Here is a 124,426-nt window from a genome sequence, read left to right as displayed (position 1 = left end):
CCAATAAGGAGGAAACACAAAAATCACTTAAAGAAATACGGGAGAACCTTGATCAACAGGCAGAAGTCATAAAAGAGGAAACACAAAAATCGCTTAAAGAATTAGAGGAAAACACAAACAAGCAAATGACAGAACTGAGCAAAAATTTCCAGGATTTAAAAACAGAAGTAGAAACAACTAAGAAAGCACAAAGGGAGACAACTTTGGAGATAGAAAGCCTTGGGAAGAAATCAGGGACCATACACGCAAATATCAACAGCAGAATACAAGAGATAGAATAAAGAATCTCAGATGCCGAAGATACCATAGAAACCAGGGTCTCAACAGTTAAAGAAAATGCAAAATGCAAAAAGCTTGTAACCCAAAACATCCAGGAAATCCAGGACGCAATGAGAAAGCCAAATCTAAGGATTATAGGTATTGATGAGAGTGAAGATTTACAACTTAAAGGGCCAGCAAATATCTTCAACAAAATTATGAAAGAAAACTTCCCTAACCTAAAGAGAGAGATGCCCATGAATATACAAGAAGTCTACAGAACTCCAAACAGACTAGACCAGAATAGAAATTCATCCCGTCACATAATAATCAAAACCCCAAATGTACTAAACAAAGAAAGAATACTTAGGGCAGTAAGAGAAAAAGGGCAAGTAACATATAAAGGAAGACCTATCAGAATTACACCAGATTTCTCACCAGAGACCATGAAAGCTAGAAGATCCTGGGAGGAGCTCATGCAGACTCTAAGAGAACACAAATGCCAGCCGAGACTATTATACCCAGCGAAACTCTCAATTACTATAGATGGAGAAGCCAAGATATTCCATGACAAAACCAAATTTACACAGTATCTTTCTACAAACCCAGCCCTACAAAGGATAATAGGGGGAAAGCACAATTAAAACGAGGGAAACTATACCCTGGAAAGAGCAGGATACTAAGCTTCTTTCATCAAACCCAAAGAGGATAACCACACATGTATAAAATTAAAATAAAAAATGTTAGGAAGCAATAACCACTAGTCCTTGATATCTCTTAACATCAATGGACTCAATTCCCCAATAAAAAGACAAAGACTAACAGACTGGTTACATAAACAGGACCCTACATTTTGCTGCATACAGGAAACACACCTCAATGTCAAAGACAAAAACTACCTTAGAGTAAAAGGCTGGAAGACAATTCTACAAGCAAATGGTCCCAGGAAACAAGCTGGAGTTGCCATTCTAATTTCAGATAAAATTGACTTTCAACCTAATATCATCAAAAGAGACATGGAAGGTCACTACTTGCTGGTCAAAGGAAAAATCCAACAAGAAGAACTCTCAATCCTGAACATCTATGCCCCAAATACAAGGGCGCCCTCATTCATAAAAGAAACTTTACTAAAGCTCAAAGTACACATTGCACCTAACACAATAATTGTGGGTGACTTCAACACTCCACTTTCACCAATGGACCAATCAGGAAAACAGAAACTAAACAGGGAGACAGTGAAACTAATTGAAGCTTTGAATCAATTGGAGTTAACAGATATATATATAGAACTTTTTATCCCAAAGCAAAAGAATATACCTTTTTCTCAGCACCTCATGGTACCTTCTCCAAAATAGATCATATAGTTGGTCACAAGACAGACCTCAACAAATATAAGAAGATTGAAATAATCCCATACCTCCTATCAGATCACTATGGAGTAAAAGTGGTCTTTAGTAACTACTAGTAAAAACAACAGAGAGCCCACATACACATGGAAACTGAACAATACTCTACTCAATGATACCTTGGTCAAGGAAGAAATAAAGAAAGAAATCAAAGATTTCTTAGAATTTAATGAAAATGAAGGCACAACACACACAAATCTATGGGACACAATGAAAGCAGTGATAAGAGGAAAACTCATAGCTTTGAGTGCCTCCAAAAAGAAATTTGAGAGAGCTTACACTAGAAGATTAACGGAACAACTGAAAACCCTGGAACAAGGAGAAGCTAATTCACCCAGGAGGAGAAGAAGACAGGAAATCATCAAACTCAGGGTTGAAATCAATCAAGTAGAAACCAAGAGAAAGATACAAAGAATCAACAAGACCAAAAGCTGGTTCTTTGAAAAAATCAACAAGATAGATAAACCCTTAGCCAGACTAACCAAAGGGCACAGAGAAAGTATCCAAATTAACAAAATTAGAAATGAAAAGGGAGATATTACAACAGAAACCGAGGAAATTCAAAAAATCATCAGATCCTACTACAAAAACCTGTACTCAACACAACTGGAGAATCTGGAGGAAATGGACATTTTCTTAGACAGATACCAATTACCAAAATTAAACCAGGATCAAATAGACCATCTAAACAGACCCATAACCCCTAAAGAAATAGAAGGGGTCATAGATAGGCTTCCAACCAAAAAAAGCACAGGACCAGATGGTTTCAGTGCAGAATTCTATCAGACCTTCAAAAAAGACTTAACACCAATACTCTTCAAACTTTTCCACCAAATAGAAACAGAAGGAACACTACCCAACACCTTCTTCGAAGCCACTATTACGCTGATACCAAAACCACACAACGATCCAAATAAGAAAGAGAATTTCAGGCCAATTTCCCTTATGAATATCGATGCAAAAATACTAAATAAAATTCTTGCCCACCGAATCCAAGAACACATCAAAACGATCATCCACCATGATCAAGTAGACTTCATCCCAGGGATACAGGGATGGTTCAATATAAGGAAATCCATAAATGCTATCCACTACATAAACAAACTCAAAGAAAAAAACCACATGATCATTTCATTAGATGCTAAAAAAGCATTTGACAAAATTCAGCATCCTTTCATGCTAAAGTCTTGGAAAGGACAGGAATTCAAGGCCCATATCTAAACATAGTAAAAGCAATATACAGCAAACCGGTAGCCAACATCAAACTAAATGGAGAGAAACTTGAAGCAATCCCACTAAAATCAGGGACTAGAAAAGGCTTCCCCCTCTCTCCATATCTTTTCAATATAGTTCTTGAAGTCCTAGCTAGAGCAATTAGACAACAGAAGGAAGTCAAAGGGATACAAATTGGAAAGGAAGAAGTCAAACTATCACTATTTGCAGATGATATGATCGTATACTTAAGTGACCCTAAAAACTCTACTAGAGAACTCCTACAGCTGATAAACAACTTCAGCAAAGTGGCTGGCTACAAAATCAATGCAAGCAAATCAGTAGCCTTTATATATTCAAAGGATAAGCAGACTGAGAAAGAAATTAGGGAAATGACCCCCTTCACAATAGCTACAAACAGCATAAAGTATCTTGGGGTGATTCTAACCAAACAAGTGAAAGACCTATATGACAAGAACTTCAGATCTCTGAAGAAGGAAATCGAAGAAGATCTCAGAAAATGGAAAAACCTTCCATGCTTGTGGATTGGCAGGATTAATATAGTTAAAATGGCCATCTTGCCAAAGGCCATCTACAGATTCAATGCTATTCCCATAAAAATCCCAACCCAGTTCTTCATAGAGCTGGAAAGAGCAATTCTCAAATTCATCTGGAATATCAAAAAACCCAGGATAGCTAAAACTATTCTCAACAGTAAAAGAACTTCAGGGGGATTCAATATCCCAGACTTTAAACTCTACTACAGAGCAATAGTGATTAAAAACTGCATGGTATTGGTACAACATCAGGCAAGCAGATCAATGGAATAGGATTGAAGACCCAGAAATGAACCAACACACCTATGGTCACTTGGTCTTCGACAAAGGAGCTGAAAGCATCCAGTGGAAAAAAGATAGTCTTTTCAACAAATGGTGCTGGTTCAATTGGAGGTCAGCATGCAGAAGAATGTGCATTGATCCATTCTTATCTCCTTGTACCAAGCTCAACTCCAAATGGATCAAGGACCTCCACATAAAACCTGACACACTGAAACTAATTGAAAAGAAACTGGGGAAGACCCTGGAGGACATGGGCACAGGGGAAAAGTTCCTGGATAGAACACCAATAGCCTATGATCTAAGATCAAGAATTGACAAATTGGACCTCATAAAACAACAAAGTTTCTGTAAGGCAAAGGACACCGTCAAAAGGACAAAACGTCAACCAACAGACTGGGAAAGGATCTTCACCAACCTTAAATCCGACAGAGGGCCAATATCTAATATATACAAAGAACTCAAGAAAGTAGAACCCAGAGAACCAAATAACCCCATTAAAAAGTGGGGTACGGAGCTAAACAAAGAATTTTCACATGAAGAACTTCAGAGAGCTGAGAAACACCTTAAGAAATGTTCAACATCATTAATCATTAGGGAAATGCAAATCAAAACAACCCTGAGATTTCACCTCACACCAGTCAGAATGGCTAAGGTCAAAAAATCAGGAGACAGCAGGTGTTGGCGAGGATGTGGAGAAAGAGGAACACTCCTCCACTGCTGGTGGGATTGCAAGATGGTGCAACCACTTTGGAAATCAGTCTGGCGGTTCCTCAGAAAACTGGGCATGTCACTTCCTGAGGACCCTGCTATACCACTCCTGGGCATATATCCAGAGGATTCTTCAGCATGCAATAAGGACACATGCTCCACTATGTTCATAGCAGCCCTATTTGTAGTAGCCAGAAGCTGGAAAGAACCTAGGTGTCCTTCAATGGAGGAATGGATACAAAAAATGTGGTATATTTACACAATGGAGTACTATTCAGCCATTAGAAACAATGAATTCATGAAATTCTTAGACAAATGGATGGAGCTGGAGAACATCATACTAAGTGAGGTAACCCAGACTCAAAAGATCAATCATGGTATGAACTCACTGATAAGTGGATACTTTAGCCTAGAAACTTTGAATACCCAGGACATAATCCACAAATTAAATGATGTCCAAAAAGAATGGAGGCGTGGCCCCTGGCTCTGGATAGACTCAGTTCAAGAGTATAGGGGAATTCCAGAACAGGGAAGTGGGAAGGGGTGGATGGAAGAATAGGGGGACTGAAGAGGGATTATGGGACTTGCGGGGAGTGGGGACCCAGAAAAGGGGAAATCATTTGCAATGTAAATAAAAATAAAAATAAAATAAAATAAAATAAAAAGTAGATAAAGATTTAAAAAAAAATCCCCTTCCCCCTTTTTTGGAATCATAGTAAGTAGGGCAAGATGGAAGGGCAGACAAGGGAGGAAACAATAATAAATTCCTAAGTGGTTGGCTGAGAGGAGGGGAAGGGGTGAGGGCTGGTAAGGGAGACTCTCAGTCTTTAATATCTCATATTTCTTATATCTATTGTAACAAAGCTTTGACAAAAGATAGCTGTGCTGTTGGCAGTAGTAGGAAACTCTCCACCGGGACAGGAAAGACCACTTTCTGCAGAGCAGAGGCCTTAGAAATGACACTTAAGAAACTCACAAGAATTCGATGATTTGGAAGAGACAAGACCACCTGGGACAAGATGAGCCAAGGACAGAGCCTAAACTCTGGGATGAATGCACGCAAGAAACATCGGGCAAAGCAGGAGCCAGCACCAAAAGCAGCAGGAAATGCTGGGTGATAATGCGGACAGCACCCTTGGATCCTAAACTGCAGAACAACAAATCAGTATTAGAAAAGCGTCAAGTTATCAGAGACCCCTGAGTTGGAACTTCTCATCTGGTCTTAGGGGAGGTCCCTGAGTCCCCCTCCCCGCCCAGACAATTATTCAGCCACCTGGAGATAGGGAAGGTCCTTAAGTCCCCCTCCCTGCCCAACCAATTAATGTAAAGGTTACCAGAGCCACCAAACATGATGTGCCTAATTGCTGTTGCTATAATCTGCCCTCAAAAATTGTATTAACAGCTTATGAAAGAAAAAGAGTTGCCTTTCCTCTGGGTGCAGGATGACCCTACTGTGCTGGAACAATAAACCTCTAGCTTTTGCATCAAACTCTGTTCTCGAGTCTCATTTGGGGGGTCTCACTTTGAGTCTTGCTGTTGTTTTACAATTTTTAAACTGAGCCAAATTCAGGCTTGCCAGGAGGTGAGAAGCAGTGAGACTCCTTCTTTTTTTTTTTTTTTTTTAATTGAGTATCTTCTTCATTTACATTTCCAATGATAAAACCTTTCCCAATTTCCCCCTCCCCAAAGCCCCCCTCCCCAACAATTCCCTCCCCCTCCTCCCTCCCCCTGCCTCCACGTATATGCCCCCCTACCCAACACAGACCCACCTCCCCCCAACTCCCCCCCCCATCTGTTTCTCTTTGTTGTGGCCTCTATTGAGCCTTTACCCGATCAAAGACCACTCCTCCCACTGATGCCCAAAAAGGCATTCAGTGAGAGACTTCGACCAGGCTGTGGCTTTTTCTAAGTATTCATTAAAACATCTGTTGTGTCCTGTGACTGCTAGTTCTGTATGGTAAGGCAAGGTTCAGCATTGGACGTTAAAACTACAGTGGGGGAAGGAAGAAAATATTGCCAAGAGTTTAAAATTCTGAATATGGACCTCTACAATGGAAAGACGCAAGTCACCACAATAACAATGTAATCAAATCTATCATCACCCAAAGTGGAAGAATCTAATGGGTTGCAGAAGAACAACCATATGATTATTAGGCCTGAATGTGGTTATTCTATTAGGTCATTTGTTTTCTTTAAAAAGGCAATTTAACACACACACATACACACACACACACTTGGAGAAACCTTTCTTTCTTTCTTTCTTTCTTTTTTTTTTCCAAGACAGGGTTTCTCTGTGTAGCCCTGGCTGTCCTGGAACTCACTCTGTAGACCAGGCTGGCCTCAAACTCAAAAATCCACCTGCCTCTGCCTCCCAAGTGCTAGGATTAAAGGCGTGTGCCACCCCTGCCTGGCTGAGAAACTATTCTTTTAAAGAAATATTTATTTTGTGTGTCCATGTCTTTGTATGTGAGCACAGTGAGAGCCCAGGCCAAGACAGGGCACCAGATCCCCTGGAGCTGGAGCAACAGAGAGAAGAAAAAGAAAGCAGCTGAGGCAGATGTTAGCCACTGCCAAATATAAGTGAACATATAGAAGTACTTGGCATATTATTTACATTTTTCAAGTTTTCTAGGTAGAAAGAAATCTCTTTGCTTACAGACTAATATTAACTTTAATGAACAAATTTCTACATTTGAGAGGAATACCAAATAATACGGTCAGGGAGAGTATAACATTTTACCTTTCTCTTACTGGTATATTATGAAATATATTTATTATCTTTTAGCATTTTTATTTACTTTTGAGGATATATTTTCTCAGTCTCTAAACCAGGAAATCCCAGGTGTCTTAATCAGAGCAACAACGGGGCAGTGTAGGGCCTCACTTACTAATTCCAGGTGCACTTTTAATTTTTGGGTTTTTTTTTTAAGATTTTATTTATTATATGTAAGTACACTGTAGCTGTCTTCAGACACTCCAGAAGAGGGCGTCAGATCTTGTTAGGGATGGTTGTGAGCCACCATGTGGTTGCTGGGATTTGAACTCAGGACCTTCTGAAGAGCAGTTGGTGCTCTTAACCGCTGAGCCATCTCTCCAGCCCCCAGGTGCACTTTTGAAAGAAACTTTTTTACCTGGTTGCTTCACTAGGAAATTTTTATCACAGAGTAAATATATAATTTCTATTAAATACACATATGCGACAATGTGACATGCAGACGTAACTTAAGTTTATGCCAGATATATTCATAATCTACATATATACACATAGATTTATGTGTTTCTATATACATGTATGGCTGGTTGCATAATTGTGGGACCCAGCTTAAAATGAAATATAAGGTGCTTTTTAAGAGGCTAAGTGTGGGACAGTTGCATGGTCTCCTGCAACTGTGCATGCTGCATGCCTGTTAAGTACACCCTGTGTACACTGCTACATGTGACATGAGATAGCTGAATGCTAACTTTTCTGAGTCTTCATCATCTGCAGACTTACGAGTAAGAGACTTAAAACATTCATTCCTACTTGAATGGTCACTAGAACTTGAGGCTTTCTGGCACATTAGCATTTTATGATAAGAAATATTTTTGTTCAGTATTAGTTCTCACAATTTTTATCTTCGAACACACAAGAATGAGTCTGTATCATTGTACAGCCTTAACAAATAATATTTTACCTTTGTCATTATGCTGACCCCTTCCCTTTTCCTTTGGCTGGAAAATTTTAAAGTGAATTTCAGTTGTAGCCATAAATATTTAAAAGTTGACTTGTAATCGATAAGTTCTTTGTAATAGTAACAAAATCATACACCACTGCTTCTCAGATAAACTAAGAAATATAATTATCACACAAATAGTCTGGATACAATTTTACAATCTCAAAAATCAGGAAGATCCAAGGTCACCTTTGGTTGATAAGTCCTTTTACCTGAGAGCATACTCCCTGTGTTTTCCTTACTCTCAACATTCATATGTCTGTGGAATGTCCTCTACCCAGGAAGTGGCTCAGGTTGTCCCCATGCTTAGATGGGTGCAATTTCACCAGCACTGGTTTCAATCCTGACTGCTGTAGCAGCATTGTGGAGCAAACAAAATGTTTCCAGAGTATGTGGAGCCTGGCTGCTAATTTAGTTGTAGTGTATTTTAATTTCCTATAGTTGCAGTGTTTCACTGCAGGCTGGCTCATTTACATTTTAGTCACTGTGAATCTGGAGGCCAGAAACAAGATTTGGCAGCCATGCCCACTAGTGGTTGCCATCATGAATCCTATGCGTGGGCTAAAGCTCAGCTACACAGACCGGCTGTTTTACCTCAACAGGCTCCAGCACTTACATTCTTTCCCATTGTTTCTACTTGAAATTCCCTTCAACTTAAACAAACAAAAAGTTTTAGGGACAGTGAGATTATTTAGCAGGTACAGGTACCTATAGCTAAGCCTGGTGACCTGAGTTCCATCCCCAGGGACTCACATGATAGGAAAGAATGACCTTTGACCTCCACACATGTACCCATGCCTACACCCATACCCATATTACCTTTTAAAAACCTGGTAAAAATATGGTTATGTTATAATTCACATTGTAACCAATTCATTCACCCAACATCCGCCATTTGACAGTGTTTATTCTGTTCAGTGTTGCATCAACACTGAGCTCAATTTTAAAACGTGTTTGTCACTTCAAAGAATCCACGTCCATTAACAGATACATCATCTTCTCCCTTCTCTAGAGAACTGCCCATATGCCTCCTGGCTACAGGCATGCCCATTCCATGAATATAAATAGAACCTTAGAACCTTTTATGGAGTGTTTTTCACATAAAAATGTTTCTGCCTTAGTTAGGGTTTTACTGTTGTGAACAGACAACATGACTAAGGCAAACTCTTATAACAACATTTAACTGGGGCTGGCTTACTGGTTCTGAGGTTCAGTCCATTATCATCAAGGTGGGAGCATGGCAGCATCCAGGCAGGCATGGTGCAGGATTTGCTGAGAGTTCTACATCTTCAACAGAAGGCTGCTAACAGAAGACTCACTTCCAGGCAGCTAGGATGGGAATCTTAAAGCCCACACCCACAGTGACACACCTACTCCAACAAGGCCACACCTACTCCAACAGGGCCACACCTTCTAATAGTGCTGCTCCCTGGGCAGAGCATGTACAAACCATCAGTTTCCAAGTTTCATCCACGTATCAGGCCTCAGTAATGCATTCCTCTTGTGCTACCACATAGGGTCCTGTTGTATGAATATGTCTGTTCATCAGTCATTTGGGTTGTTTACACTTTTTGACAATTATGAATAAGATTACCCAAAGTAGAAAATCAGACTTTTATGGGCCCATTTTCTATGTGTAGAACTGCTAAGTTATAGAGTAGCTGCCACCTCATAACTTTGCATATCCAAGTCCAGTCCATCCTTCAGAACCTGAGCTTAGTATAGTGCTACTGCAATGTTGCCTGGTCGCCCAGGGACAGCCAGCTCTCCCCAGGCCTCTGCTGTTCCGGGCTGCACTGTGCTGACCAGTTTGTGCTCCTCAGTCACTCCTCTGGAATGTTTGTTTCCCCTTGTCATGTTGTGGTGTTTCAGAAAGCAGGTGCATGCTGCTGCATACCCTTGGGGTTTAAAAGGAGGGTATTTAAGTCCTGACCAGTTCAGATGAGTCCACTGGAGAAGAATCCTGAGCATACAGACCTGGAAAAAGGCTTATGACTTTGATGTCTGACCCTGGATGTGACCCAGGAGTCTGGAATGCTCTGACTCTTCATTCCTTCCTATCCAACAGAGAAGTGCTTTATCTGACAGGGACTACTCAGACTGTGGTGTGCTCTCTACTCCAGAAAACTAGTGTCTAGAAAATGCTATCTGGTATTCTCTCTCTTTTTTTTTTAATAGTTTATGGCTTTATTATTAAAAGAGTAGAATGAGGAAAGGAGAAAGAGAAGATAGAGAGATGAGGGATGGTCATGACCACGTGGAAGAGAAAAGGAGAGGGGGGGAGAGAGAGAGAAGAAGGGAGGGAGGAATAAGGGAGTTGGATAAAAGAATGCTATCTGGTATTCTTAATGGCTTATTTACTCTGAAAGACAAACCAGGATTAACTACTTCTTCAAGTCACCAGTTTTAGAACACCAAGCAGGCGCCACAGGCAGAGGCCAGGCAACTATCAGGTAGTCTGACCAGAAAGAGCCGGCTGCATTCTGTATCCCACCTTCATGCCATTGAGCTCTGTTTGTGGTGCCGGTGACTGGACTCAGGACCGTGCGCAGGTACACATACCTCTACTATAACAGTATACCTCAAGGCTTAAAGCAGACAGCTGATTTCCTCCTGATCCCCATGTCTTATTTCTCAACTTCTCTGAAGTAAGGAGGGGACTATGCATATTACCTGTTGGTACCCTTAAACTCTACGAGTGTCATGATACCACGTAAGTTGTAATTGGTCATGTCTATGATACTTGTATTTGGAAGTAACAGTAACTTTTTTTTCTAAATCAGTGAGCAATTTTATCCAAAGAAGAACGTATTTCTCAAAGAAAAAAGTGCTATACAAAGGCCTTCTTTCTCCACACACATAAACAATTTTACTTTATTGGGAACAGTCTCAGTCATGATCTGCAGAGGTTGGTCCTGGACAATTCGAAGATAAGTCTTCTTTATCTGTAATTTATGTGTGAGAAAGAAAAGGTAAATACAAATACAAACTTATGGTAAACTTCTAAGATAGTATGTAGTATTTTTGACCAATCACATTTATTATTTATTCCACAAAATAAATGGGGAAAAGATTAAAACAATAATAAAAACCAGGAGATGAGGGCTGAGGATGTGGCTCGGTGGTTAAAAGCTCTTGCTGCTCTTCCAGAGGACCTGAGTTCAATTCCTAGTACCACATGTGGCTCACAACTGTCTAATTCCAGTTTGGACCAGGGGATGCAGTGCCTTCTTCTGGCCTCCATGAACACTAAACATATGTGGTACATAAATGTACATATAGGCATAGCAACTACACACATAAATATTTAAGGGATGAAAATAATTATGAAAAAAACCCCTTCATTCTCAAATACAAAGTCCTTAATTAAAAGTCAGTCAAGGTGAAATGGACAAGGGGACAATTGACTCTGTTAAGATATCTGGCAAAGGTTAAACCAATTTCTTCTTCACAATGGAAAAAAAGGAATGGATTTCAACATACTTGACTTTTAAGAGTCAGGGACAATAGTCTGTCTAAATACAAATTAGTTCTAAGATCTTAATGCAAGCATCTATCAAAGAATGAATCTTCAAAAATAAGCCATGAAAAAAAAGCTTTATCGTCAAGGTTTTTGTTTGTTTGTTTTTGCTTTTGATGGAATGGCCACTGAGACAGGGTCTTATTCTGTAGGCCTAGCTGGGCAAGAAAGGACTCGCTGTCCTTGAACCCAGAGAAATCCGCCTGCCTCTCTTGAGTGCTGGGATTAAAAATGTATGCCACCACACCTGGCCTTTAAGTTATTCTTTAGAATTGAAATTATTTCTTTATAAGAAAATGGTGAAAATTTACTCTTCAGTTAGTGGTTGCTGGAATTTGAACCCAGGTCCTCTGGAAGAGCAGTCAGTGCTCTTAACCACTGAGGCAATTCTCCAGCCCCCAACTCGATTATTTCTATAGTCACCGTTTCTTTGCAACACCGGTCCCACATTGCTATTTGAATGGAATACGAAGACACTTCTACTGTTTGAAGGAAAATAAACAAGTGTGCACAGGCAGTGTACTTTAGAGTATAACCCATCTTCTTACCTTCGTAGGCTGTCCCACACCAGATGCAGTACAGGTGTTCCTCTCGCAGGTAGCCAGTGAGGATCTGCAGTTTTTCTGGCACCTGGGAAGAGAACACAGGCACATCAGTGGCTCACACTGACCAGTACCTGGCTTCCTGGATCTCAGTCCAGTTGCTGAGGCTGAGGCTTGAACTCTTCTGCAACTCTCTCAGTTACTCAAGAGGTCAGAGCAGAGGTGACCTACCTGGGCGGTCTCAGCTGACTAACCACTTGTCTACAGGAGACAGCTGGGGAACAGAAAAATCATTTTTTGTCTACCTCTGTGATAGTAAGGTTTTTGTTATTGTTGGTTTCTTTGATTTTTTTGGTTTTTTTTGTTTTTGTTTTTTAAAAAAAGACAGGGTCTCATTATATATTTATTCTTGGCTTGCAACTTGCCATGTAGGCCAGGCTAGCTTTGAACTCAGAGATCCACCTGCTTCTGTCTCCCACATGCTGTGTCTAAAGGTGTGCACCATCATGCCTGGGGATAACTAGGACTCTTAAAGACCTCTTTTAAAACCGTGTAAGGAATCAGTCCCTGAGGTGAGCAGAGGGAGGACGGCCTCCTTCAGTTACACGTATCAGAGGTCTCTCAGCTAAGCAGGAACATGTGATGAAAGCTATGAATATTGCCAAAGTAAATTCCACACTAGTAACTACAAGAGATACTTTTTGAATAATTACACTTAAAAATTAATTGTGCATGTGTGTCTATGTGTGGGCATGTGCTTGTTTGTGTCAGAACAAACAAGGGAGAGCTGGTTCTCTCCTCCCACCACATAAGTCCCAGGGATTGAACTCAGGTCGCCATGCTTGGCAGCAGAGGCCTTTACTTGCTGAGCCATCTTTGTTCACACTCTACTTCCTTCTGATTTTATTTTCTGTTTTGTGAATAGATGAGGTACACAGTAGCACCACTTTCAGAAATTTATCCAGAAACAAAGCCCACTGCAATTGTTTACATTTGCAGCAAATCTGCCCTCTAAACTGAAGCCCAGGTTGTATGGTGGACTAAAACTAAATGGAAAAGTTCTAGGGAATTTGATTTTTGGGCTAGAAACTCAATCCCATAAATCCAAAGCTTTCAACTGGGGTTTATTTAGCAGTGCTTGGAAACACAGTTTTGGTTGTCACAAGGGGAGTGCAAATGGCATCTGGAGGTGAGGACCAGGTGTCCAGTGGCGGTGTGGGGACCAGAGGAGGCTCTGAGTGGATGAAGTTCCGAATGAGGGTGGATTGCTGACACTGGTACAGCTATATGAGGACTCCACTGCCTCAGCCACACAGGAGAGGCTCAAGGGGAACAGCCAAGCTCTCTTGGGGTCAGTGACTGACCAGCATGCCAGACACTGGCAAGTGCAGCCTCCTCCTCTGGAGTGTTATAGCCCGGACAGTGTTATAACCCCACAGTGTTGTAGTCCTACAGTGTTACAGCCCCACAGTGCTATAGCCCCACAGTGCTATAGCCCCACAGTGCTATAGCCCGACAGTGTTACAGTCCCACAGTGTTATAGCCCCATAGTGTTATAGTCCCACAGTGTTACAGCCCCACAGTGTTATAGCCCGACAGTATTATAGCCTGACAGTGTTACAGTTCCACAGTGTTATAGCCCCACAGTGTTATAGCCCCACAGTGTTATAGCCCGACAGTGTTATAGCCTGACAGTGTTAGAGCCCCACAGAGCTATAGCCCCACAGTGTTATAGCTCCATACTGTTATAGACCGACAGTGTTAGAGCCCCACAGTGTTATAGCCCCACAGTGTTATAGACCGACAGTGCTATAGTTCCACAGTGCTATAGTCCCACAGTGTTACAGCCCCACAGTGTTATAGCCCTACAGTGTTATAGTCCCACAGTGTTACAGCCCCACAGTGTTATAGCCTGACAGTGTTATAGTCCCACAGTGTTATAGCCCCACAAGAGTTATAGCCCGACAGTGTTATAGCCCGACAGTGTTATAGTCCCACAGTGTTACAGCCCTATGTTATCAAAACCAGCTAGCCTGGCCCACCCTATGCTGTTCCTAATAAACACTGGATTGCAAGGTTGCTGGGGTTAGTAGGTAACCTGTCAGGTGAGCACTTCACCTTATCCTAGTTTTCCTGTATACGTGTCTGTATGTCTGCCCTTTGTTCATTCCCTCCCCATCCCAAGCCAGGATGCCAGAAGCCAAGCCCAGCAGTACGTGGCATTGCTGCACATCCTACCATGCTGCCCACAACAAAGAATTAGCCAGTTTCAAGTGTGAACAGTGCCAGGCCATGACCCTGCTATGAGCGAACAAGCAGTGCCAGCCACATACACTCAAATCTTCACTTGGGCACTCATCCTCATCCTGTTCTTCCTTTTCCTCTTCTTCCTCCTCAGCCTCCTCTTCAGGCCTCATCCAGTACCATGCCTCCTTGGGAACCTGAATATTCTGAAAATACAGAATTATTTTTATAAAACACAGCTAAGCATACTTGTGGTGTTGTTAAGTGTGCTTGTGTTAACCTGAATTTGTTCTTCCAAATAATATTTATGAGTACGACTTCTCAGTAGGACCAGAGTGAGGACTGAAAGGAGAGTTAGGAGTTTGTCTCCTAGTCCCGGCTGTCAGTACAGCAGGAGAGATGGGCGATGGGAATAAAGCTGTACACGTGACTAGGAAGGAGGTCAGTAAGCATCAGAACACATGTAAGACAGCGGGAAGACAGTGAAGCAGCGCCCTCCTCCCAGATGCTTACACACCACGGAAATCACACCGACATCTGAGACTAAGTGAAGTCATTTTACTTTCATAGAAATCACTGTGTTTTGTGAAAGGCAAAGATATTTTTAAAAACTATTCCTGTGTCAAATGAAAGCATTCCACCTTGATTTATTCCTAAAGACATATAGACGTTTGAGGTACGGACTAAAACCAGGTTATGTTATTCTGGTTAATTAAACATTACGGGGAACAGAATTCCTACAGACTCAGAGTAATGATACTTTGAGTAAGAGAAAAGTGATTTAACCCTTGCTAGATAACTGAGGAAGTTGGCTCCTAGACTGAGTGGGTCAAGAGCGGGCCAGTCACCACTGTAGGAGGCGCACATCAAATGACGTGTAAACAGGGCACAGCGGGTTTTTGTTTTGATTTTGGTTTTTCCTTCATAAAAATATGAGTCAAACCATTCTAGGTACACTACTGGACTGGAAGCAGATGCCCACCTACCTTCTGGGCATCCAGTTGCTGGCAAGCTCGCCGGCTTCTTCTCAGGTCTCCTTCAAGCCTCATTTCCTCCTGCTTACTCTTCAGTCGCATCCTGATGGGAGGGAGAACGGCATAGTGGTGTCTGCGTCCTCAACCACGTTACAGACCCAAGCACGGAGGAACACACCACAGTTAAGTGGACTGGAAGCACAAGTTCAAAGTGATCACTTTCTTTACCGAAACTGCTCTGTGGCGTTTGCCTCATTTTGGTTCTTCATGTGAATTTTTCTCCTGTAGTTTTCCAGCCTCTCCTCTGCTTTCCGTTTTAATAATGACTCGTGACCTATGCCACTTTTTCCTGGTCATACAAAGACCAAAAAAAAAAAAAAAAAAAAAAAAAAAATCCGATGAGGAACTTAGGAAATTACCATTTTCTCTTTTTAAGCTTCAAAATATGACAATGGGCTGGAGAGATGGCTCAGGACCTCTGGAAGAGCAGTTGGCACTCTTCCAAAGGAAGAGGTCCTGAGTTCAATTCCCAGCATGTGAGGTGCTCACAACCATCTGTAATGAGCTCTGATGCCCTCTTCTGGTATGTCTGAAGAGAGCAATGGTGGTGTACTCATACGCATAAAATAAATACATAAATCTTTTTTAAAAAAATGACAATTTAAATACTTAAGAAATTAAATGCAGTTCTCACTTGAATATAATAATCCAAACTTATTTCATTAAAATGGCAACAGAAAACACTGGGATTTAGTTTTTGTTTGGTCTTAAGGCCCAAATGCACGGTCTTAAGGCCCAAATGCATGGCTTGATTTTGACAAAGGTTGTCTTATTCAATACAGTAATGCTATACACATTTTTAAGTATTAGGAAAGCAATATTAACTATCATGTTTTCTTAGGTGTACACTTTTTTTTCCTCTTGAATTAATCCAAGGAATTAGGTACAAAAACTGTCACTGATAAATCCACTTTAGAACATTTTTAGTATATTATAATAAACAAGAAGGCACTGTTTCCTACAGTTCTAACTCTTCTACTAGTTTCTGTGGCCCCGACCAGAGGCAGAGCCACGAACTGGGTAGGCAGGTACCCCAACATTGGACTTCACCCCTCGTATGTAACTCTTTGGCAAGGTCCCACCATGCAGTCAGGTAGCTTCATCTCCACCCTCCAACATATATCTCCTAAATTCTGAGACTACAGTTGTGGAATTATATACGATTGGTTCCAGCTCCTCTATATTTTTTATGAGATATATCCCAGTATTTCTATTTCATCAAAACTTACTTTAAAATTTTTTTCCTACAAGAATAACTTTAAAAAGATTTAGAAGTTTAATATTTTATTATTTCACAGGCTTCTGATGATATCAACTATAAGGGCAACCATCATATAACATCATATAATATAATATCATATAACAAAATAATCTAAGCTATGGTTGTAATATAATAAAATATGACTTGATTATATACCTGTTTTGACATTGAGAGGAATTGGTTCAACAATACCATCTCCTAAAAAGGGGGGTAAAATTAGAAATATTTTATTTATCACAAAGTTCAGGTCAGTCAGTAGTGTATGAAACATTGCAATGCTCTCTGAATCCCCCTGCTGGTGTCATGAAACTGCAAACTGAATTCTGGGAACTAATACTCTTGTCAACTAATACACTGTAAACTCTCAGGCCTTTAAATACCTCCTCAGTAAGATCACTTAGCCTCTTCTGCCTATCTATCCATTCATCCATCTACCCATCCACCTACCCATCCATCCATTCATCTACCCATCCATCTACCCATCCATCCATTCATCTACCCATCCACCTACCCATCTATCCATCCATCCATCCATCCATCCATCCATCCATCCATCCATCCACCCACCCACCCACCTACACATCCATCCATCCATCCATCCATCCATCCATCCATCCATCCATTCATCCATCCATCCACCCACCCACCCACCTATCCATCCATCCATCCATTCATCCATCCATCCACCCACCTACACATCCATCCATCCATCCATCCATCCATCCATCCATCCATCCACCCACCCACCCACCTACACATCCATCCATCCATCCATCCATCCATCCATCCACCCACCCACCCACCCACCTATCCACCCACCCATCCCTCCATCTATCCATCCCTCCCTCCCTCCATCCATCCATCCATCCATCCATCTTCAAAACAGAGTCTCACTATGTAGTTCTAACTTGCCTGGAACTCACTAGGTAGCCCAGGCTGGCCTTGAACTCACAGAGGTCCACCTGCCTCTGGCTTGCTAGTGGACTTATGCCATTCTAAAAAGTGGCATCATAAACACACAGTCTTAGTGGGCAGAAACCTCAAGTGAAAAGAGTCTTCCTATATGAAAAATCAAAGTGATTAAGATAGAAAAAAGCAAACTGAAGTCATCGTTTATAGCCACTGCATCTGAATAAGCAGTTTCTTAATTTCCTAAAGGGGAATATGGCTTCTGCAACTGGAAGGTCACTCAGACCTCTGCCACAGGTGCAGGGCGAGCTGGAAAGAGCCCTGCCACGGTCTCCAGAGTTGCTGTGTTCTGTCTGCCACTGTGCTTCCCCACCCACCGCCTGCCACCATTCTTCACAGCCTCCACTGTCAGCTGGTTCCTTCAAGGCTATGGTGGGAGGTATCTTAAAGACATCTCTGAAAGGGCAGTTAGCACCAAAAATCCTATTAGGTGTCCATCAGTACCGAGCCAGCTCCGCATACGACTCACCGCTCTTGCCCAGAGCCTGCCCACTCTTGTATCCCATCTTTTGGAGCAAAGCGAACCCTTTGTTTTCACAGCCAAGTGCATTCTTCAACCCAGTGTCCCGCCTTTCCCGTTCTTCTTCTTTTATGCTCTTCTGCCTGTTTCTCAGATTAGCTTGCTGTTGCTTTTCTTCTTTTCGACGGGCTTCCCGGATCTGCCTCAGCATTGGCACGCCAGGCCTGACGTCTTCTCTGAAAAAGAGTGGAATGACGTAGATGAGTTCATGAAGTTTGCTCCCCATTAGCAGCAGAGCAACGAACGCCAGTTACAGACTGTGGGAAACTGAAAGCAGGATAAAGTCGAGAATGTTATCATTACTTTGGATTAATTTTTCTAAGAGGCTAACAGTAAAAATGAATAAAGGCTTGATGGGGGAATAAGATTCCATAAAGGGAGGAGGAGGCAAACAAAGATACAATACAGAGGAGGGCACCCAAGGCGATCAAGAGCAGAGGTAACATGGTTAGCCCTGAGAGAGATAAGAAAACGCCTCTTATCTGTATATGGACACAAGGTGCTTCCCAGGAAACAGAAAGACTGACTGTTTGTTTGTTTGTTTGCAGTCAGGGTTTCTCTTTGAAGTCTTGGATGTCCTGAAGCCCTCTCTGTAAAACAGGCTGATTCGAACTTAATACGATGATCCACTCCCTCTGCCTCCCTATTGCTGTGTGCTACCATGCCTGGCAGTAAGGTTGGTTTTAATGTCATATTTAAAAAACAAAAAACAATGTCCTGGACTAGCAAGATGGCTCACCAGGTAAACTGGTTTGCTGTGTTAGCCTGAGCACCTGACTTTAGTTCTCAGCATCCATGGTGGAGGGAGGGAAGTAGCTCCCAAAAGTTTGTTTCTCATCTCCACATGGGTGCAGTGCCCTCCCCACAGTGATGAATAAAATTTAAAAATTAAAATATATATTAAGAAACATCCTGTGCTTGGGCAGTAGCCCAGTTGTCAGAGTACTTGCCTTGCATGCAAGAAACCCTGAGTATAATCCCCAGATCTACAGAAATCGGACACTGCTGCACACATCCTTCGCTGTAACCTCAGCCCTGAGGAGGTAGAGGCAGGAGGATGAGCTGCCTGGTGAGTTGGAGGACTGCCTAAGCTTCATGGACCAGGTCTTAAAACATATACATGACCACCTCCACTACCCAGTGTCCTTATTTTATTCTATATGTGTCTTCTGGATACCTGGATACCATCCTATTAGATATACACATTTACTTACTGAACATTAATGAAGGAATCCGACATATAGTCCTCTTCTCCTGCCATGGTCTTCTTCATATGATAACACTACCTGCAAATCAAGTAGGACAAAGTGTAAGAGTTATCATCATCGTTATAATTTTTGTTTGTCAAAATGGAAATTGAATATGGAGAGTGGCAATGCTTCACAGTGCTCCCCTGTGGACAAAGCACCCTATGTCCTAGCAACAGAGAGGCCACCAACACAACAAAGGCTAACTAGGAATGGTGTGGCTTTTAGAAACCTCAAAGGCCCTGTATTGACACAATTCTTCCAACAATTCTTTCCAAAAAAAGTCCTCCAGCTGGGAACCAAGTACACAAAACTATAAGCCAACTGTAAGACATTCTAATTCAAATCAGCTGACTGCCAGAGGCAAACACTCTTTTTTTCCTCTCCTTCTCCAGTTATGAGACAAACTCTCATATAATCGGATAGTATTTTTCAAGATGACCTGCTCCTAGTAAATTTTGTTGAGTAATTTGTGTAGCCAATAGGATATATTAGAGTGACTTTGCTTGGTTTTCTGGAAGTAGGATTTCTCTATATAGTCTTGACTGTCCTGGAACTCACTCTGTAGATCAGGCTGACCTTGAACTCATAGAGATCCACCTGCCTCTGCCTCTTGAGTGCCACCACTGTCTGGCTTAGGGTGACATTTTGGTTACACTATACATTGCACTCTGTAAAGTTGGGAATATGAATTAATTGAGTGAAGTCAGTGGTCATATATGAGAACACTCAAGAAGCTCTATAGAGATGTCTGTGTGAAAGGATCCGAAGCATAGATGAGTGAGCCAACCAAGTGCACCTCTTAGAAAATTAGTCAAGCCTGAGATGAATCAGATTGACTTGCAGTATTCTTACATAGAACAGCTAGTACTCACCTAGCTTATGAACAGCCCAGTAGATATGAATAATTAGTTCCACTTTCTAGCTGGGAAAACTGAGGCTCAATCTGGCTAAATAATTTGTTCACAACCACAAAGAATACAGGTCTTGGTGATCTTTCTCCTGAAACAGAATGAGGTTGTAATTGTTATTGCTGAGATGGGTACAAATCCAGGGCCTCATACAAGCAAGGAATGTGCTCTATGATTGAGCTAAACCTCTAACTCAAATTGGATTATTTCTGAGGGAAGCATTTAACTCTACAGACATGGTGGTCCTCTGGTATGATTTCAGCATCCAGCAGTTCGAGAGCAGTATGAGCTACACAGTGAGACCTTGTTTAAAAATACCCCCCCCTCAAAAGTACAAGGGATTACAGGTTAGTTTTAAAGCTCTGCCTTTTACTGTTGTTCCATCTTTTATGTATAATTTTCATAAAAAAAAATCACATTAAAAGTTCATAGCTGGTTATTGCAGTTTCATTAAATGATACAGTTTGAGGAAGTTAATTACCAATGGTGAGGAAGTTGTGTTAGGAAGTGGAATATGGGGGCTGGAAAGATGGCTCAGAGGTTACTAGAACTGCCTGCTCTTCTAGAGGTCCTGAGTTCAATTCCCAGCAATCACATAACCATCTATAATGAGATGTGGTGCCCTCTTCTGGCCTGTAGGCACACATACAGGCAGAAAGTTGTATAATAAATCTTAAAAAGAAAAAAAGAATAAGGAATTGAGTCTTTTTTTTTTTTTTTTTTTTTAAGACAGGGTTTCTCTGTGTAGCACTGGCTGTCCTGTAACTCACTCTGTAGATCAATCTGGCCTCGAACTCAGAAATCCGGCTGCTTCTGCCTCCCAGGTGCTGGGATTAAAGGCGGGTGCCACCACTGCCAGGCTAGGAATTGAGTCCTAGAATAAGACGGTTCTCCTCCTATGAGGAAAATATACACTACCATTATCCACTTTCTTCAAAAATAAGAATAAACTCCAAAGTCGATGGATTATCCAGGTAGGAATGCTGGTCACCTGAACCACCACTTAAGAGTCACAACATCGAGGCGGCCAGGATTCTGGGTCTATCTGAGGGAGGAGAAAGCACAGCATTTGTTGATGGTTGGAGGTGGTGGGTGTCCAAGAACTGGAACAAGGTTATGTGACGCTCTTTGCCTGTTCCGGAATAATGGAGTAACCATTTTCTCTACAGGAAGGCTATAGGTGCTGCTAGCTTATTTCAGTATTGGACACCGAGTAAGAAGCGAGGGCTACTAAACACACAGAGAGATGCGCTAAGTCTCCTATGGGTGCCTCCGCATCGCAGGCTCTTCCGTCCCGCGCTCCTCCCTCCTGCACCCACCCACCAAAGCACTCACGGATGGGGCTTAGCTGCCGCTGTGCTGGGCAGTCACAGCCAACTAGCAGGGCCCTCTGTCATCCTCCAGGTCGCCCTGACGCCCCAAACCCGAGCTTTACAGCACTGACCCTGTTCGGCTGAGGGTGCGCTGCGCATGCGCTGTGCAATTGGTGCAGGACCCAGGAACCTCCCACTAGGCCCTGAAAGCAGATTCGCTATGAAACTTGGGGATGGGCGGGGTTAAGAGAGCGTGGGGGAGTGTGGGTGCGCATGACCAGCGTCCCGCGCATGCGTTGTCTCCTGGCTTCCTGTGGACAGGAGTTTGGGAGGCGGGGCATCCGGGTCCCTTGGCCCTGCGGAGCTGGGCAGGTCGGTCCTGACTAGACTAGGAGGTGAGGAGGTGTCGCGCTCTGCCAGGCTGACACGCACCGCGATCCCTGTGTCCCTGGACATCTTCAGGAAGGAATTCGAGTTTTCAGCCTCGGGGTTGGCAGCTCGAGGACTCCTTCGACGTGAGGCTGACCTCGCAGGGCGGCCCGGGACCCCAGTTTGCGGTTTCCCGCAGACTCCCAGTTGTCGGGGTCCTGGGAGCGGCCCGGGGCACCCGGACCCGGAGCACGGCGTTCCCGGGCGAGGGGTTGTCCCGGGCCCCGTCGGGCTCGCTCCTGCTTGTCAGATCCCTGGGGTCTTTATTCTGGGTCCCGGTGGCGAGGGACAGGTAAAGGTGCCCATGACACTCAGCAGGTGGCGGAGAAGCCTCGCCCAGGCTCAGAAGTTCGGTTCTCATGGTAGAATGAGTTAATAGCCTATGTTCTAATAGACAAACAACAGCCCGGGGATAATGTCTTTGTACAGTGTTTACATTTTCCTTTCATTCCATTCTTATTGCCAAACAGTCTCTTTTTGTTTATCATTGTCTTTACGAAATTAATTCTCTAGTGAGAAGTGAAACCACGCTGTCCTTCCCTATCTTAGCGGTTGCATTTATGAAACTTGGTATTTAATATTTAAATAATCCTTACCTGTAAGGGCTGGAGAGATGGCTCAGTGATTAAGTATACTTGTTGCTTTTGATAAGGACCTGGGTTTGGTTTCCAGAGCCCACATGATGGCTCGAAACCATCTGTATCTCCAGTTCCAGGGGAAGCCTGTTTTGACCTCTGTGGGCACCAGGCACACATGTAGTCCATATACATACATGTGGGCAAAACATTCCTACACATAAATAAAAAATTGCTTACATATGTATTTTACTTTTGTTTTTAAACCAATCTGTTCATTTAAGGTTGGAATTAAGAACATCAATAATGGAGCTAGCTCACAGTTTATTGCTAAATGAAGAAGCGTTGGCTCAGATCACGGAGGCAAAGAGACCAGTGTTCATCTTTGAATGGTTAAGATTTCTTGATAAAGTCCTAGTTGCTGCCAACAAGGTGAGTATTGCCCACTCCCTACCATAAGATTGACATAAAGAAAACTGAAAATATTGTGTTTTGAAAATGTTATGAGTCATTCACCTCAGGAATTGGAGGATGTTATACTATGAGAATTTCTAGCTTATCCTTCTCTTAGTCAGCAATAAAGCCCAAACCCTGTTTACATCTCTTGTTGCATGCGTCATATCTGTCTAGGCAGTGCAATGTGACTGGATTAAAACATCACTGTGCTGGTGTCACTTATAATCCACTTATAATTCCAGTGCATGGGAAGGTCTCTGTGATAAGAGATTTTTTTTTTTACTTTGCCTTCTACAGCCTCTTTGATTCAAACTTGTTTTGTGTATTTTTTTTATTTTCTTAGTATTAGATGCTTTCCTCTAGTGGGAAAATGTAAGAGTGAATCATAAAAGGTTTTCTGGAAAAGGTGAATTTTACAAACTGAATGTCACAATAGGCTAGTCCTGACCTTATCTTAGTATGTTTCTCTAGACTAATTGTTCTCTAGAAGATGCCTTTCTACTCTGTTGTCTGAAGGGAATGTGGATAATTGTCTGGGACTGAGGAATAGGGATAGGGAGACTAAAGACTTTAACATTCATGATGTAAACATTCACTTAATTCCTATTTTAGTACAGTGACCTCAGTCCACAGTTGTGTCTGATCCTTCTTGTTCAAAGATGTCCTATCTCATTTTTTTTCTAGAATGCAAGCCTCTAGCTTTCTTCTGGAATGGAAGAAAGGAGGGTAGAAAATTTTGTTTGTTTGTTGGCTTTGATTTTACTTTGTCTGACTGCTTTATTAGTTATTCCTGGCTGGCCTGGGGCTCATTGCATATCCCAGACTGGCCTCAAACATTCAGCTGTCTCCCTGCATTAGCTGTCTGAGTGGTGAAATGCTGGGCATGATGGGTGTACTCCAGTATAGCCTCTTGGACAGTCAACTAGTAATTCCTTTTATTTCTAGGTGCAGATTTATTCTCGCCTGAAAGACCGAGAATCACTTTTAGGTTGGCTTTCAAGTTTTGTCCAGGTTCCTTTCCTATTGTTGTGGCCACGGATACCCTAGTGACCTTTAACTAGAATTTTCTTTTTGTCTTTTAAACCCTCTGTAACTGGGCATTTGTTGTTTCCCTTCCAAGGAAAAGTCTTTTTGGAGCTGGCACATGACTCACACTGCCTACAGCAATCATCTGGATGTGTTGTATTTGGCTCCCTTCTATCTTTACATGTGGCTTATCCTCTGCTTTAAATACTTAGCCCTCACTGTGTTTTGTTGTGAGAGTTGTCAGTCTTCCTTTTCAGTGATACTCACTCCTATGACTCCTACCACCACTTTACATAACTGCTTTGAAAAGACATCTGGGCTGGCCTGGAGCTCAGCTGCTAGAGTACTTGCCTCCACCATGCAGAAAGCCCTGGGTTTAATTCCTATCGCCAAATAGAACAAGTGTATGTGGTGGCCATTGTAATAATCCGAGCCCTGGGAAGTGGAGGAGTGAGCAAAAGTTCACAGTCATTCTCAGCTACATGGTGAATTCAAGGCTAGCAGAGATTCATTCGTGTTCTCTCTCTCTCTCTCTCTCTCTCTCTCTCTCTCTCTCTCCTCCCTCTCCCTCTCTCTCTCCCTCTTTCCTCTTCTCCCTCTTCCTCCCTCTACCCTCCTTCTCTTTCCACACATACATAAACATCTCTGAGTTAACACATTTAAACCAATTTATTGATTTCAAACCCATCCTTTGCCAACCCCCTAAAATCATTCCCTTCCCTTATATCATGTGGATTAGCAACTGTTAAGGGAGTTACCCACAAGCATATCTAGAATTCATTTATTTCCCATCATCTGCCTCTCCAGTGTCTCTCATCTGGGTTATTGTAGTAGAGTTTTAACTGCTCACCATGGGTCTGTCACATATATATATATATATATATATATATATTCAGTGTGTCTGGTACCATCATCTGTTTTCTTATGACTTCATCTTTGAAGTAATTTTCTATTACTCCACCAGCTTCCCTAACCTTGCTGTCCTCAGATATACGGATCTTACTTCATCTGCAAAGCCTTTCACATCTTGTTCCTGCTCCTCGGATATTTTTTTAGATAGCTGTGTAGCTCACCATTTCACCTTAGAGAGAGGTGTTTTCTCATACCACTCACATATTTATATTCTGTCCCTACCCCAGAATGTAAATTTCATGAGAATGAGGACTTTGTCTATTTTGTGCATTGTTGCTCCCAGGGCCTCCTAGATTATTAGTACTTGGTATGTAAGAACTGCATCATATTTCTTAAAAACTTGGGTGATATTGACTAGATATTGATTATGTGTAAATATTGGAATTATGTTCTGTTGCTTATATCTCTTCAAAATTTCTCCAGTTTCTTTTGCTAAGCCATAAGTTTATGGACAACTACATCTGCTTTTATAGGGGAAATCTTAGAAATCACTCATCTATACGTGTAGTATATGATTTAACATCCTAGGATGGTCTGCAAACTGGCTCCTACAGTAATCACTTTTATTGAAATCTAACTTGGTTATTGAAGGGGAATGAAGATTTAATACAGGAAAGACTGAATCATTTCTTTTTTTTTTTTTTTTTTTTTTTTTTATTTTTTAAAGATTTATTTATTATATAAGTACACTGTGACTGAATCATTTCTTATTGAGGTTTTCATTTTCATAAAAGTTTTATGAGTTATGCTTCATGAATATAGATTTTAATTTTTAGAACACTGTACACATTAAGTATTTTTTGACTAGAAAGTAACAAGGGTAACAAAGGAAAAATGGTCTTTTTCTATTTTAATAACAGACAGATGTAAAAGAAAAACAGAAAAAACTTGTGGAACAATTAACTGGATTAATAAGCAGCTCTCCTGGACCACCTACTCGAAAATTGTTAGCTAAAAACCTTGCAGCCCTTTATAGCATTGGGGATACTTACACAGTTTTCCAAACATTAGATAAATGTAATGACATTATCAGAAGTAAGGATGACACTGCAGCCTACTTACCGACAAAATTGTAAGTACACATTTCCAGGAATCCTGGCATTCTCCTTTGCTTTTTTTTTTTTTTTTTTTTTTTTTTTTTCAGTAGTTTGGAACTCGATATTATAAAGACCCCACCCAGGTGGTCTAACCTGAGCTATAGTACTGACCAGAAATCCTAAGTCTGGCTGAGGAGGGGGCTGAACTTCCTCATGCCCATCATCACAAGACTAAGGACACAGCGGGGAGAATGGTATGGTGTGCTGTCCGGAGTCTTTGGGTCAATTCGGATGGAAAGCACGTTCTTGCCTCAGAGGGAAAGAGAAGATTTAGTGAGGAAAGGGGGCCAGAAATTATAAAGTCCAGTCCGCTTTAATAATCCAGACAGCTAAAGAGGTGAAGTGATTTCAGAGTCCACACCTGCCTGCTCATTTAACTCCTTTCACACTAGACAGACAGACTTGAGTAGCTGAGGCAGAGACCAGTTTGCTGACAACTAGGTTAAGTTGATCCTAAAATGCTAACGATAAATGCAAGTTAGTTTTTAAAAATCAGAAAGGTATTAAAATTTAAATAAGGTATTTAAGTTTTTTGCTACATTTATCTGTGTGTTTATGTTCTACATTGTGTATATGGAAGTCAGAGGACAATTTGTGGGAGTTGGTTCTCTTTACCATGTGGGTCCTGGAAATAGACCTCTACCCACTGAACTGTCTGGCCAGAAATGTTTTAGTGAGCAGCCAGTCTGTTTGTCCAGGGCAGCAGTGGCTTGTGTTGGAGCCTTCTATGAGAAGATGGGAAGGATGTTGGGCAGCGCATTTCCAGAAACAGTGAACAATCTGTTGAAATCTCTGAAAAGTGCAGAGGTGAGTTCTACAGCTAGAGTTCAGTGCCTTGACTGTTGCATGTGTTGAAGGTCTTTTGTCCTTGCTCTGTTGTAGGATCCTAATGGTGCTTAGGAAAGTGATTTCAGATGATCACGTCTCTTTAACTTTGGGAGGGGGCACCATTGTGTTTTAAACGAGTAGGTTTACTTGTTAGTTTTTACAGAATTCTGTTTTTCTGTTGACAATGTTTGTGTCATATGTAATTCATCAGTTTCGTACGCCTGCCTTAATTCACTGCTCTACACTGGGCAGGTGTTTCAGGCTCACAGTTTTCACAGCTACAGGGTTCATGTCACAGGGCCATGCTTCTTTCGCAGGCTCTTCTTTCCTACATTTGGTGATTGTGAGAATGCTGGCCTCTCCCCTGTGTGGGCCAGCCGCTCCGGTATGGCATCTCTGTATTTGTTTTCCTCTGTAACTACCTTGTTTACAGTCAGATTCTCAAGTAACAGGGTTTAAAATTTAACATTTATTTCTGAAGAGGACAGAATTCAAAAATCACAATGACATCAAGTGAATTCTTTTGTCCTGTCAGTTTCATTATAGCTTCTTATATCAGCTTCAGATGAATGCTTTGTAGAGTAAGCTCAAGGCTCAGATGTAATTCGTGAGGGGTACTTGGAACTAAATTTAGGGTGTAGCACCCATTCTTTCACTGAGTCATGCCCCCAGCCTGCAGTCTCATTTTTCTGTTCAGGAGAACTAACTTCTCAGATATTAATAATGATCCTTACATTTCAGATACTTTGTAGAATTCTTGATTCAGTGCTTTTCCGTAATGTCTCAATTTGGAGATAAGCAGTTAGGTTGGAGATTGTTGTCTCTGTATGTTCTTACTAAGTGTGGCATTGCTTTCACGATGTGGTTCTAAAGCCTTGCCTTGTGGTCTCGTGCAGTCGCAAGGGCGAAGTGAGATCTTAATGAGTCTGCAGAAAGTGCTGACAGGATTGGGTGGTGCAGCAGCTTCCTCTCATCGCGACATTTACAAGAATGCTAGATCCCTCCTAACCGACAGGTCGATGGCGGTTCGCTGTGCAGTGGCCAAGGTCAGTACCCAGCGGTGTATAATGTTGTCCCTTATGGCACTTGCTCTTACATAGCCAACTTTTCTTCAATTATGAGCTCTTTTGGTTTGTTTAGTTGCATTTTCTAGAATTACATAGATGGAAGCATGTGGTGTGTACTTTTGTGTGGATGTGTGGCTTCTTTCATGAAAGTACAGTAACTTTGAGATTTATATCCATGCTTCAGAAGTTCACACCTTTCTGTTACACAGTCCCACTTGATTGTGTGGGTGTGGATCCAGTTCCACCTTCTTCCTTTGCCAACTTAGGCTGTTACCAAAGAGCTTCTGTCAATATTGGTGTGCAGCTTTTTTTGAACCTGTTTTTATTGGGGTCAGTGTGTTTTATTTGGAATGGCTAAGATTTATGTTTACCTTTTAAAGAAACTGCCTGATTTCTAAGTACTTTTATCATTTTAGTTTTCTGCCTTTTTGCATTTGTTAATGTAAGAGATTTCTATTGCTTTACATGTTCACCATTATTTGCTAATTACAGTTATTCTCTTGACTAATAAATGGGATTATTTCATGATTTTATCCTTCTTTTCTCTAATGACTAATGGTAAGCATATTTTCAGGTATTTATTATCCATATTTTGATTTAAGAAAGTGTATATAAATACTGTCCATCACTTTGAATTTCTCTTATTACTGAGTTTTGAGAGTATTTCATAGACTGTTTATATTTTCTTTCTTTTTTTTTTATTAGATATATTCTTTATTTACATTTCAAATGTTTTCTCCTTTCCTGGTTCCCCCCCCCCCATGATCCCCCAAACCATCTCCCCTCCCCCTGCTCAGCAATCCACCTACTCCTGCTTCCTAAATTCTAAATTCTAAGAAGTCTTTGATTTCTTATTTCTTCCTTGACCAAGGTATTATTGAGTAGAACATTGTTCAGCTTCCATGTGTGTGGTCTTTCTGTTGTTTTTGTTGCTATTGAAGACCACCCTTACTCTATAGTGATCTGATAGGAGGCATGGGATTAATTCAATCTTCTTATATCTGTTGAGCTCTGTTTTGTGACCAATTATATGGTCAGTTTTAGAGAAGGTACCATGAGGTTCTGAGAAGAAGATATATTCCTTTTGATTTATGATGAAATGTTCTATAGATACCTGTTAAATCCATTTGGTCAACAACTTCTAGTAGTTTCACTGTGTCTCTGTTTAGTTCGTGTTTCCCTGATCTATTGATCAGAGTAGGGTGTTGAAGTCTCCACAATTATTTTTTGAGGTGCAATGTGTGCTTTGAGCTTTAGTAAAGTTTTTTTTTTTTTTTTTTAAACAAATGTGGGTGCCCTTGCATTTGGGGCATAGATGATCGCATACCATAGATGATTGGTAGATTTTTTTCCTTTGATGAGTATGAAGTGTCCTTCCATGTCTTTTTAGATGACTTTTGGTTGAAAGTCGATTTTATCTGATATTAGAATGGCTACTCCAGCTTTTTTCCTGAGACCATTTGCTTGGAAAATTGTTCTCCAGCCTTTTACTCTGAGGTAGTGTTTGTCTTTGACACTGAGGTGCATTTCCTGTATGCAGAAGCAATACTGGGTCCTGTTTACATATCCAGTCTGTTAGTTTCTGTCTTTTTATTGGGGAATTGAGTCCATTAATGTTAAGAGATATTAAGGAATAGTGATTGTTGCTTCCTGTTATTTTTTAGGTTAATTTTATGTTCGTGTGGTTATCTTATTTTGGCTTTGTTGAAAGAAGATTACTTTCTTGCTTTTTCTAGGGTATAGTTTCCCTCCTTGTGTTGGAGTTTTCCATCTGTTATCCTTTGTAGGGCTGGATTTGTGGAAAGATACTGTGTAAATTTGGTTTTATCATGGAATATTTTAGTTTCTCCTTGTATGGTGATTGAGGGTTTTGCTGGGTATAGTAGTCTGGGCTGACATTTGTGTTCTCTTAATGTCTGTATGAGATCTGCCCAGGATCTTCTAGCTTTCTTGGTCTCTGGTGAGAAGTCTGGTGTAATTCTGATAGGTCTGTCTTTTATAAGTACTTGACCCCTTTTCCCTTACTGATTTTAATATTCTTTATTTAGTCCATTTAGTGTCTTGATTATTATGTGACAAGAGGAATTTCTTTTCTTGTTCAGTCTATTTGGAGTTCTGTAGGCTTCTTGTATGTTCATGAACATCCCTTTCTTTAGGTTAAGGAAGTCTTCTATAATTTTGTTGAAGTTACTTACTGGCCCTTTAAGTTGCAAATCTTCACTCTCATCTATACCTACAATCCTTAAGTTTGGTCTTCTCATTGTGTCTTAGTGTTCCTGGATGTTTTGGGTTACAAGCTTTTTGCATTTTGCATTTTCTTTGACTTGTTGAGTCAATGTTTTCTATGGTATCTTCAGCACCTGAGATTCTCTCTTCTATCTCTTGTATTCTGTTGTTGATTCTTACATCTATGACTCCTGATTTCTTTCCAAGGTTTTCTATGTCCAGAGTTGTCTCCCTTTGTTATTTTATTATTGTTTCTACTTCCATTTTTAGATCCTGGATGGTTTTGTTCAGTTCCTTCATTTGTTTGTTTGTATTTTCCTGTAATTCTTTAAGAGATTTTTGTGTTTCCTCTTTAAGTGGTTCTACTTATTGACCCATGTTCTCCTCTATTTCTTAAAGGGAGTTATTCACGTCCTTCTTGAAGTCCTCTATCAGCATCATAAGATTTGATTTTAAAGCCAGATGTTGCTTTTCTGGTGTGTTGGGGTATCTAGGACTTGCTGTTGTGGGATAACTGGTTTCAGATGGTGCCATGTTGCCTTGGTTTCTGTTGGCAATGTACTTACGTTTGCCTTTTACCAACTGATTATATCTGGTGTTAGCTGGTCTTGCTGTCTCTGACTGTGGCTTATCTGTCCTGCAAGCCTGTGTTGAATGGAAGCCATGAGAGCAGACCTCTCTGTCTTGTTCCTGATCTCAGACAGAAAAGCATTCTGTCTTTCATCATCATGTATGATGCTGACCATAGTTTATTCTAGATGCCCTTCATCATGTTTGGAAAATACCCTCCCGTCTCAATTACTTTTCTGTTGCTGTGACAAAACACCATGACTAAGGCAACTTCCAGAAAGAAGGGCCTGTTTGAGACTTAGCATTCCAGAAGGATCGGAGTCCCTCAGAAAGCATGGGAGCAGCACTCATGGTGGCTGGAGCAGCAAGCTGGGAGCTCACATCTAAAAAATAACAACGGAAGGACGGAAGGAGAGAGCACAAATTCTAAATGGTGCAGTCTTCAGATGCTCCTAGCCCACCTCCAATGATGTGCTTTTTTAGATGAGGCCACGCCTTCTAACCCTCCCCAAACAGCTACCAATTAGGGAACAACTTATACAAATACCTGAGTCTGTGGAGGACATTCTCAGCCTAAACCTTTGTATTTTGTTTGCCAAGATGTTTTATTGGGAATATATATTGGGTTTTTATCAAAACTGTTTTTCTAAGACAGGTTTTACTGTGTTGTAGCTCAGATTGTCTCCAGAAGGACAATCTTAGCCTCCCAAGAGCTGTGACCACAGGTATGTGTTGCTGACCCTGTTTCTTGTGTTATTTCTGTTGTTGCTATCTATTAAATGTATTACTTTGAGATAATTGCAAGATAGTCTCATATGCAACTATAAGAAAATATGGAGAGATTCTTATGTCCTTTGCTAGAAAGAGCCCCTTCTTCTCAAGGTAGTGGCAGGACCTTGCACCATTATAGGACAGTGGCACCATGGACGTTGATGTTGAAATATCCAGTTTCCCAGTTTTAGTTGTATTTACTCTCTTCTCATCTACAGAAATCATCATAATATCTTTCTTTTTTACTTTGCTAATGTGGATTACATTAATTAGTTCTGGAATTTTAACCATTTATATTAGGATTTGCTTTTCCTTAAACAACAAATGTCCATGCATTGCCTTGCAGGCAGTTTTGAAAACCGTTCATATGTTTTGTCCAGTTCTTTGGGTATTGCAGGAGAGCATTGGTTTGGTTGTGTTCCTCCATCTGTGGAATAGAGTCAGCATATAATATACTTTCTGCCTTGTTTTTGATCCTAGTGCCTTCTGGAACTACAGAATGAAGCTGTGTTCATGTGGACTGCTGAGCTAGAAAATATAGCTACCCTCTGCTTTAAGGCTCTGGAGAACTCAAATTATGGCGTACGAGTCGCAGTATCTAAGCTACTAGGAACAGTCATGGCTACAGCATTGATGCCTAAACAGGCAACAGGTACTGTTGTTGGCTAACCGTGCATTGGACTATTGTAGGCATTAAAAGGCTTAGAAAATGTTGTCTTCTAAATTAGTTATTACTCATGGAGACCACTTTAAAGGCATTTAAATTGTTACATACCCTTTTCACCAAACAAAAGAACCGAAATGACACTCACTCCCTGATACATTTTTTTGGTTGATAATGGTGTACACGTTAACACTGAGCATATTTTTCTCATATTTATGAAATGGTTTGTATCATGATTATAGGAGTCTGGCATCTTATGTGCTACTTCCCTTCAGTCTCTGTTATGTAGATATCTGTTTATGTCACTGTGATAACCTTCAGTTTTACTTGAACATTACTAGTCAGTATCAGGGGCAGCACTAATTGTATAGTGACTTTTTTGTTGCTTCACAGTTCCACAGACATTTCAGGGATGATCGTGACCAGAACATGATTCATTGGGAACAAATATTGTAGCAGGTGCTGAGTAATTCCAGGTCTGCTGTTCTTGTCTTACCCCAACTCCTCATGGTATAAAAATAGATGTGACAGGTTTATGTCCCAGCCTTTACAGTTATTAGCTATTTGAGATTCATTTTAGTGATATGCTTTTCATTGTATGATACTGGCGAGGTCATGCTTTTACATGCTGTATAAAAACTCTATAATTTATTTAACTCTCAAAACAGCCCCTGAATTTTAAGAACATTGTTATTATCATTTAGAAATGAGAAATTTTCTCACTCATAAATTTATATTTTTAAATTTATAATGTGGCTTATAGAGATTATGTAATATATGTTCTAAAAAAGTATTCTTTTGTGTAGGTATGAAACTAAAATCCAAGCATCAGTCCCACACCTGTATACATAAACATGAGTTTTGCCTCTACACAGAGTGTTTTTAAGGATCATCTTTACTTCTGTATGTGAAAAGATTTTGTCATCTGTAGCTTGATATTTGGAGTTTAACACACTGGAAACTGCGATGCAGGTTTTTGTCAGGGCTAAAGAGCTATCTCAATGGTTAAGAGTATTTGCTGCTCTTCCCAAGTACCTGATTTCTTCCCTCAGCACATATATTGGGCAGCCTCATATCCACCTATAACTCTGGTTCCAGGGGATCCAATGCCCTCTTCTGTCCTCTGTAGGTACCGGCACATAGGGAATATAGACAGGAAGAAACATGTACTTAGACATGAATAAAATTTTAAATGAAATCTTTAGGAAAAAAAAAACAGAAAAGAAAAGGTTCTTTGTGTTGTCAATTGGGGCAAGAGCTGTCAGCGTGTCTGCAGTGGCGTCTGGGGTTCTTACTGTGCTGCGCAGGCATAACCCCATCTTGTCATGGTTTGCATTGATGCATCCAGTTGTTATTTCTTAGCTCCTTCCACTTAGCTTTTTTTGCTTCAAAAATGAAATTAAGTTTTTGCTGATAAGACACTGATATTTTCCTTATGATAATTCTCTTAAAGTCATCACTAGGACATTTAAGCTAGAGTATTAGAAAGGCTAGTCATTGTGCTATGAAAACTCAACTGCTCTTAACCTTACTTTCCTTCCTTAAAGTCATGCGTCAGAATGTGAAGCGAGCAACCTTTGATGAAGTCTTAGAACTCATGGCCACAGGATTTCTGCGTGGAGGGTCGGGTTTCCTAAAGAGTGGTGGAGAAATGTTGAAAGTTGGAGGGTCTGTTAATCGGGAAGTGAGAGTTGGTGTGACACAGGTTTGTAATGCACACGTGTGAGCAGATCATTGCATGGAGGACTGTCATAATAGCAAATAGGAATATTTTAATAGTGTGCTTTCTTTGAAACATTTTTAATCAATGAATGGATTACATCCAGAGTCCAAATCTTATCACAAAATTATAAGTAAAGGTAGATTCTCCTTTTTTCTTTTCTGTTGAGGTGGGGGGGTACTGTGAATTGATATTAGGGCCTTATACAAACTAGGCAAGTAAATATCCTTACATTAAACTATATCCCTGGTCTGAGAAGTAAATTCTTGATGTATAAATGTCTATATCTATTATATGTATATAAATATCTAAAAAAAAATTCTCAAATTTTACTTAAAAAAAATTATAAAGTAAGCTTTGTCTAACATGGTAGTATAGGCCACAGGCTGAGACAGGGAGATCTTCAGTTCAATGCCAGCTTAAGTCCTATTATGCAGAGTTTGTCTAAAAAAATATATATACATTAAATGATAAATGTGAAACTAGACACAATATAGTCCTTTAAAAAATAATAAAGTAAGACAGTTTTGTTTAGAACTATATTTAGATGTTAGTAGTTTAGGTATTTAGAGTGTAATATTCTCCATATACCTTGTGATTTGATTGACTTATGCCTCAACTGGATTTGCTAGTGACTAATCTGTAATGAATTATAAGATTAAATGTGAGCTGGGCAGTGGTGGCGCACGCCTTTAATCCCAGCACTTGGGAAGTAGAGGCAGGTGGATTTCTGAGTTCGAGGCCAGCCTGGTCCAGTGAGTGAGTTCCAGGACAGCCAGGGCTATACAGAGAACCCCTGTCTCGAAAAACCAAAAAAAAAAAAAAAAAAAAAAAAGATTTAATTTGATTTGGAATTATAATTTCAAAATAATAACTAATGTTTACAGATCTGATACCATTTAGTAAGTTTGCATAACTCATGGTCTAAGTCAAAGTGAAGTGGAAGCCATCTTCTTATCTCAGGGAACTCTGGCAAGAGTGCTGCAGCTCTTAGTGTCTGTCTGCAGTGGGAACTTCTGTTCCCTAGCTTGTTACTTTGTTCATCCCGACCAAGTTTAGCTCTGCTGTCCACCTTAGCACACTCTCTTTATGTTCTTCGTGGGTCACTTTTTCTTGAGACTTATATTTTTTTGGGTTTGATTTTTAGATACAGTCAGTCTTTCACTCTGTTGCCCAGGCTGCCCCTGGTCTTGAGGTGATCCCCCTGAATGCTGAGATTACTGGCAGCAATACAATGCCTGGCTCTTCAGTAATTGTTGTATTCAAGCCGTACCTATTATTCCTCATAGAGGCAGGCAGTTGTTTGTGAGTTCAAGCCTAGTCCACATAGTGAGTTCCAGGCCAGCAGAGGCTCCATGAGACTCTGTTTGCAAATGAGCAAAAACAAACAGAATTGTTTCATTCAAAGATTCTACCAGTAATTCCTTTGATAGAAGCCGCAAAAAGATAGCAGTTTACCTCTGCTGTTGAATCTCACGTCTAACTTGCTGTGTTTGCTGCCATCGCTGTTTGACTGTCATTTTCTGTGCTGCTTTCTATCTACCCAGAGGTACTTAAGGATGTGTCTTAACATGTTTTATAGGCCTATGTTGTCTTCGTGACAGCTTTGGGTGGCCAGTGGCTAGAGCGTAGCTTTGCCACATTCTTATCCCATGTTCTTGATCTGGTTTCCCATCCTCGAGCAACACAAACACATGTGGATGCTGTGTACTCAAGGCGATGTGTCTCCTTCATTCTGAGAGCCACTGTGGGCAGTTTGTTGGGTGAGAAAGCCCAGATAGCAGCTGCCAAGGAAATCTGCCAGGCAATCGGAAAACAGATGAAAGCCGTGGGTAAGTGAGACCTAACATCGTAGCGTGTGCGCTGATGATCCTAGACATGTAATTTAGTTCTCCCTTTCTTCTTTCTTTCCTTTCTTTCTACCATCTCACCCTCTCTTCCTCCCTTCCTTTCTGTTTTGAGATGGGGGTCTCATTGTGTGTCCCAGGCTGGTTTCAAACTTGTAATTTCCCTCCCAGTCTTGTGAGTGCAGGGATTTTTATTCTTAATAAATACAATACTGATTGATTTGTATCTTTGGAACTGTTTTTCATAGTAGTTTAAAAATAAATTTTAAGTTAGATTTATTCATTTTATTTCATGGAGGAATGTTTCATCTGCAAATTCATATGTGTATCATATGCATGCTTGGTACCTGTGGTGGTCTGAAGAAGGGCTTCAGATACCTCCAGTTCTGAGTCGGAGATGGTTGTGAACCATCCTGTGTGTGCTGGGATAGACCCAGGGCAAGAGCAGCCAGTGCTCTTGTCCTCTGAGCCATTGTTCCAACTCCTTATATTTGGTTTTATTGAGAGCTTTTTAAAAAATATGAAAGCAGCATATAATTGTATTGAAACAAACCTTTAAAACTGAGCGGCATGTCAGTAAGGTTTGGGTTTGGGTCGTTCTAGTGCCTGTGCTACTTTTAAGTCTCCCAGAATGCACTGGTACATTTTTATCTTTATGAAATAATCTGTTGAAATTTTCCGGCTTGAAGCCTCTTATTATGTAAATAGGTCCCCCCCCCCCCCCGCTGTTCTTCTTTCTCTTTTCTAATAGGCCAATATGAAGACTTAGAATGTAATAGCTACAGACAACCATAACCACTTGTAGGACATGTTGTGAAAGGTCAATAATTCATAATTTTAAGAAATGATTTTTTTGATTAAAATTGTATTTGACCCATTAAATTGTTTTTATTTGGGGAGTTAATGTGACATTTTAGTGCTTATTATACCACGTCATGTTCAGATCAGGGTATTTGGCTTGTTCACCACATCAGAAGTGAACCATGTCTGCTGAAGACACTCAGCATCCTCTCTCAGCTATTTCTCTCTGTAGACATGACTGTATCTACATAGTTCTGTTCCTGTGCTATAGGACATTCAGACTTCACTTTACACTCAACTGAAGCCCTGGAAAGAAATCCTTTTCCGAAAGGGTTCATTCTCTACTCTCTGTGTGTTATTAAATATTGAGCTATGAGAGAAATAGCAAGATTTAAATGAGTAACACGAAGCTCCTGCCTTTGTAGAGTTTATACTGCACTCAGGACCAAAGTAAGGCAAGGTACAAACTGTATAAGAAACTTAGGTTTATCACCAGTAGAAATAGGTATGAATTTTTGATAAGGCAAATTATATTGCTCAAAAGAAGTCTTTAAAAATAAGGATATACCTTATATATAAATAATCATTTAATTGTCTTATAATATGTACAAAATAAAATTTCAGTTTCGTTGTTATTTTTGCCATTTTGATAGCTTACTTAAACGTCTTAAATGCATAGGGATGGGTAACTGAAAATTATTAATGAAAGGATGTTTGAATTAATGAGGTATTTTCTAAGATATATCTATACATATTAGATATAGCTACATTTTCTTAGATATATCATATACTGATAACTGGAGGAAGACTCCATGCTGCTTCAGTATGTCAGGGTCAGTAGCATTGTGGTAAGTGGTGGGCATGACCTGGCACGCTGGCTGCAGCTGCTCAAAGTGGGGTTCCTGGGCCTGCCAGTCTAGAATGCCCTCGACGGGGGGTGGGGGGGGGAGAGAGTGATTCATCGTTACTGTCATTTTACACTGTATACAGTTATCATCAGTTCACAGTGAATGAGAAAAGAGAACACTTTATTGTCATTGAAATATTGTTTTATGGCTGTAAATTAGCTAATTGACCTTAAAAAAAATCCTAATTGCTGAATTAAGTACCATGATTATATCAGGGATGTATGGACCATAAGGTATTCTCAATTAGTGGTGGTTTGTCAAGACATATATAGTTGTCTCACATTTTAATTCTTGTGGTTATTAAAAGATTTTGGGAAGAGTCATGAAAGTAAGTAGGAGTCGGGAGGAGCGTCCTCATAAATTCTACATTCCCTTTCCTTTGGAATCTACTTTCTGGTCAGTAATTTGACTGTGTTGCCTCCAGTCTATTGGAGTACTTGAAGCAGTAGTAATAATAATAACTAACAATAATAACTACTTATTAGACATGTTCTGAAACAGGATGAGTTAACTTCTATGTGTGCGTTGTTTACTGCTTAGTCAGCACAGATGCCTTTGAACTCAGCACAGCTGAGTTGAGTAGCATGTCCCATCACAGAACTTACACGCAGTTCCTATCAGAGCCCAAGTCTTGTACTCCACGTCTGCTTTTGTTGCTGGCTGGTTTGTTTGTGTTCATTTTCTGTGGTGTTAAGGATTGAACCCAGGACCTCAAGCATACAACGCAAGTTCTTTAACACTGAGTCTACTTTTGTAAAACATTGTGGATTCCTGCTCCTCCTTATTTGTATTCTTGGAAGACACACACACACACACACACACACACACACACACACACACACACAGTATGTATGTATTTTAGCATCGTTGTACTCTGTTCAACCATGTTTTAATGTCAACTCAGGGCTGGTGAGATAGCTCGGCAGTTAAAGATACTTGCCACTAAGCTAGATGACCTGAGTTCAGTCCTTAGAAAAAATATGGAAGGAGAGAACTAACTCCAGCATGTTGCTCTGAGACTTCCTCTGCGAGCTGTGCACACACATAGCTCTGCCCCTGAAAAGTTTAAAGCCAACTCAGCTCAGTTCCTAGTTATTTAACTTGCCACTAAGCAATAACTGCATAATTTTCAACATGCAGGAATCAAATGGTATGAAAAAGAATACAGACCATGAAGAGCAGGTACCTAGCACGGTTACCATCAAATTTGATGTTACCATCAAATGCCTGGTGTTGTGTTTGCAGAAGCAGTGGTGAATGATGCAAGCAGTGAGAACAAATCTGGGGCAGCAGACATTGCAGCCAGCCAACACGTCATGGTCTGTGCCCTGCAGGAGCTCGGGAGCCTGGTGCAGAGCCTGAATGCCACGGCCTCGCCTCTTATTCAGGAAGCTTCCATAGGTACAGCGTCCTCTCATTATTGGGACTAGCAGATCTTTGGACTTTATTTAAATTAATCTTCACAGGGATGGGAATAAAATGCTGAAAGGTTTGAGAGAGTTCATCTGTGAGACTTGATTCTCATTGACCAAAATTCGGCAAAGACTTTGATATAATTAATCTTATAACAACTTTTTTACTTTTTGAAGGAGGTTCTACTTGGCTCTAACTGGCATAGAACTCACTATATAGATGATCACCTCAAAATCAGAGATCTGCTTGCCTCTGTCTTCCATGTGCTGAGACTGTAGGTGTGAGCCAGTGGTCCTAACTTCAATTTTTATATATTGCTAGATGCAACTGAATCATGTTGTAGTATATTACATTACATTATATTATATTCCTCATGTAATGTGTTCCTTTGAAGCACTTACTACTTATGAACCACATATGCTTTTTGGAAGAGCTGGGGAACTGTGAATTATGAGGCTTGGTATTTTAATTATTGAATTATACTGAAATTGTTTTTGTTTGGTAAGGAGTAATGTGTTGAGATTTTCTTCCTAGGACTTTTGGAGATTGTGACTTCAGTGCTTCTTCACCCGAGCATGGCCGCTCGGCTTGCTGCTGCATGGTGTCTGCGTTGTGTAGCTGTGGCGCTGCCCTTCCAGTTGACCCCATTTCTGGACAGGTGTGCAGAACGGCTCAACAACCTCAAGACGTCCCCAGAAGCTGTTAGCGGATACAGTTTTGCAATGGCCGCTTTGTTGGGTGGAGTGCATCAGTGTCCTTTGGGCATTCCTCATGCCAAAGGAAAGGTAGGACAGACGTCAGCATGCTCGCAGGTGGGCTTTGTCCTTATCGCCGTGCTGTTGCCTTTAGTGCTGCTGGGCAGTCAGAGGACAATTGGAAGTGTAAACTACAGTTCACAGACCCTAACTAATACTGGATAGGGAGTCTTCCTAGGAATAATAGCTGTTGTCTGGGTTGTGTCATATTACAGTTTCTATAATGATCACTTAAAACTCGGAACCTTTTTGTTTTGTTGTTGTTGTTGTTGTTTTGAGACAGGATTTCTCTGTGTAGCCCTGGCTGCCCTGGAATTCACTCTGCTGGCCTCGATCTTAAAAATCCGCCTGCCTCTGCCAACCAAGTGCTGGGATTACAGGCGTGCACTACCACCACCTGGCAAAACTCAGAACCTTTATTTCTGTTTTAAGTGTGTATCTGAGCTGCTGCGCTGCCCTGTGGGGCTTGAGTGCCAGTGTTCAAGCAGTTGTCCTTCTCTGCCTCTCGAGTAACATGGCTGTAGGTCCGCGCCGCGGTGCCTGGTGTTCTTTCAGTTTTAAAATAAAAAATCACATTACTGTGTCTAAAAGTGGCAGGAAATATTTTATTGTCATATTTAGTATTTGACAATAGTTAGAAGGTAAATTGTTCTTTTTTTTGGTAAATTGTTCTTAATAAGTCATTACTCTTTCCTCTCATTTTGTTTCTAGTGTATATATTATGTAGCATATATACTATACAGTATAATACACACACACACACACACACACACACACACACACACACACCATATACACCATAGTGTAAAGTACAGTCCTGTTCTCTAGGAAGCGTAAGTCTGTGCAGAAATACTGTCTGCAGCTTAGCCTGGCTGGCTGTGTGCTTCAGCTCTTAAGTTGTGCTTTCTCTGGCATATCCACCTGCTGCCTAAGGATCCCAGACTTTTATTATCTTTGTAGTTCAATTGTTTCTTTCTTGGAGTGCTCTATCTCAATGTTTCTCATATCATTCCACATTTGTTTTATGGTCCCAAGGAGCTACATGGTACTCAGAATAAAATAGAATCTTCTGTCTGATTGACAAATAATTGGAACTCATAATTTGTGGTCTGCTTCTCCATTCTGAATTCCCCGTTCTGCTCAGATTAACCCTCCTGGTTTTTCTCATGCCCTTTATCTTCCTGGACTTCTTTACAGTAACATTTCTTATTCATACTATCAAACTTCAACCTGTTTGTCTTCATGCCCAGGGTCAATCTCCTTCCTGAATTCTCATTCAAAGCCACTTGGCATTGCTGACTGTCACTACTCAGTACTACTTTACCATTTAATCACATGCTATGTTCGCCTTCTTTTTTCCTGAATCTTCTCTGTGTGGGTGCTGTAAGAGTAGGTTAAAGGCAGATGCATCACAGGACTTCAAGAAATTATTGATTTAGGATGGTAGTACCAGTCTATAGTTAATAAGTGGTTACCTAGACTAGCACCATTTTTAGTCCTGTAGTATCATGCTTAATCCTGGCAAAGTGAGGTTAACACTCCTGTTTTACCAAGGAGGGAACTAAGGGTAAAGGCTAAATTGCCATCGTTAGAAAGTCAGTCTATGGTGCAGCTAGGGTGGCATGGCTCTGAAGATGACTCTAATCACCATACTCTGGTCTCCTAGGTGTCAGCTGGGACTGGAACAGAATAGTTTTCTGTTTGGCTGGTAACAAGAGCAGGAAGGGACAGCCTCATTCTTAATAACATATACAAGCTATCTGCTTCAGTATTTCTTATTCATCAGCTTCTTTAAATTAAAATCCAGTTTAAAACTTGTCTTGCAGATGGTGGTCAGCATTGCTGAAGATCTGTTACGAACTGCTGCCCAAAACAGCAGACTGTCCCTGCAGCGCACACAGGCTGGCTGGCTTCTTCTGGGAGCGCTCATGACTTTAGGTATAAACATTCTGGCTGACTCCATAGCTGCCAGTGTACTATATAGCGAATTTATCTATTATCTATTATTTGGAAGTAAATCTCTCATTTTAGTAATTAGTTCTTTAGTTCAAACCCTTCTCAAGTAAAGTTTCACCTTTCCCAAAAGAACAGCTAATGAGTTTGGAGTTATAGAAAGAGTGAGGCTGTGGGGAGAATATTTGACTGCTTGAGTGGTATCATGCTTTTAATAAGTGGCAAAGTCCTGTCTCTGCGGTCTTGTTGGGGCTCTGGGGGAGGTATTTATGTGCTTCGCTTTCCTGAATGCTGTGATGAATCTTGGATACAAAGTTTAGCATGATGCATAGGACAGAAGTACGTATTGCAGTGATGACCACAGACGCCTGTCAGTTCACCTGCTCCCACAAGGTGTGTGTATATACTGATGTTGTTCAATCTTTTAAAGCCTGTCTATTGGGCATTATATTGTCCTGTTTTCTATAGAAAACAAAGTTGTAACTTTTTTCAGAAGTTTATAGTATGTATTTTATTGTTACATTTAAATGAATTTCTTAGGAATGTAAATATTGTGTTTCTCCATGTAACTAACCACACACTGCCCCCGAATGCAGGAGCACTGATGCCTAAAGAACAAGTATGTTTATTCATATTCACATATGTTTATGGAAAAATTCTCACTAAATGTTATTATGGATAACATGAAATACATTATCCTGAATGTATTCAAGGAAAATTTTAATAGCACCTTGTATGCATGGTAACTAAATATACCAGTACTTTAGAATAGCTTTTCTTGCGTCTTAGTGTTCATTTAGCTTACCCCCTGGAAAAACCATTCTGAAAGTGAAGTAAATCTTAAGTTTAAAAGTAGAGTGGCATGGCTGGGGTGTTGGAACTGGTAGAGCCCTGTCTTCCACTGCTTTCCTTGGTCTGTACTTTTGGTGGGTTTAATTTTTTGAAACAGGATCTCATGGTAGCCCTGGCTAGCCTCAGATTCCTACATAGTCAGTGCTCTCCTTGGACTCTGGGTCATTCAGCCTCCACATCCCATGTCCTGGGGTAACAGGCAGACATCGTCATGCCTGGTGGGCCTCATTTTGTTTGACGTTTGTTTTGTTGTATATGTTATAATTGCATTTTTGTATTCTTCATTTTCTTGCCTAGGACCATCTGTTGTTCGTTACCATTTACCCAAGATGTTACTATTGTGGCGGAATGTGTTCCCTCGGTCTTTAAAGGAGCTGGAGGCTGAGAAGGCCCGAGGGGACTCTTTTACCTGGCAGGTAACTCTGGAAGGCCGTGCTGGAGCTTTGTGTGGTAAGAACTGAAAACACTGAACTTTCAGAAGTTTTTATACTACTACCTAGTGATATTTTTGTCATTAAAATATGCGTGATAGAAAAAAAAATCACTGTTTCAATTTTTATCTTAGTATCTGTTGTTGAATATATAGTCTCTGATTACAGAATCTGTATAAATAACTCCAGTTTGCTACTATTTTTTTTTTATTTTGTTTTGTTTTTATGAGATAGGGTTTCTCTGTGTAGCCCTGGCTGTCCTGGAACTCACTCTGTAGACCAGGCTGGCCTTGAACTCAAAAATCCACCTGCCTCTGCCTCCCAAGTGCTGGGATTAAAGGCATGCGCCACCGCTGCCCCAGTTTGCTACTATTAAGTAGTAAAACTGAACCCAAGACTCAAGAAGTTCAGTTACTGTGTTTAGTGAGAGCTGGGACCCAGGCACCTTTATTCTCAGTTGTTATAGTCCTCATCTATCAAAGATCTGACACAAACAGAAACTCAGAAGATAACTCTTCTTTGCATTATGAAAACCGGTTCTTTGGGCATGATTTTGCAGTATGCAAATGTTACTATTTGTTTATACATCTGCATTTCAAAAGAGGTGGATGAGGTGTGGCTGTTCTGGGAGTCAACAAGTTACAGGAAAAGCTCATCTTTTGTTTCATTTGGGAACTAGAAAGTCCCTCGGACCTGTGCTCTGTTCTGGTTCTTCCTAGCATAAGAAGATGTTTTATGGCCAGAGTTGGAGAGGACATCTCAGGGTCAGGTGGCCAGGCAGGGCTGCCATTGTGCTTCTTCGAAGCTGAGGTGTGCTTGGCTCTGCTAACGAATGAGGAAACAAAGTCTTTCTCTGTGGAGCTCCCTAACATAGGTTCCTCTGCCATTTCTATTCTCCATTCTTTTTCTAATGAGTTTTTTTTTTTTTTTTTTGATAGTTGTTTCTGGATCTTAGTTTGACATGGCTTCACAACCTTCTGTTTTATAGTAATTGAGAACTGTAGATGTCTTTATCACTGTCTAGTGTTTAAAGTTTATTCAGGCTCACAAAGATTCCTCTCATCTTATAAACATTTTCTCTAGCCATGAGGAGTTTTGTTGCGCATTGTCCTGAGCTACTAACTGAGGATGCGATTAGGAAATTAATGACTCCTATCGAATGTGCCATGACCATGATGTCACAGTAAGTAAACAGTCTGGGTGACAGCTGACATCTTATTTGGGTGTGTTTGTGCTTAGTGCATATGTGTGTGTAGATCAGAAGTGGATGTAGAATGTCTTCCTCAGTCACTTTATATATTGAGGCAGGGACCCTCACTTGAACCCAGCGCTCACCATTACTGTTAGTTTTGCTAGCCAGCTTGCTCTGAGGATCCTGTTTCTGTCTCCAAATTGAAACTCTTTGCATTTCAGATGGGCCAGCATGCCTACCCAGCATATATGTATGTATTACATGATACAGGCTCTGATCTTCATAGACAACTTATTTCATATATTAAATAAAAAATGTAGTTAGCATTTTTGTATTTCTCAATTCATATAGAAAACATCTAAATTTGTAAAGTGAATTTAAAAGTTGCATCAATGGTGTGGTTTAAAACACATTAAACTCTGAAGTGTTTCTGCTAGCTTTATTATTATTGATCATAAAACAAACTGAAAATAGATTAGCCTGTCAGTGTACTTTGGTGGTTTATCAATGCATTCCTACATGACTTTGTTAGTTGTTGATGAACAGTGCTTGTTCTAAGGACTAATGGATCCCCTCTAATGTTGTAGCATTCCATCTGTCATTAAGGCCCACGGAGCCCATCTGAAAGCTAGTGCTGCAATGGTCCGGTTAAGACTTTATGATATCTTGGCTTTATTACCTCCAAAAACTTATGAAGGTAAATATAATGTACAATACCTGATAATGATTCTTCAGTGTGCCTCTTGGGTTCTTGGTAATATTAGAGCTGTGACCAGTACTCCTCTTCAAACTTGCCTTGCGAGAATTGGCCACCATCTGACTTCTCTTCCCATAAAGGCATTCATGTTTGTTGACTTCTACATCATATTTTGGTACCCATCCCAAGCTCTTTATGGGTTCCCCGCCGCCATCTTTGCTCCCAGTCAGACAGGACAAGTGGCCCCAGATACCAAGATATCCCAAGTTTAAGATCTCTGGGGACACAGATCGCTGAGCTGCGGGCTACTACTGCCTGCACCCAGGACCTGGGCAGATCGGCGGTTCATCTGGGTGCCAGTCAGGCGTGGGTCCTGTGTCCAGTGGGGTAGTTGGTGCTTGGAGGTGCTCCCCCAGCCCCCTCCCCCTACCCCCCACATCCCCGTTGGACAGGACAAGCGGCCCCAGGTATGCAGACCACCAAACTGCTGGCTGCTGCCTACGCCCAGGACCTGGGCAGATTGGCGGTTCATCTGGGTGCCAGTCAGGCGTGGGTCCTGTGCCCAGTGGGGTAGTTGGTGCTTGGAGGTGCCCGCCCCCGCCTCCCCACCCCAACCCCCTCACCCCCCTGTCGGACAGGACAAGCGGCCCCAGGTAGGCAGACCACCAAATTGCTGGCTGCTGCCTGCACCCAGGACCTGGGCAGATCGGCGCTTTGTCTGTGTGCCAGCCAGGCGTGGGGCCTGTGCCCTGCTGGGTGCCTGCAGGATCCCCGGCCACCATCTTTGCTCCCTGACTGAGCAGACGGGCAGCCCTAGGTTCAGTTCACAGAGACAACCTGAGTATAACATTGCTTGGGGTGGGACACACCAGGGCTTCAACAGCACCCAAGAGGAGGGCAGCACATCAGCAGTCTGGGCCAGGGGAAGCCTAGTCATCCAGTGGAGCAGAAATAGCCTTACGGGCTCACAGGAGTTCAAGCACCAGCCAATGACAATAGGACCAACTATTGATAACCAGATGATAACCAGAGATAACCAGATGACAAAAGGCAAACGTAGAAACGTTACCAACAGAAATCAAGGCAATATGGCAGCATCTGAACCCACTTCAACAACAGCAAGTCCTGGATACCCCAACACACCAGAAAAACAAGATTTGGATTTAAAATCACTGGTCATGATGCTGTTAGAGGAACATAAGAAGGACATAAATAAATCTCTTATAGAAATACAGGAGAAAATGGATCAAAAGTTAGAAGCTTACAAGGGAAACACAAAAATCATTTAAAGAAATTCAGGAGAATATAGGTCAAAAGATAGAAGCCAATAAGGAGGAAATCCAAGTTCTTTATGTATATTATGATGTTGCTGTGACTCTAGCCCAGCTTAAGAAGTCAAACACCTGTTCTATAGATCAAGAGTCTCAGGTAAAGAGAGCATTTACCTACATGTTAGGTATCTTTGAAGGGAGAATAAGAATTTACCTGGCAGAAATAAAATACATAAAGTGATAACATCAAGCCATTAATTTCTCTCTAATACAACTAAGCCTAAGAACTTTGATGGGTCCCGTTTCAGTGTTGCCTGTATTGGATAATAAATGATATCATATAGCATTTAATGTTGTTAAAATGTTCTGTTTACTATTTGCATTTTTCTATTACTTTTAGTTTGTGCTCAAACTATATTACATCATAATAAAAGGGGAAATACTGTTATTGTATATTAAAACCAGTACATGCCAGGTTTCTTGGTTCAGGCCTGTAATCTTAGCTACTTGCTGGGCCGAGACACTAAGGTCATAAGTCTCAGACCTGTTTGGTTGCAGAGTGAGCTTAATTAAGGCTAGCCTGTGTGGTATATTATCCCTAAACTAAGACATGAGGAGCTGGGAGAGTTAGTCTTATGGGCAAGCATTTGCCTAACACCTGTGATGCCCAGGGATTCTCACAACTGTTGGGGGAAATCAGTATTAAGACAGTTAATATGATTTTAGGATCAGCACAGGACAGCTTGTGCCTGTACTCTCAGTTGCTTGTGTGGCTGAAGTAGTTAAGCCCGGGGCTGGAAGGTCTGCTGGGCAGTGTAGTGAGACCCTGTGTTGGTGGGAATGAGAGAGAGTGGGGAGGGGAAACACAGGAGAAAGGAAAAGGAAAAGAACAGTATGAGTGTTTTGCAATGGTATGTGAACTAAGTTTACCCCTGTCAAACACATTGCTGTTCTTTGTGGACATGAAAATCATTTTAATCTGCTCTTCTGTTGTATATTTTAGGGTCTTTCAATGCACTTCTTAGAGAGCTAGTGGCAGAGTTCACTCTGACTGACAACTCAGCCAACACAACTACCTCCCTCCTTCGCTCCCTCTGCCACTATGATGACAGCGTTCTTCTGGGCTCCTGGCTTCAAGAGACTGATCATAAATCAATCGAAGACCAGGTAGGAAAATATACCAGGAAGAACCGAAAGCACCAGCATAATTTCAAGCAGGGCCCCATGATGCATTGTCATGTCAAGAGAAGAGAGCCTCACTTCACTTTCGCATCCTAGAGGTGACAAGTGCTCTAGCAGTCATAGAATTTGACAAAATGTGTCATTTCAGTATCATTATATTTAGATATTTGGCTATGGCAATGACAAAACTCAGATTTAACTGGATTTTTTTTTTTTTTTGTTACTAGTGTTTTGTTTTATTTTAGGTTCTTAGCAAGTTAGGAAGAAAGGAGGGTTAATAGATTGGGAAGTTAGAACCAAATGAATTATTTTCATTAAATAAACAGAAAACCAGATTTAACCAGACATGGTAGCACATGCCTTTAATACAAGTATTGCAGAGGCATTGGGAGAGAGAGAGAGAGGAAGAGGGAGGGGGAGGGGTAGAGGCAGAGGCAGAGGCAGAGGCCTAGGTCTCTTGTGAGTCCATGGCCAACCTGGTTTACATAGACAGTCTGACCCAGGGCTACGCAGGAAGAACTTACCTTAAAACTAATATGAAAATAATTTAAATGCTGCTTTAAGTCATTTTTGTAAGTTCTGTTACAATGGATACAATTTTGCTCTAGATGCTTAAGATGAACATGACTTTTCCTATGACTCAATAAGATGATTCTGATAATGACATTTTTTTCAAATGGCAAAACTGTATTTTCATGTGCTTAAAAGCCGTCAGGTCTAATCACGTTTTATTCTTCCTTCTTTATTCTTAATATCCAGTACTTAGTGAGTGAATTTCCTAAAGTAGATTGTGAATGAATGATGCTTATTTTTTCTTTCACAGCTCCAGCCGAACAGTGCATCTGGAAGTGGGGCTCTGGAACACGACCCTTCTTCCATTTACTTGCGGATACCTGCTGGGGAAGCCGTGCCGGGCCCGCTTCCTCTTGGAGTCTCAGTGATTGATGCATCTGTGGCTCTTTTTGGTGTTGTGTTTCCACATGTTTCTTATAAACACAGGTTAGTAAAATGTGAGCTGAGTAATTTTAGTCAAATATAAGTTATATTTAAGAATAGATGTTTTTCAGCACAGCTAATTCCATGATAACAAAGATTATTACTTAAGCAATGCTCTCATAAATGTAATGGCAATATTTGTAGGTACATGATAAAATAAATTGGCTATAAATTCCATGTAACTTGAAGGTTTTTTAAGATTTGGCCCTGTGAAATGCAAATCAAAACAGCCCTGAGATTCTACCTCACACTGGTCAGAATGGCTAAGATAAAAAACCCAGGGGACAGAAGGTGCTGGAAAGACGAACACCTCTCCATTGTTTGTGGGATTGCAAGCTGGTAAAACCACTCTGGAAATCAGTTTGACAATCCTCAGAAAATTAAACATAGAACTACCTGAGGACCCAGCTATACCACTCCTGGGCATATACCCAGAAGATGCTTCTACATGTAATAAGGACACATGCTCCACTATGTTCATAGGTGCCTTATTTATAATAGCTAGAACCTATAAAGAACCCAGATGTCCTTCAACAGAGGAATGGATACAGAAACTGTAATATATATACACAATGGAATACTAATCAGCTATTAAAACCAATGAATTCATGAAATTCTTAGACAAATAAAAGGAACTAGAAAGTATCATCCTGAGCAAGGTAACCCAGTCATAAAACAATGCACATGGTGTGCACTCATGGTAAGTGGATGCTAGTCCAAAAGGTTAAAATAAACAAGTTACAATCCACAGAACATAGGAAGCTCAAGAAGAAGGAGGACTTAAGTGAGAGTGCTGTGGTTCCTCTGAGAAAAGGAGTAAAATACTCACAGGAGCAATAAGGGAGACAGTGTGTGGAGCAGAGACTGAAGTAAAGGCCACCTAGAGACCTGGGGATTCATCCTATAAACAGTCACCAAATCCTGACACTACTGTGGATGACAAGAAGTGCGTACCAAAAGGAGCCTCTCAATGGTTGTCTCCTGAGGGGCCCTGCCAGAGCCTTACACATACAGAGGCAGATGCTAGCAGCCAGCCATTGGACTGAGCACAGGATCCCCAATGGAGGAGTTGGAGGGCAGACTGGAGGAGCTGAAGGATTTACAGCCCCATGGGAAGAACAATGATGTCAGCCATCCAGACGCCCCAGGGCTCCCAGGGTCTAAGCCATCAACCAAGGGGTACACATGGTTCCAGCCAAAAATGTGGCAGAGGAATGTCTTGTTGGGCATCAGTGGGAGGAATGGTCCTTGGTCAGGTAAAGGCTCAATTGATGCCCCAACAAAGGGAAATCAAGGGGCAGGGGAGGTGGGAGTGGGTCGGTTGGAAGGGCATATACTTAGAGGCAGGGGGTGGGAGAAGGGGTTGGGGGTTTTCGGGGAGTGGGGAAACCAGGAAAGGTTTTGCCATTTGAAATGTAAATGAAGATTATATTTAGTTAAAAATAAAAAGATTTGGCCCTGTGCACTAGCATCTAGTACCCACTGTTTGTGGGCCATGTCTTACCGAACAGAGTTTTCATTGTAATGGTTTAGCAGTTTCTACATTAAACTGTACCTCTAATTAGAGTTGTCTACTTCATAATTCTCTTCCTGAACAAGTACATGTGTGGGAAGTCAACTCTATTTGATTTGGTCTAAGATGGCGCAAGTCTGGAAATTAGAAACCAGCAGAGCTGGATTCTCTTGTAGCAGAACGATTTTGGTCTACTGTAGTTTATATCCACAGCCACTGTTCTAGCAGCGCTTTGTAGATTTGTGGTTTCCCAAAATGGAAAAAAATGAATGAATGTCACACCCACTCAAATCACCTAACTTTTATAAAAATATGCCTTAAAATGATATTATTTGCCGGGCATGGTGGTGCACGCCTTTAATCCCAGCACTTGGGAGGCAGAAGCAGGTGGATTTCTGAGTTTGAGGCCAGCCTGGTCTACAGAGTGAGTTCCAGGACAGCCAGGGCTACACAGAGAAACCCTATCTCGAAAAACCAAAAAAAAAAAAAAAAAAAAAAAAAAAAAAGATATTGTTTATATGAAAAAGATAATATATCCTTAAATGTGTAGGTTATTTGATGAATTGCTTTTAGCTATTTTTTTATATTTAAGCTTAATATCATTAAATACAATTGATTACCACATAGATGTTAAATAACATTAAAGCTAAAAAAGCTGTATTATTATATATACTTGATATCCTTGCTTTAAATAAGCACATTCAAATCCTAGACTTTGTGTTTTTTAATTGGGCAAAGCTAAGCCTTTCTTGAAATGTCTCAAAGCTTCTGATACAATAGAATATGGGTGCAGTTTTCTTCTACATAAGAAGATTTAAATATGTTTTTAAGTTTATTTGTTTTACTTTATGTATGTGTATGTTTTCCCTGCATGTGTGTATGTACAATACACGTGGTATCAGAGTATATCAGGAGGGTCCTGCATACCTGGGAACTAGAGGGTTATATGGTCGTGAGCCACTGTGTGGGGGCCGGGAACTGGGTCCTCTGCAAGAGCAACAGGTGATCTTAACTGCTAGGTTATCTCTCCAGCTCCTGTGTAGGATTTCAAAGATGAAAACAAACAAACAAACCAGAACTTAGGATATACAGAGTTTAAGGTTAGCCAATGTTATGAAGAGGGGCCTAATACCAAAATAAAGAAGAAAAGAAAAAATTGTGCACGGTCTGAGGAGTTGGCCCTGCACGTAAAGAGATTTGCCGCCATGCCTGACCTGTATCACACAGCAGAAGGAGAGAAGTGACTCCCCACAAATCAGACTCTGACTTCACATGAATACCTTGCACATTTATCCAGGAACATACACACTAAATAACTATATAATATGTAATAAAAGTTTTTAAAATCATGTCCCTCTTTTCTTTCCAATTAAAGATTATCCACAGAAGTAGATAATGGTTATTATTCTTTCTATTTAAAATACTTGAGGAGAAAAGGTGAAGTGACATATGTCTCTGACACTTCTGCAACTCAGGCTCTAGGGCGGCTGAAGAGCAGGAGAAAGAGTTCAAAGAGAAGGCAAGCAGCATGTCAGCCGTGTTTAAAGAGAGAGAGGAGAAGGGGAGGGGCACTAACTCACGGGCCTAACATTGTCCATGTAGAATATCTGAAACACTTAACATATAGAAGCCATTTGCTTTCCCAAAGGCTTAGAGATTGTGCTTGGTGATCAAATGGCCGTACGTCACAGAGCCACAGTGCTCACTTCATGTCTAGAAAGCAAAGTGAGAGAAAGAAGGAAGAGGCCAGGGTCCCACTGCTCCCCAAGGCATGTCCCCAGTGCACTAATGACCTCCCACCAGCCCTGCCACGCTTGACAGCACTACCCTGAGATCCAGTCTTTTCCACATAGGCCTTTGGTGGACATTCACAGAGCCAACTGTATCATATATTGTAAATCAGGGATTTTGTTGGACATACTGATGTAAATGGTTAAGATCTCTGGAATTATGAACTCTTGTTTTGCTAGTTGAAATTTAATATTGTGTCCTTTTTTGTTCTGTTTAGTCAAATATATGAGTACATATTAATATAGGAGAAGAAGGTTGGCTTTAAATCAGTTGTGGGAATGAAATGAATACAGTCCAGGGGCATAATTGATAAATTACTGGTTTATATTCTTATCTCTGTTTTTAAGACATATTTAAAGAAAAAGCACTAATGTGATTTTATCCCATTACTATAGGTTACAAATGCTGGATCACTTTGCTGAATGTGTTAAGCAAGCCAAAGGTGTCCGCCAACAGGCTGTGCAGCTTAATATATTTACTGCTGTTCTTAGTGCACTGAAGGTATGAACTCTTACAACAGGAAAAATATTCTGGAATATGTCAGTGTGTTTCAAAAAGCCAGGCATATCAAGATTATATAGCACTTAACATTTAGTCATGCTTTTGATAATGGTGATTTATGTTAGCTTAATGAAGCTACTAGAAACTTTAATTTGGGTTTATTATAACTAAATTGATATTTTATATTTTAGTAATTCTGATTTCAATTTGAAGGTCAAATTTTCAAAGTACCAGTACTTTCTTTTCGGATTTTCCAAGATGTCTATTTAACGAGATCTGATTTTCTAATGAAGATTTATGAAACAAATCTTAATTTCCATTTGTGAGTTAAACTGAATCAGCATAGGATATGTTTCATAAATGAAAGACTGCAGTATGTAGGGAGTGTTTTCTGGGTTAGCTAATTACTGGCTTTATGTGTAATGCAACTCTCTTAACTTTTTGAACTTCAGTTTCTACCATTTGAAATACATAGCAGGTGTCTTCCTCACTCAGTAGAATTCATAAATCATGTATCAAACTTTTCATGAGTTACTTAAAACTTTTGTCTGTTATTTAGTGCTTTATTATAAAATGGTGCTTTAACAGTAAAATTCAGTACAACAGAAAATTCAAATGATTAAAAAAGCAGTGTGGCAGTTTGGTGACTTCTAATGGTTGGGAGAATAGTGTGGTTTAACGTTGTGTACAGATAACATTCACTCTCTATATAGAAATGGCTAATGCCTTGGCTATAGGTAGCTTTCTGCTGGCACCATGATTTAGTTTTTTATCTCAGGTAAGATGATTAAATCTCCAAAGTGAATAAATAAATAAATTTAAAAAATCAAATTCCAAAGCAGCAGATATAGCTAGAGCGGAAAATAAACCTATAGCATCGTTCAGAAGTTGACCCCTGCCTCCATCTGTCTTTGCATGTATATTGATTGTACCCTCTGTATGAGGTTCTTTCTTTTGCTTACTTGTTTTCTGTGGCTCTAGTGATTGAATCCAGGGCCTTATATGTTCTAGACACATATCACTGAACTATCCCCTGCCCAGTTGCCCAGGCTGGTCTTGACCTTGCTGTGTAGATTGGCAGACCTTTAACTTGCAGTCCTTTTGCCTCATCCTCCCAAGTAGCTAGGACCACAACTTGAAGCCACATAGTGTTTTTTATTGAATTTTTATATAAATGGATCAGTTTCATAGTCATTACACTGTTGGCATTTAGTGAGCTGAAAAAAAATGCTCAATTTAATGATATAGTGCTCTTTATGACCAAAAGAATATTGAGTGTTAGACCTTGAATAGAAATTTTTCCATAGATTGTATTTCTGGGCCCAGTGGGACTATTGATTATTAATTGCCGTGTTCTGAAATTCCATATAGGAAGGTACTAGCCCCAGATATAATGTAAGTATTTGAGAAAACTAATATAAGAAGAAATCTATTTCCTAAAACTGGAGCATATTTTTTCTTTATTCAACCTGAATTATGAATTGATATCATTCTTTTTTTTTCCTTTTAATCAATTTAGGGGTTAGCTGAAAACAAGAGCACTTTAGGGCCTGAGGAGGTTCGCAAGTCTGCTCTGACCCTGGTTATGGGAGCTCTTGACAACCCAAACCCCATCTTACGGTGTGCAGCAGGGGAAGCCCTCGGAAGAATGGCTCAGGTGGTGGGAGAAGCATCTTTTATTGCCAGGATGGCCCAGTATAGCTTTGACAAGTACGTGCGTCTCTTGCCCAGTTTCTCCACTAATCTACAGTGTCTCTTAAGCAGACCATGTTCCCTAGACTGTACTTTCCACATGGCTTACAGCATGTGACATGTTTTTGTTCTTGTTGCTTTCCATAATATCAAACTTTAATTCAGTAATTTAGTGACCTCTAGATTCTGGGATGTAATATGTTAAGAGCTTTGAAGGAGGACATGGAAGCCTTAGTCAAGACTTTGCCCAGGCACCTGCAGCTGTGCCCGCCTCTCTGCCTCCTTTAATTCCGTTCACTCTTTTACTTACTCACTTCTTGGAGTAATACCTCACTTTAGAGGAGAAAAGAATAAAGTTACACTTTAAGGCTTTTAAGAATTATTGTGCACGTCAGTTATGAAGAGTGACCTCAGAGAGTCAGACAAGGGTGACTAAGGTGAGGAATGTGGCTTTTAATATTGTTACCTGAAGTTAAAAAAACAACCAAAAGGCCAAGAAATAACACAAGTCATATAAATTACCATTCTTAAGTCATATATTTTGAACAGTAAACATTAATCCATATCATAATCATTAACAAGAAAGAATTGAAAGTAAGGATTAATGAATAAAAGCATTTTCTGAGAACTTACATTTTGAGAATACTTTTTTTTTTAATTGAATATCGTCTTCATATACATTGCCAGTAGTAAAACCTTTCCCGATTTCCCCCCTCCCCAAAGACCCAACCCCTCCTCCTACCCCTGCCTCTACATATATGCCCCTCTACCCAACTCACTTTGAGAATACTTTTCTTACAACCAGTGGTAGACCTCTTGGTTATAAGATGATGACACTGTTGGCAGGTAAAAGCCCTGAGAAAGCTACTCAAGGAAAGAAGGATTTACTTCAGTCACTAATTGCGGATGATGGTCCCTCCTCCAGGAAGGGCATGGTGGCAGGACTATGAGGCAGCTGGCTCCATGCTACCCTTAATTAGGAAGTAGAGAGGGTTTGCTTTTAACATGATTGCTTTGCTTACTGAATAGTTGAAGTATTTCTTCTCCAAATTCTCAATACTGTTAAGTAGTTATTTTACATCAGATTTTAATACTTACTTTGAAAAACAGTGTAAAATATCTCAGTAACTTGTTAATTGCATTATAATATTTTAATGCTTTGCTAGTATTTGCTAGTTAAAACTTTTAAAAAGTAATTTCTGTATTTTCACTTCTGTATTAGCACAAGAGTATTAATTAGATGCTATATCTGTGCTATTTTGAACATTTCTGCTCAATGTTGTGTTTATGTGATGGTTATATACAGTGTCCAATGATCATTGCGTACTTGACACTTTAAATTGATGAGTTTTAAAGCCAGGTGTGATGGCTCATCCCTGTAATAGCAGCGGCATTTGGAAGGCTAAGACAGGATTGCCACGAGTTTGAGGCTAGCCTGGGTAATTAATTAGCTTTACATAATAAATGCATCTCAATTAAATTATTATAAAATGTATATACAATATTTAATGTTACAATTTATTTATTAAAAAATATATATTAGAGTCTGGAGAAATTGCTTAGCAATTAAAAGCATTTCTGTTTTTTTGGAAGACCCAAATTCAATGTCCAGAACCTACATCAGGCAGCTTACAACTTCCCGTAACTCCACCTTTGGGAATCCAGTGCCCTCCACTGCTTTCTGTGGGTATCCACACTTAATTCACACACGTGTCAGTAAAAATAAATCTTTTATATATACATCTAACATATATGTAGAAAATATCCTGTTTTATAAAGAGTTTGATTGTAATTATAAGTAGCTGGGGCATAGCTCAGTGATAGAATGCTTGCTTAGTGTACACAAGACCCTGGATCTAGTCCCCAGCACTTCAAAAACAAGACAAAATATAGGAAATTTCTAAAGTAAAGTGAGAAATATGTTGTGTATTCTCAGAATGCAGGTTTTTTCTTTGTGGTACTGGCGATTGAACCCAGGACTTTGTACACACTAAGCACATTCTCTGCCTCTGGGCCACACCCGCTGTCCCTCAAATACTATTTATAAATTTCTTGTTCAAAGTTAGTTATAAAGACCCTTAGTGCATTAGGTTCCAGAATAGTTTCCTGTTTTGCATGTGTGGTTGCTTAGACTGTTAGGAGAGGACAATGGTGATAACAATCCCTGTTGTGCCATCTTTCTCAGGTTGAAGTCGGCTCGAGACGTTGTGTCCAGGACTGGTCATTCACTGGCCCTCGGTTGTTTACATCGTTATGTTGGTGGCATAGGATCAGGACAACACCTAAAGACCAGCGTCAGCATTTTATTGGCTCTCGCTCAAGATGGGACATCCCCTGAAGTTCAGGTAGACAGTATGGAAGTATATTTCTACAATTGTTGTAGAGACAAGGTCTCCATTTGCTCAAACTGACCTGGAACTTACATGCTGTTCAGGTGCATTACAGACATGTGCCATCATGCCTGTAATTTTAAACAATATCTATGACTGAAAAATTGTAAGGAAAAATGTATTATGTTCTTTTCTTGTTATTTTAGGAGTTTATTAGGATCATTAGCAAGAATTTTGCTTTTCAACATAATTTTCAGAGTCTGCCTTTTACTGGGAGTTAAACATATATATATGTGTGTGTGTGTGTGTGTGTGTGTGCGTGTTTATATATATATTCTATATATATATCCTATATATATATGATATTCATATAGTATTTTTTAGGTCTTTGAGAATTTCATACAAAATATTTTGATCTTAACTTCACCATTCACCCTTCCCTTCCCTGCCCACCAACTTTGTGGTTTTTTGTTTTGTTTTGTTTTTTAATCCTATTTGTACTCCTCATACACTCTTGCTGTGTGGCCTTCTACTGGAAGGCTACACTCTTAGCGATAACTGTCTCTCCCTTTCTCTGCAGCTCACAGCTGTCAACAGCTCCATGGCTTACGATTGGATAGCGTTCCCAGCTCTGCTCTCCTTTTTGTTGTTTATCTGGCTTAGGCTTGCATAGGTTTTGTACATGCTGTTGAAACTGCCGTGAGTTCATATCTGCAGCTTCCGTCTGTGTCCAGGAGAGATAGATGTTCCCTTAGGTTCTTACTCTTTCTACTGTCTCTTCCACACTGACCCTGCACTTTGGAGGTTGGGATGAAGTTTATATGTTCCCTTAGGGATGCAAATTATGCAGTTTTCTTCCCTCCACTTTGATTACTGTAAATCACCAACCAAGGCAAATAGGAGTTTCTCAGATGCAGGTTGAGATATGAATTGATTTGTAGATAGGATGGTAAATGACTAAGAATCTGTTTTATGCTATGCTCATGGAGCCCCACAATGATAGTAGATATCCCTACAACATCTGACCTATCAGGCCATAGGTTCTTAGCCTGATAACGGTGGCAGGCATAGATTTCATCTTATAGAATGGAATTTAAATCCAGTTAGGAATGCTTGTATACACCCATGATGTTTAGGCCCCTATTCTACTAGTGGGGAGGTCTTACCAGACCAGTCATTTTTCTCACTTGCAGCATTCATAACTGTATGACTGGTGATTATTTTTCTTCTCTGGTAGAACTTTCAAGGACTATGAAAGTTAGCTAGTAGTGATGCAGCCTCTAGGTCCATACCAGCGTGCTGTGTTACCCTGCTCTATCACTCCAGCGTGTTGTGTCTTCAGCAGTAGGATCTGACAAGTTCTGGAAGGCAACCTGGAACACTGGCAAAAGCCTGTAATGTTCAGGGAAGGAGTGTCTATGGGACCTCAGTGGCCAGTGACTTTAGAAGTAACTCATACCTGGCATTGGGCTCTTCTTAGCCTCTAGGAGGAGCATTGTTGCCCTGTTATAGCGTAACTGCATTTTAATGCTCTGCGTGTGTTTGTTCATATATATACATATATATGTATACATATGTATACATATATATGTATCCAGTTATTCCTGGAGTAGTTTTCTAACCTTTTTTGTTTCTCGAACATTTTACATTTAAGCAAATGTAGCTGCAGTGAAACTTTAATAGTATCCACATGGAAACCATTCATGGAGGCACATGACAGCAATTAGAAGGCTAAGCATTTAGAAGGCTAATGAGTATTACAAGTTCAAGGCCAGCCCAGGATGCAATAAGACTCTAAATCAAAACATATTGAAGATATTTCCATAAATATAATAATTTACTATTCTTGATTCAGTATAGTGAATTGTTTTCTCCAACTAAAATGCAATTATGTTTTATCATAGACTTGGTCTCTTCATTCACTTGCCCTGATTGTGGATTCTAGTGGCCCAATGTACCGTGGGTATGTGGAGCCCACGCTGTCCCTGGTTCTCACCTTGCTGCTGACAGTTCCACCTTCACACACAGAAGTTCACCAGTGTTTGGGCAGATGCTTGGGGGCCATCATAACTACTGTTGGACCAGAGCTGCAGGGTAAGGAAATTCATCTTCAGTTAAAGAAAGTTCCTGGGCAAGTACTGTCTCTCTGGTTTCCTCAATATCACCATTGTGTTGCTTGCAAAGCATTTTAATAATTATCATCTACCATACATTTTGTTTTCCAAAAGGTGGCACTCAATATTTTATATGTGCCATTTTAAAAATAATACGGATGTGATGGTTTGTATATGCTTGGCCCAGGGAGTGGCACTATTAGTAGGTGTAGCATTGGAGGGAGTCTGTCATAGTCCGATGGGCTTCAATTGCTTCAACCTAGCTGCCTGGGAGTGAGTCTTCTGCTAGCAGCCTTCAGATAAAGATGTAGAACTCTCAGCTCCTCCTGTACCATACTTGTATGGATGCTGCCATTTTCCCACCTTGATGATACTGAACCTGTAAGTCAGACCCAATTAAATGTTGTCCCTTATAAGACTTGCCATAGTCATGGTGTCTGTTCACGGTAGTAAAACCCTAACTTAGTAAGCAGGCAAACCAAAGCAGGTGTCAGGGTTTCACTGGCAATTGTAGCAGGCTTAGACATCTCTATGTAGAGCAGGATGTCCTTGAATTTGCAGTCTCTGGAGTGCTGGGATTAAAGGTGTACAGCACCACTCCTGGCTAAAGCATTTTTAAAAGTTTTGAGCAGAGAAAACTTTTTAAATGAAAGTCTATTTGGACATATCCCCTGCCTTCCCCCCCCCCCCCCTCGAATAAAATGGAAAGGAAGTTCTTTTAGTCTGGGATGCCAAATATTGCCTCCATAAGCTTACTTTTTGATTCTAACACCTCTAACAGTGTATCACCTGTCACTGAGGCAGCTAGTTCAGAGGAAAGGTTCATAGAAGGTTGATTGCTGCTGTACTTGGAACTGGATCTTCCTGATAGTGAATTCAACCTGAATTCAGTGGGTCATGACTTGACCCTGAGTGCATATACTTAGAATCCCAACTTCCCTTTCTGTTTATTTTATGTCTTGAGGAGGTCAACTTTCTATTTATATTTATATCATTTAATGATGACACCGTTCTGTGATAAGTATTGCCTACCTTTTGCAGACAGAATATGAAAGTAGAGAGGGCCTACATGATTATATGATTTCCTTGAATAACATGTATATATATAATTTTTTACTTCACATTTAAAGAAAAGTTAAGATACCTATATTTGGTAACTAAATTATTATACAAGACATTTGTAGTGCTGGAGAGATGGCTCAGAAGAAGCACTGACTGCTCTTCTGAAGGTCCTGAATTCAAACCCCAGCAAGCACATGGTGGTTCACAACCATCTGTAATGAGATCTGACGCCCTTTTCTGGTGTGTCTTAAGACAGATACAGTGAAGTCACATATAATAATAAATAAATCTTTTAAAAAAAAGAAATACCGGGTTCCCAGTCGGACCAGACAGGCAACACCAGGTACACAGAGATATCCTGCATTTAACGTCCCTCAGGACACAGCCCTCCAGTCTTCTCCATGTGCCCAAGGCCTGGGCTCCTCTACCAGTTGTTCTTTGGCAGCTCTGTTGGGGGAACGTTTGCCCTGCAGAGTCATCTGCACTTGGAAGTGGTCCCCGCAGCCTCAGCTATCTTGGCTCCCAGATGGACCAGACAGGCAACACCAGGTACACAGAGACAACCCAAGTATAACATTGCTTGGAGCAAGGCACATCAGGGCTCCAATGACATCCAGGAGTAGGGCAGCCCATCAGTAATCTGTGCCAGGGGAAGCCCAGTCATCCAGTGGAGCAGAAATAGCCTTACAGGCTCACAGGAGGTTCAAGCACCAGCCAGTAGGACCAACTAATGCCAGAGATAACCAGATGGCAAAAGGCAAACCTAGTAATGTTACTAACAGAAATCAAGGCAATATGGCAGCATCCGAACCCAATTCTCCGACAATATCAAGTCCTGAAAAACAAGATCTGGATTTAAAATCACATATCATGATGCTATTAGAGGATTACAAGAAGGACAAAAATAAATCTCTTAATGAAATACAGGAGAACATGAACCAAAAGGTAGAAGTTCTTACAAAGGAAACACAAAAATCATTTAAAGAAATTCAGTAGAATATGGGTCAACAGATAGAAGCCAATAAAGACGAAATGCAAAAATCACTTAAAGAAATACGGGAGAACTTGGGTCAACAGGCAGAAGCTATGAAAGAGGAAACAAAAATCTCTTATAGAATTACAGAAAAATACAAACAAGAAGGAACTGAGCAAAGCCATCCAGGATCTAAAAACAGAAGTAGAAACAACTAAGAATTCACAAAGGGAGACAACTTTGGAGATAGAAAACCTTGGGAAGAAATCAGGGGTCATAGATGCAAATATCAACAACAGAATACAAGAGATAGAAGAAAGAATCTTAGATGCTGAAGATACCATAGAAAGCATTGACTTAACAGTCAAAAAAAAAAAAAATGTAAAATGCAAAGAGCTTGTAACCAAAAACATCCAGGAAATCCAGGACACAATGAGAAGACCAAACCTAAGTATTATAGGTATAGATGACAGTGAAGATTTACAACTTAAAGAGCCAGCAAATATCTTCAACAAAATTATGGAAGAAAACTTCCCTAACCTAAAGAGAGAGATGCCCATGAACATTCAAGAAGCCTACAGAACTCCAAACAGACCGGACCAGAACAGAAGTAACTTCCCGTCACATAATAAGCAAAACCACAAGTGTACTACACAAAGAAAGAATATTAAAGGCAGTAAGAGAAAAACGCCAAGTAACATATAAAGGAAGACTTATCAGAATTATACCAGACTTCTCACCAGAGACCATGAAAGCTAGAAGATCCTGGGCAGATCTTATGCAGACTCTAAGAGAACACAAATGCCAGCCAAGACTACTATACCCAGCAAACTCTCCATCACCATAGATGGAAAAACCAAGATATTCCATGGTAAAACCAAATTTACACAATATCTTTCCACAAAATCAAGCCCTACAAAGGATAATAGGGGGAAAACACTAATACAAGGAGGGAAACTACACCCTGGATAAAGCAAGATACTAACCTTTTTTCATCAAACCCAAAAGAAGGTAACCACTCAAACATAAAAATAACATCAAAATAGCAGGAAGTAATAATCACTATTCCTTAATATCTCTTAACATCAATGGACTCAGTTCTGTAATAAAAAGACATAGACTAATAGACTGGATACGAAAACAGGACCCTACAATTTGCTGCATACAGAAAACATACCTCTGTGTCAAACACAACCACTACCTCAGAGTACAAGGCTGGAAAACAATTTTACAAGCAAATGGTCTCAGGAAACAAGCCGGAGTAGCCATTCTAATATAAGATAAAATTAACTTTCAACCTAAAGTCATCAAAAGAGACATGGAGGACACTTCTTACTGGTCAAGGGAAAAATCCACCAAGAAGAACTCTCAATCCTGAACATCTATGCTCCAAATGCCAAGGGCACCCTCATTCATAAAAGAAGCTTTTCTAAAGCTCAAAGTACACATTGCACTTAACACAATAATTGTGGGTGACTTCAACATTCCACTCTCTTCAATGGAGTGATCAGGAAAACAGAAACTAAACAGGGACACAGTGAAACTAATTGAAGCTTTGGACCAATTGGATTTAACAGATATTTATAAAACACTTCATCCTAAAGCAAAAGAATATACCTTTTTCTCAGCACCTCATGGTACCTTCTCCAAAATGGACCATATAATTGGTCACAAGACAGACGTCAACAGATATAGGAAGATGGAACTAATCCCAGACCTCCTATCAGATCACTGTGGAGTAAGAGTGGTCTTTAATAGCAACAAAAACAACAGAAAGCTCACATACACCTGGAAACTGAACAATACTCAGTGATGCCTTGGTCAAGGAAGAAATAAAGAAAGAAATCAAAGATGTTTTAGAATTTAATGAAAATGAAAGCACAACGTACCCAAATTTATGTGACACTATGAAAGCAGTGCTAAGAGAAAAACTCATAGCCCTGAGTGCCTCCGAAAAGAAACTGCAGAGAGCATGCACTAGCACCTTAACGGCACACCTGAAAGCCCTGGAACAAAATTCACCCAAGAGGAGTAGAAGACAGGAAATCATCAAACTCAGGGCTGAAATCAATCAAGAGAACCATACAAAGAATCAACAAAAGCAGGAGCTGGTTCTTTGAGAAAATCAAGATAGATTAACCTTTAGCCAGACTAGTCAGAGAGCACAGGACAGTATTCAAATTAACAAAATTAGAAATGAAAAGGGAGATATAACAAAAGAAACTGAGGAAATTAAAAAAAAATCATCAGATCCTACTATAAAAAACTATACTCAACACAACTGGAAAATCTGGAGGAAATGGACAATTTCTTAGAAAGATACCAAATAACAAAAGTAAATCAGGATCAAATAGATCATCTAAACAGTCCCATAACCCCTAAAGAAATAGAAAGTCTTCGAACCAAAAAAAAAAAAAAAAAAAAAAAAAAAAAAAAATCACAGGACCAGATGGTTTTAGTGCAGAATTCTTTCAGACCTTCAAAGAAGACCTAACACCAAAACTCTTTATTCCACAAAATAGAAACAGAACGAACACTACCCAATTCGTTCTATGAAGCCACAAATACGCTGATACCAAAACCACACAAAGATCCAACAAAGAGAACTTTAGACCCATTTCCCTTATGAATATCGATGCAAAAATACTCAATAAAATTTCTCCCTACTGAATCCAAGAACACATCAAACCGATCATTCACCATGATGAAGTAGGCTTCATTCCAGGATGCAGGGATGGTTCAATATATGGAAATCCATCAGTGCAATCCACTACATAAACTAACTAAAAGAAAAAAAACACATGGTCACTCCATTAGATGCTGCAAAAGCATTTGACAAAATTCAGCATCCTCTCATGCTAAAAGTCTTGGAAAGAACAGGAATTCAAGGACCATACCTAACCATACCAATAAACATGCAGTAAAATCAATATATAACAAAAACTGTAGCCAACATCAGACTAGATAGAGAATAACTTGAAACAATCCCACTAAAATCAGGGACTAGGCAAGGCTGCCCCCTCTCTCCATATCTTTTTAACATAGTACTTCAAGTTCTAGCTAGAGCAATTAGAAAACATAAGGAGGTCAAAGGGATACAAACTGGAAAGGAAGAAGTCAAACTATCACTCTTTGCAGATGATATTATAGTATAAATTTATACTATAAATTATTATAGTTTTTAAGTGACTGAAAAAAACTCCACCATAAAACTTCTACAGCTGATATACAACTTCAGCAAAGTGGCTGGTTATAAAATCAACGCAAGCAAATCAGTAGCCTTCCTAGACTCAAATGATAAGCAGGCTGAGAAAGAAATTAGGGAAATGACACCCTTCACAATAGCTACAAACAATATAAAGTACCTTGGTGTGACTGTAAGCAAACTAGTGAAAGATCTGTAGGACAAGAACTTCAGGTCTCTGAAGAAGGAAATTGAAGAAGATCTCAGAAAATGAAAAAATCTTCCATGCTTGTGGATTGGCAGGATTAATATAGTAAACATGACCATCTTGCCAAAAGCAATACACACAATCAGTGCAATCCTGATCAAAATCTCAATTCAGTCCTTTATAGAGTTAGAAAGAGCAATTCTCAAATTCATCTGGAATAACAGAAAGCCCAGGATAGCTAAAACTATTCTCAACAGTAAAAGAACTTCTGGGGGAATCAGTATCCTGAACTTCAAGCAGTACTACAGAGCAATAGTGTTAAAATCTGCATGGTATTGGTACAGTGACAGGCAGGTAGATCAATGGAATAGCATTGAAGACCGAGAAATGAAACCACACACCTATGGTCACTTGATCTTTGACAAAGGTGCTGAAACCATCCAGTGGGAAAAAGCCTTTTCAACAAATGGCACTGGTTCAACTGGAGGTCAGCATGCAGAAGAATGCAAATCGATCCATTCTTATCTCCTTGTACTAAGCTCAAGTCCAAGTGGATCAAGGACCGCCACATAAAACCAGACACACTGAAACTAATAGAAAAGAAACTGGGGAAGACCTTTGAGGACATGGGCCAAGGGGAACATTTCCTGAACAGAACACCAATAGCTTATGCTCTAAGATCACGAATTGACAAATTGAACCTCATAGAATTATAAAGTTTCTGTACGGCAAATGACACTGTCAGTCGGATAAAGCAGTAACCAACAAATTGGGAAAAGATCTTCACCAACCCTACATCCTACAGAGGGCTAATATCTAATATATACAAAGAACTCAAGAAGTTAGACTCCAGAGAGCCAAATAACCCTATTAAAATATTGGGTACAGAGCTAAGTAGAATTTTCACCTGAAGAACTTGGGATGGCTGAGAAGCACATTAAGAAATGTTCAACATCATTAGTCATTAGGGAAATGCAAATCAAAACAACCCTGAGATTTCACCGCATACCAGTCAGAATGGCTAAGATTAAAAACTCAGTAGACAGTAGGTGTTGGCCAGGATGTGGAGAAAGAGGAACACTCCTCCACTGCTGGTGGGATTGCAATCTGATACAACCACTCTGGGAATCAGTCTGGCGGTTCCTCAGAAAACTGGGCATGACACTTCCGGAGGACCCTGTTACACCACTTCTTGGCATATATCCAGAGGATTCCCCAACATGCAGTAAGGACATATGATCCCCTATGTTCATAGCAGCCTTATTTATAATAGCCAGAAGCTGGAAAGACCCCAGATGTTTCTAAATGGAGGAATGGATACAGAAAATATGGTATATTTATACAATGGAATACTACTCAGCAACTAAAACCAATGAATTCATGAAATTCTTAGGCAAGTGATTGGAACTGGAAAATGGGATCCTAAGTGAGGTAACTCAATCATAAAAGAACACACATGGAATGCAATCACTAATAAGTGGATATTAGGCCAGAAGCTCTGAATCCCAAGACACAATTCAAATATCAAATGATTCCCAAGAAGAAGGAAGGAGAGGGCCCTGGTCCTGGAAAAATGGTCCTACATTGATACAGCAATGTAGGAGATTACCAGGACAGAGAAGTGCGAGGGGATTGACTGGGGAATGGGGGGAGGGAAGAGGACTTATGAGACTTATGGGGAGGGGGGATCCGGGAAAGGGGAAATCATTAGGAATGTAAACAAAGAGTGTAGAAAATAAAAAAAAAATATGTAATATATTTTCCTTAATTTCCCCTATAAGGTTTTATTATTAGACAAACAGTATTTAAAATTGTCATAATGAAAGTAGAGTTGTGTTTGTTGAGTAGAGAACCACAGAATGAGAAATCCTATGGCTCTTTAGCCAAAGACTGGTGTTTATAAAGGATAATATGATTTTTTAAAAAAGTAATTCATTTCTAAGACCTAAATTCTTACCTTGCAAATACAGTTGTGTTTCAAAGTCATGTTTGTGGACGATATGGGTGTTTTTTTAAACAACCAATCTGAATAATGATTTGAAGAAGGGTTTAGCTGGAAGATGACTACTTTCTGAGAGTCTTTTTGTGACACTAATAGCATAGTTACATTTAATGTTATCTTTTATTTTCCTGTTAGGAAATGCAGCCACCATTTCCACCATCCGCTCCTCTTGCTTGGTGGGTTGTGCCATCACCCAGGACCACTCTGATTCTCTGGTTCAGGCAGCTGCCATCTCTTGCCTTCAACAGCTTCACATGTTTGCCCCACGACACGTCAATCTGTCCAGCCTCGTTCCAAGCCTTTGTGTGAGTATACAGTCATTCACCATTTTCTATCGAGAGCTTTAAATTTTCTTTGTCCAAAGACCAAACTGGACTAAAACACAAACATACTGGCTGGATTATATGTTTTAGTGTTTAAGTTTCAACAGTTATCTTCTTTTATTTACTTTTGTTTTAAATTTTAAGAAATATTTTGATGAACTGCTTATTTCCTAGCTAAGAACTTGCAGTCTGTGGTCCCATTCTCTTAGAACTGTATTTCTTAGCACTTGATTGATGGCTTCTGAGATCTGCTGATGTCATTGCAATGTTCAATGTGTCCATTCAGCAAATATTTATGGATTGCCTGTTAGATGTAAGGTACAAGGCAGACTACTGCAGACAGTTATATAAATAAGACAAGATTAGCCTTTGTCATGAGGCTTAAGCTAAGGAGACAGTTAACAATAGCTATTTACAAAGAAGGTAAGAGCTAGGGAGGCTGTAGAACATTGGTAAAAGGTTGAGGATATTGCTCGTGATAAAGCACTTGTGTAGCGTTTAGAAGGCCCTGGCTTTGATTCTCAACAAACAGAAAACAGAAAAGAAAAGGCATACACTTCCCATAAGGAGTATATAACACAGGGCCTATCATAGCCAGACATTGAGAAATTAGTTTCCTGAAAAATAGTACTTAAGATGTGTTATGTAGAATAGGATTTAGTGTGCAGACCAGCACAGTACCAGAGTATTCATTGGGAAAAGTAGGACGGCCTCTATATGAGAAGTATGATGTGCTTAAAGGTGTGGTTAAACCTGGAAGAGGTGAAAGTATGGACAGTGGAAAGCAAGGTGGGAAAGCAAGGATAGCTAGCCAGGGGCCAGATCATGCAGATGTTCATAGATAGTAAAACCTTGGAGTTAATTCTGTAACAAGGAACTTGAAAGGCAGGTGACATGATCAGATCTGTACTTTCTCCATTCTGTCCTTGATGCATAATGGAGACTGGATTCTCCTTTACAGTAAGCTAAGAATCTTGGTATTGTAGGAGAATGATGATAACAGTTGTTTTATGTTGTTTGCAATTAGAATAAGGGGGAAAAGGATGGATTCAAATGATATTTAGGAGGAAGAATTGACAGAATGAGTTGATTAATTGGCCCTGAAGGAAAAGCAAGAAGCTGTTTTAGGTTCTGTCCTGAGCATGGTGATGGAATTTCCTGTGATTGGCATTGTTGGGCAGGGTTGGGAGGAGTGGAATACCATTATTTGGTTATAGGTGTGTGACTGATTACATGAGCCTGGAGCTCAGTTAAAAGTAAGTGGATTAAGCCAGGGGGTGGTGGCTCATGTCTTTGATCCCAGAACTTGGAAGGCAGAGGGCAGGCAGATCTCTGTGAGATCTAGGCCAGCCTGGTCTACTATGAGTTCCAGGACAGCTGTAGCTACAGAGAGAAACTTTTTGTCATAAATCAAACCAAGCAAACAAACAAAAGACTGGATTGGAGAAATTGGTTTGGTACTGTAAGTCGTTTAGATGACCAATGGGAGTAGATGAGATCAGAGAGAGTGCTGAGTGAGAAACCCACCATGGTAGATTTATAAAATAAAAGAAGACTCTCAGTGAACTGAGAGGAAGTGGGAAGGGGAACAGGAGGATAGCAGTGATATAAGAAAGACTGAAGGAAAGTAGAGGGTGTATTCACACAAGCCAAACGCAGTAGAGGAGCAGGTAGCTGTATCAAATACTGACAAGGCCTGAGGAGAGCTGCAATATGCCCTTTGACTTTTGTCACATGATTGCTCATAGCAAGAACTTGCTGGAAGAATGATGGCAGTAAGAGTCAAAGTGATTGGGTTAGAGATGGAGCACAAGTAGAAAGTCTGCATAGACGTTTTCAATGTTGGAGCTGGAACAATGGCTCAGTGGTTAAGAGCATCAGCTGCTCTTCAGAGGACCCAGGTTCAATTTCCAGCACTCATGTGATGGCTAACAATTGTCTGTAACTCCAGGTCCAGGCGACCCAACATCCTTTGTGGACTCCTCAATTACTGGCTGCACATGGTACACAGAACTACATGTAGTCAGAATACCCCTACACATAAAATAAAAATAACAAATAAAAGTAACAAAAAATAAAAGAAGGAGGAGGGGGAGGAGGAGGATGAGAAGGAGGAGGAGGAGGAGGTAGTGTGTGTGTGTGTGTGTGTGTGTGTGTGTGAATGTTTTCATAAGTTTATGTGCACCAGGTACTACGGGTACCTACAGAAGCCAAAAGAGGGCTTCAGATAGCCTGGAACTGGAGTTACAGACAGTAGCTGTTTAATGTGGGTGCTGGGAACTGAACCAGGGTCCTGTGATAGAATAACTAGCATTGTTAAATGCTGAGCCATGTCTCCAGTTATCCATTTTGTGGTCTTAAGATTTACAGGCACCCCACCCTGTTACATCGAGTTCCAGCTGCACTAAGCATACCTTCTCCCACTGAGGCCTGTCAGGACAGCCCAGCTAGGGGATCTAAAGGCAGGTAACAGAGTCAGAGACAGTACCCTCTTCATTTGTTAGGGGACCCACATGAAGACCAAGGTGCACATCTGCTACGTAGATGTGTAGAGGGTCTACATCCAGACCCTGCATACTCTTCAGTTGGAGATTCAGTACCCATGGGGGACTCCCCGTTCTCAGAGGAGAAGCGGAGGTGATAATGGAGAGAAGGGTTTGTGAGGGTGGGGCTGGGAGGAGAGTAGGGAAGGGGGCTGTGATAGGGATGTAAAGTGAGTAAATTAATTAATGAAGAAAAAAAAAGTTTTACAGCCGTGGTATCATTACACTTCAATGTGGAAAGACACTGGAAAATAACACTGATTATATACTGCATCTCTAATGTCACAGATGTAAAGAGAAAAGGGATAATTACACATCAGACACACTGAATGGGGCCTTTAAAAACATTTGTAACTGAATGTGGTGCCGCATTGTGTTCCCAATATTTGGTGGGGAGAGACAGAGAATTTGGAGTTCAAGGCCAGATTCAGCTGCATTGTGAGATAGAGTCTGCTGTGGTCTACATGAGCCCTGTCTCAAATCATTTTGACTGGCCAGTCAACATATTTGCTGAGTGGATTTTTTTTGTCTATAATTATCACATAGGTTTTATAATATTTTACCTAAAGTGATTCTTGAAGACAGCAGTGTAAGGTAGGGTGGACATTATACAGATAAATCATCCAAAGGTGTGACCAAGTGATGTGTACTTTCTAGTTTACAATGTATGCAACTTAGGGAAAAACTATATTTTAGCAAGAAAAGTGGATTATTTATTATTGGGATTTTTTCCCCTTCAGTTACATTATTTTTCTTAACATTTTATAGACTGGTTTTATGCAAGTATATATTTTTTCTTTTATTGATTATTTTATTTATTTACATTTCAAATGTTAACCCCCTTCCCAGTTTACCCTCCACATGCCCCATATTCCCATCCCCCCTGTTTCTAAGAGGGTGTTTTCCCATCCACCCCCCACTCCCACCTCACCACCCTAGCATTTTCCTGTGCTGGGGCATCAAGTCTCCACAGAAACAAAGGCCTCCCCTCTCACTGATGCCAGATAAGTCAGTTGTCTGCTACATATGTTGCTGGAGCCATGGACCCATCCATGTATATACTCTTTGGTTGGTGGTTTAGTCCATGGGAGCATTGGGGGGAGGTCTGGTTAGTTGATACTGTCGTTTATTTCCTATGGGGTTGCAATCGCCTTCAGCTCCTCAGTCCTTCCCCTAACTCTGCCATTGGGGTCTCCTCACCCAGTCCCGTGGTTGGATGACTGTGCATATCTGCATCTGTCTTAGTCATGTGCTGGCAGAGCCTCTCAGGGGGCAGCTATAACCCCCGTAAATGTACAGTTTGAATATTATTTATTTATGTATCTCTTATATATTACATCCCTACTGTAGTTTCTCCTCCCACCTCTCCTCCCAGTTCCTCTTCCCCATCATCCTCTCTATCCACTCCTCCTTAGTTTCCCTTCAGGAAAGAGCAGACCTCCCAGGGATATCAATGCAGCATGGCACGTGAAGGTTATGCAAATATATCTTAAGTAAAATGCTGTTCTTTTCTAAGTTTTAACAATTTATTAATTTATGTACATGTGCTTGCTGGCTTATGTGTATATCATGTAGGAAGGATGTCTGCAGAGGCTTAACACGGCATCTGATCTGCTAGAGCTTGACTTTCAGGCAGATGTGAGCCTGGGAAGCAAACTTTGGTCCTCTGAAAGAGTAGCGAACTCTGTGAACTGCTGGACTGTCTCCCCAACCTCACAGATGCCATTCTGATAGCATAGAGATAAACTACTGTAAAGGAGTGTGTGTTCTACATAATACTGCTCCCCACCCCACCTGTTGTGGCTCAGATGCTTTCTCAAGTGCTTACTTTTTTTTTCTTAGAAAGCAGTGCATACATGCAGATTTATAATAAATGATCAGAGCTAACATTTGGTAAGCAATTAACCTATGTCTGTAGTGCTATGAGTGTTTGAGTTATGATCTTATTTTTACTGTAATCTTGTGGATATTATGTTCCCATTTTACAAATAGGCAAATGTAAGTATAATCAACAGAGGTGGGATTCCAACCCACACTGGCACCCAGGTCTGAGAATCGTATCTCTGTATTTAATTTGGCTATTGTTGTGTACTATATTTAATTTTGTAGGTACTTTGTAATGGGATAAGTTCATAATCAAGCTTCCATTTTTAGTTCTTTTTTATTGTATTTACATTTGCTTGATTTTCTTTTCTTTTAATTAATATTCTTTTTCATGTGTAGTTCTTACTATATGCTTTGCCCCCCTTACTTTCTATTTACTACATTTGATTTCTATAGACTTGTAAATGACAATATTTCAGCGCGACCATACATCAACTTTTGATGTGTGGAAACTTCTCTGAATTTCCATTTACTGTATCATACGAGCTCTAGAGAACAGATCTCAGCATAGGTATTTTGGTAATGCTGCATTTTCTGTATGTATTACTGATGCGATCATCCTGAAAAAAATGTGTCGTATTTGTTTAAAGACTACATGTTATTATTTTTTAATTATGTATGTCTGTGTGTCTGAGTGTGTGTGTGGGCACATGATGTGTGCAGGTGCCAAAGGAGACCAGAGGTGTCAGTTCCCTCTGGAGATGGAGTTAACAGGTATTTGTAAGCTGCCTGACATGGGTGCTGGGAGTTGAACCCAGGTCTTCCGGATGAGCATCAAGTGCTGTTAACTACCGGGTCATCTCCCAGTCCCTGATGGTCATTTAAAAAAACCAAGGTCTTTCATTAGAAGCCTCTTAGAAGTAAGGCTTCCCAAGGATGAGTTTACCAGGTGAATGAACTTAAAGGGTCACAGCTGTAAGGACTGTCCTGACTTGTGATGCTGACAGGTTCACCTATGCAGCTCCCATCTGTTGCTGAGACGAGCGGCTGTAGCCTGTCTCCGTCAGCTCGCACAAAGAGAAGCAGCAGAAGTGTGTGAATACGCCATGAGCCTGGCGAAGAATGCAGGGGACAAAGAGATCAGCGGTGGTAGTGAGTTCTCTGATTGGATAATTCTCCTTTTTAAAAACTTTCATGGAGGGGAGGCTGCGATTGGAATGTAATGTGAATAAAAACATACATTATGGGAAAATCGTACATATCTTTAAGAGGTCAGAATAATCAGTTTGAGAAACCAGAGATTAACCATTAATCTCAGATTAAATTTTAATACTACAGTAAGCAAGTGGAGATCATAGTTAAAAGGTATTTCATACTGTTATGAGTCATGTGTAAGGCTTGGTCTTTAATATTGCTACCTATAGCATATAACATCGCACACAACTTTACTTGTGGAAATCCCTTTTCAGATGTCAACCCTTTTGCACCTGGAGTTAGTTCTCGCAGTGATATCCATTGCCGGCACCAGGGTGTTAATATAACAGACACGGGGCTTGAGGGACTTCTTTTTGGAATGCTAGATCGAGAGACAGATGGGAAACTCTGCTCTGATGTCCACGACACGCTGGGGCACATGCTCTCTTCACTGGCAGTCGAAAAGCTTTCCCACTGGCTAATGCTCTGCAAAGATGTCTTAGCAGCTTCTAGTGGTACGTACTTAAATGATGTTCTGAAAGCAATGAAGATAGTTTGCTTCTGATATATAAGCATAGATATACTTCTATTGAGCCTACTTTAAAAAATATTGATGACTTTCATTCACAGATTTCTATAAAATGTTGAAGGTTAAATTGTGGTATAAATTGAGATGATTTTGAAATATTTTAAACTCTTTTGAAAGTTCAGCTTAAATTTCTACATCTTAAAAATCTCATGCTATTCTGTTGTACAACTTTGCATATAATTCATTTTAAATATTCAAGTGAAGTGTAAGTACTAATAACTGTTGTGTCTTTCTTGGTTTCGGATAGAGAAGAAGCTTGTCAGGTTTGCTCTTTCAGAGAATGAGAGTTAACCGTCTTTCCAAAGCATCATCTCAGGACGGGTCGTGGTGCTCTTCTTTCCTGTTGTAGATCTGAGTGCAGCAACACTCTTAAGCAGTGGGAAAGACGAAGAATCTGAGAAGAAAGATGAGATGGATGACGACTCCATGTTCACCACACTAGGCGAGGAGGACAAATCAAAGCCTTTTGTGGCTCCTCGCTGGGCCACTCGGGTGTTTGCCGCAGACTGCCTGTGCCGAATCATCAACCTGTGTGAGAACGCAGACCAGGCTCACTTTGATCTTGCCTTGGCACGGTCTGCTAAACTACGAAACCCAAAAAGTAAGTGTAAAATCATTCTTCTTTTCCTGGAAGTCTTTGATAGGTTTGAGATAGTTCACCTGTCTGAGTCATGCTTTAGGCGGTGCATTTTATTTATTGCAAGTTGCCTCACCTGGACCGTAAGTGTCTGTCCCTGTATACTACTTGTTTGTATTTAGAATATTTGTGTATATTTAGATATCTGTGTATATTCTTTCAACCATGTTAGAATAACAAGGCTTGCAGCTTACGTTTCCTCAGGACATAATCCTCAGTTTAACACTTATTTGATTTCCAGAGTGGTTGGATCTGCTTGCAATCCCACCAGCAGTGGAGGAGTGTTCCTCTTTCTCCACATCCTCGCCAACACCTGCTGTCTACTGAGTTTTTAATCTTAGCCATTCTGACTGGTGTGAGTTGAAATCTCAGGGTTGCTTTGATTTGCATTTCCCTAATGACTAATGATGTTGAAAATTTCTTAAGGTTCTTCTCTGCCATTCTAAATCCTTCAGCTGAAAATTCTTTGTTTAGCTCTGTACCCAATATTTTAATAGGGTTATTTGGCTCTCTGGAGCCTAACTTCTTGACTTCTTTGTATATATTGGATATTAACCCCTGTCGGATATAAGGTTTGTGAAGATATTTCCCAATTTTTTGGTTGCCGTTTTGTTCGAATGACAGTGTCCTTTGCCTTACACAAACTTTGCAATTTTATGAAGTCCCATTGGTCAATTCTTGATCTTAGAGCATAAGCTATTGGTGTTCTGTTTAGGATATTTTATCCTTGGCCCACGTTCTCAAGGGTCTTCCCCAGTTTCTGTTCTATTAGTTTCAGTGAGTCTGGTTTTATGTGGAGGTCCTTGATCCACTTGGACTTGAGCTTAGTACAAGGAGATAAGAATGGATCGATTTGCATTCTTCTGCATGCTGACCTTCAGTTGAACCAGCACCATTTGATGAAAAGGCTATCTTTATTCCACTGGATGGTGTTAGCTCCTTTGTCAAAGATCAAGTGACCATAGCTGTGGGGGTTCATTTCTGGGTCTTCAGTTCTATTCCATTGATCTACCTGCCTGTCACTGTATCAATGCCATACATATTTTAACACTACTGCTCTGTAGTACTGCTTGAGGTAAGGGATTCTGATTCCCCCAGAAGTTCTTTTACTGTTGAGAATAGTTTTAGCTATCCTGGGTTTTTTGTTATTACAGATAAATTTGAGAATTGCTCTTTCTAACTCTATAAAGGACTGAGTTGGGGTTTTGATGGGGATTGCATTGATTCTGTGTATTGTTTTTGGAAAGATGGCCATGTTTACTATATTAATCCTGCCAATCCAAGAGCATGGAAGATTTTTTTTCATTTTCTGAGGCCTTCTTCAATTTCCTTCTTCAGAGACCTGAAGTTTTGTCCTCCAGATTTTTCACTTGTTTGGTTAGAGTCACACCAAGATACTTTATATTTTTTGTAGCTATTGTGAAGGGTGTCATTTCCCCAATTTCTTTCTCAGCCTGCTTATCATTTGAGTATAGGAAGACTACTGATTTGCTTGAGTTGATTTTATAACCAGCCACTTTGCTGAAGTTGTTTATCAGCTGTAGGAGTTTTATGGTGTAGTTTTTTTCAGTCACTTAAGTATACTATCATATCATTTGCAAATAGTGATAGTTTGACTTCTTCCTTTCCAATTTGTATCCCTTTGACTTCCTTATGTTGTCTAATTGCTCTAGATAGAACTTCAAGTACTATGTTAAAAAGATATGGAGAGAGGGGGCAGCCTTGTCTAGTCTCTGATTTTAGATTGCTTCAAGCTTCTCTTCATTTAGTTTGATGTTGGCTACCGGTTTGCTGTATATTGCTTTTACTGCATGTTTAGGTATGGGCCTTGAATTCCTGTTCTTTCCAAGACTTTTAGCATGAAAGGATGCTGAATTTTGTCATGATTTTTCAGCATCTAATGAAATGACCACGTGGTTTTTTTCTTTGAGTTTTTTTATGAAGTGGATCACATTGATAGATTTCTGTATATTGAACCATCCCTGCATTCTGGGATGAAGCCTACTTGATCATGGTGAATAATCGTTTTGATGTGTTTTTGGATTCGATTGGCAAGAATTTTATTGAGTATTTTTGCGTCAACATTCTTAAGGGATATTGGCCTGTAGTTCTCCTTCTTTGTTGGATCTTTGTGTGGTTTTGGTATCAGTGTTATTGTGGCTTTGTAGAACGAGTTGGGTAGTGTTCCTTCCATTTCTATTTTGTGGAATAATTTGAGGAGTATTAGTATTAGGTCTTTTTTGAAGGTCTGATAGAATTCTGCACTAAAACCATTTGTTCTTGTGCTTTGTTTGGTTGACAGATTTTCTATGACCCCTTTTATTTCTTTAGAAGTTATGGGACTGTTTAATTGATCTATTTGATCCTGATTTAATTTTGGTATTTGGTATCTGTGTAGGAAATTGTTCATTTCCTCCAGATTTTCCAGTGTTTCGTATAGACTTTTGTAGTAGGATCTGATGATTTTTTGAATTTTCTCCATTTCTGTTGTTATATCTCCCTTTTCATTTCTAATTTTGTTAATTTGGATACTGTCTCTGTGCCCTTTGGTTAATCTGGCTAAGGGTTTATCTATCTTGTTGATTTTCTCAAAGAACCAGCTCCTAGTTTTGTTGATTCTTTGTATGATTCTCTTTATTTCTATTTGATTGATTTCAGCCCTGAGTTTGATGATTTCCTTCTACTCCTCCTGGGTGAATTAGCTTCTTTTTGTTCCACCACTTTCAGATGTGTGGTTAAGCTGCTAGTGTATGCTCTCTCCAGTTTCTTTTTGGAGGCACTCGGGGCTATCAGTTTTCCACTTAGCACCATAAAATTCGGTATGTTTTGCCTTCATTTTCATTAAATTCTAAAAAGTCTTTGATTTCTTTCTTTATTTCTTCTTTGGCCAAGGTATCATTGAGTAGAGCATTGTTCAGCCTCCATGTGTATCTGGGCTTTCTATTGTTTTTGTTGTTATTGAAGACCACTTGTACTCCATAGTGATTTGATAGGAGGCATGGGATTATTTCCATCTTCTTATATTTGTTGAGGTCTGTCTTGTGACCAATTATATGGTTGATTTTGGAGAAGGTACCATGAGGTGCTGAGAAAAAGGTGAATTCTTTTGCTTTAGGATGAAATGTTCTCTCTATATCTGCTAAATCCGATTGGTCCAATGCTTCAATTAGTTTCACTGTGTCCTTGTTTAGTTTCTGTTTTCTTTATCTGTCCACTGAGGAGAGTGGAGTGTTGAAGTCCCCCACAATTATTGTGTTAGGTGCCATGTGTGCTTTGAGGTTTAGTAAAGTTTCTTTTACGAATGAGGGTGTGTGTTCTCATAGAGTCTGCATGAGATCTGCCCAGGATCTTCTAGCTTTCATGGTTTCTGGCGAGAAGTCTGGTGTAATTCTGATAGTTCTTTCTTTATATGCTACTTGGCCTTTTTCTCTTACTGCTTTTAATATTCTTTCTTTATTTAGTACATTTGGGGTTTTGACTAGTAAGTGATGCGAGGAATTTCTGTTCTGGTCCAGTCTGTTTGGAGTTCTATAGGCTTCTTGTATATTCATGGGCAACTCTCTCTTTAGGTTAGGGAAGTTTTCTTCCATAATTTTGTTGAAGATATTTGGAGGTCCTTTAAGTTGTAAAACTTCACTCTCATCTATACCTATAATCCTTAGGTTTGGCCTTTTCATTGTGTCCTGGATTTCCTGGATGTTTTGAGTTACAAGCTTTTTGCATTTTGCATTTTCTTTCACTGTTGAGTCCATGGTTTCTATGGTATCTTTGGCATCTGAGATTCTTTCTTCTATCTCTTGTATTCTGTTGTTGATACTTGGGTTTATGGCCCCTGATTTCTTCCCAAGGTTTTCTATCTCCAACGTTGTCTCCCCTTGTGATTTCTTAGTTGTTTGTACTTCTGTTTTTAGATCCTGGATGGCTTTGCTCAGTTCCTTCACTTGTTTTTTTTGTATTTTCTTGTATTTGTTTAATATATTTTTGTGTTTCCTCTTTCACGACTTTTGTCTGTTGACTCAATTTCTCCTGCATTTCTTTAAGTAATTTTTGTGTTTCCTCTTTATTGGTTTCTATCTGTTGACCCCTATTCTCCTGAATTTCTTTAAGTGATTTTTGTGTTTCCATTGTAAGGGCCCCTAACTTATACATGTTTCCCTGTATTTCTTCAAGAGACTTATTTATGTCCTTTTTGTGCTCCTCTAACAGTATCATGACCAGTGATTTTAAATCCAAATCTTGTTTTTCTGGTGTGTTGGGGTATCCAGGACTTGCTGTTGTTGTGGAATTGGGTTCAGATGCTGCCATATTGCCTTGATTTCTGTTCCTGTGTTTGCTTTTTGCCATCTGGTTATCTCTGAGGTTAGTTAGTGACAGCAGTCACTGGCTGTTGCTTGAACCTCCTGTGGGCCTGTAAGGCTATTTCCACACTGCTGGATGACTGGGTTTCCCCTGGCACAGATTGCTGATGTGCTGCTCTACTGTTTGGTTTTGTTGAAGCCCTAGTGTGTCCTGCCAAAGAAATGCTATACTCGGGTTGTCTCTGTGTACCTGGTGTTGCCTTTCTGGTCTGCCCTGTAGTAAAGATGGTAGGCGCTGCGTGGACCCCCTCCAAGAGCTGATCACTCTGTAGGGCCAACAGTCCCGGATAGGGCTTGTTGCTGGGTTTCAAATGCTTTGCTGATGGTGGTTCTCGAATGCCCCCCCCCACCACCACCACCGAATACCCTGCTCCTGTCTGTTCTTGAGTGAGTTTCAGGGAGTAGGATCTTCCCCGTGTCAGATGTGTCACAGGTCTACCACATCCGATGGAAAGGGGCAGTGGCAATTAATCTGCTCCTGCTGGTTCTCTAGAGAGTATTAGGTAGTGGGATCTTCCCTGTGTCAGATATGGCACAGGTCTCTGCCTGAGCTGGCTGCTTGGTCCCAGGAGCCAAGATGGTGGCGACCTTGGACCACTGGGCTCCGTCTAACCAGGAGACCCTCTGCAGGTCAGACTCCTCCTTGGCTGAGCAGCTGGAGCCAAGATAGTGGCTGGAGACCTCAGACCGTGGGGCTTGTCTAACTGCAGGACCCTCTGCACGTGAGACACTCCCCACAGGATGTGTGCCCAGGCAGCTGTAGAGCTGCCCTGCACCCTGGAGGGAAAGGAACCCAGGCAGGCTGTGTCCTGGGCAATCCTTCACTCTGGTGCCCTCTGCGTACCTGGTTGAGCTGCCTGTGCAAGATGGTGGCTGGCGACCTCAGACCGTGGGGCTCATCTAACTGCGGGACCCTCTGCAGGTCAGGCTCTTCCCTGGCTGAGCAGCTGGTGCCAGGATGGTGGCTGGCGACCTCCGGGAAGATTCTTAATAGAAAGGTTGTTCGTGGGCTAGAGTGGTGGCTTGATGGTTAAAGGCACTTGCTGCTCTTGTAGAGGACCCAGATTCAATGCTTAGACTATCAAATGACTGACGAATGCTTGTCACTCTAGTGCCAGAGACTCTGATGCCCTCTTGTAGCCTCTGTGGCCCTCCATGGGGATGCATTACCTATTCCATCTAAGAGGAGAATGTTCTTATATGCAGAGACTGTTCACAGTATGGTACTGTGATTCCTCCATGTACTCTGCATGTACTCTTTGCTTCATGGTACTTCACAGCTATGACTGGATGGTAAGATGGTCTCACAGGACTCAGCTTAGGTTCCAATATGAAACATGAGCCAACTCTGACTGAAAAATTGCAAACCTGGTACTTGTGCTTTCCAGGTCCTTCTGGTAGCATCCTCATCTCCTGGTCTTCCTGCACACTGCACTTTAGCTATAGGATTGATCACTCCTAGACTGCAATAAACCTCCCAGCCCCTAATTCCCCTTTATATTTCCACCCTTTACATACTCATCTTAGATTTTAGGAGAAAGGTAGAAGGGTTTATGGGCGGAGACTGTTAGGAAGGCAGCTCTCATTTCAGGTATAATTGCTTGATCTGGAGTTTGACAGATTCCTAGATTTTGTGAATTAGGTGGCAGAGGATACAAGGAGAATTATTGTCTTTTATTCTTCCATTTATTTCTTTATTTATTTCTTTATTGTCTTGTTATTTATATTTTGTTTATTTGCATTTATATAGCATGAGTAGACCCATTTTAATTCAGATCCTCCTGTCTGGGACTCTCCCCCAAACTCTGTCAGGGGCTTATTACACCTCACAAGGCTGGTTGCTTGTTTTAACCTCCTTTAGAAGGGAGCTTTGGAGACCTCTAGCCACATTCTCTTCTTCTCTCTTTATTTTCAGTGCCTACCACCAACAATACACTCTTTAAACTTTAAATGTTAAATTTTGTTTTTAAAGATAGGAACTTGAGGAAACCTGTCTTGTTAACCTTTCAATAGTAACAACAAAATCCAATTTAAATAACTCTTTGGGTGTGGGGTGAGTCACTGAGTTGCCAGGACTTCAGAAGACTGCCTTCAGTCCTCTGGCCTAGAGCACGTGAGTGTGATCATTTCTTCTAGTGTCTGTTCCCTGTATTTTAAGTTCACTGATCTTTGTACCTAGCTTGTCCTCATGTCACCCAGCATCTTTCTTGTTATACTGTATGCCTGCTGGCCTCGCACTCTCTCCCGCCCCATCACAGTCATGCTCCCCTTTATGTGTGTCAGTGTACAGTGCCTGTAATTACTTGCCTGCCAAGTCTGTGATCTCTGTCATATCTAAACCAGTTTCTGGTCCTTTCTTTCTGCTAGGAGCTGGCTTCTCTACGTCTTTATGTTCTTGGCACTTTGTCCTCAGATGCTGGGCATTGTAAATGCTGTGAAGCTTGTGCTAGGTTTTGCTTTTCCTTTAAATTGTGCTGACCTTTGTCCTGAGATGTAGTAAAATCATTGCACTTTGCATCGTTTGAATTCTTTTGAGATTTGCTTTTAAGCAAGCTCTAGGGTTACCTTTGGCCTGGTGCTAAAAGTTCAAGACTTTAGCACCCATTCTGTTCTCATAAAAAGTCTTTAAAAATAATTTTGTAACTAAATTTCCTGACTACACACTGTTTTTCTACAATAGGGATTGTCGGGCCTGTGATCATAATGCACCCAGAGCTGTGTTTTGTAAATAGTTTACTGGAATTCATCACACTCGTTTCTATAGCATTGTCTATTGTATTCTGTAAGTTCTTTCTGGCTGCTTTCATAGTGTAGCAGCAGAGTTGACTAATTGCCTTAGAGATAATATGGCCTGCCAAGCCAAAAATAGTATGTGACCCTTTACAGAAAAGTTCTGCCAGTGTCTATTCTGAGAGAATTACAAGCCCATTTGGGAAAGCCATGTTAATCGTGTATTTTGCTTCAGCTGTCAAATGTATATCCTGTAGTTGTCTGTGTTCGAGTGCTATTAAAGGTCTGCTGCTGCTCTGGGACACTTGAGTTTGATGTTTTAGACATTGTGGATCATAAGTGCTTTATCGAATTGTTTCATATTTTTATGCATTGCACTAGTCTGGGTGAACTTTCCCTTCTACAGTCTGTTTTCCTTTGCAGATGACCTCTTAGTATTGCATCTCTCTGACCTGATTCGAATGGCATTCATGGCTGCAACTGATCATAGCAACCAACTGCGAATGGCCGGGCTCCAGGCGCTGGAAGACATTATCAAGAAATTTGCATCTGTGCCTGAGCCAGAATTTCCAGGTCATGTGATCCTGGAGCAGTATCAAGCTAATGTAAGTTTTGTGGCTTATTATCGACTAAGTGAAGTTTGCCAGGGTCAGTAAAGGAGGGATTGCCGGCTCTTCTCATATGGAACTCCTCAAAGCTTTGTGGTCTGTTTCAAAGCTTCAGTCAACCTACAACTGGAGAAGGGTCAAACTGTTGTAACTATTTAATCTGTGAGAGCGTATTCATGGTAAAGCTAGAATAGAAATTCCAGCCTTGCTTTCCAGTCTGTGCTTAGATGTTTATCCATGTCATGCCCTGCCATTTAAATGATAAAAGTCCCTTTATTCACACAAGTGCTGCAGATTTGCAGGCTATGAGACCGTGCCTCAAAAAAAAAAAAAAAAAAGAAAAGAAACCAAAGCAAGTATCAATACTCCTATCTGTTTTTAGAAATGATGATTATTATTTACATCTGTTTATGAGTGGTCTGTCTTCCTGTATGTTTGCATGACAGAAGAGGGCATCACATCCTCCTTATAGATGGTTCTAAGCCACCATGCAGTTGCTGGGAATTGAACTCAGGACCTCTGGAAGGGCAACCAGTGTTTTAACCACTGAACTATCTCTCCAGCCTCTCAAATCTTTCTATTTAGAAATAATTTCAAATATTTAGGAAAAATTCTACATTCTAAATCTAAAATCATTTGTATCCTTTCCCCATGTTTGTCTGTTGCTCATTTTGATTTATCTGTTTTTTTTTTTTCCTGGATTCTGGTTTTTTTGAGACAGGGTTTCTCTGTATAGCCCTGGCTGTCCTGGAACTCACTCTGTATACCAGGCTGGCCTTGAACTCAGAAATCCACCTGCCTCTGCCTCCCAGAGTGCTGGGATTACCGGCATGCGCCACCACCAACTGGCTTTTTTGTTTGTTTGTTTGTTTTTTGGGGGGGGGATTTATCTGTTTGAAAGAGACTCTCTTCCTCCGTCTTTCCTGCTGTGCCTTTTCCTCTTTCCACAGACACACATATGCACATACTGTTTTTTCCTAAGTCATTTCAAACTATTTTAGTCTGTAAAATGTTACCCTGGAGCCATTTGAACTGTATTTCCAAAGGATAAGAACGTTGTCTTATGTAACCACAGAACAGTTATTATTTGCTGTTAGTTCAGTATTGACTACTTGCTTTTATTAAGTCTGTCACACCTTTAGTCATTGAACAGAACTTTTGATTGTCTCCAGACACTACTGTGTAAACAATGGAGTGACTGTTGGTTGAAATCTCAACATAGCAGTAGACTTCTTACAATGTCTTTATTCAGCCTACATATGTTACACCTCATCATCTCTGATATGATTCTGGCCTTCATAGCTGATGCTGGCTTCCTTAAAACTAAAGCTTGTTTGTATTCCTTTACTTATTGATATAGTGATAATAGGAAAGCTTACTAACATCATAATCTTACCTTTTATTGTGTGTACAGTGAGAATGAATACATGTGTCAGAGAGAGGGAGTTGTATACACACATAAATTATTGAATGGTGTCAGAAGACAGTCTTCGAGAGTCAGTTCTGCCCCCCCTCCCAATGGTTCTCAGCAATCGAACTCAGAGTGTCTAGATTGTTTGGCAGCTGCTTTTACCCACTGCTTTTTACCCATCCCTAAAAAGCAATACTTTTGAGGTGAGATGGTTTTGAGGTGTTTTCGTGCCTCTTAATTTTTATTATTCCTTAGTTAGCTAAAGAACTTGATCCACTTACATGAAATTTACCCAATAAATAAATAAATGCTATTAGAAATATGTTTAGAAATTAAATATAGGGGTGTGGAAGAAACACAAAAACCAACAGTCTGCACATATCTTTGATTACATATGACTGTATCAGAAAATCCCATTTACTGTTAAACAGAAAAAAAAAAGGAAACAAGCTTGTCCTTTGGGGATTCTTCCCATATAGATTTGATATTGATAACTTGCTAAGAAGCAAAGTTATATTTAATCTCACTGTAAATAAAGGGGATAAGGAGGAGGTGATAAAGAAGAAAGGGACATAGATGTGTATTTGGTGTTTATTTTTAAAGATTTATTTATTTGTTATATGTAAGTACTCTGTAGCTGTCTTCAGATACCCCAGAAAGTATATCAGATCTCATTACAGTTTAGCTATCATGAGGATTTGAACTCAGGACCTTTGGAAGAGTGGTCAGTGCTCTTAACCACTGAGCCATCTCACTAGTCCTTGTGTATTTGGTATTTTAACCTCCAATGACTCAACAGGCTTTCTGTTTACTAGTTGTCTCTAAAATAAAAATTTGCTCATTTTTCTAGGTGGGAGCTGCCCTAAGACCAGCCTTTTCACAAGATACGCCATCAGACATAATAGCAAAAGCTTGTCAGGTAAGAAGAAAGCAGGCTTTCTATAGCTGCCTTCTGTAAATTCCTAGAAGTCTTAGATTTTACTTAAAGGGAGAAAAATCAAATAGTTGCAAACACTATTGAAATACAGTAGTGTTCATTCCTTTTTTATAAATTTTCAAATAAAATCATTCATTCATTCATCCATCTGTTCATTCATTCAGTTGTCTGATCTGTGTGAGGCACTGCGCTCATATGGAGGGCAGGACAACTTGTAGGTGTCAGCCGTCTCCTCCACTGTGTGATTCCCACACAGGTCACCATTCTGACCGAGGGCGGGCACCTGCCAGCTGAGCCATCTCGCTGCCCCTCCTCATCTTGTCTCCTATTTTATTCTATAGGAAATGTAAAATAGTAGGCGTTAATCACACTCCTTTTTTGTCATAGCTCAGGATTCGACTTTGGATCCTCAGCTACTATATTATGTCCAAGTGAACAGACCTGTAAACATCTTAAGGGGAGCCAAAATAAACATAAAATATAAAATTTGTGATAACAAAGGAGTGTATCAACAGTTAGGGCACTAGACATTATTGACCATAGGTTATGAGAATTCCTGGATTCCTGGAAAGAGCTGCACATTATGGAAGTGGCATTGTACCATCTGTCCATGAGAGGTGGTCTCGAATTGTCCCATCTGCAGGGAGAGAGCCACCCAAGCACACGTGTCCTACCCCTGTGCTAAGGGCCTTCCTCTCCCATGTCTCCCCGAGGAAGGATTCCTGCACTGAGTTCCAATCTTTTCAAAAATGGCATTCTTTGTGTGCACAGCATTGAACAGAGCTGTCTCCTCCGCAGTCTTCTGGAGAGCAGAGCCATGGCCCTCATCTTTGCTTGGGATCCATAGGCACACTGCCTGCGACTGCCCTCAGCAGTGCCCAGCATGAAGTTCTTTATTCTTGTGGTTGAATGGTTAACTCCATGTCATTGAGTTGGTGTCTCTGGTACTTCTTGCTCTTTAGGGGAATTAAGTCCTTCCACAGACAGTACGGCACAGAGAGAAGAGGATCATTGCTGTAAGGGGTAGATCTTTGCTTTGTGGTTGAAGTGTTGGGGTGAAGGCAATCCTTTGGGACACTAACAAACAAGTATTGAAAGTAGTCATGTGCAATTTTCCGTTTGATGATGGCGTTGTGAGCACATCACAGCACTCGGTCCTCCCACAAAGCTGCTGAGTGCTGGAATAGTGAAAGCCCCTAGAATTTCGTCTCCCAGGGAGCGGTGTGAAGGCTCCTAGTGTTGAGTTCCCTGGAACTTGCTTGTTGTTGGCACAAGTCGCTTTTTCTATAATGGTTATTGTTTCCTGGTAGCAGGTTCAAATGTCTGGCCTCCTTTCCACTTGCACAAGGAAACTTAGTGTGGAACTGGTGAGACAGTGAGTTGCACATTCTTTTACTTTATAAAGGAAGGAGCAGCTTACAAGGTTCTTGTTTGTTGGTGAGAATAACATCACTTCAGAGGCTTCTAATCAGGGTAATCTATCTGTTGGCAGACCGGAAAAAGCTTTACCTGTAGGACACTGGCTGTTTCCGTGAGGCCGAAAAACAGTCAGTTAAAGCCAGAGCAGAGTCACAGACAGACACAGTGTACCTTAAATATTTCACTTGAGCCTAAAGTGCAAAATATGTACACTTGCTTGCTTGGTGTGGGGCCAAGGTCTTTTCTCTGAATATGGTTTTGTTGACTCTTCATTGTCTTTCTTTACACACAAATCCATAAAGCATTACTTGCATTTTCCAGGTATAAAATCCTCTTAAAAACCCACTTACATTTTTATTTCTGTATGTGTGTGTGTATGCTCGCATACATGTGGGTGGCCACAGATGCTAAAAGAGGGTATCATTTCTCCTGGAGCTATACTAGAGTTCTGGGCAGTTGAGAGCTGCCTGACAGAGCTGCTGAGAACCAAACTCTGGTCTTCTTCAAGAGAGCAAGGGCTCCTAAGCACTGAGCCATCCCTTCAGCCCCTAGATGAGTGGTTCTCAGCCTTCTAACGCTGTGGCCCTTTAATTCAGTTCCTCATGTTGTGGTGACCCCAACCATAACATTATTTTCAGAGCTACTTCCTAACTAATTTTGCTGGTATGAGTCATAATGGAAAATATTTTTGGAGATAGAGGACTGTCAAAATGGATGGGACCCACAGGTTGAGAACAGCTGCCCTAGACTCCTTAAAGAAGAGGAAGTAGGAAGGTGTTTTGCAAAGAAAGTTTAGAGCCACATTTCTGGTGTTCACGAAATTCCCTGACTTTTAGTTACATTTCAACCTAATTGCACAAACGTCCTGTATCTCCAGGATGTTTACTTCTGTAGGAATCAACTTCTTTATTTCTTCTGACACTCTTATTATATTGCATGTCATTTTGAACTTGGTATTTGCAGAACTATTTTAGTGGGGAATTTATCTTGCCAGAAGTATGCCTTTAATAGCAATGTTTTTAAGTGCTCTTATTTTTACTAAACATAGTTTTCAGTTTTTGAAAATAAGTTTTTCTTTATTATTATTATTATTATTATTTTCTAAATTCTTTGTTTATATTTCAAATGTTTTTCCCTTTCCAGGCTCCCCTCTCCCCATATGTCCCATAAGCTCTCTTCTCTCCACCCATTCCCCAATCACCCCCCTCCCATTTCTCTGTCCTGGTACTCCCCTACAATGCTGGATCAAGACTTTCCAGGATCAGGGCCCTCTCCTTACTTCTTCATGGGAGTCATTTGATATGCTGATTGTGTCTTGGGTATTCAGAGCTTCTGGGCTAGTTAATATCCACTTATCAGTGATTGCATTCCATGTATATTCTTTTTTGATTGGGTTACCTCACTTAGGATGATATTTTCCAGTTCCAACCATTTGCCTAAGAATTTTATGAATTCATTGTTTTTAATTGCTGAGTAGTATTTCATTGTGTATATATACCACATTTTCTGTATCCATTCCTCCATTGAGGGATATCTGGGTTCTTTCCAGCTTCTGGCTATTATAAATAAGGCTGCTATGAACATAGTGGAGCACGTGTCCTTATTGCATGCCGGGGAATCCACTGGGTATATGCCCAGGAGAGGTATAGCAGGGTTCTCCGGAAGTGTCATGTCCAGTTTTCTGAAGAAACATCAGCCTGATTTCCATAGTAGTTGTACCATCTTGCAGTCCCACCAGCAGTGGAAGAGTGTTCCTCTTGCTGCACATCCTCGCCAACACGTGCTGTCTCCTGAGTTTTTAACCTTAGGCATTCTGACTGGTGTGAGGTGAAATCTCAGGGTTGTTTTGATTTGCATTTCCCTAATGACTAATGATGTTGAGAATTTTTTTTAAGGTGCTTCTCGGCCATTTGAACTTCTTCAGGTGAAAATTCTTTGTTTAGATCTCTAGCCCATTTTTAATAGGCTTATTTAGTTCCCTGGGGTCTAACTTCTTGAGTTCTTTGTATATATTGGATATTAGCCTTCTATTGGATGTAGGGTTGGTGAACATCTTTTCCCAATTTGTTGGTTGCCATTTTGTCCTTTTGACAGTGTCCTTTGCCTTACAGAAACTTTGTAATTTTATGAAGTCCCAATAAGATTTTAAGCAAATAAAGTTGTTGATGTAAGTATTTGGTCAGTTTTTAAGGTTTTAAACCTTAAAAGTCCATCAGCTATGATTTGAATCCCAAATACTCCAGAAACCTAGAATGGTTTTATAATCTTTTTGGTAGCAAAACCTGAGCTTACAACACTTATTTGCCCCTGAAGCTGGATGAGGTTTTAGTCTTCATTTGTCTCTGAGTGATTTCTAATGAGTTCTCTATTACAATGTCCATGTATCCACAGTGTGCTTCACCCCCGACCCTTTCCACTGTGTTCCTCAAGTGGTTCCTTTGTCCATTTTACCCAGAAGTCGTGGGCGTGAGCAGAGTTGCCAAAGCTGGCGCTGCCCAGGCCTCTTCCTGGTTGGCATCCTTCTGTTGACTTCAGTGTCTGTCCTCAGTGCGTTTCCTTTATTTCCCTGGGTTTCCATTTCTTTCTCTTGCTCTACTTACCCCTTCAGTATACCTACTTCCTCTCTTGTCTTGGTAGAGGACTTTAAGATATTCTCTTCCTGAACAAATCTGCCTCCTAATCTTACTTTAGTTATTGCCTTCGTGTGGAAGTTTCTGGTCTTATGTGGTTACCTTCCACTTGCGTCTAGAACAGAGTTTCCAGCTGTCTTGTGGATCTTTTAGTGTTAGGTACAACTCACATGTGAAAGTGTTAGGAATCAAACTTATGCTGACTTGTTTCTGCTGAACATTTCCTAGGTTTTAGCTGTACTCCTGATGGTGGTGCCACCTTCCTTCTGTTCTTCAAGGTTGGAGCTCTGACTCCCCAACCCCAGTCTCAGTATCCACGCCCGCCATACATGGTTTCTCACTTTGCATTCTTGGAGTCCTGTCTCCAAGGTTACCTTGGCTATTATTCCCAGGTCCATCCACGTCATGCATGTCTCTTGCAGTGCTGTAGAGACATGGAACTGAATGTGCTATTTATTGTCCTGTATACTTTTTTTAAAGTATAAATCTAATGGCAAGGATCCTTGGCAACTCAGTACCATCATCCGATTTAGTCATGGGATTCGGCAGTTTCATCCTGTCTGACCTCAGCTTTCCCGGTCTTCACTTCTTCCTCACCCCACACCCTGGTGTCTTTATAATCAAGCTCTCCTGATGTCTGAGACTCTTCTCTCCTTCCTAGCGATAAGTGCGTTTATAAACTCTGTACTTATAACTTTGACTTTTCTTTTTCCCTGTTACAAAAGTCTTTCATGATAAGTAATTTGATAGTTTGATAGTAAATAGGTAATTGTTGAAGAAGTTTTCAAGTAGAAAACCACTTATTTTAAATTTTTCATTAAATAGTGGAAAAATAGAATCTGGACATGGTGGCACAAACTTGTAATTCCTGTACTTAGGAGATGAGTTCAGAGCCACCCTGTAGTGCATGGCAAAGCCCTGTCTCAGACAAACAGAGTGGAAACTCAGTGCTGCTCTGTTTTCTGCAGGGGGATGGAATGAGCCCTTTTATTCTCTGTGCAGGGATATGAGGAAATCCATCCCACTCTCCTCTGTTCAGTTACTCCGTACACTGTAACTTCCGCTGTTCCTACCCAGGTGTGCAGCACATGGATTGGAAGCGGTGTTGTCAGCGATCTCAATGATCTCCGGCGGGTGCATAATCTACTTGTTTCCTCTCTGGACAAAGTTCAGGCTGGCAAGGGATCTTCTAGTCAACTATACCGAGAGAGTGCCACCACCATGGAGAAGCTGGCTGTTCTTAAGGCATGGGCAGAGGTAAACATGGCCTCCCACGGCTCACCATTCCTCCATTTGAGCCCACTGGAGGACCCTGTGTGTGGAAAGCCTTTCCAACCTTTGTCAGTCAGTCTTTGGCAAACTTTTATCTCATTTTGTATGGTGACATCCACCTGTAATCACAATGCTGGGGGTGGGGCCTGGAGCAGGAGATTGCCGTGTCAGGCCCACTCTTGCACTTCACAGCAAGTTCTAAGACAGTCAGAGGTACAAACCAAGACCTGCCTGAAAAACAGAACATAAATTCTCTGTATTGTAGAAGAGTTATTATTACTTTCAGAGACCAGAAAAGGGATCTTCTGGAACTGTATTTTTGGTTTGTTGTGAGGCATCATGTGGTGCTGGGACCCAAACTCAGGTCCTTTAGCTTCTGAGCATCTCTGCAGCCCCTCAGCCATTCCTCTCTGTTCCTGTGGTTCTGGTGGTTAGGACCACTGAACAGCAATGCTGCCTCAGCATGTGCGATAGTCAGTTGAGATAAAGGATACTGGGCTTCAGGCTAGGGACTTAGACACATTCCTCCAGAGAAAGAAATTATGGTGTATCGATGAAGTACCATAAGAATTAATTTTCTCTCCAGGTTTTAGACTATAGATCCAGCTGTCTTGCAAATAAAATATCCCTGGGATCCTGCACTTCACTCTGTTATTTTGGCAAAATGATGATTTTTGTTTATTTTAGTAAAATGTTTGCTTTTATTTATTAAATTTAGTTTCTTAAAATGAATGCAAATATGGAAAAGATACCATTTAGTGGACTTTATTTATTTTTTAAGAATAAGCCCCTAACAGTTGTTCTTCAATCTCAGCTCTTCCTTAACTAATCGGCCCAGGTATGTGTAGCAGTGTGTGTTCTGATGACCACGAAGATCCTTTTTATGGTAGCAGGTCCTCTGCACATTTGCTTCTGTGACTGATGGGCCTGCTGCGAAGTTTGGCAATTCTGAGGGTAAAGAACATTAAAATGGAGTCAAGCCCTGGAACAAGTTCTATCTCAAGATTTATCATCTGTGTGACTCCTGCAAGAGACAACTGGCTCGCTGCCTCAGTTTTATCATTAAAAAGTGGAAATATCTTTTGTAGGCTATGCGGTATAACAGTGCAAATATTTGTGCCTGGCACCTAACTGAGATAAATAAATGCCTTCAAAATTTGGTCAGAATGCCACTTAACAGAATTAGTAGTGTGCATTCATTTGGAGTACTTTTGTAGTCGGGGCTAATAGTTTAGCAATTTGTACCTCAGGCTTAGTTTTTTCTGCTGACTGGGAATTGTTACACCACTTCATTTCTTTTATCGCTTTCTTAGGTGCCAGCATGTCCTAGGTCTGTCCACTGAGACCTATTTTACCTCTGTTTACTTCACTTAGAGAGTTTGTTTGACAACTCCTCCAATTCTTTAGGTTTAAGTGAACTGTGTGACATTGGATATTACTTACTTGCTTATTCAAAACTTATTTTCTTCACATTCACTTTTATTTTTAATTTTGTTTGCATGCATGCATGTATGTATGTATGTATGCATGTATGTATGTGTTCTTAATCACAAGTGCTCTTAATCACAGAGCCATCTCTTTAGCTCTGTTCTGTTTTTTAATTTAAAAGTTTGGAAATGACTGAATATTTCATAGGATTATAATGTGAATTAAATTACATATAATTTATGTAAAGGACTGTGTGCAACACCTGCTATTTTATTCATAATGAACATTACCTTCTGTAATTAGTTTTACAGTTATTAAAGTTTTGCTTCAATCCAGGGCTAATATTTCTCTTCTTGACACTCTGATTTATCCACCAGTGTGTTATGGACTGTCAGCGCTCTGGCAGGATAGTAAAGAACAAGGCAGCTGTGCTGTATTTACTGAGCAAGACCAAGTCAGAACGAGGAGATGGGACAGAAAGTAAAGCGAGCTACCACAGGAGAACCCAGAGTTTGAAACAGGGCAGGGCACTGAGCTATGCTGTAGTCTCAGGGCTAAAATTTTGGAGCAAGTGATGTTTGAGTGGAAATTTGGAGGACAAGAGTAGATAGCAGGCAGGTGCTCATATGAAGAGTTCAAAGCTCTGGTCAGGTACTCTCCCCCCCCCCCATCCTCACATCACCTTCATGCTCTTTGTCTTTGTAGTCTCCTTTTCCCCCTGTCTTTTCTCATTCCCTGACGTTTCCTGTAAGCATTCCTCTATCTGTCAGAAGCTTTCCATGTTAGGCACGTGCATTAGTTTCCTCAGTAGACACAAGGAGCAGTGCTGGAGCGTGAGAGGAGCCTCACGACTTTGTGTACTGCAGCTGCTTTTCTCACTTGCTTGTTTTACTCCTTTTCCCTAGTTTTTTGTTTTGTTTTTTTCAAGACAGGGTTTCTCTGTGTAGCCCTGGCTGTCCTGGAACTCACTCTGTAGACCAGGCTGGCCTCGAACTCAGAAATCTGCCTGCCTCTGCCTCCCAGGTGCTGGGATTAAAGGCCCCCACTGCCTGGCCCTTTTCCTGTTTTAATTAATATTTTCCAGCACTGTGTTATCGCTTGTACAGATTCTAAATATAAATGTTAAAAAAGAAACTCAAGTAGAAATTACGCTGAATATGCTTTAGGAAACTTGCTATTACATGTCTTTTTTAAAAGGTCACAAACTACAAAGGACACAGAAAATACATGTGGCAAGTACATTGTATTCTTAGATCGGCTATCTGCTGTAATTGTGAGATTCTTAAGTATCATTTAAGGTCTGTGTAGGAGGCAGATTTGGGGTATATTTATGGTGATCCTTTCTCTGGCCACCTCCCTTCTCTCAGTCCTTTTCTTTGAATGCTGTTTGATTGTGTCTAGTAAGCCTGGGAAAGAGGCGTCAGATAGGAAGTTATACTCTGTGCTGCGAGAGACTTTCAAAATGGACCCAGGATGCCAGACTAACTCAGGGAAGCCTACTTGAGATGAATAGTTAGAAATCAGATACATTTAAAAAAATGCTTGGGAAGCAGGAGGCAAAGTCTCTCTGTAGTAGTTATCAAGAATTCAGAAAGTGACTGGCAGTGGTAGCGCACACCTTTTATCTCAGCACTCAGGAGTCAGAGGCAAGTGATCTCTGTTAATTCAAAGCTACCCTGATCCTCAGAGTGAGCTTTACAACAGCCAGGGCTGCACAGAAAATCTTGTCTTGAAAAAAGAAAACAAAACATCAAATAAAAGAATCATAAAGTTATATATGCCCTAATATTTATACCACTTTCTGTTGGTCATGTAACTGCATGATTATAACAATCTAAAATATTCCATTTTTTATTTAAACCATATTTTCAACTCATGAATGTCTTATTAGGTATATGTGGTTGCTATGAATATTAAGAAAGAAGCTGAGTTAAAACCAAAGAGAGCAATGAAAAATACTGATGATGATGACGACGATTATGGTGCCATAGACGAACTGCCTCCAGACAGTTTAATAACCCTGGTGCAGCCTGAACTGCCGACACTCAGCCGCCTGTGGCTGGCAGCATTGAGAGACTATGCACTTTTGACTTTACCAGCTGAGTTTTCCAGTCAGCTTCCCGCAGATGGTAAGTATTATGTGTGGTAGTTTGCTTTTATGGAGTTCAAACTAGTAATAAAATGGACTTGGCAGGGTCTAGAACCAACAGTAACATAATAACATCTTGAAATTTGTGGACGTAAATCTGGAACTATTTCCTTCAGGGTATATGTCCTTTATACTGGTTTTGTGAATTCAGGGTATGACAGCAAGGAGTCTATTATTAACTGAAGCAAAACCATTAGTGATGTTGTAGTGATAGCGGTACAAATAGAGCATTCTAAGTAGCTATAGGAAACAGCTAGTGACCTTTAACCCTGATCGAGTAGTGTACTGTGCTGCCCAGTGATTGTGTTTTCATGTAAACTATAGTCAAGCCAAAACCTGTTCCTAAGGCCTTTGCTTATATCATATAACTAGTTCTCCTGTTGAATCAATAGAGACACCATTATGAACATATTTTTTGTTTAGGAAAAATTCGTCCTCAAAACTGAGCCTTCTTCTCAAATATTTTAATGATAATCATTGAGTCCTCCTTTATTCACTTCTCATCAGGCACCATCAGGTGACAACGAGGAGACAGTAGCAGCTCAGTGTTGGCAGTAGAAATGGGAGGTGTGGGGAGAGGGGAGCAGAAATCAGGAGCCGGTGCCTTAAGAAGTGCGGCTAGTCCCACCAGGGGTGCACAGTATAGGTTACATGCTGTCCCTGGCTGCAGAGAGGAGAGGCTGGAAGGCGGGGGTCGGGAGGCTCAGAGAGGAGCTTGTTGCCAGAGCACTCTTGTAGGAGGCATCTCAGCTAGCCTATGTTATTCTTAAATGTGTGAACCTTTGTAACAGAAAGTGTACTGGATGGTTTTGTGTGTCACCATGACCAGGCTGGAGTTATCACAGAGAGAGGACCTTCAGTTGAGGAGATGCCCATGAGATCCAGCTGTGGGTCATTTTCTCAGTGATAACGGGGGAGGGCCCACTGTAGGTGGTTCCGTCCCTGGCGTGGTAGCCTTGGGTTCTGTAAGAAAGCAAGCTGAGCAAGCCAGAAAGGAGCATCCTTCCATGGCCTATGCCTGAGCTCCTGCTTCCTAACCTGCTTGAGTTCCACTCCTGACTTCCTTTAGTGATGAACAGCAGTGTGAAAGTGTAAGCTCAATAAACCCTTTCCTCCACAACTTACTTCTTGTTCGTGATGTTTGTGCAGGCATAGAAACCCTGACTAAGATAGAAAGTATGTTTTTACTTGATTTGGTTTTTTTTTCCACAGGGGGAGCATTTTATACTCCTGAAACCATTGATACAGCAAGACTTCACTACCGGAACTCCTGGGCCCCAATTCTCCATGCAGTGGCACTCTGGTTAAACAGCACAGGATTTATATGTCAAGAGTGCACAGAAGCAACAACTGAGTCTGGTGTACAGAAACGCTCCCCAGCGGTCAGTTTAAAGCAGGTTCCAGGAGCAATGGCTAGTGCGGAAGCCTTGCCAGAAGTTAACAAGGACAGAATGCACCTGACCCTAGGTGGGCTCACTGTGATGCACTCCAGGCCCTGCCGCTGCAGAGCTTGGAGCTCTCATTGCAATGCTGTGTAAAGCCTTGTGTAGCACACTTCAGAGAAAGAATAGTACAAGGACCTTCAGCTCCACTTATGAAATAGATGAATTTCTATCTACAAATTATCTAGAACTACTGTAAATGCTCAGCCATAATGTTCACTCACAGAACAGTATTGGTATTTCAAGGAAAAAAATGTACGGTTTTTTATTCAACTTGCTTTTTTGAATTGGTATTTATTGTCCAATGGAGAAAAAACATTTTATGATTTGGTTTTCAATAATTTTTAATTTATAAGTGTTCTTAGTTATGTATTCAATATTCTGCAGGGAATTTGTCATCTCATATTTTTTTGGAAGTGCAAAGTAAGACAACTAGTAGGTGTAATTAGTGAAAATTTAAGTAGATCTCACAGTTGAAAATATGTAAAACACCAGAGTCTTGGCCTTGTACACTGTGAGCACTTGTTTGGACAAGCCTTGTATGTAGCTGGGCATTTATAAACCTTGTATGGGAGATGGATGGCTCAGTGGTTAAGAGCACTTACTGCTTTTAGAGAGGACCTAAGTTCAATTCTAGCACCCCTCAGGTGGGTTCCCAACTGCTCTAACTCCAGCTCCAGTGGCTCTGACACTGTCCTCTGGACTCTGCAGGCATGCACACTCACAGGAACAAACCACACACACACACACACACACACACACATCATTAAATCTTAAAAAATATATGTATACGATATTGTTGGACAACTCTTTAGTGAAAGTAGTAAAATAGTCATAAATTTATTCTTAATGTAGTATATTTTTTTGAGATAAAGTCTCAATCTATAGCTTTGGATGTCCTCATTTTGTAGACCAGGCTGGCCTCAAACTCAGAGATAGACTTGTCTCTGCCTCCTAAGTGCTGGGATTAAAGGTGAACATCACCACTGTCTGGCTAATGTACTGTATATTTTTTAATTCTAGAAATTGAAAAGTGATTATCTTCATAACACACCTAATTTAAATATTAAATTAATTGAAGCACTCACTACAACCCCATATTGTATTTGTCTGTGTAGCCTAGAAAACATTTTTTAACTTCCTGGTATTAATAAGTATATAGTAATCTGGGAAAAATAGAGAAAAATATTGTATCAAAGCAACACAAGTGTTTTGTGTTGAAGACTCATGGTTTTACTTTGTACATTCCAGGTGTGAGTATACAGTTTCTTTGTTCCCCTCGACCAGAGGAGCCCATTGAACATGTTACAGCATGCCTGCAGGCCTTACATACCTTACTGGGTTCACCTTATGCACGAATCCACATTGCAGAAGATCAGGTACAGTGTATTTCTATAATAGATAATTGTATGCTGTGTTTTAATTGCATCTATCTTGGAATAAATTTCTCACATTGGAAATAAACATTGTATATTGCTAACAAGATTGTGTAACTAATACCAAAAAAAGGGGTTCTGTCTCTCTTATCTCTTGGATAACTACACAGAGTTAGACTGCAGCTACACACCATGGCTTTACCATCTTAGATCAGGAGTAGTGAGTATGGCAGTCAGGCCCCAGGGCCACAGCACTGTGATGCACAGGCAAAGGACACCTTCTCACAGAGAGGTAGTCGAATGGAATCTTAGAGAGGAACTGCCAAGGGACAAGTTTCCTTCTGAGAAAGAGCAACACAAATACAAAAACCAGATCCAGGAGTGCATGGCAAGTTCAAGGGTGTACAGTCATTTACTGTCACTGATGTAAGGCAGATAGACATCATGGGTGGGGCTGGGCAAGGCTGGGAAGGCCAAACGTGAAGCTTTCTTTACAAACAAAGGAATTTGGACTCCATACTGAAAGCTCAAGGAAATGATAATATTTAAATAGAAGGACGATTAATTTTGTTTGAATGTAACTCAGTTAAAGAGCATCAGCACATATAAATAGAAAAGTAGATAGATAGATGACTGAGAGTGACAGACACAGAAGGATTATACAGTTAGCCTTGAAGAGGTTGGTTTATGAGGTATGAGAAGGGAGCATGGAGACCAGCTATGAGGCTCTCTATCTAATCCTCCAGAGAACAGTAGTCTAGAAAACTTGAACGAAGGTGAATAGGGGATCATATTGGGAACCTGAGGATAAACAGCAGTTATGGGTCAAAAATCGAGAACTAGATGGGCAGTGGGGACCAAAGAGGGCAAAAGAGGGAGTAGGGCAAAAGCCAGAAGCTCTCAGGGGCATGGGATGCTCTGGGAGAGGCAGGGACATGGAAGGGAAGAAAGTACAGACAGATTTAGGACTACAGCAAGGGCAGAGGAGGCCTGCAGGGGCTTTAAGTAAGAAAGTCTAGAACATTCAGTTACCGAGGAGAATAGCTTGACAGGAGAGGCACTGGTCTCTCAGTCCCTGGAAGCCTGCTAGGATCCGTGAAGAACATGAAGAACAAGGAACAGACTGGGATGTATTTTGATTGTGAATTTCTTTGCAATTGAGGGAATTGGCTCCAGAGCCTCATGTATGCTGAGCCAGCACTTTCTGACTGAGCAGTGCCCCAAGCTGTGTAGGGGCGTTCCTGTGTTAAGAGAAGAGAGGAGAGTTCTGACTGAATTAACTTTCTTTTCTGTTTCTTAATTTATGGCAAGCTCATTGTTTTAGTTACATGAAGAAAAATTTAGAGACCTAAAATTACAGTCTGTGGTTAAGAGCACTGACTGCTCTTCCAGATGTCCTGAGTTCATTCCCAACAACCACATGGTGGCTCACAACAATCTGCATTAGGATCTGATGCCCTCTTCTGGTGTGTCTGAAGACAGCTACAATGTACGCACATAAAATAAATAAATAAATAAATCTTTTAAAAAAAAAAGATTACAGTTTGTAATAGTTGTTAAAGTGAAAACACACCAATTCCTCAGCTTAGGTGGGCAATTAGGAACTTCAGTGACATTGAATTCTAGCAACACTAATAGCTTAGGTGTTTTATTCCAGTAGGAGAATAATAATCTCTGCATATAAAACATTTAAATATTTAAATACTATATGTTGCTTGAATATCTCATAGGAGAAAGTGTGATCTCTCACTCTTCTTATTTCATATATTAAATTTTAGTTATAAAATCATTATTTCATATGTATTTTCTCAGATTTTAATAGTACACATCTGTCATTTGAAATTGAAATTAACTAAGTGCATTTGTATTAATTATAAAAGCTGATTGGTGTTGAGCTGCTAAGTGTCCTGCACCGCCTGTTACTGACCTGGAACCCACCCGCTATCCAGCTGCTGGTCACTGGAGTTGTGCAGCAGATTGTCAGGGCTGCTCAGGACTATGTACAGGAAAAGAGAAGCGCTCTAAGTAAGCACTGGAAGCAACCTTGTTTGTTCCCCAGGGTTTGGAATTGGTTCTTTTATGTGTATGGCTGTTTTGCCACATGCATGCCTGGGGCCCACAGAGACCGGAAGAGGGCATCGGTTCCCTAGAAGTGGACTTTCAGATGGTTGTGAGCTGCCATGTGGGTGCCAGGAATCAAACCCAGGGCTTCTGGAAGAGCAACCAGTGCTCTTAACTGGTTGCTATCTTAACTTGAGCCATCTCTCTAGCTCTACACTCTGAGTTTTATAACCAGGCATGATGGACATACCTGTAATCTCAGCATTTGGGAGGTAGAAACGAAAAGATGAAAAAGTACAATGTTTGTTCAGCACCATATAGCAGATTCAAAGTCAATTTGGACTAGAGGCCGGTCTCAAAACAAAATTAAAATTAAAATTAAAATAGTTCATTTTACTTCTTCCATTCCGAAGTATCAATGTTATATGGTTCACCTAGCATATTTGTTATTCCTGTTGTGAAGTACCAACTTAATAAAATGCCTAGCAATGATTTTCCAGGTGAAATGGCCTGCTCATGGCTTTCAAGGATGTTTCTTCCAGCCTGAGCACTGTACCAGGGCAGATGGCACCCATTACATATTGACTTATAAATCCTTTACATATGGCTTTAAATATACTTATTATTTTGTGTATGTTTTTGCTGGAAATGTCAAATTATATCTTTTCCTAAGATGAAGAGGATGTAGAAAAAGAGTCCTGTCCTACATTAGGAGAAGGGGGTGACACCGGTGGCCTCATTCCTGGAAAGTCCCTTGTGTTTGCAACCATGGAGCTGATGATGTTCATTTTAGTACGGCATATGCCACACCTGAGTACCAAGATGTTGGACTCTCCAAGTCACATGGTCACGAAAACTCAGCTGTCAGAGGAAAGTGCTCGCTTGGTGGCAGCCACGGTGGCCATTCTCTCGGATCTGCCATCGCTTTGTTCACCGGCTGGTGTGTATTGATCAGTATTTGAGAGTGTGCTATGTGGAAGTAGACAAAGATGAGTGTCCTTTGATTTTTATAGTTTCTGTTTCCTTTCTTAAATCTCAGCTGCTAAATGAGAAGTTTTTTAAAGGGTTAGTTTGCCTTTAACAGCCTGGAAAAAACTAAAATATCTAAAGCTTACAACCTAAGGTAGCCTTGCCCACATGTTCAAAATCCCCATCTTGGTTTTGATTCCCAATATCATAAAACAAACGAACACCTGAAGGTTGAGGGAAGACATGAAGTCAGCAGACAAACATGGAAAGAATGACAGCTCCTGTTTTATAATCTGGTTCCCATTCATGAGTGTCATTGCTAACTAATGCATGCCTGAAGACAGTGACAGTCAACTGTAAGGAGCACTGAAAAGAACTGGTGAATAAAGGTGATAGTTGTCAGTAGATTGAACAACTATGGCACGGAATAGACTTCCCTCAGTGTTAAAGCCAAAACAGTCCCAGGAAGTGTGTGGGCCCATTCAGCCCAAGCAGACCTTTCAGACGCCTACCTGGCAAGCATGAACTGGTGACTTCTCCATCTCGGTCTCTTGGAAGGAGCCTCAGTGAGGGCAGGCTCAGGCTCTAGGATGCTTTTGTCTGCACTCTCTGCTCAGGAGTTTATTTCCCTGACCTGAGTTGACTCTTGCCTACTGAAAGGTGATTACATATCTTAGATTCCCCAGGCTACTCAGAGTGTGTGGCTAGTTTTGGACTGTTCGTGGCTCTCCTCTCTTCCCTTATGAAGGGCAGTGTTATATAGCCACCATTGGACGTAAGAAAACCGAGATTCAGTTGGAACAAAAATGAAAATGCCACTTCTGTTTTAAAAACGATGTGGCTCTTTGTCATTTTTAGATATTGATTTATGATAGTAATACAGTAAATTTTGAATAAAATCAAGGATAGAATTAATATTAAATCACTGTCAGCCAGGCACAGTGATGCTGAGGCAGGATTGTTTGAGTGCAGGAGTGTGAAGCCAGGTGAACACAGTCATGAGCCCTTATCTGAGGGGGAGAAGAACACAGTTAACTGTTTAAAAACAGTGTGTGTGTGTGTGTGTGTGTGTGTGTATGTGGTGTGTATATGTGTCTGTGTATGTATCTCTGCTTGTGTCTGTGTGTGTCTGTGTGTGTATCTGTGCGTGTATCTGTGTGTGTCTGTGTATATATCTGCGTGTGTGTGTGGGTGTGTTTGTTTCTGTGTGTCTGTGTGATGGAAACAGTTATCATGGGAGAATTGAAGGAGTTACAAAATATTTTATTTTATTTGTTTTTATTTCAGGATGTATGACAATCCTGCCCACAATTCTGTTCTTAATTGCAAGAATATTGAAAGACACAGCAATAAAGTCTGCGGACAACCAGGTTCCTGCCCCAGTCAGTGCAGCTCTTCAGGGAATAAAAAGTATCGTGACTCTGTCCATGGCCAAAACTGAGGAAACTCAGAGACAGTGGACAGCTCTAATTCGGAGCACTCTTGCCTGCATCCTGGAATATTCTCAACCAGGTAGCCTGTCTGAGTTTTCAAAGTTTTAATTTCTGAAGATGTTTGTTCCTGGGGCTGGAGAGATGGTTTAGTGGTTAAGAGCACTGGCTGCTCTTCTGAAGGTCCTGAGTTCAATTCCCAGCAACCACATAATGGCTCATAACATCTGTCATTATATCTAAGGCCCTCTTCATGTGTTTCTGAAGACAGTGATAGTATACTCATATTTATATATATATTATGCATATAAAATAAATAAACAGATCTTTAAAAATAAAAAAGATGTTTGTTTGGTAATAAATTATGACTTGAAGAACCTTGTCAGGAGACTGCTGTACAACACTGCATCAGCCCAAGAGATGTTTTGTCACATCTCAGACTTGAAGTATAAATGCATCTTCCAAGAGCATGGGCTCTAAAAAACCTTTTTCTAAGTGCTTATATGCATGTTCCCAGGTTAAAAGGAGAGACAGTATAGACCCAGAACTGACATGTACTGGTACATGTATGCTTACTTACAGGTTTTCTTCTTATTCTCTCCCTTTGGAATCCTGTTCCTCCCTCCCTCTCTCCTTTCCTCCCTCTCTCCTTCTTTCCTCTTCCTCCTTTTGATATTGTTTCATTTATTTTTTGAATCAGGGCCTTGTTATGAAGCCTAGGATACCTTCAAAGTCATGATCATCCCATGTTAGTCTCTTGATTCCTAAGATTACAGAAATATACCACAATGTCTGGCATGTGTTGCAATGAAAATAACAAAATCATAGCAGGACAGGATAGCACATCCTGCTACCCTATAAGAGGCAGGGCAGGTGTTTCTCTGTGAGCTCAAAGCCTCCCAAGTCTACATAGTGAGTTCCAGGCCAGCCAGAGCCAATATAATGAGGCCCTATCTCCAGAGAAAAAGTAATAAAAGAGGAGACTAAATATTTATGACTGTATCCTAACATATCCCCAAATAAAGCTACAGTCTTGATATTGAAATATTTTATCCTATGCTTGTATATAGAAGTGAGGGATTTCTTATGTTAATATGTAATATTAATATGTTTATTATGTTATATGTTAATTATATTAGTATATGCTAATTACATATTATATGTTAATTACATATTATATATTAATATGTTAATACTAATTAGCCCAGAAGCTCTGAATTCCCAAGGCACAAATTGCATAACAAATGACTCCCATGAAGTACAGAGAGGGTCCTGAACCTAGAAAGGACTGATGTAGCATTGGAGGGGAATATAAGGACAGAGAAAAAGGAGGGAGGTGATTGGAGAATGGATGGAGAGAAGAAGTTTTATGGGACATATGGGGAGCGGGCATCTGGGAAAGGGGAAATCATTTGGAATGCAAACAAAAATATAGAAAATAAAAATATTAAAAAAATATGTATTAGTTAGCAAATATATATGTATATGTTCATGCTTATATTGAGTAAGATAAGTAATTATGAAATATATGGTATTTGTTTATGTTTTTTAATTAAGTAAATTTATTATATTAGTAAAATTTCATTATTTTATCTTTTCAATCAATTTGCCAGTTACTTGTTATCTGTCAATGAGTATGTTTTTTAATTTCTAATTTTCCACAATTACAAAGATAGTTGTGATAAACATCCTTAAAGATGCCTCATGTTTTTTAATGGCACATATGAGGACTGAGAATACATATTTCAATACCACTTTCATCATATAATGCCAAATTGATGTCCACTGTGTCTTTATGAATTTATGATTCCATCAGCAACATCTGCTAATCTAATCTCTGTACATCAATTTGACTTGTCCTTGTCTTGGTGAATATAAACATTTTTATATTCATTTTTAATCCAGGGGAAGTACACTTTCACAGTTTTTATCTTTTCCCACTTAAATTGTATTTTCTTTTTAAATAAAATATCATTGCTGTGAAAACAGAGTAAGAAGGAAAAGTCTGCCACCTTGTTTTTGAAACCTTTTCACAGCCAGGCATCAAGGCTCATATCTAATCCCAGTCCTTAGACAGTGAGGGCAGGCTTGCTATGGAGAGCATTTCCAGCCTGGAATGTTTCTTATTTAAAGAATTGAGGATCTGCACTTAAAAGTTGTGTGTACGTTCACTCAGAAATCCTCCTGGGAGCAATGAGTCCTTTAAAACTGTTGCAATACTTTTCTTCATTTTTAGAACGTTTGATTTTAAAAGAATTTCAAACTTTAATAAGATGGTGGAGAATAGATTTGTGGACTTCAGTATTGTCCAGTATTGTCATAGATACTGCCTCCCACTCCATTGGGCCCTAGTGAAATTCATATATCACTACTGTTCCTCATCTTAATTAACTCTACTGAGCCATTTGAGAATATGCCAACATTTTTGTGAGGTTTTACTCCTGAATACTTCATAGGTATCCTAAGAACAGAGAAATTCCTTAAATACCCACAAAAGAATTGCCAAACTTAGGAATTTAGCATTGATGCAGTGTTATTGCTGTTCAAATGTAAATTTCAGAAGTTGCCCTAAGAATGCCTTTTTCTCTGCGTTATTCTCATGTTTCGTTGGGACATTTCCCTAGCCTTTATCTTTTATAGTATTCCGAGTTTGGTTTTATTCTGTTTTGTTGCTTTCTGTGTAGCCCTGGCTGTTCTGGAAGTCACATAGACTAGGTTAGCCTGGAACTCAGGGATACTCCTCTCTCTGCCCCCCTTACCCCTCAGTGCTAGGATCACGAGCATGCAGTCAATGCATATTCCTGGATTTGAAGACGACAGGACACCTATTGTGTAGAATGTTCCTTAATTTATAGTTGTTCAATTTTCACCTTGTTTTAATATACATTCAGTTTATACCTTTTGAGCAGGAATATCACATAAGTAATGTATATCTTTCTCAGACAGTCATGTAAGACAACATATAATATTGCTTTATCCAACATCCAGAATGTTTTGGCCACCAGAATGTCTAGGCCAGGGTTGGTGGCACACACCTTTAGTCCCAGCACTCAGTAGGCAGAGGCAAGTGCATCTCTGAGTTTGAGGCCAGCCTGGTCTATATAGTGAGTTTTAGAACAGTCAGCCAAATCTATAGAGAGAGACCTTGTCTCAAATAAGGAAGCAAATAAACACACAAAATCTACTTTATTTATTTATTTATTTACTTATTTATTTATTTATTTAATTTCCATATGCATGTGTGCTTGTACAAGAGCATTGGATCCCCTAGAAATAGAGCACCAGACAACCATGAGCTACCGTGTGGATGCTGGGAATTGATCCCAGATCCTCTGGAAGAGCAGCCAGTACCCTTAACTGCTGAGGCATCTCTTTAGACCTTTGGGTTTTCCTTTTTAAGACAAAGTTGTACTTTGTAGTCTACACTGGCCTGATGTCACTCTGTCACCAGGCTGCCTTCAAATTTGTGCTGATAATCCTGCCTCCAACTCCCTCTGCCGGGTTTATGGTTATGCAGCACCATGGCAAATCTAACTTTCATTATTTTGTCAAGATGGCGTCTGCCACAATTCTACATTATAATGCTGCATTTCTCGTTTCTATAGTAAGTGCTCTGCAGAGTCTGTCTTAACTGTCTGCTTCCTGTCAAACTTTAACACACCAATTTAAAAAGTGTGCCTGAAGCATTTATTCCTACCATAGTTCCACAATGAGAATTTTGTAATCTGTATTTTTCAGGTTGAGACACACTCTAGTAAACCTTGGAAGAGTGTTGTCCACATCTGTAACCCCCAAATCTCCCCACGTTACTTGCCTTTTGTTTCGTAGATGACTGTATGCCCGCGCCTGATGAAGCAAGCATGCTTACAGCCATTGCGCTCTTCCTGTGGTCTGCCAGCAGTGAAATAATAGGAGTGCAGTCCCTGCAGAATGGCTGCATGAACAGATTTAAAAGTGCCCTGAACTCATATGACCCATGGGTGAGTTACCCCACCAAAGCCTACTTTCTCAGGGGTCTTCAGATGAGCCCACTAAGAGCTGATGATGCGTGTGACAAGAACTTCCATGCCTGCATTACGGCTTCATCTTTTGCATCTCCTTATTTGTACTGTGTGCATATGTGTGATGTCTGTGTGTGTGCACGTACTTGTGTGCCACCACACCCATTCTTACCTGCATAACTGTATGGTCAGCCTGTAGAGTGACTTTTAAATGGAAAAGCTGTTTAAGAGCTCTGTGTTTATGTGCTCCAAGTGACATATATAGATACTCACATATGCCGAAATTGTCTAATGAATGAAATATTTTATTAACCTAGCCATAATTATTAGAGACTTTACCTGGGTTTTGTTTCATACCATTTATTTCAGTGATACCAAGGATGTTAAAGGATAACATTGTTGCATCTTTTCTGTTACCCTATCCCCCAGACTGGGTTTCTCTGTGTAGCTTAGCTGTCCCAGAACTGGATCTGTGGAATCTGAGGGATCTGTGGAATCTGTGAACCAGGCTGGCTTTGAACTCACAGAGATTAGCCAGCCTCTGCCTCCTGAGTGCTGAGATTAAAAGGCCTGCGTCACTGTCACTATTGCATCTTTCAATGAACATGTTTTATGGTTTATTTTGTCAAAGTCCAAGTTAAGGCTTCTCAAACATGCTGCACACCAGGAAAAGAAAATCAGTATAGAACATTCCTGCCTCCACGCTGAGTTTCCTTAAAAATCTTCAGATTTGTAGCTCAGTGACCTGCATTCTTAAACTGTCCCTCACACTTTTCTATTTGCAGAGGAATTTGGTGGTTTACTTTCTGACAAAGTATTGAAACAAATTTACACAATGAGAATGATGACAAATGCTAGCACTCAGGAGCAGAGGCTACCCCATCCCTACAAATTTGAAGCTAGCCTGGTCTACATAGTGAGTTCCATGCTCACTGGAACTATATAATGAGAACTTGCCTCAAGAGACAAGAAAAGAAAAAGCTAGTATGAGGCTTATCTAATCTAGGTATATCCAATGGGACTCTCCTTTCTAGTCCTAGAAATTGATATGAAACAGTTGTTTCCAAGAATCATAAGGGGTTGATGCATCTAAATAGTGTTTTTATAGCTTTATTCAGCCTTTTGTTAGCCTCTCTTACTCTATTGCATTAAAATTAAACAATTATACATTAAAGGAAGAATTGAAAAGAAATCAGGCTTTCTAGTTCTGACTTTCCCACACAGTAGAAATATTGGTTATATAAGCCTGATGATTTTGGTAACTCATATATAAGGAATTTCTCTAATCTCCAGTTTCATTTTGTTAGCATGAAGTTCCATTGTTGTCCTTTTCAGGAGCTGTTAGGTGCAGTGTGACTCAGACCTGCTGCATTAATTAAAATCTCTCTTTTACATAGGTTCAAGCCAAATGCTACCAGCTTCTCCTCTCGGTCTTCCAGCATTCCAATCGCGCGCTTTCTACTCCCTACATCCACTCATTAGCCCCGCTAGTGGTCGCGAAGCTGAAAGCTGTGGAGAAAAACAGACCAGCCAGTACCACGGAACTTCTGGCTGTCCAAGAAGGAATTAAAGTTCTTGAAACATTGGTTGCTCTTGGGGAAGAACAGAACAGTAAGTATTTTCTGATTAAATGCCACTAGTCCAAAATGAAGACCTGTGTTATTTATGAATCTTAACATTAAATATGGGCTTTGTAGCAGTGAGCTTTCTGAGAAGCAGTTATGGTCTGAGTACATGATGTTTTTGCTCATGTTACTAGTACAACATATTGGGTTTCTGTATATTTATTTTTCAGTGAATTACTCAGTGAATTACCGAGGGCATTTTAACACATGGATTCCGGTTTTAATTTTCTAGCAATGTGTTTTTAAGAACTAGAAACAGTATAGATTTAATATAATTTTTAAAATAAAATAAAAATTGCATAAACCTTCTGTTATAACCATGAAGTAGAAGCACCAAGTATCATAAGATACCTCAGGATTTGATACTTAACTTTTGCTTCATGAAAACTGTAAAATGCCTTTATTGAACCAGAAATGTATGCAGATGCACACTCAAATTGGATTTTTAATTGTTGTGGGAAGGCTAAATTCCCAACAAATGCCTTATGATTAAACATTAAGCTGCTCCTAATTTTCAAGACCCTCTTCCTGAGCGGGGAAAGACTTCCCCTTCACATGGAATCCTGGCCTCCATGCTAAGCAGGGGCGGGGTCTCATCTCTGTTGGTCTCCATGTGAAGCTTAAATCTAAACTGGGCATCTGTTAAGGAACTGAAAGGCAAGTCAGTTCCAAAGTACTTTAAATATTGAAGGACAGTAAGATCAGTGTTACCATTACAAAGTGAATAAGATTAAGTCCTGTCTATGAAGTTTATAGTTAGCAAAATAAAAATAGAAATACAGTTAATCCTACTTTGTATCCAAGTAACTTACACATTAATTTATTGCTTCCTGTAATAAATTCTTGTGAATGGTCCTCTCTTCCTTACTGCCACAGTTCTGACATGACTTCATTTTGTGCCTGCTGCAAACTTGAGTCCATGGCTTCATGCATGTGATCAACTGCTGAGCTGTGTCTCCAGTCACACAATAGCTTGTCAAAATTCTCAACTTTCTTCACAAGTTTCTGGGAAAGTTTTTCATGAAAAGAGATCACATTTGCAAAGAGGTCAAAAAAGTTAAATGATAATTCAAAACGTAAAGGTCCTCTTAAAGTCATATGACTATATAAGAGTTTTAAAAATCTAAAAAATGTTATCAAAGTAACATCATTCATTCAAGTCCTTATTCATTTATTTATTACTATCCTCCTAGTCTATCTAATCCTATTAAGTGATTTTTTTTTACCATTTTTATCCCTGTGAATTGATATTAAACCCAGGCACATCCATTTTCTCACCAAGCTATACCTCCACACTTAACCTTTATTTTGCATAGCATTTAGTCTTGAATTTTAACCAATGGCGGAGCTAGAGAAGGGACTCAAGGACCTGAAGAGGTTTGCAGCCCCATAGGAACAATAATATGTACCAACTAGTAATCCCAGGGCTCCCAGGGACTAAACCACCAACCAAACAGTACACATGGACGGACCCATGGCTGCAGCTACACATGTAGCAGAGGAAGGCCATTGGTCCTGTGAAGGATCAGTGCCACAGTTTAGGGGAATGCCAGGTCAGGAGAATGAGGAGGGGAGGAGATTGGTAAGCAGGGGGTGGGGGAATAGGATAGGGGGATTTTGGAGGGGTAACGAGGAAAGGGGATACCATTTGAAATGTAAATAAAGCAAATATCAAATAAAAAAAAGTCCAGTTACTTTTTATATGTATTTACTAACTATATACTTATTTTTTCTCTTAAAACTCTTGCTGTAGTATAAAACATTTATAATCCAAGTAAAACCAAGTATTATTGGCACATCTTACTAATAGTGCAAATTGATCCTATTAGAAGATGGAAATTGTAATGCTTTAGTTGTACTGATGTTTTAAACTTTACTTTTTGAGATTTATTTAGTTCATAGATATGGCTGCAGCCTTGTTTGCTATTAAACTATAGTTGCACAAATAAATGTTATATATTACATAAAATATGGTTATTATTATAGATGATGAGCTGCAGGACTGAGTGATGGTCAGTGGTTAAGAGCACTGGATGACCTGGGTTCAATTCCCAGCATCCACACGACAGCTCACAATTGTCTGTAAAAAAAAAACAAAAAACAAAAAAACAGTCAATCTTCTGAGTTTGAGGCCAGCCTGGTCTACAGAGTGAGTTCCAGGACAGTCAGGGCTATACAGAGAAACCCTGTCCTGAAAAACAAACAAACAAACAAAAAACAAACCCCCAAAACCCAGTCCATCTGCACGCTCTCCAGTCATGCCAGTCCTTTCTGCTCTCTGTTCCAGGAGTCCAGTTACTCGCTCTTCTAGTGCCCACTCTGATTTCTTACCTGCTGGATGAAAGTTCTTTTGCCTCAGCAAGTCCGATCTCCAAAGATCTTCATGAGTTTGCACTCCAGAACTTAATGCATATTGGACCTCTGTACCCACATGCTTTCAAGACAGTGATGGGGGCTGCTCCTGAACTGAAAGCTCGCCTAGAGACTGCTGTCCGAGCCAGCCAGGCAAGCAAAGCTAAGGCAGCCGCCAGGCAGCCTGCCCCCACCACACATTCTGCACCAACAATCAAGCTGAAAACAAGCTTTTTGTAGTGTGCCTTTCCATTCATCTGTATCTATTTTTTTCTCAAACATTTACCATGTTATAGATTAACACTAACATGCACATAATATATTACAATGCTCACACATTATAAAATTCAAGATATATAAACTGACACACAGAACATGTGTACATTGCATTCTTATTACAGATTAAGACATGACACTTTCTGATCTTGTAAAAACATAGTCAAGATCATCATAACTTATCATTTTTAAAAACTGAGTGCTTTGCATTACATGGTAATTCTTTGGTTTTGTTTAAAATCTTTGTACTTACTAAAAGAAGTAGCTTTTCTACAAAGCTTGATTGTTTCATCCATGATAGAAGACAAAACTTCCATTTTATGAATAACTACATATTTATGTACAGTAAACCTATAGGATACATAAACTCCAAACTCCGTTAAGACCTTTGCTGGAGGACACGGTGATGAGAGTCTTAAAATGAGGCGGAGCCCTCAAGACTGAGATGAATGGACACCAAGCGATCATACGCATTGCAAAGGCATGAGAGAAGTCTGACCGAATGAGAAACAAGTTGGCAAAACAAAACTGCCATTATGAGTCATTTAAGGTTTTCTTTGGAAGGCTGGCACCCAGAACTCCCAGCACCCGGATGACTGAGAGCAAGAATATGTGCGTTCTGGTGGATAAGGGCTGACTCGGTCTGCTAGCCAGCTGAGGGAAGCACTGTCTGCTCCATGCACCAAGCAGCCACCTCTTCCTCTATCTGAACAGTTTAGCACAGTTGCAGACAAGGACGACAGGATCGGCTTGTTTGGAAAGATACTGACCACCTGTCTGGATCTCCGCCGTGGGTGCTCGAGCTCCCATGGAGATGGCTTCGCGATGGCCGCGGTTATACTTCTGCTTTGGCTTCTGGCTCCTTTCCATTGTCCGTCGGACAACAGCTTCATGGAGCCCCTAATCCTCCTCCAGTCTGCCTCCTCTCCTCCTCCACCACAGCCCTCCTCCCGCTCCTCCTCCAGCTGCTGCTCCTCTAGCTTCTTCTGCATGTCCAGGTGCCTCTCATAGCGCTGCCTGGCTCGCTCTTCCCTCTCTATCCAGATGTTTTCCCATGCAGCTAGATGTTTTTCTCGTTCCTCACAGCATTCTCTGGCGAGATGCTGCTGGTCAGGTCAAAGCATAGCACAGGGGGATCTGGTTTATTCCTGTGTGGTTGTCAGTTTGTCCTGAAACGGAAGTGGGGCGGCTGGGGGCAGTTCTCTTTTCTTGTGCTTTATGCCATCAGACGCTAGGACAGCAAAGGCGCACACTCTCATTTGTATTTATATTTCTTGTAGTTAGTGACTACCCTTGAGCCATTCCACATTATGGATTGTTTTATTTGTATATTGGAATTATAATGCTTTGAAGTTGATTAAGTGAAATAGTGTTTATACCTCTTACTGAGTTTTAAAAATCAAGTGGTAAAATATTTTCAGTTTTTTCTCAGTATATTTCTCTTTTGTTGATTCTTGTTTGTTGTTCCTGTGGGGTTTTGTTTCTGGTTTTTGGTACAGGTTACTGGACCAGAGCCTTGCTCAGTACTGTAAGCATGCACTGTACTGATGGATGCCCCTGGTCCCTAATTAATTTAATGTTCTTAACTCTAAGCCACAGTCCTTTAACTTTCTTCGAATATAATTTCATCATGTAGTTAGTCAGTCATTGGATAGTACTAGGAAAAGAAAATGGGTCAAATTTTAGCGTTTGTCATAAAAAACTAATTGAAAAGCAAACAGAGAATAAAATTGGAAATGGCTCAAATAACAGAAAAAACTTTGTTTATGGTAAATATCCTATGAATAAAAGCACATTTTCTAGCCATTCCATCAAATATCCTTGTCTTTCTGATGGGCTTTTGACTTTTACATTAAATGCCTAAATTATGCTGCATATATCTGTCTTGCTTACTGAATTGAAATCCTCATCTAAAGATCTGCGAAGGCATTTCCAGTGTGCTGTGCTATTCTGCTTATTTTTAATGGCTAAAATTTGTCCTGCTCCATGAACTTCCCTAACCTAAAGGGAGAGAAGCCCATGAATATACAAGAAGCCTACAGAACTCCAAATAGACTGGACCAGAACAGAAATACACATACTAGTCAAAACCCAAAATGTACTAAATAAAGAATATTAAAAGCAGTAAGAGAAAAAGGCCACGTAGCATATAAAGGAAGAACTGTCAGAATTACACCGGACTTCTCACCAGAGACTATGAAAGCTTGAAGATCGTGGGCTGATCTCATGCAGACTCTAAGAGAACACAAATGCCAGGCAAGACTACTATACCCAGAAAACTCTCAATCACCATAGATGGAGAAACCAAGATATTCCATGATAAAACCAAATTTACACAATATCTTTCCACAAACCCAGCCCTACAAAGGATAATAGGTGGAAAACACCAATACAAGGAGGGAAACTACACCCTGGATAGAGCAAGATAGTAATCTTCTTTCATCAAACCAATAGAAGATAACCACTCAAATATAAAAATAACATCAAAAATAACAGGGAATAATAATCACTTTTCCTTAATATCTCTTAACATCAATGGACTCATTCCCAAATAAAAAGACAAAGGCTAACAGACTGAATATGTAAACAGAACCCTCCATTTTGCTGCATACAGGAAGCACACCTCAGTGTCGAAGACAACACTACCTCAGAGTAAAAGACTGGAAAACAACTTTATAAGCAAATGGTCTCATGAAACAAGCCGGAGTAGCCACTCTAATATAGGATAAAATTGAGTTTCAGCCTGAAGTCATCAAAAGAGACATGGAAGGATACTTCTTACTGGTCAAAGGAAAATTCCACTAAGAAGAACTCTCAATTCTGAACATCTATTCTCCAAATTTAAGGGAAATCTCATTCATAAAAGAAACTTTACAGTGTCCTTTGCCTTAAAGAAACTTTGTAATTTTATGAGGTCCCATTAGCCAATTCTTGATCTTAGGGCATAAGCTATTGGTGTTCGGTTCAGGAACTTTTCCCTTGTGCCCATGTCCTCAAGGGATTTCCCCACTTTCTTTTCTATTAGTTTCAGTGTGTCTGGTTTTACGTGGAGGTCCTTGATCCATTTGGAGTTGAACTTAGTACAAGGAGATAAGAATGGATCAATTCGCATTCTTCTGCATGCTGACCTCCAGTTGAACCAGCATCATTTGTTGAAAAGGCTATCTTATGAGGTCCCATTTGTCAATTCTTGCTCTTAGAGCATACGCTATTGGTGTTCTGTTCAGAAACTTTCTCCCTGTACCGATGTCCTCAAGGGTCTTCCCCAGTTTCTTTTCTATTAGCTTCAGAGTGTCTGGCTTTATGTGGAGGTCCTTGATCCATTTGGATTTGAGCTTAGTACAAGGAGACAAGGATGGATCAAGTCGCATTCTTCTGCATGCTGACCTCCAGTTGAACCAGCACCATTTGTTGAAAAGGCTATCTTTTTTCCATTGGATGTTTTCAGCCTCTTTGTCGAGGATCAAGTGGCCATAGGTGTGTGGGTTCATTTCTGGATCTTCAATCCTGTTCCATTGATCCTCCTGCCTGTCACTGTACCAATACCATGCAGTTTTTAACACTATTGCTCTGTAGTATTGCTTGAGGTCAGGGATACTGATTCCCCCAGATTTTCTTTTGTTGCTGAGAATACTTTTAGCTATCCTGGGTTTTTTGTTGTTCCAGATGAATTTGATAATTGCTCTTTCTAACTCTGTGAAGAATTGAGTTGGGATTTTGATGGGTATTGCATTGAATCTGTATAGTGCTTTAGGCAAAATGGCCATTTTAACTATATTGATTCTACCGATCCATGAGCATGGGAGGTTTTCCCATTTTTTGAGGTCTTCTTCCATTTCCTTCTTCAGAGTCTTGAAGTTCTTGTCATATAGATCTTTCGCATGTTTGGTAAGAGTCACCCCAAGATACTTTATACTGTTTGTGGCTATTGTGAAGGGGGTCATTTCCCTAATTTCTTTCTCAGCCTGCTTATTAACCTAGAAAACTGGAATACCCAAAACATAATCCACACATCAAATGAGATACAAGAAGAAAGCAGGAGTGGTTCCTGGTTCTGGAAAGACTCAGTGAAACAGTATTTGGCAAAACCAGAACGGGGAACTGGGAAGGGGTAGGAGGGAGGACAGGGGAAGAGAAGGGGACTTACGGGATTTTCGGGGAGTGGGGGGGGGCTAGAAAAGGGGAAATCATTTGAAATGTAAATAAATTATATCGATTAAAAAAAAAGAAATATAAAAAAAAAAAAAAAAAAGAAAAGGCTATCTTTTCCCCACTTTCAGCTCCTTTGTCGAAGATCAAGTGACCATAGGTATGTGGATTCATTTCTGGGTCTTCAATTCTATTTCATTGGTCCACTTGCCTGTCACTGTGCCAATACCATGCAGTTTTAACACTATTGCTCTGTAGTATTGCTTGAGGTCTGGGATACTGATTCCCCCCAGAAGTTCTTTTACTGTTGAGAATAGTTTTAGCTATCCTGGGTTTTTTGTTATTCCAGATGAATTTGAGAATTGCTTTTTCTAACCTTATGAAGAACTGAGGTGGGATTTTGATGGGGATTGCATTGAATCTGTAGATTGCTTTTGGCAAGATGGCCATTTTAACTATATTAATCCTGCCAATCCACAAGCATGGCAGATTTTTCCATTTTCTGAGGTCTTCTTCGATTTCCTTCTTCAGAGACCTGAAGTTCTTCCAACAAAGTGAGAGAGGATCTTCACCAACTCTACATCTGATAGAGGACCAATATCCAATATATAGAAAGAACTCAAGAAGTTAGACCCCAGGGAACCAAATAACCCTATTAAAATATGGGGTACAGTCCTAAACAAACAATTTCCACCTGAAAAAATTTGGATGGCCGAGAAGCACCTTAAGAAATGCTCAACATCATTAGTCATTAGGGAAATGCAAATCAAAACAATCCTGAGATTTCACCTCACACCAGTCAGAATGTCTACAGTTAAAAACTCAGGAGACAGCAGGTGTTGGCCAGGATGTGGAGAAAGAGGAAAACTCCTCCAGTGCTCGTGGGATTGCAAAATGGTCCAACCACTCTGGAAATAAGTTTGGTATTTCCTCAGAAAACTGGACATGACACTTCCAGAGGACCCTGCTATACCTCTCCTGGGCATATATTTAGAGGATTCCCCAGCATGCAATAAGGACACATGCTCTACTATGTTCATAGCAGCCTTATTTATAATAACCAGGAGCTGGAAAGAACCCAGATGTCCTTCAATGGAGGAATGGATACAGAAAATGTGGTATATTCACACAATGGAATACTACTCAGCAATTAAAAACAATGAATTCATGAAATTTTTAGGCAAATGGTTGGATCTGGAAAATATCATCCTAAGTGAGGTAACCCAATCACAAAAGAATATACATGGAATGCAATCATTGATAAGTGGATATTAACTAGCCCAGAAGCTCGTAATACCCAAGATACAAATAGCATATCAAATGACTCCCATGAAGAAGTAAGGAGAGGGCCCTGATCCTGAAAAGGACCAGGACAGAGAAAAAGGAGGGGAGTGATTGGAGAATGGGTGGAGAGAAGAGAGCTTATGGGACATATGGGGAAGGAGGAACCAGGAAAGGGGAAAGGATTTGGAATGTAAACAAAGAATTTAGAAAATAAAAATAAAAAAACCCAAAACCAACCAAACAAAAAAGAAACTTTACTATAGCTCAAAGCACACATTGTACCTAACACAATAATTGTGGCTGACTTTAACACTCCACTCTCCTCAGTGGACCAATCAGGAAAACAGAAACTAAACAGGGATACAGTGAAACTATTAGAAGCTTTGGACCAGTTGGATTTAACACATATATGTGTTAAATATATATAAAACATTTCATCCTAAAGCAAAAGAATATACCTGTTTCTTAGCACTTCATGGTACCTTCTCCAAAATTGACCATATAATTTGACACAAGGCAGACCTCAACAGATATAAGATCAAACTAATCCCGTGCCTCCGATCAGATCACTATGGAGTAAGGGTGGTCTTCAATAGCAACAAAAACAACAGAAAGCCCACATACACATGGAAGCTGAACAATACTGTATTCAATGATACCTTGGTCAAGGAAGAAATAAAGAAGTCAAAGACTTTTTAGACTTTACTGAAAATGAAGGTACACTATACGCACATTTATGGGCACAATGAAAACAGTGCTAAGAGGAAAACTCATAACTCTGAGTGCCTCCAAAAAGAAACTGGACAGAGCATACACTAGCAGCTTAACGGCATACCTGAAAGCCCTGGAAGAAAAAGAAGCTAATTCACCCAAGAGGAATAGAAGACAGAAAATCATCAAACTCAGGGCTGAAATCAATCAAGTAGAAACAGAGAACCATACAAAGAATCAACAAACCCAGGAGCTGGTTCTTTGAGAAAATCAAAAGTTAGATAAACCCTTAGCCAGACTAACCAGAGGGCATAGAGATATTATCCAAATTAACAAAGTTAGAAGAGAGATATAACAATAGAAACTGAAGAAATTAAAAAAATCATCAGATCCTCCTGCAAAAGCCTATACTCAACACAACTGGAAAATCTGTAGAAAATGGACAATTTCCTAGAAAGATACCAAATAAAAAAACTAAATCAGGATCAGATAGATCGTCTAAACAGTCCCATAACTGGTAAAGGAATAGAAGTGGACATTGAAAGTCGTCAAAAAAAAAAAAAAAAAAAAAAAAAAAAAAAGCACAGGACCAGATGGTTTTAGTGCAGAATTTTATCAGACCTTCAAAGAAGACCTAACACCAAAACTCTTTAAACTATTCCACAAAATAGAAACAGAAAGAACACTACCCAACTCGTTCTATGAAGCCACAATTAAGCTGATACCAATACCACACAAAGAACCAACAAAGAAAGAGAACTTCAGACCAATTTCCATTATGAATATCGATGCAAAAATACTCAGTAAAACTCTTGCCAACTGAATCCAAGAACACATAAAAAAAAAAAAAAAAAAAAAAAAAAAAAAAAAAAAAAAGATCATCCACCATGATCAAGTAGGCTTCATCCCAGGGATGCAGGGATGATTCAATATACGGAAATCCATCAATGCAATCCACTACATAAACAAACTCAAAAAAAACCACATGGCCATTTCATTAGATGCTGAAAAAGCATTTGACAAAATTCAGCATCCTTTCATTCTAAAAGTCTTGGAAAGAAGAGGAATTCAAGGCCCATATGTAACCATGCCAGTAAACATGCAGTAAAAGCAATATACAGCAAACCAGTAGCCAACATCAAACTAAATGGAGAGAAACTTGAAACAATCCCACTAAAATCAGGGACTAGACAAGGCTGCCCCCTCTCCACATATCTTTTCAATATAGGATTAGAAGTTATAGCTAGAGCAATTAGACAACATAAGGAGGTCAAAGGGATACAAATTGCAAAGGAAGAAGTCAAACTATCACTATTTGCAGATGATATGATAGTATACTTAAGTGACACAAAAAACTCCACCAGAGAACTCTTATAGTTGATAAACAACTTCATCATACTGGCTGGTTATAAAATGAACTTAAGCAAGTCAGTAGACTGCCTGTATTCAAAGGACAAGCAGGGTGAGAAAGAAATTAGGGAAATGACACCCTTCACAATAGCCAAAAACATTATAAAGTATCTTGGTGTGACTCTACCAAACAAAGGAAAGGTCTGTATGACAAGAACTTCAGGTCTGTAAAGAAAGACATCGAAGAAGACTTCAGAAAATGGAAAATCTTCCATGCTCTTGGATTGACAGAATTAATATAGTAAATATGGCCATCTTGCCAAAAGCAATGTACAGATTGAAAGCAATCCCTATCAAAATCCCAACTCAATTCTTCATAGAGTTAGAAAGAGCAACTCTCAAATTCATGGAATAACAAAATACCCACGATAGCTAAAACTATTCTCAAAAGTAAAAAACTCTTCTGTGAGCTATGAATACCCAAGGCACTAATAGCATGACAGATGACTCCCATGAAGAAGTATGGAGAGGGTCCTGATCCTGGAAAGGATTGATCTAGCATTGGAGGGGAATATAAGGACAGAGAAAAAGGAGGGAGGTGATGAGAGAATGGATGGAGAGAAGAAGGTTTATAGGACATATGGGGAGGGGGGATCTGGGAAAGGGGAAATCATTTGGAATGTAAACAAAGAATATAGAAAATAAAAATATTAAAAAGAAAAAAAGTTACAGGCCAACCTAAGTGTCAGAGGACATTTCCAGATAGTGAAGCCCTACTTTAAAAAATAGTTTAATTCCTGTTACCCTGGATTGTGTTGCCATGTTTTCCCACCTCATCTGTTGAAACCAACAGCTGTTTTCATGCCTGGGAGCCCAACACAGCCAGTACAGAGAAGACATTTCCTAAGTGTTATCTAAGTGAACTCACCAGGGAAGTCCAAGTTAATAAAATCTTTTCTCTTGTATCAGCCATGGAGAAACTTAGCACATTCATTACACAAAATAATGAATCAGTGATGCAACCAAGTAGCTTGGAAATATAAAGACTGCTCATAGGAATTTTTATTTCCCTCCCAGAGTCCATCAAATTAATTATGAGCACATATGTGATGTGGGGGCAGAGGACATGCAGGGATACCACTAACTGAAACACACTCATTTTTATTAGACTGTAGTTTTATTGCAAGGTAGGTTTTCTTTCCCCCACACTAGGCTGATATCTGCACTGTCCAATCCAGTAGGCGCTACCTATAGATGGCTATTGAAGTTTCAGTCCATTAAAATGAAATAGAATTTGTCATTCTGTCCTTCTGTAGCCACATCTCAAGTGCCCCAAAGCCATACCTGTCTGGTGGCTGTGACGCTGCACAGTACAGACACAGACATCGTTAGCAGCACTGTCTACACAATTACAAAGATGTCCTCAGAAAGCCTGACTTACTTCTTAGCTCCCAGGATCCTGGTGCTCCTCTGCTGCTTACTGGATGTGGGTCCCGGGTCTAGCAAATTGCAAGCACACGAGTGAGTGCCAAGGAACTTTGTACCTCGTCCCCAAAGAGATGAATCCCCCTGTGCCTAGATGTGAAGCTGTCTACGTTGTACAGACGGGTTGACAATATCAGAGCTTTCATCATTGCCCATTCTCAAAACCCTATCCTAGATGGAGGCTTGAAAAGAAAACACGGAAAAATAAATGTAATATATTATACAGCAACGGGAGGCACTAGGGATGCTGAAGGATTATGAATAATTACAATATGTCGAGGAACTGAGTCCGAGGATACGAAGAATAGGCAATAAAAATAAAACGGGGGGGGCGAGGGGGAAGTAAGTAAGTGGATCTAATATAAAAGGGTGGGGCCTACTGGGCTCTGAATAAAACCAACTATGAATTCAAGACAAAAGCAACGGACCGGACCGTGTATTCTCTACTCGACAGTTCTATCTCCAAAGTATAATGGTCACACCAAGAAACTCGCGGCAGTGACTACACCAAGTCTGGAAGATATCACTCCCCCTCCACGCCTAACAATTTCACCCAAGGGCTCCAGCCAGAGCAAAGGCACTTCCGCTCTGCTTGCCCTGCTCTGAACATCTACTTCTGCCTAGTGACATCTGAGGGTCTGCAGTGGAAAAGGAGTCACATGACAACTCATCTTCAGCTTCCATTGAGACCCCGCCCCCATCGCTACAGGAGAGAAGGGAGGCTGACTGGAAGAGAGGGTTGGAGCAAATGGGAGGAGTCTGAAGGTCCTCTGAACCTGCATTTGCACAGCAGGTCCCACCCATCCCAAAAGTGGTCTTACAGATGCTAATGGGGTTCAAATCGCACTTTTCTTTATTGATCTTAAATTACAGACCCATTCTCTTCCCCTTCCCTCCCAGATAGCTCTTTCAGTGCGGAGGGTGCAGGCAGTGGCTGAGCAGGAATACACTTAACAGGGGCAGATCTCTCCTTATCCACTAACTTCGTGCCTCCACACGTCTGGATTTTCGGTATGGTCCCTGGAAGACATGACCTCTTTAGCCAAGATCGTTAGGGGAAACATTAGGGGAACGATGCTTGAGCCTCTCCCTGGGACTGTGACAGGGTCTCTCATAGTGACAGTGCTGGTTCCTCTCAGAGAGACTTCTGTGCATCTTCTCAGAATGACTGTGTCTGCTTTCAGAGGGACTATACTGTGTTCTCTCAGAATGACAGGATGAGTCTGTAAGAATGCCTGTGTAGCCTGGGTTAGAGGAACTGTCCTGGGCTTATTCCAGATGTTGTGATTATAAAAAGATAAAGAAATATAATATGTTCTACGGGACTGTGGTGAGGTGTGGGGCAAGGGGATAGCTCCGCAGGCCCATACCAAGGCATCCCTTCCCCCTGAGGGACCACACACATGATGCTATAGTATAGGATAGGGTTTATTTAGGGTATGGGGAGAAGGGTTAAGAGAGTAGTAGCAACAGAGGAAGGCAGAGAGAAGGAGAGAGCAAAGAAGTTGAGGCCAGCCAGGGAATGGGGAAAGAGGGGAGAAAGGGGGCAAGAGAGCAGCAGTAAGAGAAAGAAGAAGGGAAAAGCAGCCCCTTTTATAGTTGGCCAGGCATACCTGGCTGTTGCCAGGTAATGTTGGGGTAGAGTCCAACACCGGAACTACATCTCTTCCAGCGAGAGGGAATGGAAAAAGCTCTTTCAGAGAAATCACCATGGCTCCTTTCTGAAGGACTGCCCCGTGACCTTCGCATGAGAATGAGATGGCTCTTTTTTGAGGGACTGAGGCATCTCAGAGAAGAGGGACTCTGTTGGCTCCTCCCAAAATGACTGTGTAGACTCTTCTTCACAGAGGGACTGCATCCTCTTCTCTCTAGAGGTCTGCAAGGGCTCCTCCTTGAGGGACTGTGAGGGATTCTCCTTGAGGGAATGCGAGGACTTCTTAAGGGACTGCTAGGGCTTTCCCCTGAAGGACTTTGAGGCCTCCTCCTGGAGGGACTGTGGCCTCTCCCCTTAAATAGACCGTTATGGCTTCTGTCAGACAGACTTCTTATGGAGGAGCTAAGACTGTTGATCTGGGAGGGAGTGTGATAAATCCCCTCCAAAAGACGTCTAAGGGTTCTGTCAGACGGACTGCTATGCCTCCTCTCTAGAGGTCTACAAGGGCGCCTATGGGGGCTCCTCCTTGAGGGACTGTGACTGTTTCTTCCTGAAGGACTGCACGGACTCCTGACTGAGTGCCTGTGAGGGCTCCTCCCTGAGGGACTATGAGGACTTCTCAATGGATTGTGAGAGCTCCTCCTTGAGCGAATTCCAGGGCTCCTTGAGCCAATGTGAGGGCTCCTTGAATGAAATTGAGGGCTCCTCCTTGAGGGATTTCGAAGGCTCCTCCTGGAGGGGCTGTGGCTTCTCCACTTAAATACACTGTTTTGGCTTCTCTCAGATACACTTCTTAAGGAGGGGCTGAGACTGTTTCTCTGGGAGGGATTGCAATATATCCTCTCCAAAATACTTCTAAGGGTTCTGTCAGAGGGACTGCTATACCTTCTCTGAGAAGGACTGTGATGTCTCCTCTTAGAGAGATTTTGCCAATGAGTTCCCTGAGGAAGCAGGCAATGGCTTCTTTCAGACGGCTGATTACATGGGGTTCTCTCCCTGAAGAAGCCGAGTTGCTGTGGTTGATTTTTTGGTGCTTTATCACTGTAGACATTGTCATTTATTTTGGGGACTTAAGTCATCTCTTCCACAAACCATGGTCTTCTGCGATTGCAAGGGACTGGGTGGGAGAGAGCTCGCTGGTTTGGGCTCTGGAGCTTGTCTACCACGCTCTCTTCCTCCCTGCCACGTGTCCTTTTGCTTAGCGCTTGAGCCTGTTGACCTGAGCCTGACAGCTGGTGTCCTCGCTCCTTCGCTATCTCCCATGAAGTAATAACAATTGGCACTTTGGTTGTGGTGCAAGTTGTTGAGCGAACACAACTTGTCTGGCCTCATCTTCTTCAATTTCTGGCTCATAAAAGTCACAATTCTATGTGCTGCTTGGAATGCCTGCCTTAGGCCTTGAACAAGCGGTTGGATGATTTTGGGCTGAGAGGATTTCTCAGGTTCTGTCTTGGAAGAAATGGGGCTTGTTTGGGGCGTTTCAATTCTGTTTCTTGACAGACCAATCAGTGTTCTAGGTCCCTTGACAATTTTCTTCAAAGGATCTGTCAAGACAGAAGTCTTTCTGAGGCTTGATTTAATCCATGTTTCATCCTGATTGCTTCCATAGTCAGGATGGTTGGAACCCGGCTTAGAGAATTTAGCTTCTCTATCTGATGGTGATGAAGTACCTTTCTGTGGATACCCTAATTTAAATCCAAGATGCAATTGAACATCACCATGGCCTTCAGGGCTGTTTAAAAGGTGGAGCTGTGGGTAGATGAGAAGGTATGGCCCCCCAAGTAGACTGTAACTTATGAGAGCAATTAAGGCCTGAACATCGGCCACATTCTAAGCATATTGGATACTTTAGGACAAGACCTGAATCTAGAGGCGGAGGGACATTGTGGGGTATTTGACTTCTTATGAGTTTTCCTGCTATTTTTAACTTGAGTTCTCTTAGAAGATGTTCTGAGTTATCGGTGTTTGACTGGGAGAGAGAACTTGTTTTGAGGGAATGCTGAGACTCAAAAGTCCTACTCGGTGCACATGGTGAGATTTTACTCTGCTCCCTGGAAACAGAATCTTCCCTAGTGTAAAGTATTTCTGATCTCATCAAGTCAGGAAACCAGGTCCCGGTACATGAGACAGACACATGCTCAGTGGCTTCCTGGAAAATATCGTGGGGTTTTGAGCTTGGTTTCCTTACTCCCAATCTTGTGCCAGAGAATCTCTGTATTATGGAAGATGTGGAGCCGCGGGTCCACATCTTCAGTGGCATTTTCTTCTCATTACTGTGAAATAAAATATGTCTCTGTATGTACTTTTTATCCTCTGACGTCTGAGACATGGTCCTTGGAACCCTCTCTAGCAGGCTTTTGGAAAATTCCATCAGTTCAGCTAGAACCCCAAATAAATTTTCGATGGATTGACAACTGTCCATAGTGGATCTTTCTATTTAAAAGGGTTGAGAACAAGGCTTCCTTTCCATAGTGGTTCCCAGGACATTCCCCAGCATTAACATACTGGAGAGGTATTTCCTAGGTAGTCTCTGCCTACAGACATGGCTTTCCCAGACATTCTGCTGTATGCCCAGGAAAGAATGGATAGCGCTTCTTCGAGCCACTAATTCTGCCTGAAACTCCTGGGATAGTAATCTGAATGTGTATGAAGAATACCTCTGGAATTCCTCCATTTTCTTCTTTCTACTTTCTTCCTTAGATAAGACATTCATGCTCCAGATATCAGGATACCTGATTCCCTTGCTGTCTCCTGTCTTATCAGAGGGTAGATTTTGAAGGACCAAAGGAAGAACTGATGATTTTTTCATAGTATTGTCTGTATAGGACTTTGAAGACTGCAAACTACCAACACCAATGTTTTCCATACCAAAAGCTCTGGAAACTTCGGGCACCCCAGAACCCTGGCTGTGCCCTAATTCAGTTGTTCTGTCAACCATAGAAGGACATGGGATTGAAGGGCTGTGTATGGGTCTAGATAACGAATTCTCTGCATCTAACTTTGCTGGTGCGATCATCTCAGAGTCTTTATTCTGACACACTGATCCTTGATTCGAATCCTTGATTTTCTTTAGTTTAGGAGATTTTGTTTTGAGACCTAGAGATTTTACAGCCTGAAGCCTTTGCTCATGAGTTGACACTGTAGGTTCCTTAAGGGGAGATGTTTGCTGAGACATTAATTCTGCAGAAGTCACTTGAATATCTGCCCTTTGAGTTAACTCCATAGGTTTTACCAGGTCTTGAAGATGTGGTCTTGGGTGTAAATTCAAACACTCCTTAACTCTAATGCTTGGTCTCATGCCCAGTCCTATTGGTTCTACAGCCTGGGGACATGGTCCTGGTGCCACTTCTTCAGATTTTACGATCTGAATCAATGGCTTGGCAGTTACTACAATCTTGCCTGATATTGTACCAATACCATGCAGTTTTTAACACTATTGCTCTGTAGTATTGCTTGAGGTCAGGGATACTGATTCCCCCAGATTTTCTTTTGTTGCTGAGAATAGTTTTAGCTCTCCTAGGTTTTTTGTTGTTCCAGATGAATTTGATAATTGCTCTTTCTAGCTCTGTGAAGAATTGAGTTGGGATTTTGATGGTTATTGCATTGAATCTGTATATTGCTTTTGGCAAAATGGCCATTTTAACTATATTGATTCTACCGATCCATGAGCATGGGAGGTTTTCCCATTTTTTGAGGTCTTCTTCCATTTCCTTCTTCAGAGTCTTGAAGTTCTTGTTATACAGATCTTTCACATGTTTGGCAAGAGTCACCCCAAGATACTTTATACTGTTTGTGGCTATTGTGAAGGGGGTCATTTCCCTAATTTCTTTCTCAGCCTGCTTATCCTTTGAGTATAGGAAGGCCACTGATTTGCTTGAGTTGATTTTATAACCTGCCACTTTGCTGAAGTTGTTTATCAGCTGTAGGAGCTCTCTAGTGGAGTTTTTTGGGTCACTTAGGTAGACGATCATGTCGTCTGCAAATAATGATAGTTTGACTTCTTCCCTTCCAATTTGTATCCCTTTGACCTCCTTATGTTGTCGAATTGCCCAAGCTAGTACCTCAAGTACAATATTGAAAAGATAAGGAGAAAGGGGGCAGTAAGGCTTCATTTTTAACATTTTAAAAACAGTAGCTACAAGCCAGGCAGTAGTGGTGCAAGCCTGTAATCCCAGCACTCTGGGAGGCAGAGGCAGGTGGATTTCTGAGTTCGAGGCCAGCCTGCTCTACAGAGTGAGTTCCAGGACAGCCAGGGCTATACAGAGAAACCCTGTCTCGAAAAATAAAAATCCCAAAAAACAAAGAAAAAATATATAGCAGCTACAACCCCCAATTTAATTATCTGTGCTGTAGTAAGGGTATTCCCACAGTATATGTAGTCCTTATAGGATGTATGTATAGAAATATAAAAGCAAACTGCAACAAATTTTTTGTATAACCATTATTGATTTTGCCTAAAAAGGCTTGCCATGTAATAGATTAACCATCAATAATAATCAGTTTGATTGCTGTTTAAAACAAGGAACAAACATTGTATCAGGCTCTTAAAACATTTTTTAGATGATCTATTTGGTCCTGATTTAATTTTGGCATTTGGTATCTGTCTAGGAAATTGTTCATTTCTTCCACATTCTCCAGTTGTGTTGAGTATAGGCTTTTGTAGTAAGATCTGATGATTTTTTGAATTTCCTCAGTTTCTGTTGTTATATCCCCCTTTTTATTTCTAATTTTGTTAATTTGGATACTTTCTCTGTGCCCTTTGCTCAGTCTGGCTAAGGGTTTATCTATCTTGTTGATTTTCTCAAAGAACCAGCTCCTGGATTCATTGATTCTTTGTATGTTTCTCTTTGTTTCCACTTGATTGATTTCAGCCCTGAGCTTGATGATTTCCTGTCTTCTACTCCTCCTGGGTGAATTAGCTTCTTTTTGTTCCAGAGCTTTCACGTGTGTCATTAAGCTGCTAGTGTATAGTCTCTACAGTTTCTTTTTTTTTTCTTTTTTTTTATTCGATATAATTTATTTACATTTCAAATGATTTCCCCTTTTCTAGCCCCCCCACTCCCCGAAAGTCCCGTAAGCCCCCTTCTCTTCCCTTGTCCTCCCTCCCACCCCTTCCCACTTCCCCGTTCTGGTTTTGCCGAATACTGTTTCACTGAGTCTTTCCAGAACCAGGGGACACTCTTCCTTTCTTCTTGTATCTCATTTGATGTGTGGATTATGTTTTGGGTATTCCAGTTTTCTAGGTTAATAACCACTTATTAGTGAGTGCATACCATGATTCACCTTTTGAGTCTGGGTTACCTCACTTAGTATGATGTTCTCTAGCTCCATCCATTTGCCTAAGAGTTTCATTGGAGGCACTCAGGGCTATGAGTTTTCCTCTTTAGCACTCCTTTCATTGTGTCCCAAAGATTTGGGTATGTTTTGCCTTCATTTTCATTAAATTCTAAAAAGTCTCTGATTTCTTTCTTTATTTCTTCTTTGGCCAAGGTGTCATTGAGTAGAGTTTTGTTCAGCCTCTATATGGTTGATTTTGGAGGAGGTACCATGAGGTGCTGAGAAAAGAGTATATTCTTTTGCTTTAGGGTAAAATGTTCTATAAATATCAGTCAAATCCAATTGGTCCAAAGCATCAATTAGTTTTACTGTGTCCCTGTTTAGTTTCTGTTTTCCTGATTGGTCCATTGAGGATAGTGGAATGTTGAAGTCACACACAATTATTGTGTTAGGTGCAATGTGTGCTTTGAGCTTTAGTAAAGTTTCTTTTACGAATGAATTGCATTTGACATGTAGATGTTCAGCATTGAGTGTTCTTCTTGGTGGATTTTTCCTTTGACCAGCAAGAAGTGTCCTTCTGTGTCTCTTTTGATGACTTTAGGTTGAAAGTCATTTCTATCTGATATTAGAATGGCTACTCTGGCTTGTTTCCTGAGACCATTGGCTTCTAAAATTGTCTTCTAGCCTTTTACTCTAAGGTAGTTTTTATCTTTGACACTGAGGTGTGTTTCCTTTATGCAGCAAAATGTAGGGTCCTGTTTCCTTATCCACTCTGTTAGTCTGTGTCTTTTTATTGGGGAATTGAGTCCACTGATGTTAAGAGATATTAAGGAATAGTGATTATTACTTCCTGTCATTTTTTATGTTATTTTTATATTTGAGTGGTTATCTTCTTTTGGGTTTGATGAAAGAAGGTTATTATCTTGCTTTTTCCAGGGTGTAGTTTCCCTCCTTGTATTGGAGTTTTCCTCTTATTATTCTTTATAGGGCTGGGTTTGGGGAAAGATATTGTGTAAATTTGGGTTTGTCATGGAATATCTTGGTTTCTCCATCTATGGTGATTGAGAGTTTTGCTGGGTATAGTAATCTTGGCTGACATTTGTGTTGTCTTAGAGTCTGCATGATATCTGCCCTGGATCTTCTAGCTTTCATGGTCTCTGGTGAGATGTCTGGTGTGATTCTGATAGGTCTTCCTTTATATGTTACTTGACCTTTTTCTCTTACCG

At 40.5% G+C, this 124,426-nt stretch overlaps 2 protein-coding genes across 11 annotated transcripts; one reads left to right on the top strand and one right to left on the bottom strand.

The window, feature by feature from the left end:
* Positions 1–10,979: 10,979 nt before the first annotated feature.
* Gpatch11 (G-patch domain containing 11) lies at positions 10,980–21,869 on the bottom strand. Of its 9 annotated transcripts, none has more exons than XM_052186404.1 (13): positions 21,720–21,869; positions 21,376–21,429; positions 21,155–21,280; positions 20,866–21,056; positions 20,349–20,475; positions 19,441–19,512; positions 18,176–18,402; positions 16,894–16,935; positions 15,645–15,765; positions 15,429–15,519; positions 14,532–14,648; positions 12,205–12,286; positions 10,980–11,081 (listed from the first exon to the last, which is right to left on the bottom strand). In XM_052186404.1, the coding sequence occupies exons 6-13, from the start codon at positions 19,497–19,499 to the stop codon at positions 11,026–11,028; spliced, it is 795 nt and encodes a 264-aa protein (XP_052042364.1). In that variant the 5' UTR covers positions 19,500–19,512; positions 20,349–20,475; positions 20,866–21,056; positions 21,155–21,280; positions 21,376–21,429; positions 21,720–21,869; the 3' UTR covers positions 10,980–11,025. The 9 variants fall into 9 exon arrangements, with proteins under 9 accessions (XP_052042364.1, XP_052042370.1, XP_052042368.1 ...); XM_052186410.1 differs by having other exon boundaries at positions 20,866–21,017; XM_052186408.1 differs by lacking the exon at positions 20,866–21,056.
* Positions 21,870–22,019: 150 nt separating this feature from the next.
* Heatr5b (HEAT repeat containing 5B) lies at positions 22,020–109,106 on the top strand. Of its 2 annotated transcripts, none has more exons than XM_052186397.1 (36): positions 22,020–22,092; positions 22,986–23,133; positions 25,956–26,167; positions 26,891–26,999; positions 27,917–28,066; positions 32,135–32,306; positions 33,866–34,023; positions 35,621–35,870; positions 38,840–38,995; positions 39,542–39,792; positions 41,589–41,700; positions 42,865–43,017; positions 44,082–44,181; positions 44,778–44,887; positions 47,162–47,325; positions 48,164–48,339; positions 52,036–52,141; positions 53,661–53,851; positions 56,019–56,178; positions 58,068–58,257; positions 65,842–66,011; positions 71,404–71,548; positions 71,866–72,105; positions 72,529–72,780; positions 80,328–80,509; positions 82,774–82,842; positions 87,987–88,166; positions 91,501–91,738; positions 92,971–93,225; positions 94,452–94,579; positions 96,457–96,601; positions 97,311–97,577; positions 98,894–99,118; positions 102,865–103,016; positions 104,435–104,648; positions 106,950–109,106. In XM_052186397.1, exons 2-36 carry the CDS (start codon positions 23,008–23,010, stop codon positions 107,252–107,254), a joined length of 6,213 nt encoding a protein of 2,070 aa, XP_052042357.1. In that variant the 5' UTR covers positions 22,020–22,092; positions 22,986–23,007; the 3' UTR covers positions 107,255–109,106. The 2 variants fall into 2 exon arrangements, with proteins under 2 accessions (XP_052042357.1, XP_052042358.1); XM_052186398.1 differs by having other exon boundaries at positions 22,033–22,418.
* The last annotated feature ends 15,320 nt before the right edge of the window (positions 109,107–124,426 follow it).

This window comes from Apodemus sylvaticus, chromosome 6 (genome assembly GCF_947179515.1).
Source record: "Apodemus sylvaticus chromosome 6, mApoSyl1.1, whole genome shotgun sequence".
NCBI classification, from domain to species: Eukaryota; Metazoa; Chordata; class Mammalia; order Rodentia; family Muridae; genus Apodemus; species Apodemus sylvaticus.
Note: the sequence above shows the minus strand (reverse complement) of the source record. Positions and strands in the feature narration are given on the sequence as shown.

Excerpts from the sequence above, each read along its gene's own strand:
- Gpatch11 (XM_052186403.1), bottom strand. The coding sequence starts at position 19,499 with ATGAAGAAGACCATGGCAGGAGAAGAGGACTATATGTCGGATTCCTTC. Across the intron at positions 18,403-19,440 it reads GATTCCTTCATTAATGTTCA|AGAAGACGTCAGGCCTGGCG; the intron begins GTAAGTAAATGT and ends ACTCTTTTTCAG. Across the intron at positions 16,936-18,175 it reads GCAGGCTCTGGGCAAGAGCG|GAGATGGTATTGTTGAACCA; the intron begins GTGAGTCGTATG and ends CCCCCTTTTTAG.
- Heatr5b (XM_052186397.1), top strand. The coding sequence starts at position 23,008 with ATGGAGCTAGCTCACAGTTTATTGCTAAATGAAGAAGCGTTGGCTCAG. Across the intron at positions 71,549-71,865 it reads CAAAGAGATCAGCGGTGGTA|ATGTCAACCCTTTTGCACCT; the intron begins GTGAGTTCTCTG and ends ATCCCTTTTCAG. Across the intron at positions 96,602-97,310 it reads GGAAAAGAGAAGCGCTCTAA|ATGAAGAGGATGTAGAAAAA; the intron begins GTAAGCACTGGA and ends TCTTTTCCTAAG.